The sequence below is a fragment of the Chroicocephalus ridibundus genome, chromosome 8 (genome assembly GCF_963924245.1).
Source record: "Chroicocephalus ridibundus chromosome 8, bChrRid1.1, whole genome shotgun sequence".
Taxonomy (NCBI): domain Eukaryota; kingdom Metazoa; phylum Chordata; class Aves; order Charadriiformes; family Laridae; genus Chroicocephalus; species Chroicocephalus ridibundus.
The window spans coordinates 32253087-32362311 of record NC_086291.1 but is presented as its reverse complement, the minus strand read 5'-3'; the positions used below and the strand labels follow the sequence as shown (position 1 = coordinate 32362311).

Here is a 109225-nt window from a genome sequence, read left to right as displayed (position 1 = left end):
AGAGCTGGCACTTCTGAGTAACGCTTATCCTTTAAAATGCTCAACATGAGCCGTCAGTGTGTGCTTGCAGCCCAGAAAGCCAATCGCATCCTGGGCCGCATCAAAAGAAGCGTGGCCAGCAGGTCGAGGGAGGTGATTCTGCCCCTCTGCTCTGGTGAGACCCCACCTGGAGTACTGCATCCAGCTCTGGAGCCCTCAGCACAAGAAGGACATGGACCTGTTGGAGCGGGTCCAGCAGAGGGCCACGAAGATGATCAGAGGGCTGGAGCCCCTCTGCTGTGAGGACAGGCTGAGAGAGTTGGGGGTGTTCAGCCTGGAGAAGAGAAGGCTCCAGGGAGACCTTGCAGCAGCCTTCCAGTACCCAAAGGGGGCTATAGGAGAGATGGGGAGGGAAGGATCAGGGAGTGTAGCAATAGGATGAGGGGTAACAGTTTGAAACTGAAGGAGGGTAGATTTAGATTGGATATTAGGAAGAAATTCTTGCCTGTAAGGGTAGGAGGCAGTGGAACACGTTGCCGAGGGAAGTTGTCAATGCCCCATCCCTGGAGGTGTTCAAGGCCAGGCTGGATGGGGCTTTGAGCAGCCTGGTCTGGTGGGAGGTGTCCCTGCCCAGGGCAGGGGGTTGGAACTAGATGATCTTTTAAGGTCCCTTCCAACCCGAACCATTCTGTGATTCTGGGCCCTGAGTATTCAGCCAAACTTACCCCAGGCTTGAAAATTGTGCTGGTGGGGCATTTTCAGTACTTGAATGATTTTATTTAGGTACTAAGTTGCAGGAAATGTGTCTTGGTGTAAGACAGCTTTCTCTGTCCTTACACTGGGGAGTTTCCCAGCTCTATGGGAAATTTGTCTGGGTCCCTGTATGTGCCAGCAGAGCAAGTGCTCTCGGATGAAAGGCACATTGAGGTTGCTGGGTGGGGATGAGAATAGCTCCCACGGGCTGTTGGGATGTTCTCCCTGTCCAAGCATCACACCTGCTTTTTGCTCATGTGGGTAAGCATGGATTCAAGAGGTCTGCGTAAGACAAGCCGAGCAGAGGTAAGGGCTGGTAAAGGATGGTCCGGCAGGATGGAGGTCAAATCCTTATCACTTGCGTTCTGCAGCTGGTGACCATTTCCCCTTCTGAGTCGCACTGCACTCTGCTCCAAAAGACCCTCTGCAAATCTTGCTATCGACTGCTGGGATCTTTTAAATTCTGTTTAAGGATCTGTGGACAGATTTTATCTCTGTTCGTTGCTGATTGGAAACTTATCAGTATAATTACATGAACATATGCTTTATAGGTTGCGTATTAAAATTATTAAATGGCAATCTGGTATTTACTGTAAGTTATATTAACTGTTACTGATTATTATTACAAAAATGATGACATAATTATTGAGGGCCATTTTAAGTAGCAAACTCCCAATATATGCCACTGTGCAAAGCTCCTCTCTATTACTGAACTGAGCAAAGGGACTTCAAGTATCCAGGCTCCTTGATGTATTTATGTGGCTAAAGGTGTGATGAATTTCGTCTGTTGCAATATCTGAGCTCTCATGTTAAAATAGTAACTGGGCTCTCCAGGTTGCCAGCTCTGCTCAGTACCCTCTTTCCTCCTTACCTTGAGCATTGAGAAACCCCCCCACAGCCAACACACTTTTCACAGTGCCTGAACCCAACCAATATCGTGTAGTTTTGGGGTTCTTTTTGTTTTGCCCAAGTCTGCAGATGCTGTCTCAAGGGCTTTTAGCTCTCAAGGCAGCTTTGCACTGCACAGCAAAGGCACAGAGAGATGTGCTGTGGAGAAGGGGATATTACCACGGAGCATGATGGGCTCATCCTGCCATAGCCATGGGGGCTGTTTTAAGGTTGGGATCATCCCTGAGTTGAAATATGTGAAAGTGGGGATTGCCGTGCTGTGGCACTTCTCTGTAGCAGCACCCTTGGAGCAGCCCCGATCAGATGGTGCTTTCTGTCAGGTCTGATGGGGAGGGAGGTCAGGGAAGCTGGAAAGGTTTGGTATGTCAGGAGAGCAGACATTTGGGAGCTTGTTAAGTTGGGGAAGGGGGGAAGAATATTGGTTTTATAAAAAGGAACTCTAAATGACTCAGGATGCAATAAAAGCTCCGTTTCCAGCTGAGTAGATTGGGTTACACTTTGGGTTGCGGAGCTGGGGGGAAAAATAATCCCGTGCCTCTTGTTTGGATGTGTGTGCTGGGATGTGTGCTCAGGGATGGGGCATGACCTTCTCCTGGGCTCAGGAGGGCTTAAGAGGGAGATGAGATCTGGGGGCTGGAGCTGGTCTCAGGATCTCTCCTGCCCCATCCGCGTGCGGGATGGCAGCAGCATGGCCTCTGATGGCTGCTTATTAAGGAATGTGCCTTTGATGATATGGGGCACCTGGGAGCACTAAATAATGACTTATAATGGGCCATATAAAAATAAAGACTCATTTTGTTCTGGCTGTGGCTCACAAATGGAAGTTATCATCTCTCTGGCTCCCCAAAGGGGCTGGGAAGCCTTTGCTGTCTTAGCAGTATGAAACCTTGGGTCGCAGGACAGGAAATGGGGGGGCTCAGGTCTTGTGTGCTGGAGCTGCAGAGCCTTGAATCTCTGTTTTGAAAATCTTTTGTCCTTGCTGGCTCTCCTGGGGGAAGATGAGTCTTGAGGAAGAGTCTCCTGAATGCTGTGCTGAAGTTGCCTGGCAGGAACCTGTGGTGGAACAGCCATTGTGGGTAACTTGGTCACAGCTTCAGCAGTTGTGCGGGACTGTTCTGCTGGGGAGCTCGGGAAAGCTGCTTCTCCCCATGGTTTTCCTGGCTGTTGGGATAGAGCAGATGACTAAGGCAAGCACCATCCATCCAAGCATCCCATCCATTAGGACACCTTGCCTGAAAGGCAAGGAGCACTAAGGATTTGCTTGTCTAGCAGAGACCATCCCTGTAGGGTTGGCTGCTTTAGGTGGCTGTGATAATGGGCTTTGGGTGTCCTTGGGCAGCTGCAGGGGGCAAGGGCTGTGTGGAGAAGCAGCTCAGAGCGGTGAGGGGGTAATGGGAGGAGCAGCCCTTACTGTCATGGGGAGGCGTCTCCGCTTCACCTGCAGGTTTAGGAAATCCTCTTGGACCAAATGAACCACAAAGGGGAAGAGGTCCAGCACAGCAGCATCCTTAGGATGTCCCCATCCCGGCCCAGGGAAGGAGCATCCAGCTTCTGCTACCTCTGAGGTTTGACCAACCCAAGATGCATTAAAACTGCAGCTTGTTGTGTGCATGGTAGTGCAATAGAGTCATAGCTCACTGTGCTTATCCTGCATTTCCAGCCTGCTTTCCCAAGAAAATGAGTCTTTTGCAACAACTTTCTGCTTATTTTTTCCCTTTTCCACCTTATAAGTTGCTTCCAGATTTGACCCACCTGACAGCGAGACAGAGGTTTAAGGTTTCTAGGAGCCTTGTGAGAAATGGGAGGTGGTGAGCAGAGTGATGCTGGGGATGTCCCAACCAAGGACAGGCTGGTGTGGGAGCTTGGCATTCATTGGACACCAAAGCTCGGCAGCTCGTGCCCTGTGGTTTCAGGCCCTGGGGCTGGGAAGGGGGTGGTGGGGCTGCTCTGCCTCAAGCAAAACGCAGCCCGGGGCATCCACATTAAGCCACAGGGCTCTGCAGGTGCTGTTTGCTCTCAAGGTGAAAATAAAGTTGCTGAATCAAGGGGACTTCACTGCCTTTAAGAAAAAGCTGCTTCCCTGCTTGCACTTTCCTCTCTGGAGAAGCGTTAAGGTGTACGGGGCAGAGCTGCAGGAGAAGAGGACCTGCTGGCTTGGCTGAGGGATGCTGCAGGGTTAGGGTATCACCTGCCAGCCCTGAGGGCTTGCTAATCGAACATTTTTTACATCTAATAGGAGTGAAGAAAGGCAAATGGTCCATGAGGAGAGTCCCACAGCATATACTATGGGAATAACAGATGGAAATATTATATTTTTTTGAAACATTCTTGCTGCAGAGCCGCCTCTTTGAAGTGTGTTTGAGCAGAGCACACCGTGCCAAGAACAGGGGGAGAAATTATTCGTGTCAGCAGAGCTGGGAGTTCGCATGTCCCAGATGCTGCAGACCCCAGCACGCTGGGCCACTCGCCCTTGCCAGGGAGGGGACGAGGGTCCGGCAGGACCCGTCCTCTGTGGGCAAATCCCCTGGCTGTGCGCAGGTGAGATGGTGAATATGGGGCTTTCCAGAGATGTTAGTCCCTGAGCGCGGTGCTAATGGCCTGTGCTCGCTAGCAGCACTGCCTGATCACGTTTGCCTTTGTACTTCCCCCACCCCCCCCAGTGATAAATGCCTTTTTGAGGAGGTGGAGGTGGGAGGATTAAAGGTTGTGGGATCTTTCTCCAAAAAGTATAGGAGGACAGCTTTTCCTTCCACCTGATGCTCTGGTTCTTGGAATGAAAAGCTTCAAATTCAGTCAATTGTGGGGGAATTAAAAAGGGAGTGGGGCACCCCCAGGGCCCTGCCCAGGAAGGTGGCATTAAATCGAAGGCTGTGAGGAAGAGGTGAAGGAAATGGTGATGGAGGCAGGTTGCGAGGGTCTGGCACCACTAAGGGAATGGGCAGAGAGCTCTTCAACTGGGGAAGTGCCCCATTGCTTGGGTCCCACAGAGGTGGCTGTGCAGGGCTGGGGGACACCCAACACCAAGCATCTGAGCTCAGAGCCGAAGGAGTATCATCATGTGCCAGGGCATGGCTCAGTTTGCCCAGCCAGGCGGGGAGAGGTTTGGGTTGAAAGAAGCTTCCTCCAAAGCGTGCAAGGAAGGAATAAAACAAGGTCAGGCAGAGTGAGAAGGCTCTCGGCTCTGTTTATGGGGTCCCTTTGGGTGAATAAATACTGTTTTGCTCTGCAGAAGCTTCTTCCAAGACTTGGCTGTGGAGGAAGGTGGCTCTTGGTGCTGGGCTGGTGGGTTTGCTCCAGAGATGCTGGCAGAGAGCTCCAGCCTTGGGTGGCCCTGACTTTGAAGCAGGTGTCCTGGGAGGGCTATCCTGTGAACCCACCATCAGCTGGCTCTCAGATGTGTGCTGTCCTAGGCCTGGCTTGGCAGTGGACACGGCTGGTAGAAGAGCAGCTGTGTCCCCTGCACCCAGTCAGGAGAGAAATAGGGTCCCAGGATGGGAGAGAAAACAGGGCAGTGACTATTCTTGGGCATGTTGAGCGGGCAACCACTCATCTCCATGATGGTGGGAAGCAAGGAAGGCTGATGCCTTGGGGAGGGGCGGGTTGTAACAGCCCTGCCTGGTACATAGTGAACCCACACTTAAACCAGAGGTGCCTTTGCTCCTGCTGGCTGGCACGTGGGCTTGCTGGAGCAAGGAGAGCTTTGAGGTGCCAACCTTACTCAGCAGTAAGACTGATAGTCCCCTGAAGTTGCAGGGTAAATACCAAGAGTTTCAAGGCAGAAGCAGTCCTGATGCTTTGCAGCTTCTGCTATTCCGCCCTCTAGTCCCTCTCTCCTTGGATGGTTGTGTGTGCTGGGTATGGAGAAGCTGCATTGCTCAGGCTTGTCCCCAGCTCAGCCTGGCCAAGTGGGACATTTTTACTCCCCAGAAATGTTTCTCTCCCTCTGAGCAGACAGATGTGACTGTCCTTGGAGCTGATGTGTGCTATGGGTGAATGGAAATGTGTAGGTCCCGAAGGATGCTGTGCCTTGCAGGGATTAGCAGGAGAGGCTGGCTTTGGTCTGGTGGGTTCCCTGAGTTTGGCTGTACAACATCAGGACAAGCGTACGTGGGCCCTCTCCGTCACACAGCTTCAACATGTTTTCTCTTCACAGCATGGAGCGGCGCTAGCTGTTGGGGGCTGTCTTGTGACAGCAGGCTGCAATGCCATCCCGTACCTGTTTGATCTCATGGTGCAAAGACGTGTGTGTTATGAGCTTGTGATAAAGTTCCTGTGATAAAGCAGTGAAGATGTGACAGCTCCAGACAGGCCCCCACCCCATCCCATGCTCTGGGATACAGATGTTGGCTGTGCCACTCCCCACGCTGCCGAGGGATGTTCCCAGCAGAGCTGCGCCGAGAAGAGCACTTAAAATGTGCAGAGGTATTTGGAAATTTGGTTCCTTTCTGATAGGAAGGGAAGTTTGTGATGCTTTAGGGCTCTCTCTGAAGGGAAGCAGAACATGAGAGCTGCTTGTGGAGTTGCCCCAGCATGGCAGCCACAGACCCTGGGTCCCGCTTGTCCTTCCAGGGGATGGGCAGGTTTCCATGCTGCTTGTCAGCAAAGGCTCTGCTGCTTCAGCAAGGAGGCTTGACTTGGATGAGGCTGCAGAGTGTGCATCTGCTCAGGGCTTCTCCTTACAGCTCTGACTCACCTTCCCCCTAAGAGATGGGGAAACTGAGGCACAGGGACTCATCGATGTCCCTGCACTGCCAGCAAGCACAGGGCAGGGTCACCCATGTCCTGCCTTGGCCCACACAGAGGAGTGACTGGGCACGGCTCTGGTCTGAAGGAGCCCTGGTCTCCCTGTGTGCTCTGCTGAGCTCTTGGGCAGCCGGAGCTGTCTTTGCTTCCACTGGCCTGATGGCAGTTCCGCTCCTAATAAGTTAATCTGATGGGTTTTGTCATGAGCAAAACAAGAAATCACGTTTTTAATAATAAAAAAGGGTCCTGCATCTTGTTAACATCTGGAGTTCAATCATTTCTGTGCTCAAAACTGTGGAATGCTTCAGCACAATATAAATCTTGCCACTTGCTGTACATGGGCTCCAGATGGGGAAGGAGAGTTCATGTTCACTTGTAACCCATCTGGGCGGTGGCGGCTCTGAGCGGAGCCACCACAGCATGCGGCTCCCCTGGTCCCACGCCGGGGGATAGCAGTGAACCTCCCAAAGAGGCTCTGGCTCTGCATTTGGCGCTGGGTGTTTGCGTTTGGCACGGCGGGGTTGTGTCGTGGCACTCCCACACCTACGGCGCCCATCTGGAGAGGGGTGAGGACTCTCCACCACCCAAAAACTTGTGATGCTGAAGGTTTCCTGGTATGGCAGGGTGATGGAGCCACAGCTCAATGTTCCCGTGGGACCAAAGCAAAGACCAGGTTGGGCGTCTCCGCTGGGTGATGCGCAAACTGCTCCCGGAAGCCAGCGACAGGGATGGAGCTTTGTCCCCTTCTGGTGGCGCCCACAACCTGTGGTCGGGGTGATGGGACCCTGAGTCCCCATGGGCTTGCATTGTCTGTGGGCATTACCACTTCCTTTTCCATCACTGATAAATATATTAAACCCCGGAGCAGAGCTGTGGGATGCCCGGCTGTTACCTTAATGCCAGGCTGAGAATAAGGCATTTATCTTCACTGGGTTACAATCCGGACCGGTTCCTTCTGTTTCACACAGTGACTACTTAATTTCCTTAATAGTCTCTGGAGGTGAGCTTTTTTTGAAAATATGACTGTGCCCCCATGGCACCGTGAATGTTGTTAATGAAAGCAAGAGAACTTATTCTCTCTGAAAGTTTTCTTTAATTTTCACAAAAAAAAGCAACTTGAAAATTGCATTTTTTTGGTTAAAACCAAGAATTTTGCCGCTCAAGGCCAAAACTTGGTGCTTTTTCTAGGTTTTTTTTTTAATGTTTCAGACAAGCCAGGCAAATTCCCACAAAAAGAGCTTTTCTGTGTTTTGTTTTGGGGTTTTTTTTTAATAAAAAAAGTTGCCTTTTGCTGAAAAATGACCTACTAAAAACTGTTTAGATGGAAATTTTTCCAGCAGCTGTAGTCAGGGCATTGATGTGAGAGAGGCAGTAGGAGAGCTGCAGGCAGGAATAGGAAATGTCATGCTCGGAGGGTCGGGGAAGCTCCGCGCTGCTTGTGGTTTTGTCGGTGTTACAGGTGGGGCCGCGGCGGTTCAGCTTCTCCGTGTTTTTAGGCACGTTTTAGGCTCTGGGCAGAGTTAAGATGAAGGGAAGGAGAGGAGGGAGGCTGGGGGAGATGCGTGACTGTCCTGGGTTGAGCGGCACAGAACTAATTTCTAGTGCTGGGGAAGACTCCCACTTTTGGGAGACTCTAGTGTCTGAATTTGTGAAAATATTTACTTTATAGCCAGCTGAGCTGTGTGGGATTCAAGGTCTCAGTGTTTCCGAGCCTTGCCAGGTGCAGGGATGAGGAGGAGCGAGGCCTGGGCATTTGACCCAGGCTGGCCAACAGGATTATTTCATATCGTGAACGTCACATTCGATATAAATGGGAAAGTTTGCTGCGTAGTCTCTCTCTCCGTTGATGGTGGCGGTCCAGAGAACTCCTTGCCCCGGTGCCGGACCCCTGAGCCCTCCCCTTCCTCCCGAAGCCGCAGGGCTCGCAGTGTCCCACATTTGCTGTCCCCTGCTGGGAGTGCACGGCTTCCTACTGATATAATCGGCTGAGTATAGTTCTTGTATATCTTATATTAGTAATCGGGATTAATACTGGTTCTTTAGTATTTTTGTTAATTATTTAGTCTTATCCTACTAAATCTATTTATATTTCAACCCTCGTGTTTCCTTGCTTTCCCTGATTCCCCTTTCCAGGTGGGGAGGGGGTCATTGGGTGATAGAATAATTGTCTAAATGACAATAAACGGTTACAGGTTTTCTCAAACCATAACAATGACGAGCGTGGGTCCACGGCTGTCCTGAAACGGCAGAGCTTTGTGGCTGGGGGGGATCTGGCCTCCCTGGATTTGGGAACGTCCAGAGTGGAGATGTTATCACTGCATTAATAAAATGATGTTGCGGGGCTTGTGCCGCAGCTGAGCTGGAGGTTGGCTTTTCCCTTGCGGGTGGTTTTCTATGATAACATGAAGGTTTACAAGCCCTAAATCTCTTATATTCAGGAAAACCACTAGAAGTGGGTTTTTTTTAAGGCATGTGTGTACTTCAGAACCCTATTCACAAAAGTACTTAAGCTCTTAATTTCCATTAAAAACCTTGTGTGCTGTTATTCTGAGGGTCTAGATTTTTACCAGCTGGTATATCTAGGTCTTAGCTGTTCCTTTAGGCATTTAGAGATCTTTAAAGTGCCTGGCCCTCAGTTCCCAGTGGCTTCAAAGGAGGCTAGAGATGTGCCTGCCTCCTTTCCTAAATAGAGATGCTTTCCTGGACAAGGGCTAGATCAATGTTCTTGGTGTGGCTTTGATGGATGACCTACCACTCTGACAACCCCCCTCCCCCAGTTTCCATCACTGCCTTATTTATGGGGAAATACAGAGTCCAGGCATATGAAAATCATTTTTCATTTTTATCAGTTTGGCTGGAAAACTCAATCTGCTCCTACGTGAGGACCGATGCGAATCCAGCGCTACTCACAGGCAGCTCTTGGTCAAGAAGACAACGGTGATGTGAGGGTCTCGGGGCTGGATGGGTCCATCCTGCTGGCTGGGACTTCTGCTTTGTTTTTTTGGGTAGTCTTGAGAGTGTTTTGGGATCTACATGGGCTGAGATCACGCATGGTTTTTAAACAGCACGTTTTCCTGTGTCAGGGCAAGTCTGTAGAGGAAGCTTTTGAGGTCTGCTTTGAGGCATGGAGCTGTTCTCACCTGGGCCGCTTTAATTAGCGTTGATTGATGTCAGGGCGATGTTAAGGAGAGTACGTGTGTCCCTGCCACAAGTGCCAGCGCTTTGGTGTGAACCTGGTGGAGGTGGCTCCAGAGATGCATGAGGAGGCAGATGTTGGTTGCCGACACAGCCGGACTGGTATGCTGGTAAAAACTTGGCCTCTGAAATTCCTTTTTCCTCCCCAGAAGGCTCGGCTTGTGGCAAAATTAATGTTTCCATGTAAAATGTCAGTCCTGTTTTTGAAGAGCTCCAGTTTTAACTGGAAAGCAAAAAAGAACCAAACTGGAAATGAAAAGATTTGGGCTGGGAAACATTAGATTCCCATAAATTTAAAATAATAAAAAAAAAAATCAGGCCGAATTGTTTTGGTTTCAGTTCCCAGCTTTTTTCCCTGGGAAATGAACTACCCCTCATTTGACATGGGGAGAGACCCATGGTGATCTCTGCCAAGCTGATCTGGGGAGAATATTCCTTTCTGTCCCTAAAATTGGAGTTCTGGTAGCCCCAAACGCTACCAGGATGCTCCCCCAAACACTGAGGGGCTTTCCCAGCACCCCAGGTCTCCCAGCAAACCCCTTAGCACCTTAGCTAAGACCCCCAGGAGGGAACTGGGAGAAGATGGGTCAGAAATCATCTCCCTTGGCTCAAAGCACTCTGGTGTCCATCAGGCTTAAGAAGCAGGCATTAAAGTTTTATCCATGGCTCCTCCGGCATGGGTTTGCTGTTGCTGACCAGGCTCAGGCTCTTCCATGGACCGATAACCAGGTGAGGAGGACGGGTCCTGGCTTCTTCCTTGGCTCTGATGTAACCGAGATGCAGAAGGCAACTCTCTCGGTTTGCTTTTCCCCTGGTCTATGGTTGAATATCTGTTGATGTTGTTTGCTAAACAAGAGCGCCGGTGGCAGAGGAATTAGAAGAAATCCCTTCTTAATTGGAAACAGTGAGTTTGTGTATTTTTTCAGTTGTCTATTTTGGGCCTTGTAAAATTAAAGTTATTAACTGTAATGCAGCGGTTTCCAGATTCCCACAGCCCTTTACAATAGCAGGGAAATTCATCCCAGGTCACTGGGAGCCTTTAATGAATACATTAAGGCTTATTATTAAAATAAAGTACTTGCAGCTTTATGGGAGACATCTGGCAAGGATGCTTGTCTCTCTGAAGGCAGCAAGGCTCCCCGAGTGTCCTCTCCCGGCGTTCAGTGCGTCTGCCCCGGCAGAGGCTTTCAGGAGTGGTTCCCCGCACAAGGATTCCCGCAGGCGGGTCTGGGAGACAGCGAGGACCTTTGCTGGGTGTGATGGAGAGCGGTTGTGCCAGACCTGCTCCCCCGTGATCGCTCCGTTGATGTTTCTAGAGCTCAGCAGCCCCTCACGGGTGCTGCAGGTAGCGGTGTGGGCCCTGCCGGGATGCTCCTGCTCAGCAGAGCAGTTGCAGCAGCATAGAGATGCTTCATTCACCGGATAATGGGATGTGCAAGGAGAGCTGGGCTTGGGATAACCCCGGGCGAGGAGGAGGAGAAAGAGACCGGGCAGAGACAACTGACCTGGATGCAGGCAGGTCAGCTTGGAACCAGCTGTTGGCCAGCTGTGCTTGCCCAAAGCACTGAGCTAGCAGGGTGCCGCATCTGATAAGCGGCTTTGTATCGCATCACGCGAGCTCGCTGGTGTGGGTGCGCCCATGCAACATCTCCACGCCGCATGGATACATCCTAAAACAACTCCTCGGTGTTGCACGGAAAGCTGGGAGCCAAATCCCTGGGCTTTAGCGCCATAAAGCTCCCTGGCCCAGCACTGATGGGAGCAGGTAACTTGCAGCCAGGGTGTTCGCGTGCTGATGAGAACAAACCGCAGCCGGCAAGGCTGCGAAGGGGTCTGGAACAGCGTGCGATCTTATCGCTTCTTTATCTCTATCCAGGCTTGATCCTGGCAGAAAGCGGGGCCACGTGGCAGTAATTGTGTTAGGAAAACAAACTGATCTCCGCAGGGACAGAGAGCAGCTGTTGGGCTATCGGTGCTATCGGGGGAAATGGATGTGGCCTGCCAGCTCACAGCGCAGGCGGCTTCGCTGCTGGGGCCAGGCAGGGGGTAGAAGGGGCAGAAAGGGAATAAAAATAACTTTGGGCTGCCAGGCAGGACTGAAGGAGTGTTTGTGGTGGTGTGACTTGCCCAATGTTACCTGTCCTGCTTTGCCAAGAAGCCTTTCGCTTGACAGAAGGTTTGTGAAATGCGGAGTGGTGGATCAGGCGTAGGAGTGGGGAGAGATGGGGTTTAACAAACTATCTCAGCAAGAGCCAGATTTAACCTTGGCAGATCGCTTTTTATCATCTGCCCTGGTGTCTCCTCTGTGCTCCTCACCTAGTTAGGCAGTGGGTTTGCAGAGCTTCCTCTTAACGTCCTTCGTGTAAGTCTCGCTCTGGGACCCAGGCACCCCAAAACCCACTGCTGATCTCGGCTCAGCCATGGGGTACTTGCCTGTCCCAGGGCTGCGCTTGCCATCCCTCCCCACACCACTCCCACCTCTTCAGCCTGGTCTGGTGGCTCCAGACAGGGTCTCACTGGAAGGGCATCACTGTGGGGTGGAGGGGCTGGACCCCAAAGGTGTGCTGGGGAGACGGGAGAGGCTCTTGGCCATGCGTATGGAGACCAGGCTGCAGCAGGAGGAACCTCCCTGTGCACCCCCTCCCCAAATTTGCAAGGGAGAGGAAACACGCAGTGGTCAGGCTGGTTTTGAGCTGGTTATGTCCTGTGAAGCTGCTGGCAAGAAATTAATTGCAGCAATCCTATATGTGTTGTGCTTGGCCCTCCTCAAACCTCTCCCCTCTGTCCCTGGGTCTCCATCCCGGGAGCTCAGGCACCGCTGTGCAGTAAAACGCTACCACAAGATGGGGATCCCCTCCAAATCCTGAGCCTTGAGCATCTTTGAGGTGGTGGAAGGGGGGAGGAAAGTAAACAGCAGAGGCAGGTCAGTCCCACGGGTTACACATGAGCACCCCCTGCCCCGACAAGCCAAATCGAGCCCCTGGTTTATAAAAACCCCAAACTTGGGGAAGGTTAAAACCCAGCTCCGAAGTGTCTGGCTCCAGCCCAACGCAAACATTGTTGTTGTTTCTGGATTATGTAGTTGAACAGAAAAGAAAATCCTATCGCTAAGTAACGCCAACAAGATACACACGTATGTCTTGTATTTAGTCTGTCCTGTGAACTCTACTAAGGCTCTCATCAAGACGGACTTTAAAAAAAAAAAAGGCAAGTCCAGAATTACGCAGCCCCCAAAAGTTTTCCTGAAAATAAATTTTTGCCATGTTCCTCCCCAGCTGTTAATTAAGACTTCTATTAAATGTTGACAGGCACTTGATAATGTTATATATTGCAGCAGACTCTGTTCGTGGTGTTATAATTATGGCAGTAAAACAGTTTCCATTATAGCCCTTCTTTTCATAAGCTAATAACTTTTGAAAACATTCACTTTTCAGGTTGAAATTTTTGCATGCCTGACCCTTACCCAGTGGGGATTTTTTTTTTTCTTGGAAAAAAACCTCTGAGCAAAATCCATCTATCCTTTTCTGAGTTATGGAATAGGGGGGGAATGAACATTTTTTTTTTTTTTTTAGTGGGAAGATAGGTGGGTAAAAAAGGTAATTGCATAATTTTTCAAAATAGATGGGTAGCAAAAGCATGTGATACCTGATGCATGCTTTGGAAATCGATAGGGTAGGCTTTGCAGAGTGCCTGGGGCATGTCCCATCCAAAAAAAAAAAAAAGCTACCTCTCAATTAAAAGCCTTGATGAAGCCAATGCTAGAGCCTTGAGAGAATTTGGTTGTCACCCATGAGAAGTGACTCTTGGTCACAGGTTAAAAATAGAGGTTGGTAATTAATAACTCTTTCCTTCTGGCAGCATTTTTGAGGTACTGACAGTATTTCTCATCTCTCGTGGGGATGAAGAGTCAGTCCTGAAAAATTTTGTGAACTAAAAAAACCCAAAGGGTAATATCCTTTTAGGTCAATGAAAATATTTTTCTTTGATAATTTCAAGCTTCCTGTTTTGATAGGTTTGGGTTTTTTTTTTTCTTCCTACAAGCAGCCTAATTCTGAGGAGAAAAGACCTTTTCAACTAAAACCCTGGGATGTGTCACTGAAGGAAATGGAAAAGCCAAACATTTGGACAATGTGGAAACGTGTGTCAATTTTATTTTTTTTCAAGTTGAAACAACTGCTCGAACCACCCTCCCTTTCCTGCGAAAAGTTAAATGGGCATTTTCCCACCAGCCCCCCCCTCCCCTTTCTGAGCCCCTCGCACTGGGAGTTTCCCAGCTGGCCCACGTTAGATGGTGGATAAGACGCAGCGATGGGGCAAATGCGATGGAACCGCGTTGGCAGCAGCAGCAGCAACGAGAACCACTCTGAAACCTCACTGGACTCTTGGTTTTAATTGTCTTTAATTGTGGCTCTGAGATTTTTTTTCTCCTTCCCAGCCACCACCATTGGGGTCCCTCAGGAGGAACTTCAAGGGCATGTGGGTCCCCTGAAGACATTGAAGATACGGGTGAACGTCTACTGCAACCTTCAAAATCATCTAGGATGATTAACAGTCTAGCTCCTGATGGGGCCTTTAACCACACTCGACAATGGGACTTAGGCTCTTAAATTGTTTCCATGCTTTTGAAAAATACTCGTAGCCCTCATTGAGGCGTCTCAGTCCTCAGCAGCGGTCAAGGAAGGACATGTGGGAGCAGGGTTGGATGGGAGTGTGGCTGGAGAGCGATGCCTTCAAAGCATCGTGTCATTTGGTCTGCTGGGCTGTTTTTCAGGCAGAGCTAAAACCGGAGATGTCCTGGAGGGGGATGTGGGCAATGAATGGAGGCAGGGGTTTAGCCCTGAGAGATGGCAAATGCTAATGAGTGGTAAAGCAGAAGTAAATCAGCCACTCTTGACCCCCTTATTTTTAGAAGTAGATCAAGGAGACTGTAAACATGTGGCAGTTACACATTATTTTTTTTTTTCCTCCTCTGTAAAACAGGGCATTGACTGCTAAACTCAGCCGCATGCTTATATATGGCTTCCCATTCCCCAGCGATGGCTGCAGGGAGTTTCCAAACATCAGCTCAGTTTTCTGCAGTTCCTTTCCTAACCCACTGCAGAAGAGATGACCGGTTACGACCGTCTGTGTGGCAGCCAGAGGTGGGTCTGCAGCCTGTGCCACCCCGCAGATGGCTTTCCCCTCCACCGCCCCGACGCGCTGTGCACAACCCCTGGGCAGTCCGGCTGCTTTCTTTGGCAGGCCAGGAGCTCTCTTGGCTCTGGCGAAAAGCTGGGTCTTGACACTGATGTAATCGAAATCCAAATATCGCTGAAGGAAGCTTATCTCCAAACATGCCCAGCTCTGGAGCCAGCATCCCCAGTGCAAGGCCGCTGCCCGAGGCAGCGCTGGGAGGGTTGCATGGGTCGTGTTGAACAAGTCGGCTCAAAGTGATGGCTCGTGGGCACGTCACTGAGACCTAGAAAGTAAACTAGGGACAGAGAAGCTTGCCTTGGCTGTCAGACCCATGGGTCTTTGCTGACTTGGACCCTTTGTCTATAAGTTTTGCTCCCTGGGGCTTTCCCAGAGGGCTGCCCTGCCAAGGTAGTGAGTAGCAAGAGGGACATGTGCCACAAGTGCTACGCAAATACCCTCTCTGGGGTGGCTCCAGCAACTCCAAGCAACTCCATCGCCAACAGAGGCGGTGGAAATCTTGCTCTGGGTAGCAGACTCAATGTGTGTCCTTCCTAAGGACAAGAGACAAGGGGGATGTAGGCTTCTAGGTAGGATTCAGGCCAAATGCAATCTGAGAAAGAAGGAAAGAGAAAAATGCTCCACTGATAGAGAATCTTGGAAATGCCCAGAAGTGATGCCCATGAGTGGGTGTTGAGTTGGACAAAACAGGGATGCGCAAAGAGGGACCAGCAGGTAGGAAATGATGCCTAGGCTCTTCCTGCTGGGGAAGAGGTTTAGTTCATGGTGAGAAATTTTTTAAAAGACTTGTGAACTCTGCAAAAACACTGTGTAAAAATACCGCAGGTGTGGGACGGTGGAAAGGAGGAGCTGCAAAAGGAAGAATGTCAGAAATGCCACATTAGGGGCGGTCAAAGGTTTCTGGTGTCCATCCTCAGGCAGCAGCAAGTCCTTGGAGATGAAGCATATGGGATGGAGCATGTGAGCTGTGATGTCTCCTGTGCATGTGCGCCCAAGGATGGGCTCTCTAGAGCCAAGGGTTGCACCTGGCCTGTAATTTTCAGATAGTTCTCAAAAGACCAGCCTTCCTCGAGTGTGAGTCCATTTCTCCTTCATCCTTCTATGCCATCCTCTGGTGTCAGATGGGGGACTCTGTGTCTGTAGGAAAGAGCGTGGGTTTTGTGCCACTGGCATGTATGTTAATTTTCAGCTTCTTACCCCAAATTCCCAACAGAAGTGGAGGAAACTTCAACAAGTGCTGTTCCTGGTAGGTCCATGTCACCGATCTCGGTGTGCTCACAAGGGGATTGTCACTGGGTGCTCCCCCCCGCAGCAGCATCGGGATGTGGGGAGCTGGGCTGCTTGTGAAGAGCTCGCCAGACATCTCTCGAGTACGTGCTGGTGCTGCTCCGTGTGGTTGGGTTCGGGCTTCTCCGCTCTCCAGCCAACCTGCTCCGTCCACCCCAATTGTTTTTCCAGACTGCGGCGATAATCGAATGCGCAGAGGTAGCGGGGCACGGATCTGTGTCTGAGCCCCGCTCGCTGTCAGTACCCTGGCCTGCTCTGGGGGGAGGGAAGAGGAGAAGTTGGGGGGGTGGGGGGGGGAGGCTTTTATCCCCCTTTAAAAAGCAGGAACGTGGGATGTGCATTAGGCTTTCTTCTCCGGAGAGTATTTCTGCATTTTGCCTCTCAGAGCCGTCTCTCGAGGCCTGCACACCCCGCACCCCTCCCTGCACATTCCTGCACAAACCCCTTTTGTTCGCTGCCCTCAGCCAATATACAGGCAGCAACAGCAGCCCAGATGTTCCCTATCAAACTCCGAGCCATGCCAACAAACTTTGGCACACATGAAAGTGTGCTGAGGAATGGGCCTCCGCAAATACCGTTTATTTCCCTCCCCCCCCACCCTTCCATTCCTGCAAGTATTTTTAAACACTAATGGCTTCCACCCCGCGACAGCCGGCGGGGGGCTGCCACGCCGGGCTCCGGGGGCGTCCGGCAAATTAGTGGTTCAGGTATCCCTGGCGCCTTGTCGGGGCTGTGCTAACCTTGAGCCCCTGCCCCGTATTTTCCCTGATGGCTTTCCAAGGATGGGGCCAAGCTGGCGGTGTTTTCCCAGGGGTGATGCTTTGTTGGAGGCAGCAACCCACAGTCCAGCCAAGGGGGTAACGCAGGCGATGCTTTGGGGGGATTTGTGGTACATCTGTTTTCTCCTAGCGCCATCAGGGCTGGTTTGTGATGACCTAAAAAGCATAGTTAAAGATGCCATGGGGGCTGAGTGGCCTCTTTAGGCTTAGTTTTGCCACAAACCCAGTGCTTGGTAGGTGCGTGGGGGAGAGAGTTGAGGTTTTGGCCAGTGTGGGATGTAGTTTTTGGTTGTCTCTTTCTCAAGATCTTCCCTGCAGGTAATTCCCACTGCCTTGGGGTCATGGTGCAGAGGGGGCCACCATGCTGCCCAGGAGCACTGTTGGCACCGCAAGCTGCCAAAGATTACCAGTGCACACCAAGGTGGACCAGGAGTTGAAGAACAGTGTGGCCAGGACTCAGCACAACAAACTGGAATCGAATTGGCTTTGGCCACGTATGGATATGTGAGTGCACAAGCAAAGACCTTCCTCCGTCCATACGAGCAACAAATCTTGTTCTACCGAGTAAAGCCCAATCTGGAGGCTGTGCATGCCCATGCTCCAATGGAAGAGCTGCCCATTGCACCCTGGCATGTAGCTGTGCTTCAAAGCCGCTGCAGGCAGGAGCTGTCACCTACATACGCTCCTGTGCAGGCTCAGCTCTGCCCCTTGCTGCAGACATTTCTCTTCCCATCTCAAACGGCAGAGACATGTCCCACCTCTCTGGCTCCATCACTGAACCCCACGCGGTCTGTGCCCACCGCCCTGACTGCAGAGAGAGGGGCTCAGACAGATGGCAAATGCCACCCCTCACCCAAGCCCCTGCTCACTGAAGGAAGCAAAGGCCATTTCTGCTTAGAAGATCCATTCTTGTCTCATTTAAGCAAGAGAAGCCCATTTGTTTCAGCACCAGGGCTCTTCAAAGAGAGCCTGAACACCTTTTTTTCCCCTCTGCTTACAATGGCAGCAATGTATTTTTTCACTCCTCTCTCACATTGTAAAGGCTGAAGCATTTTTGCTCAAATTTAAAAAAAAAAAAAAAAAAAAATCCCATCTGGATGAAGACCAGACTTTGTAAAGTTTTCACAGAAGGTGGTGAACTTCTCTCTCCGGCAGTGGGCTTATCTGAAATCATCTCCTCAAGGAGCGCACCAAGATTTCCATACTGGAAAAAGATCCTTCTCAGAGGGTTTTGCACAAGAAGGTGGGGGATGGCAGGAGCCATCGCACAGTGAATTTGGCTACGAGAGGAGGAGGCGGTAGACAAGGTTCCAGGGAAGGGAGAACAGCTACGTTTCCAGCCCGGAGCTGAAGGGAGATGAAGCAATGACTGCAAAGAGGTTCAGAGAAATGGCCAGATGTGCATGCGATGGCTGGGACTGCGGAAGGGAAAGAAAATGGGTTTGCACAATCCAAGTGCAGGAGTCAGCTCTGGCTACAAGAACACACTCTGATGGGCAGCAACTGGGCTGGCTGAGAGCAGGGGACGTTTTCAGAGACACACCGCCCCCCACGCTTGTGCCTCTTGCGGTGGTGACAGTGATCCTCAAAAGACAAAATCAGCTGCATCCTCTGTGTCCTTGTCCTGGCCATGGACCTTGGAAAATTAATGCAACCTTGGAGAAAAGGTTAACGTAAAGAGGTAGTGGAAGAAAAGTGGTCTGAGCTGATGAAAGCCCCCCCGCCCCCACCTCCCTGGGTAGGGAGAGAAGGGGAAAGATTGTGGTTATACTTTTACAAAGGATTCGTAGGGACTATTTCTAGAAAGCAGGAGAAATTGAGCACCAGTCCCTGGTCCCCTTCATTAAGGAGGGATTTGCCATTAAAATAGTAATAATAATGAAAAAGAAAACCCATATCCCCTAAATTATCCTATTTAAGAATAAAATAAAATAAAAAATTAAGAGGTAGTTGCCATTTCACATGTGGTCTGGTTTAAATCCTGGGAGCAACGTGGCCCCGAGATCTAACCTGTTGGAGCAGATCCCCACTGTGTTCAAAGGCAATGGCGAACCCTTGAATTTGCTTTCAGACTTGGGCTGGGGTTGCTAAGGGTTTTGAAGCCCTGAGCAAGAGGAAGATCTCTTTTTCATGACCAAGCAGTCTGGGGGGAAAAATATATTGGGAGATTTGCATGGAGGGAACGGTTTGGGATGTGAGGCAAGTCTCTCCAGATGTTTGCTGGATTGTTTTGTGGCTTATGCAGAAAGTCTGCAATCTTTGGGGCTTTATATAAAACCTGGAGGACAAAGGTCCTCTCTGTAAGCGCAGACACAGTCAGATTCTCCCAAACGAGGCCGATTTCAACAGTTGATCTTCATTTAACACTCCCAAACCAGATGAAAAATTGCAGACTGAATCCGACCACGTGTACTTAAGAGGGTTTTCTCGTTGCTGGTGCACAGGTGTTGCTCCAGGGAGGATGCAGACATACCCTGATATATGCTGGCTAAATAATCCTGCTTTTCCGACCTGGATTAATCCGTGTTGGATTAAAAGGCAGTGCTGGCTTGTTCTCAGCTGCAAAACTCAAGATATCTGTTTGTCCGCTTCAGCTCATCTTCAGTTTCTCTGTCTGCGAGTGCATTGCTACACTGAGCACGTGGACAGGGACTGCCAAGCTTTTTTTTCCTGCTAAGAGAGGAGTCTGGAAACAATTACAAGCTGCTCATGCTTAATCACTCGGGTAAATCTTAAATGCCTGTCTTAATATTTTGCAGGGCCGAAGATGGCATCTGAATTTTTGCGGTGCGCAGGTTACACAGCAGAGCACGCTGGCTTTGATAGTTTTGCTTTGTGCATGTTTCAGGGGTGGCTGGTCCTGAGGACCCCACAGCTTCTCTGAAATTCAGGTACAATTTTGAAGAAGAAAAAAAAAAAAGGGGAAAAAAAAAAAAACCAACAACAACAAAACCCAACAACCAGGTGGTTGCCTGATATTTGTGTAAATTGTCTGCTCGGTCACATTCATATGAACCTTTGCTGAACCTGAGCATTTGTACCTCAAACTGAACTGGAAGAGAGTATTAAATTAGTTTTGAAAAAAAAAAAAAAAAAAAAAAGAAAAAGTAGTCCCCTGTGAAAATTAAGGCAACCAAAATAACTCACAAATCTGGGCTAAAGTCAGTCAATGACAAGACAAAACAATAGAAGTCCTTCTCTCCTTCCTTAAATATTAAAATGTTTCACTGCAGCATTTTCAGGCTGAAGCAGTTTGCTTTATTGAAGATCATTTAGTTTGAAGCCTTTTTTTTTTTTTTTTATTTTTTTTTTTTCCTTTTCCATTTTCAAACAGACCGAAATTTAAAAGGAAAAGAGTTATGGTTTTCAGCTTGACTATTTTTTAAAAACATTAAATAGTCTCCACGCAAACCAGAACATTTTGTTATTGGTCAAGCAAAACGCTTTTGGTTGACCCAAAAGGAAACAAGTTTTTCTTATTCTATTAAAAGTCCTTCCTCTTCAGCTCAGCTCCAAAACCAGAATTTTCCACCACTAGAAGAAACCAGTCATCCTTCTTTTCACCTTACTGCTGCAGCAGTAAAAGGTCTAATTTTGATTGCCCCTGTTTTAATCAGAGCTTGCTTTATGAAACTCTCCATTTCTTGCAGGCTGAGATCCGTGTGGTATCAGTGTTTGTAGCCAGGGTGTGGTACAGATCGCTCTCCAACTATCTCGGATACCTCATCAAAGAGCTGCTAAGCCTCTTTGGCCACCAGCCTGCTTATTTACAGTCTTTATAGCTACAGTTCAAACCCTGCGAGTGACACCGCCACTTGGAAATCTTCATTAGTACGTGGCTGTGGTAAGCCTGGTGGGTGTCAGTTGGGCGTGCAGTCATGACGGTATTCTAAAACTTGAGAAAACACTCTCCTCCCAAATTAACTGCTGAAAAACATCTTCTACACAAACATTGTGAAAGGCAGCCACCAACTGATGGAGGTGACTTTCCAAAGCCATGAAAGGAAGTTACCTACTGAAGCCTCGGTGAGAGCTGAGCACTCTGCAGCCATGTGACTCGGCTGCCGCATGGGCGATATTTGGCATTTCATGGTAATAAAGTGATTTTCACATCATATAATAGTCTACTGCAAATATATATTAACGAGCACTGCTGGCTCTTGGGTTTGGCAACCATCTGTCCTTCTGTCTTGCCATGAAAAAATGATGATTTCCCATACAGACTTCTGCAGGGGTGGCAGGAGCTACACAGCTGGCTGGCACCAAAAGTGCTACAGCCTGTGGTGCAGATGCGTGTGCCCGTGAGAAGGGTGATGGGGCCGTGACAGCAGTTGGGAAGAGGTGGGAATGGTTGGGGAAGCATCACAGTCATAGGAGCAAGGCTGGGAGAGGTATGAGGAGCTGGCCAGTTCTCAGCTGGCAGCCAGCACACCCTGATGGGGTGCGGGTTATCTCCAATGGGCCAGCAAAAATGATTCAGCAAAGCAAGGTCAAAAATGGTGCACCCATGGGGTGTCTGGGGGTCCCCATCTCCTCTAGAACCTGCGTGGGGATCCACGCACCCAAAATCACATCCTCTTGTCCCAGGGCTGCACTGACTTTTTCTCTGCCTTGCCCAACAGGTGTTTATTGTTAAAAATACCTGGGGATGGAGACTCTGTGGTGGTCTTAAGTCAATTCTCTCCATGTTTTGCTGTCCCTTTGTTGGTTGTTTTGTTCTGTTTTGTTTTTTCTGAGAAGCCACTCCTCATCTCTACCCTGGGTCTCGCTTTCTCCTTTACCTGTGCACCACGGACACTGAAAACACATTACCCCCGTCTCCTAACAGCTGCCTTTTATATATTTAAAGACTATCATCATGTCTTCTCCCCTGCACTTCTCTCTCATCCAGACTAAACAACTGCAGTTCATTCACTTGAGCATGTAACAACGATAGGTTGGTTTGATGGAAATTCAATTTGTTTAGCGCAGTGGTTCTAATCACTCATGTTATGCCAAAGATAACAAACATTTAGCAAATTTCTCTTTAAATCTCTAGTTTTATCAACTGTTTTGACACTTAGATTATAATTTTTGCACAAATGGTTAGAATTAAAGCAGTTGCTTTCTAATTTTTCCTGTATAAATGTTTGAATTGCGACTTTTACATTAAGCAATCCAATTAAAAGTATTATAGAATTGTCATGAAATATTTAATTTGGGTTTTAAGAAGTACTCTTTTGAAGATATTTAAAATTATTTAGAAAGTATCTTTTTAAAGTCCTTTGCTGCAAAAATAATTAAGCTATATGAAAATATATGTTAATGATTGCTCATTTCCACTTGTTTTACTGCTCAGCTCTGGTTTTGCCATCTAAAATGGTGAATTTATAATCTTCAGGATGTTTCTGGTCAGGGTTTATTTTATTTTATTTTACTAGCATTTATCTTAAGGTGCTTTTATTTAGCCAGCTTTTAATCCTGTTCAGTTTTTTTTCCATGCAAATATTTTAAGATGAGGAAATACTGAGGAATATTTTTGTCTGTATGGAAAATGTAGCTTAAATAGACTCGGTGAGGAAAGAAAGAAAGACCAAAAAAATGTAAGAATTTTAATTTTTTTTTTTTTAAAGAAAACATTTATATTGCATGCTGAGCTTCCTTTCGGTTCAGATTTTATTTTCTGGAAGCTGAACTTAAGGAAAAAGCTCGAAAGTTTAAACAAGCAAACATGGGGTGGGATGACACACCTTAAAAGCAGAGGTGTTTTGAGGCTCAGCTTCAAAGCAAACACATTGCTGTAATGAGAAGTGTCCTGCAAAAACACACTGTTCTCCCCACCCAGCTCCATTCATCACCAGCCCCGCTCGGGAGACGCAGAAGAGTAGGCTCAGCCCTGCCGTGGAGCCCCTGTGCCCACGGGACCATCTCTCCCCCCAGGTTTGGCTGCTGACAGCCCCAGGCACCCTGGGGAAGGAAAACGCGGTGTCTGCAGCCCTGGTTGGGGAATTTGCAGCCTGCTGGGGTGCACGGCAAAAGTCATACGGATTTCTGTAGCCCCGCACTGTGTCTTCGTAAGCCATGTCCCCAGCTGTATTGGGACTTTTTCCTTTGGTCCAGCCCCGCTGGTGCCGCAGACAGCCCTGCAGCATCCTGTAAGGAGAGGAGAAAGATCTGCCGGGAGCCCTGCTGGGACGTGCCCCCTCTGCACTGGGACGTGAGAAGCAAAATTTGGAGCTTTGAAAGTGAAATAGCTGTGGTTTCAAACCCCGACCTTAGGCCAGAGGTCAAGAGGTTACTCCTAAGGTCTCTGTGAAAGGTAACTCAGAAGAAGCAAGGTCACAGCCTTGAACTTGCTGCGTAAGAGGCTGCCTCTTTAATAGAAAATGTAGAGATCCATAAAACAAAAGATGTTGAAAACCATTGGTTTATATGGTTTAAAAAGCAGGTTTCCAATGTTGGTTTTTTTCACTCGGTAGCTCTTTAGATAAGTGGATTTTTGTTTCCTTCTTAAGAAGTTCTTACAAACCAAAAGACCGCCTTGGTCCCAGAAATGACAGTGCTGACTTAATCCTACTTATCGGGCAGTTAAAAGGGAACAGAAACTGGAGAGACAGAGTAACGCTGTATTTTTTAATTCAGTTTTCTCACCTCGCTGCAGAATGAGAATAATTCATTTTACAGTGGAAACATTATTTCCATTAGATATACCTGCATTTTTGCATAAATCCTCAAGCCAGCCTATTGCAGTATCGAGGATAACTGCGGGCCAACGCTGTGTCTGTGTTCGCACAGTGTTACAGGGGCTTGAATCGCTGGCTATGCTTTTATATCCAGAATAAAGCAGCCAGGAGGCAGAGTAAAACACACGGCACTCACTGTTCACCTCTTCCAGAGCCGAGGTGTTGCAACACCGGTATAATATCTAATTGCACTCAGAGCCCCAGTTTATCGTGGGCTGAGCTCCGGGCTCCTGATGCGGCTACAGCCTCGAGCATCTGGTTAGGCGCAGGCTGGTGCCAGGCATCCTGGCACTTCCCTGGATCCACCCAGTAAGGCCCAGTTAAAGAACAGGGCGTTAGCACACAGCTGAGGTTAAAGACAAGCTCACGTGCTGTTTTGGTTCTGGGCCTGGGGGCCAGGCTCAGCCAGGCTAATTTCCACCTTGGTTCCCAAGTCTGGTGTTCGCTAATGGAGAGTTCTCAGCCTTCAGGGTATTTAACGAGTAAAAAACACCACTGCACACAGACCAGTATCGATACAAGGCTTGAGGCAGACTCGAATCCACAGCCTTCAAAAGCTGCAGAGAGGTTACTGCTCTGTACATGGGTGTTTGCAGCCTCAACACTTAAAGTGCCCTCTTGCTTTCAGTGCCACGCTAAGAAATTAAATTACTCACCTCAGGCCTGGAAGCTGCCTGGACACTTCAGCAGAGAATCAGCAAAAGAAACTTCCATAGCATGGATGTCAAAAGCATTCTTTAAAGGACAAATTTAATAATGAGTTATTCTCAAAAGACAGGACTTGCTCCTTGCTCACACAGTACCATGGCTTGGCCGGACACGGTAATTCTTCCGAAGCCAGTCTGCATTACGCTCTGGTGAAAGATGGGATAGCACTGACACGTGAACAGTTTTTTCATTAGAAATAGGATAGATTTTTCATTAGAAATAAGCATGTTTAGGAAATTTTGCCTGTTTCTTTCAGGATGTTTTTTCCCCCGGCCTCTTGAATTGTATGTCAAAGTCCTCAGGATCTCACAACCAGGCCTGAAACACAAGCAGAAAGGAAACTTTCCTTCCCTGTACACATCTGCCCTGTCTCACATTAGGGCTCGGTCTTTTACTGGGAAAATGCTGCTTTTTTTGTTACTGCGACAGTGCGGAGAGTGGTGAGCAGAATCAGGTTAAAAATATACTTCTAAGTCAGGGAGCCCCTTGCTGGAAGAATTTATTTGGCTCTTAAAACCCCCCAAAGTTTTCAGTGTGAACGAAACTGATGCAAATTGAAGTTATGTCCTGGTACAAATTGTATCTGTCCTGGGTTGAAATGTCATCTGAGGTCTGACCCTGAGGTCTGACCCGGAGAGTCCAATTTGCCAGCCATTGATGACATTTCCACGCTGATTTGGGAAGCGCACAAGAAAGGATGTTTTTGTGATCTGTTGGCGCTTGCTGCTTCTAGAGCCAGCAGATTCCAAGCCAATTAGACCAATGGAAAATGGATGCAGCAGTCACGGAGGTCTCCATCTCTGCTAGCGAGATAGCAGCTCTTGAAGCACAAAAAGATACGGGAATCTAATCCGGCTCCAGATGTAAAAGGAAGGTTTGCATTGTTCCAGGGGATGGAAAAGAATGTTTCTGTTTTCTCTTCATTTGGCCTTGTCCAGCCTGTGTTATAGCAACGTTTGGAAAATATTTTATTCCTAGGTAGGAAATGTTCAGTGCCATGTTACACTCACAGGACTTCAATCGGCCGGAGAACACGGCCAGCCTCCGTTTTCTAAATCTGCTGTTGGTAAATGCCCTGCGAAGTGACTTCACTGCGTTATAATTGTTCCTGAGAAAGCTGGCCCAACGGCTGGTAATTAAACCTTTGGCTGGTGGAAACTGTTAAAACGGATTGCCGCTTTGCCTATAGCGTTATAGTTAACAACTCAAAAGTCTTTATACTTTTTCTATAAAACACGTGGGAGTTTTATGCCTGGGATATCTGGGGCAATAAAGTGAATATGGTGCTTCATTTTTGTTTGTAGCATTAAAACGTGGAAAAGAAGAAAGAACTAAGGTTCAAGAATGAGATCTGGCATTTGTACTGCATGAAGCACATTGGGTTGGTATCTGTGAGCACGATACAGCCCATTACGGTGATTTAGATACCAGGGCAGATATAGATTCCTTATTCCTATACAGGCCTCTAAAAGGGAATTACCCACCTTGTTGTGGGGCTGGACGATGCTGATTCATTGTAAAATTCAAGCTGACACCAGGTTCTGCCGTCTGGAGTCCCTCGAGTTTGAGAGCATTTGAGTCAAGGTTGGATTGTGGTTCACGTTCAGATCTCTCCTGTGCTTGGTCAGGTTTCCCAGAGGAAACCGTAATCCCATCTGAAAGGCCACTTGGCATCCCTCAGCCCCAGGCTCACCCAGGAAGGACATCCCGGTGAGCGCCAACAGAGTCGAGATAGCAATGCTCCGCTTGTCCTCCACTGCACGCCTGCGACGCCTCCGCTCGGTATCAAGGCCTACGGCTAAGCCATGGCTGAAATATGGTGGCACTTCTGTTCCCCAAAGGCACTCAGCCAAATCCGATCAGAAACACTTAATGCCTGCCAGCGAGTGGCAGCTCAGGACCGCTTCTCCTCTGACCAGGGCTGGTATTTATGGCATGCGTTAGTCACGCAGGAGCTGTTAAAAGTGCTGCTGCGATAAATTGCAAAGTCATACGTGGTCATCCAGTTATGAGTTTGCTCTGGGAGATAGTAATACTTCAGAGCTTGACTAATCTCTTACAGATTGGAAACGGGGAGGGATGTGGTTAGGCACTGAAAACGTCCCCGTTTTATTGCTGATGATGTATTATTTAAGCCTCCAGTATCCTGGACTGCTTCAGCTAAGCCTGGGGCTCGTGCCCGTGTGTTCCAGAAGGCTTTCTCCTGCTGGGAGGTAAGCTCGTCTGCAACACCTCTGATGATAGGCTTAAAGCGGCCACAAGAGTTTGTGCTGGATGGAAAAAAAAGCTTGTTTTCGTGGCTAGTGAGAGAATATCACTGTGTGTTGCAGGACCTTTTCAGTTTATACCTAAGAATGCAAATATGTGTGTGAATCCTTGTGCACAAGGGCCAAAGCAGACCTTCAGAAACATCAATATGGGCAAAATAATACTTTTCCTTGCTGATTTCCTCAGTGGTGTCACTATAACTTAATAAAGCACATCGGCACCTAGCTGTGCAGATGTGCTTGCCCCATCACTCTCTTACTATACAGGTCCCAAAGATGTGCTCCGCATACCCTGCAAACGCAGCTCTAGGTGCACGGCAGCAGGCATCTCACCTGCTCTTATTACAAATTATAAATGACATGGGGACCGTGGTGATGCTTCTTGAAGCCTGCTTTATTTGGGAGCGGCTCCTCCTCTTCATTTATGCCTGATTAGCTGGGACTCCCCGAGCTCTTTATGGCATTACACTCTCAGGAGCCACCGAGATGCGCCCCACGCAGGCTCCCACCCACAGCCAAGCCCACGGCAGCCCCGCTCCACGGCCAGCTTTCCCCGGAGGCCGTGTGCTGCTCCAACAGCACCGCGGGCGTGACTGCCCGGCGGATCCACCGACGGGGCGCTGGGCCTGCCCGCCCGCTGAGGAGCCCCAGGTCTGCCCCGCCGGCGACCGGCCTCCGCGCCCTGTCACCTCCGTAGCCCAGCGACCCCCGGCAAGGGCCGGCCCCGCTCTCTCCTGCCCGGGCCCCGCAGCCCGGGCCTACCCCTCCCCGTCTCCTCAGGGCGCCATCTTCCCCGCCCCCGCCGCGTTGCCGTGGAGACGCGAGGCCCCCCCCCAGCCCCGGCGCCGCCGGTCGGGGCTGTCCGCGGCGTTCGCCTGCGGCGGGCGGGCGGCGGCGGCGGCGGGGCAGCCGCGGGCCCTGCCTGCCGGGGCGCCCCGTCAGCGGAAGGAGGAAGCGCCATGGCCGAGGCCTGGGCCGGCTTCTCGCAGGAGGAGCTGCGGCGCCTGCGGGGCCAGCGCCCAGGTACGGACCGCCACCGGGCTCTGGCTGGGACCGGGGCTCGGGACCGGACCGGCCGCAGCGCCCGCGCCCGTTAGCGGGGAGCAGCGGGGCCGGACGCGGCGCGGAGGAGCCTCCGGCCCTCGGCGCCCCGTCACCCCCCGCAGCTGCACCTCCCTCCCTCTGTCCCCTCAGCCTCCCTGCTGACACCGCCTTCCATCGCTTCGGCATGCCCGTCCTCCCCGGCCTCTCTATGCGGCCTCCTCAGCCTTTCCACCCCCATGGCTTCTTAACCCCTCAGCCCTCACATTCATCCCCCCATCGGTCAGCCTCGGCCCCCTTGTTCAGCCCTCTCAGCCCTCTACACCCACACCTCTATCCATCTCTGCAGCTCGTCCAGTCCATCCCCACATCAAACACCTCAGCTTCTCCAGGCAGCCCCTCATTTCCCCCAGCCAGATGGTCCCTCCCATCCAGGCTCCGTCTCTCACCGCTCCTCTCAGTCTCCCATCCAGCCTCTCTCTCCACCTGCAACGTCTCTGTCACATTTCCAACCTTTCCAGCCCCTTGTCCTGCACCATATCTATTTGTCCACTACGCCACTCATGTTCCAAGCCTCCTCTTTGCCCAGCGGTCACCTCGTTCTTCCCCATTCTTCACTTTATAAATACACAGTTTGCCTACCAGCCTGCCTTGTACCCTTTTTTAGCCCTACATCCATCTCTCTGTGATTCCCCCAAGGGTTGCCTCCAGTCCTCCCTAAGGTTCTTCCTTTAGTCCCTCAGTCCAAGCCCCTTATTCCTCCCTCTTGTTTCAGATGCTTAGATCCTTTAAAACTCTTAATTCTTAGGCTAACAAAACATTTACAGGTTCCTGGGTTTTCCTCCACATTGCCTTCCCTTGACACCCTGGCATGTCTTCCTTAGATCAGTTTTGCACTAATTTGTTTTCTTGCCCAGAAAAGCTAATTCACAGAGTCTGTCTTTGATCTTAAGATTTGGTTTTAATCCTATTTCTCCCTCTTATCCATTGATAGATTTGTATGGACCCTCAGAGCAGCAGCATCGCCACCACACTGTGAATAAGAGTCGGAAGCAAACGCAAAGAGAAAAAGCCCTCCAGGAGCAATGTCAGAAGCTGGGACTGCAGGGTGGAGCCGCCTCTGTTCCTCCTGAGCAGTTGCTTTCTGTACCAAAACACAAGCCCAGTCATCCTCAGCAGCCTGTGCCACCACCTCATCCTCCTTCAGCAGGAGATCAAGGTCAAAGTGACAACCGAGACCAGCAGAAGGAAGTGACACCGGTAGATCCCTGTAATGGCAGCGACAGTGCCCAGACCTACCCTGCAAGGCCAAACTCCAAAGTGGAGAAAAAGAAAGTGGAATTGTTAGTAAGTCGGTAAAATCAGGGGATGGGTTTTATTACTCTGTATTGATTCATTCTTTTATTGTGAAGTATAGGGAGCTTTTCTGTATCTAATTGGAAGGCTTGAGAGATCACATTTGCTTCCTCTGCATTGAACCTTTGTTTTTCATCTCCAGTTGGGTTAAACCTGATCCAGGATCAAATTCGGTAGTGTAATCCATGCAGATACGCACCGTGCTGTCTTCAGATAATTTCCTGTGGCAGTGAGATATCGTAAAGTGCCCAAGGTGTAGGACTGTATTAATGGTTTATGAAGACTCAGTCTCACCACCATGCTGTGTAGACAAGCCAGCAACCACAACAAAAAAAAAGCCCTTTGGGGAGTAGATATGCTGTGATTTGTGTTCCCCTTTACAATATTGTTGCAGATTTGTTAATGCCAAAAGTGTCGGAAGCTCAGATTTAAGCAGTTCTCCAGCTTTATGATTCAAGATGAGACCAATCTCAAGGCTTTCACCCTGTACATCAACCCACAGTGGGGTGCCTGTCTCCCTCAGAAGCATCAAACTGACACATGTGAGAGAGAGAAAGGAAAAAATATTGAACGTGTTTCTCTGGGACTCTGATTGAATGTGGCAATTACTTAGTTCATTATACAGAATTCAGACAGTAGCGTATAGAAGGAAGCTGCTGTCTAAATGCTAGAGAGGGCAGGCATTTCCAATATGAGAAGTAACTTCTTTTTACCTTGTCATTTTTGTTTTGCTGTCTGTATCCAAGTGCTAATTTTCTTTTTTTCCTCAGCAGGCAAAGCAAAGCGTGAGGGGCAAAAGGATTAATTCTTTTTCTAGGGTGTATAGTTCATTTTTAAAACACTTTAACAATGCTGCTCCAGCCTTGCGTTCCTATGCAGGTCCAAACTTTTCTGCCCAATATAATCAACAAACAGTACCTGGCCACCAAACTGCCATGCATCATGTATTCACCCAAAACAGGGATCAGCAGCTTTCCAACTGTGGTGTGCCAGACCCTATCTCTGCTTAGATCTGTCTGTAGGATCTCAGAGGGGGCTGAAGGTGCTTTCCGCTGGAGAGGCAGAACTGTGGCGGTCAGCATCACTTGTGTGGAGAAGCAGCGTGTGGCTTCCCTCAAATTCAAAACTCCAAAGGATTCAGGAGGTTCTGTTTTGCAGAGATGCGCCTTGAGAAGCTGCAGCTGCTGGCAGTGCTGCCTGCCATTCACCTGCCCAGCTCCTGGCTGGGATCACCTACCCACTGATAGCTGTCCCTTACACCACAATAGCAGCACTTTGAAGAGCAGTGCCAAATTCCTCCTGTGGGTGCAGCTCACCGGTATTACTGGCTGTTCAGCTCCTTCCTGGTGGTGAAAAATACACCCGCTATTTGACTGGGGAGAAGATGGCTAAAGCTTTACAGGGAAGTTTTTCACTCGGTGGGGAGCAAATGACGTTTAACTGCAACAACCACCCCCTGAATCTGCCAAACTCATCTCAGCCTGTGCACTTGAATTTAAATCTTATTAAAAATATTTCTCTATATGAGGTTTTAGGAATAGAGTGATGAGGAGAAGTCTGAAGAGATATTCTTGTCCAGAAATGATTGTTAAGATTAACATACCTGGGTATTTTTAACCTAAGCTATTTTTTAAGCTGATACTTCTTGAGACAGGGCATGAAGAACACAACAGGGTGGAAAAGCTGCAAAGCAGTTTTTGGTTCTCCTTAATCCTGCCCAGTTGTGTTGTCCCCTCTCAGCTGAGACCTTGCCTTCCATCCTCCAGAGCTGGTTGTATCTCTTAGTAGGTGTAGCCTAGGAAGGGGAGCCCATATAACTCCATGGTGGCAAAAGTGAATTCTTGTTCTTCCTTGTTGCTCATTTTCACTGTAACTTCTACAGGTCTTTCATTTGTATCAGTTTAATTATTTGGGGGCTGTATTATAAAGCAGACCCGTGAAAGGATCTGTTCTATGGAAAAAACATTTCCAAAAAAGAGGCTGTGTTGGCAGACTGAACAGATGGTGACTTGTAGCAGCCAGTAAGAAACTTGAAACTGCTTCTACCTAGTGGGGAAGCACATCCTTTAAATGAAAAATTCCATCCATTTCTGAAAAAGTGTTGTATGCTCTTTATTCCAGCAAAGCTGAATTAACCAGCAGCTTACTTGCTTGTGAAGATTCTTGTTCTGATCAGCAGATTTCATCTGGAAGTGTTTTATTGGTCTGAATGACTTCTTGCAGATGATTCTTCTTTCCTCAGAACTGAAACCTGTTTATTGTTCCTTTGACATTTTTAGAGTTTAGTCCAGGAAATATGATGGTGAATATTTGTGTCATTTGGGGAACAGGGAGAGAAATGAACTTTCTGTTAATTTTGATCTTCTTGTCAATGAGCAGGCAGGAAAAATCCCGATGGGAAATCCTCCAGCAGGAGCAGCGGCTGATAGAGGAGAAGAATAAGCGCAAGAAGGCACTTCTGGCCAAAGCTATTGCTGAGAGGTAAGGGGCTGCAGCATGGGCAGAGGCTGAGGAAGGGATTCATTTTCATCTGCAACCAGTTGCATATTTAAGCCTCGCTTTTTCCTCCTCTGTGCTCTGTATGTTCTGCTCCACAAGTGAGCAGCTGTGATCGACATTTCCCTTGATGACAAGTGCTGGCTAAGAAGTTGTGACTAAGCTTTTCACACTTCCAAAGCTGCAGCTCTGTGCACAGATGGGAAAGTTATTGCACAAGTTGAGAATTAGCTGAAGTCCTCATGCCTGTTAGTAGGGGCATGTTTGGAAGTTGGGGTGCTCGGATGCTCATGCCTGTTCTGTTCCTGATTTGCTTTTACTGGATATTAGGACAGTTTATTTGATTCCTAACCTGTGAAGGGAAACTATAGCTATTTCTGTTTGGGCTTTTGCCTTTCTTATTAGTATGTGAAAAGTGTTGAAAAGAGATGACGACCAACTTTTTAACTTAAGAAGGTACCATTTTACCACTGGATGATTAGAAGTTATAAAAATTCACATGTTCTCACAGTTAGCTCTTGCCCTTCAGGTGACCAGACTTCAAGGCATTGTACAGCGTTGTCCACTGAGATAGTAATGTTTGTAGGGAAGGATATTGGAGCAGCTGATAACACCGGATCAAGGAAAGACATGTGAAGCTTTCAGGCTCACAGTGGTCTCCCAGACATGTGTTCTGCCCATCAAAGCTCTTGGGTAGCACAGGTGACCGTAGCAAGTACTGTGCAGAAGATTCTCTTTGAGGTTCTGAAGGTTTTGTTTTCTTTTGCCAGGCAGAGATAAAAAACAAGTACATTTGGCCTGAGTCACAGTGGGACAGCAAACATGGGTGTGACCACCAGACTGGGCTCTTCTTACTGGAAGCAGTGCATGAGGAGAGAGAGGAGGACTTGGAAGGTGATAGCTAGGGAGTTATGTCTGACATCTAAAGGCCTTCTTCAGGCTTTAAGCAATACTACAGGGTGTTTCTCTCCGCCTGCATCAGCTGGTCTAATGAGAGATGGTGTCACTGCCTACACATCTAGTCTTGCTTTCAAGTACCTGCTTTTGGGTGTAAAGTAGTGACTGAAAAGCATGGTTTTGCTGGTGGTGATGAATGACAGCAAAGCGACCTGGTGTGAAACCTTGTTGAAAGTTACTTTAGCTTGCTTGGGAGTGAAATCCATCAAAACTTGCTGCCCTTAGCAACATTTAGTTTTCAGAATTTAGGAATGAATAGGCTGAGTTGAAAAAGGTTACATAAGGCCTGATTGAAATCCTTTGTGTTTGATGTAAAACTTTCCATTGACTTCTCTGGGATTTGGCTAGGCCTTTTGGGAATAATTTTACAAAATGGAAATCAAGCTTAGGTTAGGTGACTTTTTGGCCCCTACTAACTGGGCTTCTTTGAAAGGGGATATTTGCAGGGCTAAATACCCTTCCCCCTCTCGCTCCCCCCCAAGCCATTTCCTGTTTCCTTACACTGAGAACTACTTAGATACAGCAGCTTCTTGTGTGTTTCCACAGTGAAGAAACACAATCCATTTTAGGCACTTTGATTATAGTCATTACGTAATTTTGCCGTAGTCCTTTAATAGCAGGCATTTTAGATCCCTGTGGATATTAAAAAAGATCAAAAGTCTTAAACCATAAAGGAGAAACCATCTGAATAGCTCTTAAAGAAGTTAGTTGCTCTGCAAATGAAGTGGAGCCCATTATGTCAAGAAGAGAGGCTTGAAAAGGAAAAAAAAAAAAAAAAGCATCTTCCTTTTGCAGATCCAAAAGAACTCAAGCTGAAACAGTGAAACTAAAAAGGATTCAGAAGGAGTTACAAGCTCTGGATGACATGGTATCTGCTGACATTGGCATCCTGCGGAACCGCATTGATCAGGCCAGCTTGGACTACTCCTATGCCCGGTAAGTGACGGACAGGGAGGAGGGAATAGAATAGCCGTGCCTGAGCGGAGGGAGAAAACAGTTTCCTGTCACCGAAGTAGTAACGGAGTTATGTCATTGTAATAGTGTGTACTTAAAGCAGTCGCAGTCTGGGGGCCTTTCAAATCTTGAGGTAAAAGTGTGCTTTCTATTTCCTAATTTTTCCCTTGGAATCTGGAAACTGAAGCAGGTTTTCTGACTGCAGACTGTGCTTTCCAGCTTCGTGCTGTCAGGAGGCATACTTTACTGCTTTAACTGTGCAGTTGTCCATAAGCCCTGCTTTATTGTTTCAAGGTTGTTTATTTCTTCTCAGGGGGAAAGAGGGTTTTTTTTAAAAGTCCTAAAATGAAAGTCCTTTTCAGGGAAACTTGCTTGTTGATGACAGCTCTGGTCCTGTTGGAATCAATGGGACCAATTAAGCTTAAAACATATAATACTGCTGAAGTGCTTTTGGAACTGGGACCAAAAATTGAAGGAAAAAGCAAGCTTTCACCCTTCACAATGTGCCTTTAATCACTCTGGTTCTGATGAGTTCCTTAAATGCAAGAAATTAATCGGAACACACTATTAGTTGTGGGTAAACCACAACATCAGTAGATAAACATCAGCATGTTTATGTAGCCGTTTAATAAAATGGAAATGTTCAGTTGCGGTTTTTGGTTCACGATTCAATGTGTTAAACGTGTATTTCTCCTTATGACTTCTGCTATACGTTGACCACAGGCCAATAAACGTGGTAATTAGTCTTTAAAAAAACAGCAGCGGTAGCTAAAAAATAAGGATTTCTTTTGTGTAATTATCATTTGAAATATCTAAGATTAACTGTAGTTTCAGTAGCTGAGTACATATGAATACAGAATTTCATATCCTCAAGAGGAAAAACATTTCAGTGTATTTTAGGTTTGAGTCTGTTTTCTAAAACCATTAAATGCTCCTGGAAATTTCCTTACCAAAATTTTGTAATAATGTGTGTGTGTTTGAAATGCTTAATGGCAAAAGAGCATATAAGACAAGGGACTCTGATGGTTGGAAAGCAGTTTTTAATGAAGGTAACGAAAGGGGATGCCGGTAGGACAAAGAGGATGAACTTTACAAAATAGTTAATGGCTTTCATGAATTTACTAAGTCTTTCTTCTTGTGAGAGAGGGATTTGAAAATCCGAGTTAGATACTTTCGGTGTTGTAGGTTTTATGTATTATGAGCCAAAGCTGATTTACTTTTAAGAGGTGTCTTTTTAAGCGATTTTTTTCATTCCTGCTCTATATCTTAGGACTAAAATACAAATAATTTCAGTGGGTCAAAAAGTGCAATATTAAATAGTCTTGAGCACATAGAGAGTTAGGGGCATTTGATAATTGTTGTGGAATGGAATTTTTGTAAATATGATGTGAAGAATATGTGTGAATTCAGCCCAAAGGTTTAACTGTGCAGAAGTTCCCAGCGTAGCATTAGTTTTTCCATTTCAGATACCTGATCCAGGGAAATCTTGACTTTCTTGCGAGGGAAATGTAGGTGGGCATCTTCTACCCACTGCAGACATAGCCTCTACAGCTGGGTCAAAGTTTTGTGATTATTATGTGATAGAACGTATTTGGGAAGGCTCTTCTGTGTCTTATTTCCTTCTGTTTCCCTACGCAAAGGATCTCTCCTATCTTTCTATTGCTTTGTTTAACCAGATGTTTGAATCTGGTTTTAGAAAACAGCTGGGTTCTTTATTCAACCACCTTGCTAATATTAGCTTTATGAATGCTCTGCAAGGTACATTGCGTAGGCATTCTGCAAAAGCCTTTGCACGTTCCCTTTCCTGGTGAGCAAGACTGCATCTATCTTTCTATTAATTAAACCAGAATTAATATGCAGATTCACTGAATGTAGCGAAAGATGCATCACTAATGTGGACACCAACCACTAAAGTGCTAGATATCCCAGATGTGTTAACCTCAGTAAATAATTTGAACGTTTCCTTTTCGCTATATTTGTCATGGCAGGAAGTGCAAATTGGCAGGAGGTGTGTGTCGGGGGGATGCTTACAATAAAATTCTACATCTGTCGCCACGCCAAAGTTGTGATCACTATTGATGTCATATGCTGTGTCAATCTGCGCTGCTCGTGGTTTTCTGAACATATATATGGGTGGCCGGAAGAGTACACTTCTAGGCCAGATCCGAATGTAAATGTGTATAGCCCCATTGTAACGTCTTTATCTGTTGGATGGATTAGAAAAAACACAAAACTGTTTTGCAGTGTTTCAGTTCACTGGAGAGGTGTTCACTAGAAGTGTGAAAACACGACAATTTCTGATGGTTTCTTTCTGCTGCTAGTGATGCATCTCTTAAAACAGGCAGTAAAAATGCTTGTTTGTGATTCAATCTGTAGATTTCGGATGAGCAAATTAACTCTTGGAATACAGCAGAAGTGGAGGCTAATTGTCAAGACGAGAAGATTTGATCAATTCACACTTATTTTCTCTCCCCTTTTACTAATGTAGCAGCATGTCGTGAAATAGCTGGCATAGTGCATTGCAGAGCACGTTGTGTTTCAGGGATGCTTAAAGTACCTGTCCATGTGTCAGATTGTAAAGTGCTTTGAGAACTAACCCACTAGAGATGATGATTTTGCAGGAAACGGTATGATAAGGCTGAGTCGGAGTACGTGGCAGCCAAGTTGGACCTCCAGCACAAGACGGAGATTAAGGAGCACCTCACGGAGCACCTGTGCACGATCATACAGCAGAATGAACTCCGCAAGGCCAGGAAGCTGGAGGAGTTAATGCAGCAGCTGGAAGTGGAGGCAGATGAGGAAAATCTGGAGCTTGAGATAGAGGTGGAGCGGATGCTGCAGCAGCAGGAGGCAGAAGCAGGGAGACAAGCCAGCCAGTCACACAGTCATGCTGGGACAGCTAAGGAAAACCCCACTCCCAGTGTTACGGCACAGGAGAGTGAGCATGCTAACCGTGCTGTTGTTTCTCCTGCTATTTCTGAACAGTTGGTTCCATCTGAAAACTCCGGTACCAAATCCCTTTCCAATGTGGACAGCCAGACTCAAGCAGTAAATGTGACTCCAGGAAACTCCCCAGCTTGTCCTGATACATGACTACTATATTCACATAAGCCAACCGGTTATGGATGATATGCTCTCTGTGGGCTTGTGTGCTGTATGTTATATCTGGGTTTCTGCCGTGCCAGTAATATGCACTTCGTTTCTCTTTTCCGTTAATATTGTTTTCAAATTTTAGAGGTGCTTTTTTTCACAAGACTCTCATTTGGGCTTCACTATCTCTCTTCATCATTCCAGTTTAAGTTCATGTTCTAATGCCCAGCTCTTCATGGGGCTTTGTACCTTCCTGAAACAGGATATTTGGAAGCAAACAGTAGGGTTTTTCCAAAGGCTTTCAGCACATTGATATCACAGATACCTGTTCCAAGCAGTGGGCAAGAGATACGTATCTGCAGGAGGAAACATTGCAACTTATTCTGCTTCTGAACACATTCTGTCCCCTGACAACTGTGATAGGATGTTTGCCTTACTTTGTATCCATAAGGGATTAGTTTTCAATGGTTTTTAATCCTGTGAAACCCAAGTGCTTACTTTAATTATCTTTGTAGCTGATACTCTTTCCTGTACCTGATTTAAAGGAAATTCGCATATTGAGGCAAATTGCAAAGTCATTTGTAATATTTCCTATTTATCACTTTGCCTGTTTCTTTCAGATCATGCTAGATCACACAAAGCTATATATTGATAACACTATGAAATCACAGCAGCTATGGTTTAACAAAAATGATGGATTACAGTATAACACATTGCAGAATTTATGACGTAGAAGTAGAGACACACAAAAGAGACTGTGTTACAATTAAAGCTGTTCCATTACTTTTTTTCTCTGTCATAGTTGCCTCAAAGTTCCAATAATTAGCCAGGGATCTTGTAATGAGTAATCTCCACTGTATATTGGAAGTCAGCCCATTTTCATATAATATTCAGTGCATTTTTCTTGCCTGAAGAGTGGGTTTGTACCCCACAAGAAGTTCAGCTGTTTTGCTCTGTGGCCGTTGAAAGGCTTTAAAAAGCTATTCCAGGTGGAAAAAGTCTCGGGAATTAAAACAGAGGACGTAGGAAAACCTCCCGTAGAACGATGCAGCTGCAAACCGCAGGGACAGCGTTCGTAGCTATCCACTTTGTAACAGAGGAAGGCTGCTTTCGGTGCGGAAATGGTTTCTGTAATACCCAACCTGAACGCGTCGGTCAGAGTTTATGAATGAGTTACTGAATGACGCCATCAAGTATATAAATGGGATGCTGATTGTCTCTATGGCTTTAATAGCGGAAAAACATGTCACTACATTTCATTTTTATTCTGTTAATAAATCAGTGCATCTTCTATGCAGCGTGTTTACTTTCAGTTATGATATTGGATACTAATACACGTATCCAAGACACTTTCCACAGGAGGTGATAAATGACAATATCAGATATATCCTTTGGCAACTTTCTGCTGTGTGAAAATAAAACCTTGAAAAAGACTGTTCCAAAATAGGAAAGCTTGTGAAGCAAAGACATGGCAGGATACAGCTTGGCAGGAATCTTTTCAACTAACCGTGGCCCGAGGCAGCAGTGGAAAATCTCTACTGGTGCCTCCCATACACAGGAGAAAGAGGGATAAATCTGTTTCAGAGTGAAGCCACTCATAATCAGGGCTGACTGAAGTTAGAAAACTCCAGAGTAATGTTTGAGATGTGTGTGAAGCATTGCTCTGTTGTTGCTGGTATGCTGCATCCCCTGTTACTTTGCTGGAAGACCTGGCCTAAAAGCTGAAGATTTGATTGCATTGTGAGAAAATTGTGAGTGACTCCCTTTGCTCTGCCTGCAGTTGCAGAACAGCTTGTAGCAACCTGATTATGGTTTTGAAAACTGGATACCAGTAAGTGCAATAATCATTTAATTGTACCATTCTTGTTTCCATCCTCTGCAGCTGTCCCCAGTTGCTCCTCAAGAGAATCTAAGTCCTAGTGGATGAGTCTGTTCCTCATTACAGTTGTATTCAGCTCATCAGGGGACACACAGAAGAGCATCTGACAGAAGAGTTAAATTGTGATGGTATTTACAGGAAGCACATGCATACCATTTTGCATATAATTTGTGGTTCTCTAGCAGGCTAAAATGTGGTTGAAATAATCCTACTGATTGCACCTTGTTGTTATGGATAAGATTATTGTTTGAACTCCTCAAGCCAAAAAAAGGGGAAAAAATAGAAGTCCAAAGACCTTTTTAAACAACTACTTAAGAATATGAGTTCCCTAGCAGGGAATAAGTCTATATCCAACAAAATCACCTAAAAGCTGAAAAATTCTCATGTGCCATCCTGATAGTGCTGGTGCAGTTTCTGCCTGACGGGGAAGATGCTATTGTTAGAATCATCAGTTTCTGTTCTCTTACAAGTCCCTCATCGAAGTTCTGGCCGGTTCTATCTGTCTTTAGCTTCTGAGCTTGCAAAACGAAGTGAACTGGCTGGAAGCCACATGAAACAGCCATATGAAATAACAATAGGCAGCCTAAGGCTTGGTCGCTCTCTCTAGGCAGGCAGCTCAAGAGTTAAATTGTTTGATCTGAGTTATGAAGCCTTTCTCTGACGTGTGATATAAACCACTACCATGGTGTCAGTTCCACTTTGGAAGTTCGCAAATGTTTTGATGGGTGCCAGTGTGCCGGTTTAACATTCCCCCTATGCCGGAGCCAAGCAGTCCAGTCATAATTGTAACAACATGTGTGCTGGTCAGAAATGCCAGGAGATGATTTTGGTGCAACAAAAGGGTTGGGTTTTTTTCCTTGTTTTTCCTTGAAGGAAAGAAAACAGTTGGAATTGAAGCTCTTCAAGCAAAAGCCGTTTCTACCTTTGTAGTAGCTGATGCATCTCACGACGTTTGGCTCTGCTGTCGCTGGAGCACCTTGAAGGCAGGTGTGCTGTCCACTCAGGTAGCCTGCTGTATCTCTTCACAAAAATGAAAAAATGAAAAGTTCGGCATAGATCAGGGGATGGATGGGAAGTTTTTTACGTGAGGGCCTCTTGCAAGTGGAGTTAGAAATCCGAATGGAAAGTGTGCTGGGATTGAACACCCATGGCAGGAAAAATAGAGTCATGTGTGATATCTGACAGTCCCTGCAGGGCTCATCACAGGGCTCGCATTCTCCCGTGGCAATGTAGCCATTTCTGTGTTGGGCCACCGCATTACCATTATGAAAAGAAGTGGAAAACACCGATGGATACCACTGCGAAGAATGTAACAAAGCACAATATAATTGCCCACGTTGCAGTTTGGCCAGGATGTCAGGATTAACACTTCCTCCTCTTGTGAAGAAATGTTTAAATGAGCACAGATGGTCATGGCTCAGCCTGGGGTTCCCATGGATGTCTAGTGGATGGTGTAAACCACTTGGACAATCCCCAATCCGATTGTACGTCCAGCCAGCTGAAGTTGGGCTCTCCAGAGGCTTCAGCTTAGGGTAGCTGTCTGCGGAGAGATTCAGGTTCTCCATCAGCCATTCTTATTCCTAATACTTGTGCCATGTGGTTGAATCTGCCCTTTGAGCCTGTATCCCATCTAAACAGGATGAGGAAAAACGAGTAAGAGTGACAAGCAGTTGACTGGCCTAGTGGTTGGGGGTACTGTGTTTCCTGACCAGCTTTTTTAAGAACATGCTAGAAAGGTTTGCACATGGAAAAGGTACCCTATTTGGGGGAAGTTCTGGAGCCAAAGAAAGGGGCAGAGCACTATCGAATTGCCTCCCACACTGGAATTCACTCCATTCTGCGTTTTCTGCTTCTGACAGCAGGACCTGTAGATGTTCTGTTCCTGACACCCTTTTCTCAATGTTCAGACTTGAATCAAAAACCCCCTGTGCTATGAATTGTCCCAACGTGGGGGTCTTGGGTCTCTGTGCTCCGCTCTTGTGCATGCCATAGCTGTGTATGTTGCTGAGAGCTAGATAAAATTTTTCTGCAGGCCTGATCCAACCCAGAAATCATACGTTCAATACTTTGGTATTATACCATGGTTCCTTTTCTAATTCCGTGGATATAAGCAGGTGTGGTGTGCAAGGGACAAAGGGTTTTGCCAGTGGCAATGCAAACAGGGTGTAGAGATGTGGGCTGGTATAATAGAAACCACATGCTTGTTAAGTGCCCTATTTAGGCTTGTCTGCATGGTCCTATTAAAGCGAGTGTTGGCTTCTTTGATGGGGCACGAGACTGGTTTCCTTCATCGTTTCCCCTGATTTATGTCCCAGCAGCAAACTTGTACGTCAGTGGGGAAAGACCAAGTAACGAGAGAAGTTAGCCAAGCCTCACCCCCTCAGCACGATAGGACATCAGATCCTTCAAATCCTTGCCTTTGGCAGCCTGTTAGTTACAGGGTTTAAATCATGCCTTTTAAGACACAGGTAGAGACACTAAAAAGCTCGGGCCTTTCTGAATTAGGGCCTGGATTGTGTAGTTAGAGTCATTTTCTCAATTAGCTAAACATAAATCAGTATAACGAGGCGCTTGGGAGCACTGGGCAGGTTTAGTACCTTGTCTCTCCTGCCTCTGTCCGTACCACTCCCACCTGCTTGTTTGGCTGATCAGCCAGTGATTTTATTTTTCCATGCTGCTAGAGCGGAGCAGTGCGTTTTAATGTCTGAACTGGTTTTCACACCTGGAATGTGTGTGGGAGAGGTGAGAACTGGGAGAAGTTGCCCTTATGCAGTAAGTAAAGCAGCCCTCAAGCGTGGCAGAGACCTGGCAGTCTCTGCACCCCGTGCCACACCATCCTTCAGAGGATGGGGACAGTGTCCTACTGAATAGGCAGTGATTGGTGGTGGCACGAGTGCAGAAAGTCTAGCGGCAGCAGGGATGCCATCGAAGTGATATCAGACTGGAAAGCGTGTGTGGGGGCCAGGCACTGCATTTGTCGTCTAAAGCTGGGTGGCCAGCCCATGACTTCCTTTTCCAGGGCTGCACCATGTAAGAGCTGTACTGTTTTCTGGAGACTGATGGATAATTGAGATGGGACAGATGGCCCTGCAAGCCCAGTTCAACCCAGTCCTCTGGTGGAGTGCTGGGATCCATCAGAGCAGGCGGTAAGAGAAAAGCTTGGAGGTTCCTCACAGCAAAGAATGAAACCCCAAGCGTTGGAATAACCCATCTTGTGCCTTGTGATCCCATTGGAGTGGATATAAATCATCTGATGTGAAAGCTCCAGTGCTAGGGACGCCTCTTCAGTCTCTTGCCTCTTGAAGAATGGGGGAAAATGTGGAACGATGGCTGAATGAAGGAACAGAATCACTGTTCACCCAGACCATGCACGGGCTGAAGCCACGGCCCTCCCTGATTCTGGTTTTGAGGGTTGGAGCTGAGTTAGACAAAAACACGCAAACCAACCTTAATTGCTCGATGGGTAATAAAAGTGAAACATGGGTCATAAAGAAATCCCTGAATGATGGGCCTCTCTAACTTTCTCTATGCAGGTTTTCTTAATTTTCTCTGAAGCAGTTGGTAGTGCTGGTGATGTATCTGAACATATGATCATCTGGTGTGGTCCTCTCATGTTCTTGTTATCAGTGCTGAATCTGACCCTTCAGATATCTCTCTGACGTTTCTTTTCCCTGCAGTGAGCAGTAACAGGTCTTTGTTCCGGTTTGCGGACACTCCCTGATGATGCAGGATGAAATTGAGCCCCAGATCTCAGTCTGCTTGTTCGTTGGGAAGTCATTGCTCTGAACTCACTGTGGCTTGGGAACTCCTAAATACTGCAATGGATTTATAATGGGACAGCAGCAGTCGAGGTCTCAGTGACACGCATCAGGAGCAGCTCCTGACGCGTAATTGCTGACCTCGTGTTGCTTCTGCACTGGTACCTAAGTGTCCTGAAGGAGACCCCCATTGAGTTATTTCACAGGCACAGCTTCCTCCTTCAAAGAGCCAGTAAAGGAGGTAGTAGAACAAAGGACAGAGTCACTCCATGAACTTCAAGCTTAGCAATGTCGTAAGGTGTCTTGCTAGCAATCGGTATCAAGGGATGCCCTGGCTGCACTGCATCATAAGGTCCAGCAGCAACAGAAATAGAAGCCCTTCAGCTACCTACTGTGTAGCTAGAAGGCAGCTGACCTTCTTGACCATTGCCACCACACAGCTGTGGACCACGGTGTCCCCAGGAGAGCTGAAGGGATGGAGAGCCCTGGGAGTCATTCCTAGGCAGCAGATAACAGCAACAACAGTTGGTGTGACTCCTTCACCAAAGGGTGAAGCTAGGTATCTTGCAAATGGTGTCTCAGCAAGCCGCATTATCTTGCTTCCTTCCTTTCTCCATGTGGAAAGGTAACCTTTCGCACTACTGCAGTCTGAGGAGGTCATAAGCCATCAGCCCAGCAAGGGTACCGCACTGGAAGAGTTTGTTGACTGCTTATGGTATGGCTGAAGAGTCATGAATTGGCTATCCCTCAGATTGTTAGTTTGGGCAACCAACTCTATAAACTCACTGGAGACCCATGCTGTGAGCGTGTGCTGAAATCTGTGCTGAGTAGACTCGCCACCATTGCAACATGAGCTAGGTAGAGTGAAACAGCTGTGTGTTTGCAGACACGAGTCACTTTTCCCAGTCCAGTGTAGACAGATCCTCTGTCCCAAGGAAGCATTAATCCAACTCAGACATCATCTTCTTCACAGTTTCCCATTTTGGAGCTGAATTACGTTTCTGAATATCACCCCAAACTCTGCATCATGTTTTGAGTAGTTCTGTAGCTGTTTAGGTGATGACTCTTGTTGCTGATTGTGCATATTTCATTGTCTGTACTGCTGATGGTGTCCTAGAGGTTGTGTCTCTGGCTTCGCTATCGTGTGAGCTGCAGCTGGTCCCACGTTTTGGTGGTTAGCTTCATGGCAAAGAAGATGATACTATTTGGCATGAGGATGAGCTCATAAAGAACCAGGTCCATTCCAGCATTTTTCTAACATGCTTCTCTGATCCTCCAAGAAGAACATCTTGCAGCTGTTTTAAAAAGTCATGCCTGGTTCTCTGCAGGATTTTCTTCTTGCTTCCAGGTCTTTTTTTTCCCTGTCTGCTAAAATACCATTTAAATACCATTTGTTTTCTTTTCTGTGTTCCTCAAATCAAAATATTTAGCAATGGACTTTTCTCCCTGACATCCCACCACATCCCCTAACTACTGTTCATCAGTCTCATTGACATTAACCAGTTCTGCAGGAAACGAGCGCTGCCAAACAGGCAGACTCCCGCTCCTCGGCTTGCCCAGCATATCTGATATTGTCAGTGGCAATCCCTCTGTGAGTCTCTTGGGGTGATGTTCTCGCTGGCAGAACCTGAGAAGCTATTGGAAAATACTTTCCTTGGCCTAGCAGTTGCACTTGGACTCTCATGGCAATCTCTTCTGGCCTTGACATCCACAAAGAACCATAGAGTCGTAGAATGTGTTGGGTTGGAAGGGACCTCTAAAGGTCATCTAGTCCAACCCCCCTGCAGTGAGCAGGGACATCTTTAACTAGATCAGGTTGCTCAGAGCCTCACCAACCCTGGCCTTGAATGTCTCCAGGGATGGCGCCTCCACCACCTCTCTGGGCAACTTGTTCCAGTGTCTCACCAAAGCTATATCTGCTTTTCGGAGGGGAATCGTGATTTGCTTTTCAAGTCCTAGTCCATCTCCTCTGCTCCAACTGCCTGCAACACTGGAGTCTTTCATTACTCAAACCCTCCCAAGCCACCAGTAAATTTTCACCTTCGGTCCTTCAACAAGTTTCCCTTCCTCCTTCCAGCATCTGCCGAGAAACTTCTTGGCCTCATCTGTCCCCCAGGCTGGGCAAAAAAACAGGGCTCCTCAGAGCCATCAGGCTGAGCAGAAGGTGGGCAAGCACAGGGTGGTACTGGAAGTGCTTTAATTCATAGAATTAAAACTGAGTAGGATTAAACTCGCAGCCAGTTTCAGAAGCCCAAGTCCCTGCTGTTCTTCCCGCTTCTCACAGGCTTTGAGGTTATCCACGTCCACCATTAAACTCTAAACGCTTGCACTCGGAAATCTTTGCTTTCACCTACTGTGTCTGCGACCCCAGAGGTGGCTGTTTTGAGTTGGCCACCTCTGGAGAGGTGACAGATGATAACCCATCTGGGCATTCCTGGAGAGAGCCAGAGGGAGACTTCCTGATGGGCGTGAGGCCTGGGGAAGGCATTTGGGATGGCTGCCATCCACAAACACATCAAAGGTGCGAATGGCTTTTATCAAGAGGCAGTAAAAGTTTAATCCAAAGCCCACTTTAATGTATTTGCCACATATTTAAAAGGGAACTGATTTCAGAAATGCTTTCGAGAGTTTTAAAAATTCTCCTGGACCTGTGTCTTACAACTCTCTCCACTCTGGAAACCTGATGCTTTGTTTCTGGCATCCCAGATGTTTGGGACTTATGACTGAGGGGAGAAGGAGAACTAAAACCATTTCTAAACCTCTTCTGAAACGTGGGCACAAATAGCTTTTTTTTTTCTAGCTCTAAACCTCTGTTAAACTCTTGATTTTTTTTAAATCACAGAGCACGCTTACAGCAAATACCACCTCCTCAATCAGAAAGTGAGACATCTTCCCATTCAGTTGTCAAAAATCCTTTATTTTCAGCTCAGTAAGGCTGCAAGATACTGGCCTTTTGACCTGCTGGGGTGCTTGCCTCTAGTCTGGAGCTTTAGGCCGGTCCTATTTTGCTGGAAGAAATCTACCTTTAGTGTGGAAAACAGGAGCAATTCCCTGGCAAGATCAGAGGAACTGTAGCCTTTCTCAATTTCTTTCTTTTTTTTTCCTTTTCTGCGGGAGAGTTTAAACATCGCTGCTTTCATTTGGAAAGGGCTAGTGACTTTCCCATGCCGTAATACCCAGCAAGTGTTGAGAGAATGTGGTTACATAAAACCATATTTTTAATACAACCGACAGACTGTCTTGAGAGCTAAGTGTTTTTTGACAGTTTTTATGCACCTGTTAATTCAAAGCTCTTAACATGTGCCAGTTAAAAAGAGCCAGGCACTAAAACATCCACCTCGTGGACGGCAGGGGCTCAGCTGCACACCAGAGCACAGGGAATCCGCGCAAGGTAGAAACTTGGCTTCTCTTACAGGACCGACTGGTACACGACTAATTCAACTCAGAGCTTTTGTTTCCCAGTCCTGCGTGGCCTTGAAGATTCCTGCTTCTGCTTTGGACCTGAAGAACAGCTGACGTTTCTTTGGGTTTCTTCTGTTTGCTTTTCCCAGCTAGTGTAGTTATCAGAAAGAAAAGATGCTAAACATCCTGTCAGGGCTATGTCCCTAAAAGAGATGCGCTGACAACACTTCCCCAGGCTCCTCTGCTAAATTTGTGCCTCCTTGTTTCCTGGATAGCGGGGTTGCTTCTTATAACCGGTGCTGAGACGGGCATTGGCAAAGCCCAGATGGAAACCTGCCGCACAGTCCTCCAGCATGTCTGCTCAGGTGTCACCTCCATGGTCACACCACGCTCAGAGGGGGCAGGTGGTCTGTTTAGACACAGCCTTGCTATCGTTAACATAAATTAAGGCTGCAAAGTCCTCCTTCCTCTCTTCTCTAAAATGTTCCTTCCTCTCCATCCCTTCAGTGTTACCACAGTCTCAACTTAGAGACTTTCTCAGAGCCATTTTAAACCTCTCGCAGCCAGATCTTCCCTCTTCCCTCTAGGGCTTTCTCCCCCCACCCTATCTGCTCACATCCCATCTCCACAGAGTTTTGGCTGGCTGTCCACACTGTGGGTCACCTGGTGGCCTCGTCCCTGTGGAGAAAAGCTTGAAGGCTCAGCACCGTCTAACATAAAGGCTCAAAAAACCAGAAGGCAGATACAACAAATATAAGAAATCTTGAGAATTTTCAATACTTGCAGGTGCCGACACAGGAGTTTCTGTGGTAGAAATGACCAGCTAACCCTGAAACAAGAGGCCTCTCGGTGGTTTTTTGTGCAAGCCCATTTACAACAGTGTGAGGTGGGGTTAGCATGCCAATGCCGCTTTCCTGCTGTATAAACTTAGTCAAGCTTAGTCAAGCCCTCCCCTAATAATTGCGCTGCCTTCAGGAGACGGGGCTGTGGCATCGCTAGACCTTTCCTTGATCTCAAGGCCAAGAGGCATGATGACAATCTCTAGCGTTAAGCCCAAAGCTTTGGGGTCTGAAGACTCGGGGCACAGTAGAGAGGTACTTGAAGGCCAGGGACAATTGTCCTGTAGGGTTGGAGATATGGGTTGGAGAGGAAGGGAAAATGGCCCTGGCTTCATTTGCATGCCAGGCCTGTTGGGATGTTTAAGGTAAGCTGTGGCGTCCATTCTGAAGTGGAGGTCCTAGATGGGCTACAGGCGTTCAGCAGGTTTGCCTGTGGCAATGGGGGTACCAGGAGTTGGCCTTCACCCCAGCTGAAGTAGAAGGTGCTCTCAGAGGACATGAGAGCCTATCCTTGAAGGACAAGGGTTCCTTGGTACATCCGCATGTTGAGCCTTAGCTGAGGAAATCGCTGCAAGGTGGTCAGTGGAGCTGAATGGGACATGGAGGGCATGTGTGATGCCTCTAGCCAAAGGTGGGAGAAAGCCCTGCTCGGGCCTAGCCTTGGGCACAGAAGGATTTGCCTGCTACGTGATGTAGAGCATCAGGTTAGTGAGGACCTGCCTCCAATTACAGCTCCCCTAGCCTGGACAGTTGGCTATGAGTGGGCTCTTCTGCCAAGAGCAGGTCAAGGGCTGCTTGTCTCATACACTGCTGATGTCTGCTGTCTGTCTTATACAGGGCTGATGGCTGGGGCTCTTCTGCTGGGTGGTTTTCTGGAGTGGTCTGAATATCAGTGTTCTTTCTTGCATTTCTACTAAGAGGCATAAATCCTTTCCCCTACAGGCTCCGTTTGTAGTCCTGATTGCTTGAGAGTGGGAAAACTCATCCTGAATAACTTGTCAGGATGGTATTAGTGTCTCTGAATGCTGCACGTGAGCTTGAACTGACGTGAGGGGTTTTTTTTAAGCAGGAAACACTAGATGAGGGCTTGTCAGGGCAATAGATGGGGCTAGGATTCCACATCATTAACAGTCTGTGTATTGCAAAATCACCTGGCAGGACAAATATGATCCAGATCAGGTGTGTGCACACTGTTGCTTTGTGCTGAATTAGCTAGAACATGCTATATAGTGTTTATATTGGCTTCATGTTTTACATTGACTGCAGGAAGACACATGATACCCCATCTGGCATGAATTCTGTTAGACTGAAGTTACTCCATAACAATTGAGAGGATAAATTTGACTAAGCTGAGTGGTGTATACACTGCATCAGTGTTTTGCCGCATGGGGTCACAGCAGTTTTAATCCAGTCCTGGGTACCCTCAAACACAGCTTGCTGTCTCAGTACTGCTTAACTGTGCAGGTATGTGTGACGCTCCTGGGGGTGCTTCTCTGAAGAAATGTGAGCTCTGTTCCTGCTGAAAGGTTGTATTAGTGTTATCTTTTAGAATGCTACTTCAGTAGCTGCTGTGTGTGGACTTGACCTGTAGACTATGTTTTTTCAGGGTGCACCTTCCAAGCAAGACTAAGATGCAGGTAGGGTGACCTCCTGTTCTGGAATGACAGAACTGGAAAGGATGTCAAGATGTCCTCTTACTGATAGCCGCAACCAAGTCCACCCTGTCTGTCCCGACAGGTAATTGTCTGATAGTTTCTGCACCCTGCAGTGATGGATTATCTGTCTCTCAGCGATAAAAGTTTACCCCAAGGTCTAGCTGGAAACTCCACTGCTGCAGTTTAAACCTGGGTCTTCCTGCCCATTAGCTCTGTTTGAGGAGAATGGTTTTTCCTCTTCCCAAAACACAGCCCTTTCTCTCTGTTACCCTTTAAAGCATTTGCACGGCAGGCTCTGCAGTGAGACAGGGAGCAAAGTACGCATGGTGGGAAGCATCCAAAACTTGATCAGATCTGCATTGAATTTCCAACACTAATCGAGCCATCTGTGACTCATCTTCATGCTTGTGCGTCAACTCATGTAGATAGCCTCAGCGCAAGCGAAGCACTGGGTCGCCGCATGCTCCCATGGACAACAGCACCAGGCTGTGTGGCTGTTGTCCTCGTAAGGGGACAGAGCTATGATGCAAGGTAAGTTCATAAGAAAAGTATGGCCGTTCTTTATTTGAACTCTGAAACACGCTCAATTTGCAACTACAAGAAAATGATAAGTTGTAATCCTTGCTGAGAGCCTAACTACTTCTGAAAACAAGTTGTCTTTCTTTCCATCTGATTTAAATTTGAGAGAACCGCTCCATGTCCCAAAGCTGAATGATTTTATCACCTCTTCACCAGCCAGAGTACGTGATGACAGATTTTTTTTGATCAAACTAAAGAATAACTTTGCTGAGAGATCTCCCAGTTTTCACCCGTCTGAGAAGCCCTGATGTTTCCTTAGAATCCACTCATCCTTTTGCTGCAAAGGTGGCTTGCTCGGAGCGCAAAACAGCTCCCGAGGCTGGAGAGCAAAGGGAGGATGCGACACAGCCTCTAGATCGAGCTTGGAGGTAGGAGCTTCTTTCATTAAGGTCAAAGAAGATGTGTAATTTTTATTTTTTTTAAAAGTGCACATGCTAACTGCATTCAGTTAGAAGCACTGTTCACGGGGTAAAATGTGTAGACCTCATTTAGGATGCTAAAACAGTTATATTAATTGTATTGCATAAAACTGTGCGGAGTAAAATAAAACAGGCCTTTTTTTTCTGATGTGCTTTTCTTTGGAGAACTTCCTGAAAAGCCCTTCCTTGGATTGGTGACCGTGCATCGTCCTGTAGCCAAAAAGCGCTTGGCAGAAAGGTAACGCAAATGTGACCTTAAACATCAGAAGGCAGCAAAGTACTTGAATGCTGATGCACTTTTCCCAGCTGCTGCTGACAAATTAATTTCCAGGGCAGATGCAATAGCTGATCTATCTTGGACAGAAGTTTTCCTTTCCACAGCCACGTGCAGTAATGAAAACAGCAATTTCCAGTGATACTTTCTGCCCAAGAGTAGATTTGTTGTGGACTTCACATCCCCTATCTCGGAGTCCAAACTGAACAGCTTGGTTCCCTCTGAAATCGAGTGGTATCCTCAGAATATGGCTTGTCCTAAGGATCTGGGGCTGGAATTTCTCACCGGCAGCTATCGAGGGAGCCTTGAGGAGTGACTCAGATCTGGAAGGGACTTCAGCACAATAGGAATTGCCTGGTTTAGAAGGAAATTGAGTAGCCAGAGCTGCAGGGAGAGCTGTGCCGATCTACTCCTTAGGGTTTCTGGCCAGCCATGTCCTTGGGTGAATGATTGCAACCTGGGTGAATAAGGGATGCTTTGTACCATGGTCAAATTCAGATACCTGGGGGAGGGGGCCACAGAATGAAGCAATGCTGTTTGTTTTGAACCAAGACAGTCTTAAAAAAAAAAGGGGGGGGTGGGGGGGGAGATAAAATAACCAGGAATATTGAGTCAACCTAGGACACGGTGTTTGATTTGAAACACAATGTTCCATTTCACAGTTTGATTTCATTTTTTTCTAAAGTCAGGTTTTTCAATAAAACCTCCAAAAGGCTCATTTCAGAAACACCTACATGAAGTCAACCTCTTTGCTTTGAAAACACTTTGGAATGAAATGTTTTGAAGTTTGAAAAAGAGCCTCCTGTATTAGGCTTGTTGGTTTTGTTTGTTTTTTTGGCAAAAGGTGCTTGTCGAATTCAGCCCGACTTTGTGAATGGTTTACGTCCCTCCGAAATTAAACTCTGGTCAAAGTTACTGTTCACTGCACAAATTCACCCGCTGTATCTATGAATCCGCCGAAGGCAAAACGGAGTCTGTGATTCAACCCGGAGCTGTTCCACCTCCTTGGAACCAGGGAGGGGAACCCAGGGTGTTTTCATAAAGGAAGCGATTCAGCTCTCAGTAATCAAAACCTAGGTCCTGCTTCCTTTCCAAGGGCATCTGGAGTCCCCTTGCTGCAAGTGGCCAGAATTCCCATTGTCTCCACGAGGAGTTAAAGCACATCGTGCCACCGAACGAAGAAAATAGAAGAGCATGAGAAGAAATGGCCCAACCTCCTTTTATTTTTCTGCCTCCTCAAAAAAAATAGGAGCACGAGACGCGAGCTTGCTTTTCAGGCACTTCCTAAAGACTCGGACGATCCAACGAAACAAGTGAGACCAGCCAGGAGAGCGCTCCGCTCCAAAAGGGCAGAGAAATATTTGCCAATGCAGCAGCTCTGCAAATGTGTGAGGCTGTTAAGCTCCTAATCCCATGTCTTATTTTTATGAATTTTCACACTAGTGGGATATAATGAACGTTGAGCCCAAAGACATTAATTACTCAGGTCCTTTTTTTTGAGAGGAATTTCGATGGAGTGTAACATTTTAAATTACAAGGTGTGAAATAAACTCTACAAAACCTACAGCTTTAGTGGAGGAACTCCAAAATCAAATAAAAATGCAAAACCGCTGATGAAGTCCAATTTACTGTAAAATTCCCTGGATCATGGTGTTCCAGTAATTTTTTTTTTTTCCCCTACATACTTTGGTTAAAATAATTTATATCCGCTGCAGTGTTTATGTACCTTAAGCTTTATTTATTAAAGGATATGTATATTTCAAGCCTGGTTTTAATGAGACATGCTGAAATCTGTAAGGTACAGTGCGACTTTTGTTCTAATCAGCACTAAATCTCTTCTCTCTGCTTTTTCTGTGTTGAAAACATTCATGTTGGGCGGAAAGGGCCGTGCGTGTATGTGCGTGTATATAAATTTCAGATATGTATAAATATATATGTAAAGTAATAAGCAAAATTTATTTCTCTTTTTCTATCGTCAGGGCAAATACTCCATCATTGTTCAGTCTGAGCACTTGAAATCGTGGATGGATTTTATCCTTATTCTTAGAACGGGACAACTACTTCTTTTTTTAGTCAAATTATTTGCCAAAGATTGTGCTTTAGGTTGGCTGAAAATGTTTGTGAATTCACATCAGCTTGACGAACTGTTTTGGCAAAGGAAGAAAAAGAAATCCAAGCGTTTTGGCTTTGTTTTCTAATGAAATGTTTTGAGATTTCGTTTTGAAACAACACCCTTAAACTAAAGTTAACATCAACTAAAAAATACTTTGGGAGCTTAGAAACTTCTTAAAATTGTGAATTAAATGGGGCCTTAGGGATGTTCCTTGGGGGAGTTGCTTTGAAACTTTCTTCCTGTGTTTTCATTCTTGCGAGGAACTAGAAAATATTTTTGCTCAGATAGATGAATTGGAAAACTAGAATGTTTATGGCCATTTCAGTATAGCGTTAGGAGTAAGTTCGAAAAACTCTGCTAGGTTTTAGGAACTTAATCAAACTTAAGCTGTATTTTCAAGACATTGTAGAAAGCCTGGCTTTCATTGACGCCTCAGGACAAGATAAAAGGTATTTAACTGCTTAACCTTTACTGATAGTACTGGAATATAGATAGGAAGCTGGTCATGCAAATGTCCCTTGTAGTGCCTAAAAGGCTATTGAAAATGGTACATTGGTTCCTAAACCCCTTTAAATGTAGTACGAAGCATGGATATCGTGGGCAGAAAAGTGACTCTTTTTCCCTACAAACCAGTTTTTGACGAAAATGAAAAAGCCCACTTCTGCCAATTTTTGCTTCATTTTAATGAAAGAAGGAAACAGAAAAACCTTTAGTTTAAAGACGCCTGTCACAAAGAGGGCAAAATAAAATCTCTTCTGTTTTTAGAGAAGTGGGAAATGGAAAATTGCTGTTAAAAATCAGCTTTGCTAGGCTTTTGCCAACATATATGTGTTTCAGAGGCTATCTGTAAAATAGAGACGGTTTCAGATCTGGTGAACTTGATTTCCTCCCCGTGCTTTCCTCTGCACGTAGAGCCACTTATTTTTCCGATGAAGCTAAAGACACAAGATCCCAGCAAAGCGAAGTGAAGTCTGGGAGGGGAGGGGGGAGACTTTTCTCTGTTTCATGGAAAATGTTTCCTTTAGAAGTGAATGCATTTCTCGAAAGCGAACCCTGAAGCCCAGAAATGGCTGACCAAGGACTTTAAAGGGAGAAACACTCAGAGTCGGGGAGCAGAGTAATAAAGTACAGGTTTGTTCTGTAACAAATTCCAGTGCTTGCGAGACTTTTTTAGACATATGGAAGTCCATTTAGGAGGAAAATTGGTTGCAGCCGCTGATTCAGAACCTATTGGAATCAGTGGAAATGTTTCCATTGTCTTCTGTCCTGAAGAAACGCTGTTTCTGTCCTTCCTTCCATCCCTACTCTGCGCTCACTCTCTGGGCCATATGGATTTCATCTCCCTCAAAGACATGTAAGAGAAGAGGGTTTGGCTGTTTAACGGCATGATGTAGCTATGTGGACAGGAATGGTTGATTTCTACTTGATTGGCTACAAATCAGGTAACCAACGCCTCAGTTTCGAGCGGCTGGCTTCGGACAAGTTATCTGGGTGCATTTTGGCTTTCCTATCACAGACCCGAACGTGGCTTTAATCACATCAGCACACTAATTGTGCCCCTCAAGAAGAGCTTGGAGGAATGAGGGTCTGTGTTTTGACAACCGTCAGATTTCTTTATTGCTGACCGTAATTGCTGGGCTGTCCCTGGGAAAGCGCACTGGGTAGTTGCTTATCTGGATATTACCCCCCCTTCAGCTAGTTCAGCTCAGAGACTTTTCTAGTATTAAACCCAGAGCCAGGCTGCCTGCAGAGGGTGAGCGAACCACACCCGCCAAGAACTGATTTTAAAGGATGGATTCCTGTTTCTCTTTCTGCAAGGCAGGCTCCCAAAAACGGAGGCACAGAAGGGGACGGACGCTCACAAGCAGTCCCCGTTCTCACAGGGTGTCACCTCCAGACTTCCTTGTGATCATTGCCACGATCTGCCTCCTACCACTGAGGCCAGGACAAGTGCCCCCAGAAGGGGTGACAGCCCGCAGAGCAAGAAATGTTGAAGCATTTTAGCCTCTTGAAGAAAACATTGATGTTTTCAACCTGGAGCTAGGTTTGAGAGAGAGCACGGGATCAGATGTGAGATGCAGGACAGAGGTGGTTTTCTGCCTTCAAACAACACCCGTTTTACTGGAACGGGTCCGAAAGAGGCCCCAACCAGGCATGCAGAACGTATCGGCAAGCAGTTGAGCGGGACTCCTGGAGCAGGGCTGACACACGGACGCAACAGACTCCTTGCTGGCAGTGGAGACAGAAACCTGGGGTTTCCCTTTTCTGGAGGGAATCACGACAAATCCATGAGCGCACACAGCAGGATGAGAACGGAGGGCTGGGACTCAGCTCCGCCTGCCACCTTGGACCTGCTCCGTGGCCCAGACAGGTCCCTTTCCTTCACTGTCCCTTGTTCCCTCTTGTTCACATCTGCCTTGCCCCTCCTTTGGGATCCTCCATGTCCTTTGGGGTATGAAGTGCCTTATGCAGAGGTGCCCGTCTCCGCCTCCCATTTGTAATGACAATCCCAGTGCTTCCGTCATCTCCAGCATCAGTGGACGTGCCGACAAGAAAATCTTCCCTGAAACGGATTCTGGGTATCAGCTGGCTCTGTTCCCCTCCACTCTCCACTGAACTGCAAGTTTTGTGGCAATCTTCTCTGGGTATTCTGGACAATGAATGTGTTTCTTGCCATGTAATTGAATTATCCACTTTAGAAAGAAAAAGATGTGGTTTTGTTCCCATTACAAAAACAAACAAACAAGGACTGATATTTATTACAGGCCAAGGCTACTCAACAAGTGTTTTCTAGAACTCTAATAAATTGCTGAAGAAAGTTTACAACTGAGCCCTAAAGATGGTTTAGTTTTCCAAGTGGCTGGGATGTATTTATTTCCCATTTTCTTAACCCGCAACTTAACGTGCTCTTTCCAGGGTTCAGACGGTGTCAACCCAAACCCATGCTCTTCACCCTGAAACAGTTAACCGCTTTTTAATTAAAACCACGCCAATTATTCATTTTCAAGTTTTGCATTTATTTTTCCCCTTTTGCGCAGCCTACTATTTGGTTTTGCTTCCACTTCATTAAAACAGCTTCCAAAAAAAAAATATATCTAAATAAAAACAAACCTAAAAACCCCAGCCACACACCCAAACCAAACAACATGAGTACCCGGCGAGGAGCCTTTCATCCAAACGACGTTTTGGGTGTCAAGGGTATATAATAAACAGGCTGAGAGAATTGGGGTTGTTCAGCCTGGAGAAGAGAAGGCTCCGGGGAGACCTTAGAGCCCCTTCCAGTCCCTAAAGGGGCTACAGGAGAGATGGGGAGGGACTCTGGATCAGGGGGTGTAATGATAGGATGAGGGGTAATGGTTTCAAACTGAAGGAGGGGAGATTTAGATTGGATATCAGGAAGAAATTCTTTCCTGTGAGGGTGGTGAGGCACTGGAACAGGTTGCCCAGAGAAGCTGTGGCTGCCCCATTCCTGGAGGTGTTCAAGGCCAGGCTGGATGGGGCTTTGAGCAGCCTGGTCTGGTGGGAGGTGTCCCTGCCCAGGGCAGGGGGGTGGAACTGGGTGATCTTTAAGGTCCCTTCCAACCTGAACCATTCTGTGATTCTATGATTCTGTGTCTGTGGAGCAAAGGGCTGGGCAGGTTAGTGATGATCGTGCTCTGTGGCATCTGGAGAAAGCCTTGTCCTTTGAACAGTGAGCCAAAAGAAGAGGGGGGCTCGACTGTTAGAAAGAAAGCAGCAACGCAGGAAACCCCGAGGAGATCAGTTCTCAAGATTGGAGGAGGCGAGGGAGGACCAGTGACCGTCAGTGAGTGGGTGAGGGCACCCACGGGCAGCTGCTGCGGGGTCTCAATCGCCTTGTGTTGCCCGTGCAATGAGCAGCGAGGGCCAGGGACTCTCGTCCTGCAACAGTTTAAACACGCTCCTCACTTTAAGCACATCGTTTGTGCATGAAGATGAGTGTGACAGATGTCCCCGGGGGAGCACGGCACTTAAATACAAGTTGGTTGTGAAGTATTTGGCTGGATTAGCAGACTGGTATTGAAATGTTTGCTTTTGGAGACAGCCCCCAAAACATTAGAAAGTTGACTTTTTTTCAGTTCATTACTGGGCCTGCCAATGACATCATTCATTTGCAAGATGAGAAAAAGTGTTTAAACGAGATTAAAAAAAAAAAATTAAACAAGACGCAATTTTAATGACCACTTACAAAGGAGATTTATGGACGTGCATAAAGTTGCTTTCCATGGGAGAGGGACTAAGCTTTTAACAGTTACCTTCCTTTGGATTTTTTTTCCCTCTTGCAATATAATACCCACAAATATTTGTGAGTTGTGACTGTGTTCCAAAGGGTTAGTCCTCTTCCAGAAAGGGGGGGTGGAGAGAGAAAAGACGAAAACAGTGGTGCCAATTTGTCTGCCCAGACTCTGATTATGGGAGGGTGGTTGGTTTTTTTTTCTTTCCTGCAGGGAAGAGAAGCTGGTGGGACGCTTTCTCTCTCCAGGGTTAGGGATATCTGATATCCAGCCCAAGAGCAGTCCAGCAGACGGAACTTTCATCTCCAGCAGTGAGGGATTAAAAAAAAAAAAAAAAAAAACCAAAGACAAAACACCCAACCAAGCCTTGTGGATAAACTTCTCAGCTAAATTTGCAGGAGATCTTGGAGTTTCTGCTGGGGAAATTAGGGCCATTTGAACGTCCGATTGCAAAGAGCAGAGATCTTTATAATGTGCGTAGAGTAGGGTAGGGAGAGCGGAGATCATTTGGAGGAATGGAGGTGGTTTCAATACATCTATTTATTTATTTGCATGCCCTGGGCCCTGCCCTCCTCCCGCCTGGCCAGCTAGCCAGTGACCCTCGCTGCTGATTAAAGTTCCCGGGTGACCTCTGAGTGCTTTTGTTACCCTGCCTGGTAATAAAACCCCAGTTAAACGGCCGGCTTATCCAAACCCACAGCTCCTTGTGCAGCCAGCTCTGGAGCCAGCTCAAGTCTGAGTCCCTGGCAACACGCGATTTAGCCCTGATTTAGCTTGGCTAGCTCTGTTTAGCTGGCCCGGGGCGGGAGGGTCCTGATGGCCGTCTCATTGCCCCCAGGTAGCCATGGTAGGTGAGAAGGCAACCTGAAAGGGCCACAGCCTGGTTTCTTCCTAGGACTTTCCTGGTTGCTGAGGCAGGTAACACCAGGGAAATTCTTGAAGAGGATGAAGCAGCCTCAGTGGGATGAAGACATCCCACTTAGTGGGATGAAGTGGGAAGAAGGGAAGAAGGGGATGAAGACATCCACCTGCGTGACTGTGCCCTGTCACCCCGTGCTCACGTGACTCCGGGCCACTGGAGCAAAGCCATGGGAGATGTTTGTGCTGATATTGCTGCAGTTTCCTGGTGGGATCTATGAACCCCCTTTTTACGTTGTCTTGGGAGGCCATGGTGCATGTCACCAGCTCCTTCCACTTCAGACATGGTGCTGATCCTTGGGATCATCGCAGGGCAGTGATGAGACACACCTCCCGCAGAGGCAGCCTCTGGGGCCAGTGGCAGAGCTGATAGCCGCATGGGCATCCCTAGCAAGAGAAAGCCAGGGAAGTGAAGAGCTGAACTCTAGTTCAGATCCTCAGATCATCCAGGCTGGAGAGGAGGACGTTCCCTTCCTCATAGCCCCTCTTCCGCTTGGTGGAAAGCTTATAGAAAAAGAAAATAGGAAACTAGTTCTTGCCACTGCCAGCTGGTGAACGTGCTTGTCATGTCTGTTGAAAGCTAGGTGGCAACTGCTGAAGCTCTGTCTGTCTTGAAATCTAAAAACTGGGACTTGTACAGACAAACTGATGAACAAATTTCCACTCGCCCAACCGTTTCCTCCGCTTGTGTTTTATAAATGACAAGGCAAGGGAAGGGCTCCAGCCCGAACTGGGTGGGGGGAGGTCTGGGCAGGGCAGGTTTGAAAAGGTAGGGGCCCTGCTAGTGAAAACTCCAACCCAGGTGCTTCACAGACAGCCAAGCTGCCCCTACCCTGAAAACCTAACCTCTGAAACCTGGGGGTACTCCCAGCGGCCATCCAGAAGTGACTTTGCAGAAATATCACTCAGGAGGAGATTTCCCTGGCTGTGTTTGGCCTAGGACTCCCTCCCCAACCCTTAGCTGACCATGCCACCAAGCCTGCGACATGGTGCCAGTTGCTGTGATGGTTCTGTTGCTGTAAGGTAGCTTTATTCCCCGCTTGGGTACCACATACCTTCCCACCCTTCCTCTCCTCCACCCACACGTGGCCAGGGGAGATGCCAAACAGAGAACCCTTTGCCTGGTGTCCTGGGGCCACCTCCCTTACTACAACTGGTCCCCAGAAAAAAAAAAAATGTGGGCGCACGGCCTTGCCCACCATCCACGTGGGGCTGGAGCCCCATGCGTTGTGCATGTGTGCAAGGGCTCTCCTGCCTCAGGTTCTAAATCTTGTACAATGTCAATGCTGCGATATTCCTAAATAAGTTCCTGAAGCCTAGTATTTATCACCCCCATGAACGAGTAACAAGCCACCTCGTTCTGACTGGAGATGTGATAGCACTTCCAGGAATGATTGTGTGTGATGTGAACTCAGCCCCTGGTTCAAAATATTATGCAGAGGAATAATAAATCTCAGTTTTAAATTGCTGCCCCATTTAAGCTTTGATTAGACTCTGATGGTCTGTTCACCCTGGAGCTGCTGGTATTAATCTGCATGCTAAACCCTAATTATAAACTGCTCATGGCATTTCCAGATGATATCAAGATGTTTGGGATTAAAAGAAACCCCGATGTTGAGTTTACAGCTTGAAATGACTGTAGACTACCTGATCCCCATGGATCTAATAACGTGCCTCTATGTGGGGAAGAAAAGAGGGAGATTTGGCCCAAGCATATAGCGGGAGTTCGTGGGGGAGAGGTCTGGCTCCAGACTCGAATGTGTGCATACATACCCCAGCACTCACACACACGTGTAAGGTGATACACCTTTGTGCACACACATATCCCTGCAGGTGCTCTCTGTCTCCGGCTCGGTGTGGTTCTCCTCCAGGCCTGGGCAGAGCAAGCGCGAAGAGGCTCGAGACCAAACATTGCAGTGAATCAGCGTGACAGGGCGATGGGAGGAAAACTTTCCAGGGGAAAAGAGTTCTGGTTTGGCTCTGCTGGGCATCAGCAAGAGAGTCCAGAAGTGGGGGTATCACTGGGCTGGGCAAGGGACAAGACAGTATGGATGCAGCCTCAGAAGTGGCCAGCAGCAGAGAGATACCCTGATTTGATGCCTCTCATCAGCTTCCCCTAAAGAGCTGTGGCTGATGTTTTGGGGTGCTCTGGAGCCCTCAGCACAAGAAGGACATGGACCTGTTGTGGCAGGTCCAGAGGAGGGCCACAAAGATGATCCAAGGGCTGGAGCACCTGTCCTATGAGGACGAGCTGAGAGAGTTGGGGTTGTTCAGCCTGGAGAAGAGAAGGCTCCAGGGAGACCTTAGAGCCCCTTCCAGTCCCTGAAGGGGGCTACAGGAAGGATGGGGAGGGGCTGTTTGCAAGGGCATGTAGCAATAGGACGAGGGGCAATGGTTTAAAACTAGAGCAGGGTCAATTTAGATGAGACATTAGGAAGAATTTCTTTGCTGTGAGGGTGGTGAGGCACTGGAACAGGTTGCCCAGAGAGGTAGTGGAGGCCCCATCCCTGGAGACATTCAAGGCCAGGCTGGATGAGGCTCTGAGCAACCTGATCTAGTTGAAGATGTCGCTGCTCAGTGCAGGGGGGTTGGACTAGATGCCCTTTAGAGGTCCCTTCCAACCCAACACATTCTATGGTTCTATGGAAGAAGTGGGGGTCTATCTGGGAGGTGGGGGTCTATCTGGGAGCACTCCCTCTCCAAAGTAGCTGCCGCTATGGGCCTAGGAGAGGAGTAAGCATTGTTTGTGCCCTCCTGTCCTCTGAATCACCTATATGAACTGTTTGCACCCTGCCGAGGTCCTCAGGAGAGCAGTGCTGGAGGGCACCCAGCATGTCTTAGAAGAGCTGAGCAGTAATAAATTGTGTGTGCATTTTGGTCAGGCTTCCTAAAGGCCCAAGCTGCGCAATGGTACTGGCCACAGCTCCTCCTTCTCCCTGCTGCCCTCCTGCAATAGTGTTTTTCAACTGCTAGGATGAAACAAATTTGACAGATCGAAAAAGGGCTCTGAGACATTACATGCTGACAAGTTTCATGAAATTAAGGTAGAGAAGAGATACCCAAACTACTTCCCCTCACTGAGCAAAATGCTTCATCAAAATGCCATGATGTTACTAGACAGCTGAGAATCCACGTCTGTGTCTCACAGCTTCCACAGGTTCTTCTGCCTGATGTTTTTTTGTTGTTTTATTTTTATTTTTTTTAATTCAGGTAGAAGGGAAGATATTTAGGGCACCTGAAACAAGCGTGTAGTCTATGCTGGGCAAGTGGCGGTCAGTGCAGAAGATCTGACCGTGAGAGCAGAGCAGGCAAGGGCTCGGCTTACTCTTGTCGTACTCAGTGCTTGGTGCCTTCCTGCATCCCACGAGTGCCAACTACAAGGAGGGTGAGCTGCCCTGGGGATGTTCCAGCCGCTCATCTGCCCTGAGTATTTCTTGTTGGCTGCAAGACCCTTGGGAAGGTTGTCAGCTCCTCTTCGTTGTACCTGGAAACTGTCACCAAGCCTGCAGCCGTATGTGCTAGGAAGCTTCCTGTCTGAACCGACGAGAAGGTGAGGGGAAGGTTTCTGAGGGATTATAGCATACTTCGGTAGCTCATATATTGGAGCGGGGAACCACAGGAACTTCCAAGTGCAGGATTTCATGGGAAATTGCAGGAATTGGGGCAAATACTTAAGTTGGAGTTTTTCTTCATTGACGCTGCAGATTGAGCTTGTAATTTTCTATGAGAAAAGAAAGCAGAAGCAAATGTGCTGATCACCTGCAGAGGCACAGATCTTTGGTTTTCCCCTTCTTGATATGCAACTGGGGGGGCGGGAGGAGGAAGAATGGGAGAGTTTGTGGTTTCTGCCTCACCTTCTCTGAGCATCAGATGTGGTCACAGTGTAGGAGATAGATAGGTTTTGAGGCAGGGCTGCAGCTGATGAGTCTCATTGATGTCCTTCAAAATGATAACCACTTTTGGGAGCAAGAAGGGATGAGTCTCATTGATGTCCTTCAAAATGATAACCACTTTTGGGAGGAGTAAGGGCCAAACTGGGGTCTAGCCATACTGCCCACTGCAGTATGAGGCTTGGCCTTTCAGCTGTGGGTGCTTTACCTGCCAGATTTCTGTCTGTTTTAGGACCTTTGGGCTTTCTCCTTTCCCTGCCTGGCAGCAGAGGCTCAGAGGTCCCTGCCTTGCTGTGAGTGTGAGCAGGAGGCAATCATTCCCTGGACAGCTTGGGAAGGTGGAGGAATGGGGCTGTGAGCAGCTGCCAGGCAGGCGCACGTTGGAGAGGAAAGGTGGGATGGGAGGATGGATGAGAGCTATCTGTTCGGCTTGACACCAGGCTAGTGGTGAGGTGCGAAATAGATGTCTAACAAACTACTTGAAGGCCTGTGGGATGTTGAAATGGTACGTGCATTTGCTGTCATGGGCCGTCTGTAACCTGGGAGACTTTTCCAGGATCAGGGTCACGAGAACTGGGGTATCCTATCACCTCCGCTTGGGGTTTGATGCTGAGGACAAGCTGCCTTTGCATCAGTTTCCCCATCTGAAATGGGGGGAAGTGCATTGGGATCTTTGGGTTACAGTAGGCCGTGGTGTGGCTCATACCTGTCCTATGGCTATTTAACCTGCAGAAACTCCTGGAGACCCTAGAGCGAGGGTGGGGACAGGCTCTTGGATGCTCGCACAGGAAGAAAATGATGCATCTGAGATGGGTGGCAAATGCCGTATCCTCTTCTGCCTGCACTGCTGGTGGCTGGAGGGGGAGAAGATGAACACTAGAAGGCAACACCCTTGAGCATTCAGGTAAGGTGATAATATCTGCCTGTACTCTAACATGAAGTTTTCTAAAATTTTGAATCACATTAAAGGAAACAGCTAATGAAAGGATGTTTCATGCTTGTCCTGTAAAGATGGTCCTGCTTCTGTTTTAGTGTCAGGCTGAGATCTGCAGCTATGTAGGGCCCTGGGACCCTTGGCTGGCTCACCCAGGAGCTCAGAGACCATGTCCTTCATCCCCTCCCTCTCCTCATCTTTCCGATTCTTCTCTTTGTCTTTTGCTCATGACCTTTGTGGGACACTTTGGTCTCCATCACTTATTTCTCATGTGACTTATTTCCTGCATGACAAGGTCCTTTCATCCATCCCACCCATTCCCTCAAGCTCAGCTGATCCCCAGTACAATAGGACACCCTGCTACAAAGAGTACATTCCACTGCTTTCTCCTGGTGGGATTTTTACCCTGGCACTACCTCAGCTTTTACCTTCCTGAGGCTTCCCATAGGCAAACCATGCTCTCCATGGAGCAGAGTATCATGGATGCTGCACTAATTCTGCCCTCTGGCACATGCAGAACAGGCCAGCATTGCTTTGAAAGACTAGCTTGGTCCTAAAGGCACTACAGATGATCTAGGGAGAGAGTCAGTTGACTATCCGAGGTGGCAGCACGGTCACCACCCCTTTCAGAGCCCAGGAGGTTCCTACCACACTCATTTCCACACTGCAGGTGCGCCTTAGCCTAGGTCCTGCCTAGTCGTAGCAGGTTGAAAGATGAGCTACAGCCCTGTGGTGTTTTGTGCAGTCTTGGAGGCCTCCCACTGTTCCCAGCCTTCTTTCTTTTGAGACAGACAGGGCTGGAAGACTTTCCCTTGGGTTCAGCTTGTCCCTCAGCAGAGTTCTGCCACCCAGTCATAGGAATCCAGTTGTGTTGCAGGAGGGGAAAGGAGGTGTTTAAGCCACTTCCAGAATGTGAAGCTGGCACCCCATGTTGCTTTTCAGCCTGCGTGTGCTGTACGTATGGGGAGCATCCGTGGCTCGCTTCAGTGTGAAGCCACAGTAGCCGGTCTTGGAGCTGGGCCCCTTTGTTGCCTTGTGGGTGAGACTCTGCTTCTGTAGCGGATGCACACGTGTTGGTCTGGTCACCCACAGCACCGACATGCTTTCACCCACCATCTTTCCAGGGCATCTGCTGGTATTGGGCTGCATTCCCAAACTCCGAGGCAGGGAGGGAGAGTTGTCTGAAGGATGCCCTTAGACATGGGGACATCTAAGGAGGAATACTTCTTACCAGGGATGTCAGTGAGGATAACGGTGAAGGTGGCACAGAGAGCTCTTGCTCTCTGTGGTTTTGCACTGTCACCCCCATGGCAGAGGTTGCCTGGGGCTAAGCGCAGTGGAAAGGGCTGTTTATGGCTAGGACTCCATGACACCCACTCAGAAAAGCCAGGTCAGTTGCAACATCCATTTGAAGGGGAACAGGGAAAAAGAGGGTAAAAAAACCCAGCTCACCGAGAAAGAAGGCAGACAAATATCTGGGAAAGGCAGAGAAAAAGGGTGTTTCGTGTGCTGGGCAGCCCACGGGGGTGTGTACGGATAACCATTCTTCAGAGCATGGAAATGCGTACGCCCACCCACCCTGCTGTGCCTAAACCTGGAGACCCTGAGGTCTGGGGTACAAGATGCCAGCATTCAAAAGCCAGACAGATACAGCCTCGCACACCCGTGTAAAGACACAGCTCCTTCCCCATCGAACACGTGGGCAAGTGCCGCAGGACATCACACACAAATGCTCCCTCACGTGCAGAAAAAGGGCCACACCAGCGTGCAGTAAGGCACACGCTGCTGTGTACATGCATCGATGCACACATGGTGTTTCGGGTGGATATGCACCCACGTGCAACCTCGCCCCAGTGCTTTTTCTGCCCTTTCCAGCCTGTGCCCACCAGCTTTGCTCGCCCCCAAGCTGGGGACAGCAGAGCCCCATGGCCCTGCCATGCTCATTTGGGTCTTTGAGACTGCAAAGGGTAAACCGGGACCGGGGGCAGGGGGGGAGCCTGAAAGCAAACTAATGATGAAAATGTCTCCTCCATGCCTGTGCCTTAATTAAATGCATGGAGAGGCTCGGGGAAGCACATCTGTTTTCAATCTGGAGCCCTTTGATGGCATCAAATGTTCTTTCCCCAGATCAGGGGGGATGGAAATTCTGGGCTGGCTGTGGCAGCTCGGAGCCCAGGCTCCAGCCACGGGGACGCGGCGGCCTTTCCTGGCCGGCAAGACCCTTGCTGTCCCTTGCTGCCAGCCCTGCTGCCCTCGGGGCCCTCCTGCAGCCAGTGAGGGTCCAGGGGTACCTCCCTGCACCTCTGCCTTGGCCATGGGTGCCAGCCAGGCCAGGCCAAACTGCTGGGACCTCTTTGCTCACTGGCCTGAGGAGCTCTGAGTGAGTCCTCCTTCTTCTGTCTTTTTCTCTTTGCTGTTTCTCTTTTTGGCTTTTTTTTTTCCTTTCTCTTCTGCTCTTTTGCTCTCCTTTTGGTCTGTCTTCTCTTTCTTAGTTCCCTGTTGCACTTTATCTTCCTCTTTCACTATTTTTCTTCTTCCTTTCCCCTCTCCCTTTCACACTTTCTTTTCCATTTCTCTTTGTCCCCTTTTCTATCTGCAATTCTCATTTTCACTATTTCTCCATTTCACCGTATTTCTCTCCTCCTGCTCCTCTCCTCTGCCCCGGGAGCCCTCCCCAGGGCCGTGCCCATCCTCCTCTCCAGGAGCACCCCCGGGGTGACAACGCCGGGGGGGGACACGCCACACCCCGCCTTTGCGCCCCTCTCCCCACCACGCCCCCCCCCCAAACCGTGGGGCTCCCCCAGCCGCCCCCCCCTCCCCCCAACCAGGAGCTAATGAGCTCGGCGGGGCCGTCGCTGCCCACCCCCGTCCCGGGGGGGTGCCGTGCCGGTGCCACGTCCCGGCGGGGCCCCGCGGGCCGCCCTCCCCCGGGTGCCCGGCTGCGGCCGGAGCGGCGCGGAGCCGCCCCCGCCGTTTGAAGTGCGGGGCGGAGGGGAGGGGAGGGCAGCGCAGGGGCGGAGGGAGGGGAGCCGCCGGCAGCGGAGGCGGAGGGACGGGGCGCACCCGCCCCGGCGGCCCCACAGCCACCCTGCGCCTCCCGGCCGGCGGCAGCTCCCCGCGCCCCGGCGCCCCGAGCCGGCCGCGCCGCCTCGCCTCTCCCCTCCGGCATGTTTTAAACCCGGCCCTGCCCGCTCCCCTTCGGGCTTCCCCTCCCGCCGCCGTCGGGTCCCGTCCCGTTCCCCCGTCTTCGGTCCTCGCGCATCTTTCCCCCCCCCCGCCACCACCTCCCTCGAAGGGCCGGCGGCTGGGGGGGAGCGGGGGCGGTGGGCGCCCCCGGGGGCGGGGGGGGCGAGGGCAGAAAAGCCCCGCTCGACACCATGGCGTCCAGCTATGCCCACGCCATGGAGAGGCAGGCCCTGCTGCCCGCCCGCCTCGACGGCCCCGCCGGCCTGGACAATTTACAAGCCAAGAAGAACTTCTCCGTGAGTCACCTGCTGGACCTGGAGGAGGCGGGCGACATGGTGGCCGCCCAGGCGGACGAGGGCGGCGGAGAGCCCGGCCGGAGCTTGTTGGAGTCCCCCGGGCTGACCAGCGGCAGCGACACCCCGCAGCAGGACAGTAAGTGGCGGGGACACCCCACTTCCATCCCTCCCCGGGGGCGAGGGGCCGCTGCGGCCTTTCCAACGTGCGGAGCGGCCGGGGGAGCCGGTGCCGGCCCCGAGGGGGCTCCCGCGGGGAAGCGGCCGGACGAGCCGCCGGCCGGTCCTCGGGCCGGCTCGTCCGGCTCCCCGAGACGGTCGTGTCCGCGTCCCCCCTGCCCTCGGCGGGGCCGGCACCCGGCAGCGTGCGAAAACGCTTGTTTTCCCCCAACGGCGTCCCGGGAACGGGGGAGCGGCGAGCTGCCCTTCGCCGCCGTGCCGCGCTCGTCGGGTCCCGCTCCGCGCCGCTCCGTCTCCCTTCGGGGGACCCGGAGGAAAACAGCCCTGGGAGCCGGGGCGGGCAGGATCGGGCCGGAGGGCTGAGCCCCCTTTTCCCATCGCCTGCCGGGGGGCTGAGCACGGAGTTTGGCTGGATGGGGCGAGGCGCGGCAGGCGGCTGAGCCTCCCTCCGTCCGTCCGTCCGTCCATCCACCCACCCACCCGTCGGATCTGGGACCGGCACCGTAGTTTGCAGGACGCCGGGAAGCTGCTCGTGGGTCTGGATGGGGAACGGACGATTGTCCGACGACCTGGCCGGAGCATCGCGGCTCGCAAACGGCCCGAGGGTGCGTGCGTCGCCGCAAAGTGGCGCCGCCGGTCCCCTCCTTCCCGACCCCCGGTTCTCCCGGTGCGGGGGTGATCCAGGCCCGGCGGGCAGGGCAGGGCGCAGAGCTGCCCCTGAGCTGCCCGTTCTAGCGGGTCCTCGTTTGGGAAGGCAAATAGCCGTGAAACAGCAGCCCGGCGGCTGGAGGGCAGCGGGGACGGGCGCCGGCTTGCGCGGCATTTTCCAAGGGGAGCGCTGGCAGAAAGGGCGACCCGCGGCGGAGCGGGGTGAGGGGGGTGTGCAACCCCCACCCAGGGCCAGCAACCCACCCCCCCCGCCTCTCCCCTTGCCCTCCCTCTGCTTCCAGATTAAAAAAAAAAAAAAAAATAGAGAAAATCCCCGGCCGCAGGAACTGACCGCGATTCTCGCTGTGGGTAAGGGCCGGCTGCGGCCGCCCCCGCCGTGCCTCCCGTGGGGCGGGCAGGGGCCGCGGATGCGGGCAGGGGCTCGCTTCCCAGCGTGCCCCCCATCCCGGGCTGGGGGGCTGCCCTGCGGCTGCCGTAAGGCCAAAAAAAAAAAAAAAAAAAAAAAACAAGCCAAACCCGAAAAGCGAGCGAAAATCGCGATTGCAATTACATTGCGATTTTCGTTCGCTTTTAATTTGTTTTGGTTTTGTTTTTTTTTTTTCCCACCGGGAGCCGCCTCCGACCCTCTTTTCCCGCGGGTCCGACGTGGCTTTCTCCGGATCCCGACGAAAAATCGGGCTGGGGAAGGGGGGAGCCTTCCAAAAAGCAGCCGCTCCTTGCACCACCGCCCGTGGGATCCCCGGCAAGCCATTTTCTCCGGGGGGGGACGTGTGTGTGTGTGTGGGGAAACATCATTCCCAGTCGGGTTTATTGCGGGATGCGGTCGGGAAGGGAGCGAGGGATGCGCGGCTGCCGGAGCGGCTCCCTGCCCTCCCAGGGACCCGGATCCGGGAGCGGCTGGTGGACCGAACGCCGCTTAAAAAAAGTTTTCCCTTCCCAGGACCCGCGAAAATGATGCAATTTCTGGCCCCAAAGGCATATATTTTAGCGGGGAAGGCAGTGATTGCTGCTCGCCCCTGTGCCACAACACTGTGGCCGGCCGGTCCTCAAGATACTAACCAACAAATTACAGAGACAGCTCTTTTTTTCCTTCTGTTTCACCCCCTGGTTTCGTTTGTATTTTATATTTGGACCTGATTTGCTCCTGACGCAGCCCCTTGCTCTCTGAGGCTAGCTCCATCAGCCTGGAAAAGAGGGGCTGTGTTTTCCCCGCTACCCACCCTGCTCTCAGGGCATAAAACGGACCAAAAAACCTCAGTCCGAGGGTGTGTTTCCCAGCCAGCATTGCCAAGCAGGGACCAAACTACAGCTTCAAATAATTTAGAAGTTCTCTGAATGCTGTAAAAGTTTTAATGCCGTTGCGGTGAATTAGAAAGTTTTAAAAGTATTCTAAAGTAAGCAAAAAAAAAACCCAAAAAACGGGGATAAATTCTCCCTGGTTTATTGGGCAGAGCTGTCATCTGGGCTTTCTGGCTCTTTCACTGGTGTGTTTAGCAGATCCCATGAGCCTCCGTGCCTCAGTTTCCCCATCTATTGCCTGTGTTTTGTGAAGTGTTTTCCAATCCGTGCAGGAAAAGGACTGTGCTGGAGCTAGGCAGTGCAATAGAGGTATGAGCTTTTCTGGGTGAAAAATGAGAGCTGGTTCAGTGGAAAAGCTAACACAGGGCTCGGTTATTCTCCGTGTTACTAAAGGCGAGAAGGTAAAAGCCGTTTGGAGAAATTGTGGAATGTTTCAAGAATACCAAAAATGTTCTTCCAACCTGAAGGAGAGTCAGCTAATCTGTCACTGATTTCTGTCCTAAACTGAAGTGAAAAGCCAAATTATCAGCGCTGTTTTTGTAATTCAAAATCGAGGGGAAAAGTTTGGCACAGAAATGACAAAAGGTTTCATTTAGAACATTTGAGGTTGAAGGCACTATTTCACCACTAGTTCGTTTGAAAGAGGTTCAGGGGGAAATGTTTACCACTGGTTCATTTGAAGGAGGTCCAGGGGAAAATGTTTCTCTTATTAAAAAAGAAAAAACAACATCCTCGGGAGTAGCTGTGATCGTAATATTTACAGGGAGAACTGTCAGCGTATTAAGGAGCTGATTTTCCAGTGGTGCTGTGAAGCTGTCACTCTCACTGACTTTAGTTCAGCTTGTAGCTCTGAAAGCCGTACCCTAAAAGCTGATAGAATTCCCAGCAAAGCTCCCTGCCTCTGCCGCTTTGCCAGGAAGACTTTGCAACCCGAGTTCCTCTTCATTGCAAAACCACCTGTTAAGATACAACCAGCTCTTGCTTCAGTAGCAGGGCTTTCCCTGACTCTGGCTAAAACTGGGATGGAAATGCGGGTCCCAGCTCAACAGAGGGGACCCCCTGACCTTCCCAGCACTCAGCTCCTCTCTGGGGTAGCAGAAACCTGGCCGGTGGCATATGGGTTCCCAGAGCTCCTGCCTGTGAGCAGGGTTAATTCTCCAAATCCAGAGCTGGTAAGCTATTAGCTTTTTTCTTTTTTTTTTTTTTTTTCCCCTCCCCCCCCGCTTAAGATGGCATTTTTGACCTCTGCTTTTTTCCGGTGTGTTTGTTTGAGTCTCGCTGTTGATGGCTCATAAAATGACACGGAGAAAGTATGAGCAGCAGAAGAAAAATTGTTATGCCTGGGTTTCTTTTGTGAGGAATGAACAAACCCTGCTTTGGTCCAGTACGTGCACGAGTTCTGCGTATTGAGTTATTACTGGCCTTTAATTTCTCTTCAGTATAAAGGCGATGGCAGTCGGGGGGCTGCGCTTCTCTCCCAGGCTCGCAGATATCCTCGGGGCTGGTTTGCGATTAAAGCTGGGGCGAAGGCTGCCTGCGGCTCCCCACGACTCCTTCTGCCCCGGTGGGCATCGCGACCCCTCGGCACTGCTGCTCCTTCCCAAGGATGCAGGAACGCTGCCGGGGCGGGCGGGAAGAGGTGAGTTTCTGTGCTCAGGCTGGGGTCAAGCAGAGCATCCGATCCGTGCTGGCTTCAGCCCCCTCTTCTCAGGCAGCGGGGTCGAGAGCAGGAGGGAAGGGCTGTCTCGGCTTCTCGTTTGGTGACGGATGAGATTGCCACGGGATTTCTTAGAGATCAGAAATAGAAACGATTTCAGGGAGGACTGAGGATGGCTCTTCACTGCAGCGGTGTGCGGAGGCAGCGTCCGGCTCGGGAGTCTGAGAGACTAGGAGGATGGGCTGGGGCAGAGATCGCTCCATTGCTCCTGGGCTTTACCCTCTGGCTCTCTCCTTACTGGCAGTCTGAGGCAGGATCCTGAGCTGAAGGACCTTTGGTCCGCTCCCGTAGGGCTGTTCTTTATGCTTTATGCCTCTTTATAATCAGAACGAGTGAGGCCGCTGCAGGAGTAAAAAGGGGTGTGTAAATGTTGAATTGTTTCTCTTTTTTTTTCGCTGATTCTGAGGTTTTCTGCAGTGTTGTGCCTCCCCACCCATCACAAAAAAGAAACGTATGCCCCCTTAAAAACAGGTGGAAAAGCTCGGCTGCTGCTTTGAAATGTGAAAAGTGATTCTGGGCTGCTGAGTCCACTTGGAGGGTGAAAGTGAGAGGAAGCTCCAGGGTTTTCTTTGCAAACCTTTGCTTTATCTTGAAGTAGGAAGTGGCTCTTTTGTTAGTAAAACACAGCCCTCATTCCCAGAAGATGCTGAGACTGAAGACCCGGGGATGTACAAAGAATAGAAAGGTGGGGGAAAAAATGCAGGGTAAATTGATTAAATCTAGCAGCTGTTTTCTTCCTCTCCTGTCCTGCACAGCTGATGGACAAAGGGAGAGTCTTCGGGAAGCAGCTGATGTCCACAGGTTGCACAAGGGTGAGCAGTGCCTTAACCCCGCGGGCAGCGGCGAGCATCCTTACAGGGTGCTGCCCAGACAGGCTTTCCAGAACCGATCCTCCTCTTCCAGCAGCCCATGTGGAAAAACTGAGGATCGGATCAACGTTATTTTTAGGGCACTTATCGTTTATGTTATCTATGTGAAAAATACAACAGCTGGCTTTTTCTTGGGGGAGTAATCTTTACCCGTGCCGGTTGGACTGCGCGTGTCCTAGAAGCTTCTTGCGGAAAGAGCGAACAGTGTTCACTTGAGTAAAGGTTGAATAACAGCTAACTAACACAAAGCAGTTGTTAGAAGTTAGCTGACCTTCTTTCCGTTTATGTTCCTTGGGCGTATCTATTTAATTTCACTCTCAGGCTGGCTGGCGCATGGTTATTGCGGCAACTATCTCGCGGTGTGGGATATTTTTCTTACGTCCCCGAACCCGACAATTTGAAGCGTGAAAAACATTTTGTGTTTTTCACATACGTTTCTAGAGCTTCTGGACGCCAGCAAGAGATGGGAATGTGGCTCCGTCAGAAACCTGGAGTCTTAAAAAAAAAAAAAAAAAAAAAAAAAAAAAAAGGACTCCCCCAAAGCAAACAAAAATGGACAACGTACTATTATTGACAAGGAAAAAAGAGCCACGTGAATTTGAAGGAGGGAGCTGACTCAGTTTGCAAGTTCTGGACATGCTGCCCCCCTTTTGACGGCCGAAACTAGACTTTTATTTGTTTGTGAATTTCACTTTTTTTGATCATAATCGGTTTTGCTTCCTGGTTCTCATGGGCTCATAATTTGCTGACGGTATTTGTGTTTTCAATCCATCCCCACAAAGCTTCCAAGTTTTTAATTTGAAAAAGATTTTGCTGAAAGTTTTTACTGGGGTTTCTTTTTCCCCCTCCCTTTATGTAATGAAAACATTTCCATGAAAATTAGATTTTGAAATCTCTCGTAAAACTTAAAGGTTTGGTCTAAACTGCTAGAACGCTTTTAATGAACATCAGCTTTCTGTCATCTGCACCGAGTTTCCACTACTAGCCAGTCTATTTTCCATCTTTTTGATGATGTATAAAGCCGTGATCGCATGGGAAAATATTATCTCAGGGTTAATTTGTGCAATCCTTACTCACACCATTGCGTGCAATTCAATGGACTGCTTATATGTATGCCAGTTGATGAGTATTAGCATTTACAGACTTGACGGGCAGCCTTGAATCATGCAGAAAAACCCTTTTTTTTCAGGCCGGTGGAATATTTCTGCGCTGGCATGAAACAGTTTTTGCTGCCTGCATCCAGGGGCACCATCCGTTTGCCTTTCGGCAGAGGTGCAACATGCATCCAAATATGTGACATTAGGAAGCAGAGCAAGAGCTTGGACACAGTAATAAATAAGCAGGAGGGGCTTTGAGCATTTGACAAGGCAGACACAGAATTACAAGGTCATAATTCCTTTGAGGGTATATATATATTTTTTTTTTTTCTTTTTTTCTTTTTTCCCCTGGTTAACTGAGTTTGCTCCTGTGGTTTTTGACATCACCAGAATGGTTTGATGGGATTATAGGTGTTTATTCCTGGTTGGGAGTTGTTTATGATATATTTAATCGTTTTTGAAACCCGTATTAAGCAGCCCTGAGGGAGCTGTGCTCCTGCTGGGCCTCCGTTGCATAATGAAGTACATCACGAGTATTTACCAAGTGTCACAATATTCCAGACTTGGGCCTCCGTTTCTGGGGAGGATGAATCACTGCCTTGCTGGTTCCCCACCCTACTCGCGTTTCCTAAAGGAGGCTTGGATTTCGGGGCGGATTACGGAGATGTGAAGCGAGGATCATCACAGGCTGGCTGGAGGAGCTGTTGTCCAAGGCTCTGATCTGACTTTCGGCTTGAACTGTCCTCAGGAATTTACACGCAGGGCACAGGAAGGTTTCAACTTGTGCTCGGGCGGTGGAGCACAGAGCACGGGTTTTTAGTCTGGTTCCCCCAAGAGAAAAACCATAACAGGTTCCGCCGCATGTGGGAAGAGATCTTCTGAACCCACTGGCTGCTCTGGTGGGAGAGCAGACAGCTCACAGGGGTGTGAAAACCCAGCTCCGGTGGGGTGTGGAGGAGGATGCCAGCAGTGCCTCCCCCTGAGGGGGAGCTGCTGCATAAATTCAACCTCTTACTAGCCACTGGAGAGTCTCTGCGCTCTTTCTGCTGGACTCAGCTGGTCTCTACCCCGTAGCCCTGGGAGACGCGGTGAGGTGGGGATGGGGGCTCAGCAGAGGTGCACCGCGTATCTGCTGGGAGCGCGGTGGCATAATTTTGAGAGAAGTTTCTTTCAAAGGAGAACATCTGGGGGCTGCTGGTTGGGAAGGGGAGGGAGCGGTGGTGCCAGACCTGAGGGCTGGGGGCCACCTCCTGCAATGGAAAGCCTGGCATCTGCAAGGATGAGTCTGCGAAGGCCAAAGCTGGGAAGAGAGGCCTGATGAGCAAGCCAGTGAGCATCTATTTCAGCTTACATAGCTTTCTGGGCTCCTCTCTCACCTCCAGAGGCCGAGAAAAGGTTAAGCCAGTGTTTCAAGCACTGTCCCAGACAGTCTGGATTTGCTGTGCCCGTATGAAGTGAACGTTTGCCTTGGAGTGGCAGTCCAGGACCTCCTGGTGCCTTGTGTTCCTGGAAGGGAAGGGTAGAAGAGAGGTTAAGGGAGCCAGCTGTGCTGTTAACAAGTCACTACATCCTATTGCAGCGTCCAGTTCGTATTCCACCCAAATTTTCCCCCATTTCTGGCTAAAGAAATTTTCCTACAGGAGAAACTCCAGCCAGTCAGCGAGACTGCTGGGCAGGGCAAACATCCAAAGAACCGCTCAGGATCTGGCTAGGACCATCTCCACGTCTTGATGAGCTGCTCAGGCAGCAAAACTGCTTTTGCACCGAGGGCTGGAATTCATCAGGAGCCTGGGGACGTTGTTTCCTGCTCTGAGCCCACCAGCGGATGAACTTCTCCTGTGGCCTCCTTGACCAAAGTAAGCCCAAAGTTATCCGTGTCCCTGTGCATCCGGAGACAAGACAGAATTGCCACCAGCAGCTGCTGAGTGGGCAGGCTTGGAGAAGGAAAATGGCATCCAGCTCTGAAGGGGACTAGCAGTCCCAGGGGCACTGGGAACAAAGCGGGATGCCTGGGGGCGCCAGGCCACAGTGGGTGGCTACAGAAAGCAGCAGCCAAGTAGCTCCCAGCCCTCTCTTGTAGCCAATGTAGATGCTGGACCAGTCAAGGTTGGGTAGGTTTTGATCCCATGGGGACCTTCGTCAGTCTGCTGTTTGCTCTTGGTTTTGTTGTCTGTGGCTGCTGAACGAGTGGTGGGTGAGTGGGGCTGAGCTGCAGCCGGTGTGCCGGTGAAGCCATGAAGACCTGCTCAGTGCTCTGGAAGTTGCCCTCTTTCGGAAGCGTCATTAATACGACCCACATTTGGGGGGAAAAAAAAAATCACGCTAGCAGCTTTCAAAGAGCCGTCGCTTCTCCGCCTCAGCTCAGCGGAGCCGGGGCTCTGCAGGGGTGGATTGGACTTTAACAGGGAAAAGTGCCTGAGCCGTAACAGTGCAAACGGAGTGTTAATGCTCTGGGCCTGGTGCTGCAGAAAGGGCTGCCCTTGCCGGTAGCTCTGCAGGCAGCTCCTGTCCCCGTGAAGTCTGGGCTGGTTTCCCGTAAAGCTTTGCAGAGCTCTCCCCACCCCATGGGTTGAAACGCCGGTAACGCTTCATACCTGTTATTCTTCTCTGTCCCGTGCGGCATTGCGTTTCCCCCTGGATGGAAGGTACAGAGCAGAGGTTTGTGAACCCGTCACGGAGTTCCTGCTTGGGATGGATGACTTCCATGCTGACAGTGCTGGAGAAAGCTGGTGACAACTCTGTGTCTCTTTCCTGAGCGTGTTTGCTCCCATTCGGCACTGGGAAGACTGTCTCTTGACAGGAGCTGGTAGCACAGCCTGTCCGGTCTTGAGCGCTTGAGGTTGTCAGAGCGCATGTATTGGTGATTTTGCAGTGAGAGACAGGAAAAAAAAAAAAGCTTTCAAGACCAGTCCAGACCCAAGCTCTGCATCCGGCTGCCTTCACTCCGAATGCTGATGGGAGTCTATACCTCTCCGTGGATCAGGGATGGGGAGCCAAGGTGGTGGTGGAAACACGGGTCTGGATTTCATGCGCACACACAAGGCAGCCTGCTGGGGAGTGCATTTTTCTGCTCCACGTGTTCCCCAGGCTGTGTGGGGCCGCTCTGCTTGGGGGGACCGCAGGGCAGGGGTTGTACAGGGCGGTGTTTGCTGGTGTTGGGAGCAGCCTGCCCGGAAAAGGTTTGCACCCAAAATCCAAATGAAAACAGTGGGGCTTTTTTTCCCTGCAAACCTCAGCAGAGAAGGCGCAGTAGGATGACCCAGCCTGTCTTTTTGTTTCTCCAAAATGCTTTGGTGCCTTGACCACAGAGTCTTGAGGTCTTTTTTTCCTGTATACTTGCTGCCGTAACTTGGCCAAGTTCACCTTGCTGTGCTTCAGTTTTCTTGCCCATACAACTGGGTACAATCCCAGCCCCTAATTTAGGGGCTTTGAAATCTGCTGGATGTGTGATATGTAAGAGCTTGGCTTTAACAGTGACTCGGGAAGGTTCTCCTCCCTCTGCATTGCCCCCAGCAAATTGCTGTTTCATCTGCCTCTGTCTCTGGAATCGACCACCTTCTGTGTTAATTAACTGATTAGCATTGAGGAGATCCCCTTCCATGAACTGGAGCAACTTCCAGCAAGTTTGTTCCTGCAGGGAACCCACCTTCTGCTCGGGTGCACCTGAGTGCACCCAATGCCCTTGGGGCGAGTTGTGTTTGCTGCGTGAACCCATCCATGGGGTGAAATGGGGTTTTCGGTGGCGGATTTTTGCATGGGGACTCGGATCTCCTGAACATTTTGAGATGCTTGGGCTCTCCACGAACCCAAAGGATGCAGAGAGCGGCACGTGCCGGTCAGCTGGAAGGTCTCTGAAGGGTTTGACAGCAGGCACTGGAATTCCCAGCAGCTGGTTGGGATGGTCGCACTCTTTTTCTTGGCTGTTGCCTTGTCTTGAAGGTTTGGCCAAAAATATCTTTACTTACAGTTTCCTTCGTTTGGACAACTGCTGATACGTTTCGTGGAAACAAGGGGAATTGCTCAGGAATAAGTGCTTGCGATGCATTGCTTGTTGGTGATTTGTTTTTCATTATTTTTCCTTAAAAAAAAAAAAATCAGCTAATCAGTAAAAAGAAACAATCACCTGTGATTTAGGAGCGGGATCTCTCATTGTGAATAATAAATTAGTGTCGGGAGACCAGGCAGACAGAATGGTTGATGAATATCCTGCAGGCTGAAAGTTGTTTATCAAGCCTGTTTGAAGACTTATGACTAACAAGCTCATTTACAGAGTTTGGAGTCTGTTCATGAACCGTTCTCCAGCTGGGAGGATGTGGGAATCATCAGAAAATGTATTCACAAGTTACTCGATCATTTAAAAAAAACCAAAAAACGGATCAAACAAACAAAGGCTGGTTTTTGGAAGGGAACTGTAAATTCCTCCTCCCCCCCAGTGGGCTTTCTGAGGCATTCCCCTTAGGAAAACGAGGGGCCCGGAGAAGAATGAAGAACGCCACGTCGCTCACTAATGACCTATTTTGGTGCTAACCCTTCCTCTGAATGCCCCGCCACCGGCCAAGCTCTCCAGCTGCGGGAGAGCTGGTCCTCCACGGGACATGCTCCGCGAGGTCTGGTCACGGGCGCCTGACAGGACAGATCCATCTCGTCTCCACCAGTTATTCCCAGTGGGGACATCGGGCTTGCTGGGGGAAGTGGCGGCTCTCGCTCCTCCGATGAGCTTACAGAGCAGATCTCCTGCAAGTCACAGCCCAGGGCGTTTCTGCGTGGTGCCCTCCAAAGGAGGGCAGCACAGGAGACACTGGTGTCAACCTGCTGTCTATAAAGGGGGACGAATTTGGTGTAAGGAGCCTATGCTGGAGCGCTGTGGCTACGCGCCCTTTGCAAATCTGCTCACCTGGCCTTGAACCAACTCCCCTGCTCAATGCAAAACGCCGCATCTTTATGAGGAGAGGCAGATGTTTTCCAACCACAGCATCTCCTGTAGTTCTGCCTCGTTTGCGGAGCGTCCTCTCCTTGTGCTCAGCCGTGGAGAGGGCTCCAGGGCGGCTGCGTTTGGGGCAAGCTGCATGTCAAGGAAGATGCAAACTGGGTTGGAAAAATAAAAAAGTCCAGAGAAGAAAAGCAGTAAGGAGAGCTCCAGCATCCAGTTTAGGAGGAAAGAAGAGGTGCTTAAACTCGAGAAGAGGAGAGTATAAACTGATGCCCAATGGATTCTAAGCCCACCTACTTCTCTTGCAGCAAGGGAGATTAAGTGAGGCAGAAGGGGAATCCTGCCAGGTCTAGTGAGGAAGAGGTGGTGCAAGGATGCTGTGGAGACCCCAAGCACACATCTGGTGGAGACAAACATGTGAAGGGATAAACAGCGTAGAGCTCCTGCCCTGGGAAGGGAGTCCCAAGTTTCAGTGGCTGCGTGACTTTGGTGGGAACATGCCTGTGTGCTAAACCCTGCATTTCGTCTGTCCTGGCCAGCACAATGGCGCTGCCTTCAATTTTCCAAGCAGGTTGCTGTGCTGTGTTCAACTGGGGTCCCTGTGGGGCAAGAGGGACCCATCCAGCTGAGGGAAGGCACGTGAATGGGGAAGGGACACGGTCGCCGGGGGGGAACCCACTGCTGGGAAACCAGGCAACAGATTTCCTCGGCGTGGCTTTTGGCATTGTGGGCTGGAAGTAGCTGGTGCGATGGAAAAGACGAAGTAATCTGTGATTAGGGGGAGGGAAAAAAAAAACCCATGCCCCAAAAAGCTGCGCTTCATCAATCCGGGCAGGCTCATGTCCGCCTTTGCGAATGCTGTGTGCTCCTCCGGCCAGAGATGGTCTGTGTCTGGAGGAGGCTGGTGTGACCAAGTGAAGAGGACGTCTTGTTCTCGCAGTGTCGGAGCACTCTGTGCAGAGCTGGGTGCTGAATCCTGATTTTTCTCACCGGGGGTGGTGGTGGGCTCCCCGTTCTCCCGCCGCCTCTTGAGCACGGCGCTGCTCTCCAGGCTTCCTCGGAAGGGCTCTGCTCTCTGCCGTGCTTCCCCGGTCTCCGCTCCCAGTGGGAGCTGTTTTCCTCCTGTGACGTAGCGCAGTCCCTCTCAGGCCACGCAACGCCGAGAGTCCTTCCAAGACACTTGTGATGATGGATTTGAATCCCCATTTCCGTGACTCTCTAGGAAGAGGTCTTTCTTTTGTGCGGTTTTGTTTTTTTTCCCCCTCTTCAATCCATCAGAGAAAGGTAGAACAAGAGCCAGTGGCTGAGAGCAAAAGCCAGACATGCATTCAAAGGAGGCAGAAAACATGCTTTTTTTTTTTTTTTGACTGTGAGATGCTATGTAATCACTAGAAAGAACTCCGAAGGAGAACGTTGGCTTCTCCATCCGTGAATGTCTGGAAGCCCTTTTGGAAGAGCTGCTTTTGTCAGCCATGAGTTATTGGTCTCGCTAGCAGGGTAACTGGGTGAAACGCCGTGGCTGGGTCTCGCGCAGAAACCGGCAAAAGGAAGAGCTTGACTCTGGCCCTGGGACGGAGGGACGCGCTGCAGCATTCCTGCGCAATTCGATGTTGGGGATATTCCTGCCAGGAAATTGGATCACAGGGCCAGATGGGGAACGCAGATCCACTCGGTGCGAGTCTGTTTACGGGTTTGAACCAAAACATAGCGAGAAACGAAAAAGAAAAGCTACGTCCTCAGCTCTGATCGTAACTCAGGCTCTTAAGTGAACCAGCTGCCCCACTCATTTATAGGACAGTCCCCCCCAAAATCCTGCTGTTAGGAATAGCAGAGATAGAGAAACCTCTGCAGAACTACAGAGGGCAAACATCAGACGTGGAAACAGCCCAACTTGATCTCCTGTTTCGGGACCTCTTCTGAGTTTACTGCTGCTCTGAAGAAAACAGGCTGTTGCGTGAGATTTGTGGTATTTCTGGCCAGATTGAGAGTCTGTGTGAACAGTGTCTCTTGTAATCGCAACCCCGTCAGCTTTGGATAAAATGAGGAAAACAGGGAGAGCTGCAAATCTAATCAATGCTGGGGAGGGGGATAAACGTGCTTAGCATTCTCATGGGACAAAGGGGCTCCCAATTGGTAGGGTGGGCTCCCTGGTAAGGTCAGAGATGGCTGTGCAGGGCTGGTGCCAAGGAAAGGGAGAAAAAGGGCTTTCAGGGCCGCAGTGGTCCGAGACATCTCTTGTTGCCCGTGTCTGTGCTCCATTTTGCATTCGCTTGTCGCCATCCGGGGAGGAGCCTGCCGAAATCAGGAACAGCCAAAGAGCCGCAGAAAGGCGGCTCCCTCCGGGAGCGTTCATAGCACGAAGCCCTCGTGGCTGGCCCTCCGCTCTGCCGTCGAGCCCGCAGCGATGGGAGCCTTCCTCACCCCTGCCAAGCTGGGCATTTCCCAGCACCGATGCTCAGTGCTGGTGGCCACGTGTGCACATGGACACGCTGTTGGCCAAGGAGGATGGAAGTGGGGAGGTTTCCAACTGTGCTCCATTCCTAGAAGGGCTGTTAAGCAAAAAGTATGCAGAGAAATGGTTTGGCAAATGGTTTGGTTGGGAGGTATTACTCTTTGCTGATTAATAATGGGAATGGGGGAGAAAGATCAAAATAATCAAGCTCCTCCTAAAACTTTGCTGAGCTGAGCCACATTCAAAACTCAGTCCCGGGTGTGAAAAGTCAGAAGGTCTCTGAATTTGTCCCAGATTGACTCCAGGCGGGATTCAAGCTTCTGAAAAAAATCCATGTGCTTTCACGAGAACGTTAAATCTTCCCCAGACAGAGCCATGGCCGCGGTTCTGGGGCGTTCGGCATCACTGCGCGGTGCTGGGGTACACCTTGTCGTGCTTCGGGGACGAGGGGAGTCCTGTCTGCGCTGCAGCGAGTGTCCCTGGAGACCACCAGCATCTTCACCCAAGTCCTCCTCCTGAAAACGTGGCTCTCCACGCCATGATCAGGAGGTTCCACAAGGCATGGGTGGGAATAGGGTCACCTGAAACTGTGCTGTGGTCACCCGAAACTGTGCCACCAGCTGTGGCTCTGGCTGTTAATCCTGCTTTAGCTCAGCCTCTCTGTAAAGTGAAGAATTCTTGCATGCCCAGCGTGCAAGAGACAGGCTCTCCTGAGGGAAAATACCCACCCTGACCCAAGCTGGTCCTGTTGTTTTGAGAGAGTTGAGAGGATGCTCAAACCACCGGGGTCAAGGATGTTGCCATTAGCTAATAGCAGAGGCTGCTTGGGAAGAAGTACTAGACTTTCCTTTAACAATGTCGACAGTCACAAGGGCCAAAGAGACGGGCACCTTCCTACTTAAAAACGTAGCCCAGCATTTCTCGGGTGAGTTGCTTCTACGTTGAGAAATGCAGATTCTGTTCAACTGCAGCAGGCAGGAAATTTCTGTCGGTTCCAGCTGGAGGGGGGGAAAACCTCTCCAAATTAAAGCAATTATGGAGAAAGCAGATGCTTTGGGTAAATACTTTGATTCTGTTTTTCATTTAAAAGCAGCATCTATGTTGGGGAGGGGGTGGGGGAAGATTTTATAAGCCTCGAAATGGAAAGAAACCACTTTGACTTTTTTTTTTCCCCCCCTTTCTCTCCTGAATTTGTTTGCTAAAACTTTTAGAAGTCCTGTTAGAAGTCAGCTCCAAACAGGGTTTTAAAGTGGAGAGCCGAAAGCCATCGGTTGCTGCCAGTGCCCAGTTGTGTATGGGGGGGGGGATGATGCTGTGGGAGGATTTGGGGAGATGCGGAGGGCAGAACCGGAGGGGCTTTTCTGTTATTCTGGTGCCATCTACTGGTCCGTGGTTTGTGGCAGCGGGAAAAGGGAGGGAATCACGGGTGGATGCTGTGGTGTGGCCGGGGTCCCGCAGGAAGGTGGGATGTTCGCCCTCCCTGCGCAGAGTACAGGGATGCGGTCAGCACTGCGCTCCCCATCACCTGAGTCTCTGCTTTCTCCAGGTTTAATAGTTACAAAGACTGGCGCGTCCGTACCCAAAACATGGGGCTCGGGCTGCCCAGTCCGAGTCCTGGGCTCTTCCAGCTCTGGCCTCGCTGAGGAAGGTGAGGGGGTGTGATGTGAAGGAGGCAGCCGTTGGCGATGATGCTCCTCCCGCTGTGCACCTCCAGGTTGGGATGTCCGTGGGGCAATCCGGGCTGAGCTCTGCTGGGATTTCCCTTCACTTTGTCCGAGCAGCAACGTGCTCTGGTCTAGGTTCTCGGGTGTCTTGTAAGAGCTTGGGCTCGCCCAGCTGCTTGGTCTCTTGCTGCCGGCATCGATAATGCCTCTTCCCTTTTGCTGAGCCCCCGGGTTTTCAAGAAAATTGTAGGAGCTGGATTATCTTTGCCATTCCTGTTCAAATTGTCAAGCTGTGGTTGAAATTGGCCAACAACTCAAAAACTGACAGGGGGATCCGAGGCAAAGAGCATGTTGTGTTCTGAGTGATTTCTCCAGAAACCCAGTTGAAACCAGCTGGGGAAGCTGGGCTGCCCTTTTGTAAGGCACCTCCAAGGGGTTCGGTGCCCAGAGTAGCCCATCCAAGGACAGAGTCTCCTCTCCGGCTGCCCAGCTCCCGTGGGAGGCTGGTGTGAGCTCTGGCCCATGGCTTCTCCTCCATCGCTGCCTCTCTCCTGCCACACGTTGCACGTTGGCTTTGCTGTCCCGCTGGCTGGGCCAGCCCCGTGCGGCGTGTCCCTGGGGAGAGGATGTCCTCTCTGTTGTGGCTGCTTCAAAGGGCTGAAGCCCGTCTTCAACTTTCTTCTCCTCAACGTGGCAAGCCAGGCTCTGAGCAAGACACAGCGTGCCTGGAACCCAGCTGGCACAGGGAGCAAGGAGGAGGGAAAGCCGGGACAGGGGAAGAGATCCTCGATGGGGCTTTCCGACAACACTTCCCACTTTTTTTGAATTTTACACTTTAAAGGGAAGACCCACAACAGGAGACCCAATACCTTGGGAGCAGAATCTCTGCCGTGCAAACGTGCTCTCTGCTCTAGCAAACGCAGGGTGTCGGTTTACTTTGGTTACTATCGGTAGTAACTTTTTAAAGTGCTTGGGTTTCAAGCCGTGAAATTTCCCAGGCTCGTTTTCTCTAATGATTTGAGAGAAGTTGAAGTCCTTTCTGTGTGAAAACTGGAGGCGTGGGGAGTTTTTGGTGAAAGCTGGAAAGGCTGATGCTCAAGTACTGGTGACTGCCAGGTGGGAGAGGGTACCCCAGAGCCACCCGGGCAGTTTCAGGGATTCAGCGCTGTTTTGGGGCAGCCTGGCCCGTTTCAGCCAGTGCTGGTGGAGCTGATGGTGGAGCTACGGGGCAGACGTGTGGTTAGGGTGCACGTGGGCACCCGTCTCTCTGGACATGGCTCTGGGTGAGGGCAGCAGCAGGTCTCCCACGGCAGGCAGCGAGGGTGGGACTCTCGACTTTGGCCATAGGCTGGCAGGTAACCAGGGAAAGATACAGCCTGTGCCCAGGGGTGGGGAGTTGTAGTATTTTATTACCTCTGTGCCCTGGTGATAGATCCAGCAAAACTGCCAGAGCAACTGCAGAACAAATGCCTGAGCAACGGAAGAGGTTTGTGGGAGAAAACGGCTTGTCCTATCGCAGCCCGGGCTCGGCAAGCAAGAGGACTTGGAAGTCATCTGCGTGTAAATGATAATCAACGGGAGCGCTTTTGCCACCCCTGTTCGTGTGAGGCAATATCAGTGTGTTGTTAGCCGGCATGAAATGTAATATTTGTTGTAGTAACTCATCCGTCCTTCATCGGGGATGAATTCTCCAGCTTAAAAGGAGCTTTTCATCTCCAGCTTCGGCAATCCTTCTAATGCTGGGAACAGATTGGGTCAAAATATTATTTGGGTTTAATTTACATGAAGTTTTTCTTCCTCTTGCTTTTGATTTGGGAAAGCGTCTCTGTTCATCGGGGGCGCTTAAACTATCTGCAGAGTAAAAGCAGCGTCTGAGCTGGGAGCGGTCCCTGCGTCTCAGGCGCCCGCTCAGGAACGAGCCTGCGGCAGCAGATGACACGCGATTTGATACGCTTCTTCCCGTCAGACGTTGGGAAATAAAACATGATTCCGCTACAATTGTTGGCTTGGTCTCCCTGTGAGTCTCTGTAAAGAGAATAAATTTAAAAGGGCCTTTTTTCCCCCTGACTAGGCTCCCTAGCTAGGAGAGGACTCCAGGGTCTGCCCTGTCAAAAATGCCGTCTGACTTCTGGAGTGGGAAATGGCTGAGATTTTCCCGTGCGGTTGCCTCAAGTTGGGCATTTTAGCCTGTAGTTAGGCGCCTGACTGCAAGCGGCTTGAGCATCAAAGGGCTCTGCAGATGGGTTTAGCTGTCGCACTTCTGCTTTTAAAACCGGGCCAACTGGCTGACGATAGGCCCTTAGTACCAGGACGCCGGGTTTTGCCTGGCTCGCTAACGGAGCGCCTGAAGCCTTTATGGGAGGACTGTCGCTTGAATGCGCCGTGCCAGTACAGCGGGACTGAATTCCAGTCTCGGCGTTTCTGTGAGAGGACCGTGGCTCTTAATTCTTTTTTTTTCCTTGATTTTTTTCTTTAAGCTCCAGATTCAGGGGTCTTGTGAAAAGCTGGCGTAAAAAAGGTACATCTCTGTCAAGTGTGTCTAAGTCGGAAGGACGAGAGTCAGCTTCAAGGTTAAAAAAACGCAAGAGGGTGCACAGAGAGGAGGCGCAGTCTGCCCAGAGCCTGTCTCAGTGCCGGTCAGATACAGAAGCAACTGCGCCATTCTGGGAAGGTCCGACTTAATGTTCCGTGAACGTTTCGGTCGGTGGCGTTTTGGCTGCTCCTGCTGTGCTGCGGGGCACAGACAAAGCACAGCCATCCCCTCTCCCCCAGCCCCGTAAAGACTAGCAGGCACACTTAATTTCAAGCCAAGTGACAATTCCTGGGCTTGCAGGAGGAGGGATTAACTCAAAGGCTGTCTGGTCTTTATAAGGGCTGGAGCAGCGCGTGCTAACGCGGGGCAGGCTGCCTGCCGCGGGCTGCAGAGTTGTGCAAAAAGTCTCCTTTTCCTCCCGCTTTTGTTTTTATTGTTGCTGCACAAGTCCCGTGAATGGTTAAATATCCTGCCAGGGCAAGGTAAACGCGGGGTCTTTGCCCAATAAACCCCTGTCTTTTAAGGTCTGCTGTAGCCGCGCCGCTCTGACTCGGGCTGGGGAAGGAAACGGTCAAGTTCTTGCAGAGCACGGGGACGGGAGCGTTTTACAGCTCGCTGAGCGGGCTCCGGGATTGCGGCAGGAAAACCTCGCTCAGGCCGACCTCTCCGGAGCCCGCTCCAAGAGCCGAGGCAGTGATTGTTTCTGGACTGAGAATCTCCGCCGCTTTTTTGAGGTTAACTCAAGATAGCGGGGGCCGGGTGATGGTCTTCCCTTCCCTAGGCTCTCCGCAGAACACTTCCATGTGCGCTCCTGCGTGGACACGGTGCTCGTCCTGAGCAAACACCAGGAAGGTTTCCTGATTCCCAGGTTTCCTTTTCTGGATCACGCAACAAGCCGGAGTGGAAGGAGGTTTGGGGGGCCTGGGGAGTTTGCTGTGGGACAGGGGCAGCAAAGCTGTCTCTCATCCTGGGATGTGGCTGAGCTGTGCAGGATCAGGAGGTGATGGAGCTCCCAAATCACCACCTTGGGCACCCAGCCCACTAACCCACCCCTTCCATGGTTCCTAACCACCAGGGTTCCATGGCCTCCTGACCCATCCATGCTCTTCACTTCAGTCTGTCCCAGCTGAACATCCAGCATAGAGGAACGAGACACTTCTCTCTTATTCCTCCTTAGCACTAACGAGCTGTGGGGCTAAAAAGCTTGGGATATTTCGCTCCAAATGGAGCACGATGCTGCTGTGGGGCTCGGAGATTCTTTGCAGCCTGGCTCGGCTCTGCCGCCTGCCCGTCGGCCCCACTCGGTCCCTGCAGAGATCAGCTTGCCGTGTCTCGAGCCCTGTGGCCGAACTTGGCCGACACGTGAGCTGGAGCATCGGGAAGAGACGTGTCACCAGTCCTAAACCAGGCGGGAGCCTCCCAAAAAGGGGGCAGGAAGCGCTGAGTCCCCAGTGTCCCCCCCCCGCCAGCTGAACTGGCAGCTCGTGCCCAGCATTGTAGCCGAGCGTGTTTGCAGCGTTTTATGGGACATAATCTGTTGTCATCGAAGCCCATGGCAAATTCCGTACTTTCTGCAGCTGACGCTAAGTAGGTCTTTTGAAGGTTGTAATTTCTCGTTTAACCGATGCCAGTTGCAAATACTTTGTGCTGAGGAATAACCCCTTAGCGCCAAATAAAATACAGTGGAAGTCTGTGGCATGTTTTTCAGCGTATTGTTAGTTACAGCCCTCCTGACAGAGCACATTCTATGCCGAAGATAAATGCTTGGGAGCCTCTTGCCAACTTATGTCCGAAAGGGCTTTTCTTGGATGTCCTCTTCTCTGTGGAAAATGCTTTTCTGTTTTTCCAGCAAACATTTAATGAGCTGCGCTTGAAAGAAAAAGAGGACCTATTTCAGGACCAGACCGTTCTGCTTTAGTTCTCTCCGAGCTGGTCTGTGGCTCTTCGGGTGCTCTGATCTTTGTTACACCACGTTGCATGGCAATGGTCTTCCCATAGCAATATGCCTGCTCTAGGACCCGCACAGCGGATGTTTCAGTCTACCTGGAACCACTCTGTAGTTGTCCCTCGTGCCCAAAGTTGAAGGGTGTTCCCAACAGACCCATCTCAGGAAATCCAGGCTCCGACCAGTCTGCAGGTACCATTGTTGGCGTATTAGGACACTGGATTCCCATGCGGGGGTCTGAGTCTTCCCATTTTAATTCAGTTTCTGTGACCAAGGGGGAGCCTGTGGAGCTGGTGAGAGTGGCCTGGGGCTGGTCAGAGGGATGTGCCTGCAGGGACGCGGGCTGGCAATGGCCCGTGGCCAGGAGCTTCGTGTCTGGCTGCTCACAGCTCCTCACCAGTCCCGGCTTGGCACTGCTGCCAGCGCTTCCAGTGCGGGGATGGGACTTGAGGCTGGCAGGAGAGGGCCTTCAGCCAGAGCCGTAGTGTCCACCCCTGGTACCTCTTTCCAGGAGCTGTATGGAGAGCTGCGTGAGGAGGAGGAGGGAGGAAGGCACCTCTGACAGGGGGTCATGAGGAGGAAGAGGGCGGAAGGCACCTCTGACAGGGGGTCACCAGGAGGAGGAGGAGGGAGGAAGGCACTTCTGGCAGGGGGTCACCTGCACACTTACCAATGCATTTATCTCTGGGACCAAAGAGGTCGGCGGAGATTTCCGAAGTGAAGTCAAAGGCTCCCAAGGTTTCTGTGAGCAGCCAGGAGCAACTGAGCTTTTTTTCCCAGGGATGAGGTGATTTCAGAAGTCCCCTCAAGGGGTGCCATCGGTGGAGGAGCAGAGTGGGAAGCCCATCCCACGGCCGCTGCTCGCTAAATCAACCCAGACATCCAGGCCCCGGGATGATGGTTTGGTAGGTTGATGAGGCAGAGGGAGCTGCTGCGCTGTGGGGCGATGTGGGGCCCCGTGCGGGCGATGCTCGGTGCTCACCGTCCGGCACACTGAGGGGACTGAGCTTGAGCTTCAGGAGCCTCGGTACGGGGGCATGGTGGTGCCCATCAGCTGCTGGGGTGCCATTAAACCTTGCTATGGAGCCCCCTTAACCTGAAATAAGTCCATCTGCCTTCATTTATGAATCAAAAATGACATTTTTTTTCTGCAAAGGGTTAAGAGCATTGATGTGGAGCCTCGCCGTTAGCACTGATGATGGTTAGGAAACGTGGTCTGCACTACTCACAAACACACCAGCTAGCATTTGCATATGCAACTGAAATGAAATAGCTGCTGTGTACCTTCATACCATCTACTGAAGGTGGTTTTGCTTACTTGCTGTTAATTTAATCTCCGTGCTGTGAAACTCAACAAGCTGAACGGCACAATCGTAATGTGAACGTGTCCCATTTCTGGTTTATTTTGAAGTGCACCCAGCTCCCATAGCTTTTTGTTCAATAGTTTTTGTTATTTGGAGAACTTTTATTTTTTTTGTCCTTCCCCAGATTTTTCATTGCAATTCGTATTCAAATATCAGTGTTTCTTGGCCTAAAAATACTTTGTACTCAACTTATTTAATTTTTACTTTAATTGTTATTAAAAATGGAAATAATGAAATGACCAGCAAATGATTTTGCCGGAGGGATGATCAAAAAAATTGTAAGACATTTTCCACAAAAATCTGTTTAAAAATTTCTCATTAAATGTCATTGACGTTTCTGGACATGACTGACACTAGGAAGTTTGAAAAAATGCCCATGCTAACAGGCCGGGGGGACAGGAATTTGCTGTATTTGACAGGCTGTATACAAGAAGGATGCAGCGCTGCAAACTCGGCGGCGCGGCTTTGCCAATGTGTCTAGACAGCCCATCTCCACGGGGGGAGAGAGAAGCTTATTTCTTGGACCCGCTCCATCTGTGGCTGCTCCGATGAGACAAGACCACTTGCCGGTCTCCTTTATCCATGGAGTCTTTCTGTCCGAGCTTTGGGGCTGTGCTGAGCTTGCTCAGCCCTCGTTACGTGGTGACCGTTCGTCTGCGTGAGCTGATTTGGGCGCCCGCAGCTGGTGGGACGCGGTGGTTGGAGCAGGGGGACGGGACACAGCGCGGGTCCGTAGTCCTCTTTCTCCAACTGTGCTACCTTGGGTGAGCCGTCAAATCTTTTGCTGGCGTTGAGATGCTCCTCTGTTAGGTGAGGATGCGCCTAGTCTGGCAACGGATGTGATTTGTTAGCTAGAGCCTTTAAAAAGACTTAAATTCTGTTAAATTGTCCTAGAACGGCAGCATTCATCTGCTAGCCCTGCACCAGACCAAAAGCCGTCCTTTGTCCCTGAGATATCCCGCACCTCTGTACAGGTCCCCAAAATTGTCTGATCCTCCAGGTTAGAGTATCTGACATTTCAGTCAGATTAAGGGCAGCAATAAGCAGATATCCTGTAATATATTCATCACCTGGAGGCAAAGATCGTTACTCCGTATTAGGGATTGTCGTTTCCAACGTATGCCTCGTTTGCCCCAGTTCGCAGCGGCTCTGACAATCGTTATTCTGCCTCCTCTGCTGGGAGTTGTGCCTTTCAAACTGCAGTGAACTTTGTGGAAATACAGAGGTTTCCATTTTTCAGCCTTTTGATTTAAAATCTCTAGCTGATTGTTCAATTCTGGCAGGCGACCATCCAAAATACATTCCGAAATATTCATCATTCCAGCAGGCTAAGAAACATAAGATGTAGCAATTTATTAGCTAATGTGAAATGCATTCACCGTCCAGAAGAGGCTAAGGATGGAGGTGGATCTGAGCCCGGTCTCCCTTCGCATCCTGCAGAGCCGGGGCGCGGGGCACGCTGGAGCCCGTGGTCCGTCCCATCCACCCTCCTGTTTTGGTGAATGTCCCCATGTCCAGCAAAAAACCCCCAGAGCCCCCAGCCTCGTCCCTCCTCCCTGTCCCCTGGCCTTAGAAGAACAGGTTTTCACTATGGACCTGGGAAGGAGAAAGGGTTGTTTTGAAATGGCCCTACGCTCTCTAATCCCTTTGCCTCCCGTAGCGATGCGGGATGTAAAGGTCCTTTATTCCCCACCTGAGGAGCACGTTCCCGGTCAGGATGCTCACAGCCCTTGGAAGAGGCAAGTGGGCTGGATGCTGACAGCCGGGCTCAAGTTCTGTTATTTCTGGATCTCGGATGCCATTGTTTTTCCAGTTGTGATCAAAAGGGACCCATAAAAATGCATTAACAGTCAAAATCTGGATTTCTAAGCGAAGCTCTGCAGCGGCTCCAGTCCAATTTGCTTGGTAAGGGGCGATGGCAGTGGTGGTCCAATTTGGTCGAAACACTTTTTTTTTTTTGGATACTAGTGAAAGGGGAGCGCAGGCTTTAGAGAGCTGGTTTTGATGTTCTCACCATCGTTTGCGCTTCCCTTTCTCCCAGCCCGTGGTCCCGGCACGGTCGTTCTGTGCCATGCAGTTTGCAGTCCTGGATATTTCAACAGTAAAACAGATGAAATATCCATTGAAAAGAGTGTTTCTGCCTACTGGTGGGGTCAGCTGGCGTGCGCATCCCACCGGTCATTGTCTGTCTGCTCGCACGGGTCCCACCTACAAAAAAAAACCCCACATCCAAGTGAATTTCCAGATCTGGTCGGGATGGGGCTGTTTAATAATGGCACTTCTCAACAGCACGGTGGGCCTCCGCGGGGACGTGAAACAAGCGGAGACATTCATGAAGCCGGTCAGCTTGAGTCAGTCTTTCCCGGTGCGGGCGGGAGATTGTGCTGGGTAACGTTTGCAGGCTCTTGGCGGCTGCCACACCGTTTGGAAACGAGCCACTTGAAAGGCCCAAAATGCCAGGTGGTTCATCTGCAACGTATGTATGGACTGAAAAAAATACCCCCCCCCAAAAGCTTCCCCTTTTTTTTTTTTTTTTTTTTTTTACACTAACTGCTTCTTGCAAAAATGTTTCTAATTTTCCCCACTAGGAAGTTTTTCTAGCTGAAGTTCATGAGGATTTTTTTGCCACGTTTTTTAAACAGAAGAGAAAGTTTAATAAAAGCAGCATTGCCCAGAGTTGAGGTGGGTGTACGGTGGGAGGGGGACTGCAGGGTCCCCACTTCGTGGCTTCAGGGCTGATGCGTCCTTCTACGTGAGCACTAACAGGGAGGCTCAACCTTCTGAATCTGTGGCCATCAGAAGAGGGTGGAAGCGGTTTCTGACTATTTTGGTTTCGGGGACTGCTCTGAGGGCTGGAGAGACCTTGCAAAGACTGAAATGTACCATCCCGAAGGGCTGGACCAACTGTAGTGGTGTCTGTCATGTGCTCCTGGCTCCATTAACCCCTGGCCCAAGCACCAGCACTGCCTCAGGTTTGCTCTCCTTCTAGGAACTCCTTCCTATGGAAGGAATCAAAATCTGCCCCACGCTTGGTCCCTACAAGGGGGGAGTCTCCTTAACACGTTCCGTATTTTGTTGTTAAAGTCTTGTCCCAGCAGCTTGGCATCAAAGGGCGTATCGATCCCTGAAGCCTGGGGCATAGGTGACACGTTTTTGTGATTCATGTCTAGTTACCATTCTGGGGGTCGCCTCTGAACATGAAGAGAAAGGGGACGCCAGGTGAATCCAACAAGGAAGCAGGTGGAAACAATAGCGTGCCGTTCGTAGAGTGTAACCCTATGAAGCTCACTGCAGAGGGATATGAGTGTGGATTAATAACCTGTCCTTGCCTAATTGTCATGATGGTTTGTTGCCACTGTCTTTGAGGCAGCTGGTGGTATCCAGGTGGACATGGATCGTGGCTTTCCTGGTGCGCCGGTCTGGTCCTGGATGGGAAGTGCTCATTACACGGTCAAGCTAAGAGCAGTGGTGGCTCTTAAGAAGAATTCTCCCAGCCGTTGTGCTGGTTCGGATGTACCACACGCACGTTAGAGTTAGAAGGGGCAGCGTTACACAACTCGGCTCTTCAAACCTTTGTAGAAAGGACAAGAAAGGGTGCTGGAGAGGAGAAAGACGTTATCTGGAATAAACTACGGCGGGGAGGGGGCCAAGAGCGTAGAGAGGCGGCTTTGGAAATGAGAAAATACCGATGGAGCAGGGCGGAGGCTGGAAGTTTGATCTTGGCTGCATGAATGCCGTTCCTAAGATGAAACATCAGGACACATGGCATGGGAAGGGGAGCTGATGAGAAGAGGATGTGGGCGTTGGAAGTCATACCCCTGACCTTGCAAAGCCGTGACTTTGCACGTGTTCAGCCCTGCCAAAAGCACTGATCCTGGGTCTTAACAAAGAGTGAGGAAGAGGCTGTGAAGGCTTGAGGTGCTCCAGCCCTCCAGGCAAGGTCTGGTGGTCATATTGGCGCCAGCGGCTGGACGTCGTTGCGGCTGAGTGCTGTGCTGGGATGCACAGATCCCTGTTGGGTATGATACCTTTGGGTACCCTAGTGGGGTTTGGCCAGCGGAGCATTTCTGCTCCTCTGTCATGGGTCCAATGCTTCTGCGGCATCAGGCTGCCCTAATGAGGTACTCGGAGAGGGGAGGACTACAGCTCCCTGGGATCGTGTCCCCTCCCGAGCCTGGTAAATCCACCCCGCTGGATCACCGCCACGGTCTGGTGGTTTGGTCTCTTTGTCAGTTACAAAGTGCAGTCTCACAGAACATGATTTGCCGCTGGCAGGCTTTTAAAATATGTGTTTGCTTTTGATTATATATTTTTTTTTAAATTAATTTTCCAAGGATCAATGCGGTAATGCATATAAAAATTACAATATGTAAAACAAAGTATAAAAGCATACGAGGAATTCCAAACACATAACATACTGTGCCTTGGAGCTTATGAGATCCATACAGCGCTTATTGTATTATGGGAACACTCTGACCCCAAGACCCGGCGGAAAGACTTGTTAGAAGAGCAGGACTAAGCCATGTGCCTTATGAGCTGTAGGATGCCCAGAAGGAAAACCCTAGCGAATATAAAAGCGGAGCTGTTAAAGAGGAACTCAGACTGGTCTGTGGGATCTAGGGGGACTTTCAATGGCTTTGTACCAATTTCTGGGGAAGGATGTATACTTTTGCTGCCGCAAATATTGTTCTCCCAGTAATTAACACTTAACACCATGTCTTTGCAGGGAGGCTCTCTGGATTTCCATTGCATCGTGATTACTGTTTGGTTTTTTCTAAATTCATTTCTTCTGTCAGCTCCAGCAAGTGGGAACGTGGACATGGTTAGGGAAGACACACGTCTCAGCCGCTGTAACTGCCCATGTGCTCTGCAGGTTCCCGTCAGATGAGAAGCAGAGCACCAGAGCTGAAACCACCCTGCAAAGCAGTTTTGTCTTACATGTGCCATAGGACAGGACTCTCAGCTGCCAAGGAGGAGCTCCTGCTGCCCTGGCTGTGGGTCAGGAGCGGAGCGGGTAGGGGTTGCAGGAAGACCTGGTCCCCAGGTCTGCAGACCTGCAGAAGCGCAGAGCAGAGCACGGGGGATGCCTCTGCACTCAGGTCCCTGCAGCGCCCGATAAGTCCGTGTGGAGACTGTTTGAATGCTAGAAACTAGTCTTGAGGAGCTCGGAGATGTCTCCAGGCTCTCCACCAGGAAGGCAACAACCCCCAAGACCTCGTTCCCGGTGGGCGAGGGTCACTGGCTGGTGCTGGGCCTTGAAACCCTCCTGGAAATGTGTCTTTTGGCCATGGCGCAGGCGGGAGGTCCCTCTGCTCCGGCGTCTGTCCTGCTGGAGGGCAGCGAGGGTTTCACCGTCGGCGCTGGTGGAGCCGTGGTTGTACAGGACCTCAGTGAGTTCCCCCAGTCTGGCAGGCGGAGGCGAGCGCAAGGGGAGACCGTAGGCACGCTATCCATGCAAAAGCTATTGGCAGCTCGGTAATGATATGTAATTGTTTGTATGCGGTCAGCTAGAAATTATCCTGATAGGTTCCACATTGCAGACACTTCGGAGAGGAACTGCCGTAGTCCCGCGGGCCATGCTGAAAATACACACACTTTTTTTCCATTTGATATTAAAACTCGTGTTTTGTATGAAAAATTCAGGGTCACCTTTCTGAAGTTCCATGCTCGTGCACAAATCAACTTATTTTTTTTATGTGCAAAAATGGAGCCTGATTAGTTTACCAGATAATCAAAAGCGAAGGCTTTTAAAAGAAATATAGTATCTGTTTCTTTGTTTTCTTCTTCTATTTTTTTTTTTTTTATGTTTGCCTGGTGATGTTAACAAGCCTGGAACTTCAGATACTTGAATTTTCTGTGTAATTGAAGTAATTTGAGGTCTTGTGCACAGATGATGCAGGTAAAAAAAACCAAACAAATAAACAGCGGAGGTTAGAAAAAAGCTCAGCCGGTGTTGTGTAACGGGAGAAAAATGATAGTTCAAAAACCTCCGTAGTCTGACCTGTAATCGCAAATGCAAACCTGCTGTTACCGCTGCTCGTCGGGGCTAGCTTCAGTACATGACTTAATAGGCATCTCTCCTAACTTTAACATATTTCGTTTTCTTTTAAGTGCCATCTCCATTCCATATTGCCTACAGTTGTGATGCCTGGTGTAGGGTAATTATAGCTTCTCCCTGCAGTGTTTGCCTACCCTGAAGTTAAACCTTATTTCCATTTGAAAATACTTTTCATGCATGGAAATATGTATAAACCGGAGTCCGTTCTCTCCTGGGAGCTTTTAGAAAGATACTTCAGGCCGCTCTGAGCACGAAATCTTATCCGTGTGGGTCCTCTTGTCCCGTTTCTGTCCCTGTTCACGTCTTGGGAAGACGACGGATGCTGCTGGGCGATGAGCTCCTGCTGCCCAGACCAGGCGATGCTTGGGAAGGGAAGCTGCAAAACCAGCGGTGGACCTGGCCGTCCAGCCTGGTCAAAGACATGGAAAACAAGCCGAGAGAAAACAGAGCGGTGAGGCTTTTCCCCCGTTTTCTGCCAAAGTGATGTTTTCAGGCTTGGAAAGTGGCTTTTCAGGTTGAGAGCGTCTCGTTTAGGGTGAACTTTGCACGGCGCCGAGCGCTGTTGGTGTCTGTCGGCTGTTTCAGATGGGGTGCGATCTCGTCTTTGCGCGAGGGACGGTGCTGGGACCCCCTGTCCATGGCAGCCCCGCTCCCCGCGGCACGCTGGCTCGTCTCCAGCATCCCGCACGGGTGGAAAATCACTTGAGACCCCTCTCAAATCGGACGGGGCAGGGCTTTGCCATCAGGTGGATTTTGTATGTCCCTGTCTCTGCTTCCCGCTCCCCTTCCTGGCGCCTTATTAAACCCTTTGGGTTTGGGTTTTTGGGGTTTTTTATATGAGATAAGTTGAGAAAGCTGCCCAGCACTCAAAGAGTTGCAGTATTTTGGAGGAATATAATGAATCGAAAGCAAAGCAGAGCGCAAATGAAAATGGAACATGAGCTTGCGAAGGGCTGTAACTGTCTGGACGGCTGATGTTGGGGAGAGGAGTCTGCCCGGAGCCAGGGGGGACCCGCAGAAATATTTCTACTCAAACCGTTCTTTTCCCATCTCTTCTCCTTTTTCTTTTCTTTCTCCACCACTCTGAATAAAACTTTCATTGTTGTTTTTTTTTTTAACTTCAGGATTTTTTTTTTTTTATTTTAAAACAGTTTTTAGTTGCTAGGTTTTTAGTTTCTAGATTATTTTTTTTTTCCCCTGTGAAGTAGTTAGTCTCGTTTTTTCTTTAATCTGTGTTCAAACTTTAGCGGTGACTTCTTATTTGGAAGGCTGTGATTATAGTGTGATTCCTTATTTTCTTCCTGGAATGCTTTCTCAGTTTACAGTTTATATAACTGATGTGACAAATCTTTCCTGCCTTACCGTATGTGATACTGCGGTTACATGTCTCTGTTCCTCACTTAATTAAATCCAATTGTTTACTTTCAATTCAGATCCAATTAACGTACTATAATAGCTGGTTCTGGACTTAATAGAATCGGTCAAAACTTTTTAAAACTGCCCACACCATGTAAATCCCATCTGGAAACTAGTTTTTGTTCTGACCTGGAATGAAGGCAAGTATGCACAAGCATTCCTGCAAACTGGAAATCCAAAATATGTTGCGGTTGGAAGTAGTGGTGGAAAAAAATATGTGACTTATATGTAGGTATTTAATTCTCCACTCTGTTTTGCTTTATAATGCATTGTATTTTCCATGCGGCATCCCAACAGGAGCCGTTCGAGGGTACCCCTACCCCAAGTGGCAGTCCCAGACACTAGGACAGCGGCTGTGCGATAAGGAGCACAGATCGGAGTGTCTTCAAGCGCGGATCTGTCGCGTTGCAAGAGGAGACACGATGAGCAAGGGAAAAAAGAGTAGGACGTTCCATACTGTATCACTTAGGAGCAATTAAAAATTTATTTGGTGCATCCTAGAAGCGCGTTTGTGTACGACACCAGGATTTGCATGTCGTGGGTGAATGTAGAAATAATACAGGAAAACACAAACGTGGGAAAAAGAAACAAAACCTCCCAGCCCAACACGAAAGGTTGTGGGATTTTGAAATGAAATTCCCGTATTTTCCAGCCTTGGGTTCCTGAGAAGAGAACGTGCGTTTCCATCTCTCTGGGGGACACATTTGCGAGCAGCTCAGCTTTTGAGGACACGGCTTGTAATAAAATATTTCTGATTAAAAGAAAGTTGATGAAAGACTTCTGACCCACCTAAAAAGCTTTAGAGCTGTTTTCCTCTTCCCTCCTTTTCTGCTGACTCTGGTCACTAGTGCTGTCAGCGCTGCTTAGGTATACCGTTATTCTGCGTTCAGCCTTGTTTCCTGATAAAGAAATGACGGCAGGAAAAAAAATAAAGGAATACCCTGCTGCCATGTTGAAGGCAGCCGGTGACTGCTGTGAGCAAGGTGACATTTGCAGACACCTGGGGTTTAGGTGTCTGCAGTCCCTTGTTAGCAGTTTGTAATCAACATATGGCATGTCCACACGGCAAAACGCAAAGAGTGATCAACCCAGCAGTGGCTCTGGGCTAATGCCATTATTACTTTTTTTTTTTTTCCCCCCTGCTACTCAAGTAACGCGTGCAGACATTTGGATCTAGCTGTGTTGCGCTGTTCCAGAGGCGCGGCGAAAGGAGATCTCAAATTCCCCACCGCCCCCCGCCACAGGCTGTGCTTTGCTGTCGAGCCACCTCCATCCAGCAGCGTCCTGGAAAAAGGAGGTGACTCACGTCCCCGCTCCGCGCCAGCCGATGCTGGAGGTGCGTTAGCCAACGGTGACCTGACCGTGAGTCACTGCGACACGGACACTGCCTGCAACTTTTCCGTTCCTTGGCCCTGCTATTTTTGGGTCCGGTAATTACGAGGTGAGCTGTGAATCACCAGTGTCTCGCTTTACGCCGGGAGGAAACCAGGCAAATTGTATTAACGTGCTTGGCAGGAGGGATTCTTGTTCTCCAGTGTTTTACAGGCTTTGGCCCTTCTGCTTGCTCCCCAGAGAGATGTCCTCACCCTTCCTCATGTGTAACTGTCACGCAGGATCCGAGCAATGCCCAGGCAGCCTTGGGCTTGTGCTCCCTCCAGCCGGGTGTCGTCTTCTGGGCAGGAGCTTTGAAGGCCTGGAGGGGATTCTCAAGGGGTCCCAAAGGCTTTTATGGATTTGTTCATCCATTCCACGTGGGCAGGGTTTAGAGTAGAAAATAGCATCAAACGGATAACTCAGGAGGAGGCCAGACACCCATGTTGACGTTGGCCTCTACGGCAACTGGTCTTGCAATGTTTCTGCCGTTCAGAGGGACGATCATGCCCTGGGGCTTGTTCTTCGCTGTTTGCTGTGTTGTGTGGTGCACAGCAGCACGACGACGGCGCCGAAGCTCGCCAGTAGAGCCAGGGGGAAATTGCTGACCCTTTTTATAAAAGCGTTGATGATGACTCAGGAGAGAAACGCGCAGGACTTTTCTGCTTCTTTGTAAGGCACGGACTCTGTGACAACACTGAACCCCCCAGGTAGAGATGCTGCATGGTGTCCTGCACGACGCAGCGGTTAAATCCCATCCCTCTCCTTCACTGCTTCGCTTCCCACCACCTGAGTGGGATAGATTCACCTGGTGCCTTGTTTTAATGCCCTGGGATTCCTACAGGTGTTTGTTTTTCTTGCGTGTTCCCGCCTCTGCCAGTCCCTTCCCCAGCTCAGCTTTACGACTCAACGTGCCTGTTAAAAACTGGTCTTCAAACACTTCCTCTCGGATACAAGAAAACCAAGGGTGTATTTTTGCACCCAGGAATCCCCAGGCTGGAAGGGAGCCTGCTGGGGATCATTGGGCTGCTGGAGAAGTTCTGGGGACGGAGGAGCTGTAAACCTGCAGGAATTTGAAAAACCGACTTTCATTTAAGAGGAATGTCCTTTTGTTCCCAAATGGATGGGCCTTGCTCCAAAGGCGTTCAGGTGCAGTAACTGTTACCAGATGGGCTGTGAAAAGCAACACAAACAGGTGGTGAGGACAACAACCGTAGACTTTAATTTCCTTGTCAGCTTCTCCCCGTGCCTTACATGCCCCCTCAGGAACAGGAGGATGAGGGGAGCTTTCGTATTTGTATATGGTGAAAGGAACGACTATCGAGGGGATATTCTGCAACTGTATATCACAGGTCAAGCCCGTGGACTCTCAGTGGTGAGTGTCACCTGGGCCAAGGTGCGCAGTGATTAACTTAAAATATAACTCACTAGCTCACGCATTTTTACAGAGACAACGATGAATATATTTTAATGCGTGCTGACATGTATATTGGCTCAGATCCTCCCAACCATCACTACTGTTCTTCCACGTAAGACAGTGGGACCAGGGGGACATTGCCCCACCTGGGGCTCTGCCCGGTGTGCTTGGGAGCGTTGAAGGCTGGGGCTGCAGGAGCATGAGAAGCCTTGATGGTTTTGGTGGGACCCCACACATACCGGAGGGCTTGATGAGGGACGAGCGCAAGGCGACGGCGTACCAGTCCTGCAGCATGAATGGGGCTGTTTCACTGGAGGCAGCGGTGGCCTCCTGCTCCTGCAGGCTGGTGCCTTGATCTCAGTTCCTTCAATGCGGCTTCCCATGGAAACCGATGTATTTGCTGTGCTGCCACAGGTGTGATGAGTGAAGATACTTCGGTACAGGTAGGGTAGAAGTAAAGCCGGTGTCATAGCCGCCAGCTTGTCCTAATAAAGAGCATTCATAGAATCATAGAATCATAGGGTTGGAAGGGACCTCTGAAGATCATCCAGTCCAAGCCCCTGCCAGAGCAGGGTCACCCAGAGCAGGTGGCACAGGAACGCGTCCAGGCGGGTTTGGAATGTCTCCAGAGACGGAGACTCCACCACCTCTCTGGGCAGCCTGTGCCAGGGCTCTGCCACCCTCACAGGAAAGAAGTTCCTCCTCATGGTGAGATGGAACTTCCTATGGTCAAGTTTGTGCCCGTTACCCCTTGTCCTGTCCCTGGGCACCACTGAGAAGAGCCTGGCCCCATCCCCCTGACACCCACCCTTTCAGTATTGATAGGCATTGATAAGATCCCCCCTCAGTTATCTTTTTTCCAGACTGAAGAGACCCAAATCCCTCAGCCTTTCTTCATAGGAGAGATGTTCCAGTCCCCTCGTCATCTTGGTGGCCCTTTGCTGTCCCCTCTCCAGCAGTTCCCTGTCCTTCTTGAACCGGGGAGCCCAGAACTGGACACAGTACTCCAGATGTGGCCTCACCAGGGCAGAGCAGAGGGGGAGGATGACCTCCCTCCACCTGCTGGCCACACTCTTCTTGATGCAGACCAGGATGCCCTTGGCCTTCTTGGCCACGAGGGCACATTGCTGGCTCACGGTCATCCTGTTGTCCCCCAGGACTCCCAGGTCTCAAACCCCTGGAGCCGTCGCTCGCTGCTTGCCAGTACCCGCGAGTGCCCGTGCATCGGTAGCTCCGTCACTGCTGCTACATTGGCATGTGCAACAGCCCTGGGAAAAGGAGAGGTGGCGCAGAGCAGGTATTTGCTAAGAAAAGCCATTTCACAGGTATCTCAGCACTGGGGTTGCTCCAGTGACCGCAGGCAGTGGTGATAAGTGTGACTCCAGATGTGTGGATGTACTGATTTATTGCTGGAGTAAATACAAACGAGGCATAAAACAATACGTGCGCACAGTTTGTTGTTCACCACCTTGCTGGCCTGGGCCAGGCAAGGGGGTGCTGGAGAGTGCACAACTGTTCTTCAGTCAACGGTGTCCGACGTGTTTATGCTCAGTCTCTCTCTTACTGGGTTTTTGCTTCCCAGTTGCAACGATATCCATGTCCGTCTGACTGTATTTCCGTGTCCTTGGCTTGCAAGCGTACAAGTGAAACTGGCTTTTGCACTTGTCTCTTATTCAGGCCCCTATCAGTCATGCTTCATTTCCACTGTCTGATACCTCTTTGTTCACAGCTCCCCATCTCTGCCAGAATTGACGCCTCGCGGTCTGGATGCGGGGAGGATAAGAGAATGCAGTCCTCATTTAAGCCAAATGGAGCGACATATAGAGAACGACATTACCTCGGCTGTAGTCAAGCCCAGTGTAATAGCCGTTTCCTTGCACTTCCCTTACTCAGAGATAGGAGCATCTTCTCACAGTCAGTAAGCGCTGGTGCAGGACTGGTGCTCACCCCAGAGGGCTGTATTACGTCCCAGTAAGGGCAGTCCTTGGAAATTTGAAGATGAGAGAACAGGTCTTCATCATTCTTTATGGTCAGAAAAGGTTTCTGGGATTGTCAGGAATGGGGAGATGCATATTGGACTTACAAGTTTCTTTTTAGAGATAAGGAAGCTGAGGCATGGGGTAGCCTGAGAGAGCCAGTACACGTCTTATGCAGTTGAGCTGGGAAATAAATACCTGGTGTCAATGCGTTTTCCACCTCCTTTTTACATGGGGACTAACGCAGTGTGGTTAAGGTGTGGTGTTGAAATTGCGCACGTCCCTTCCTAAGCCCTTTCCATCTTGAAACCGTTGAGGTTATTCACCCCATTTATAGCCTTTCACATCTCCAATTTTCTCTCCTAGATGACCAGCTGAACTCAGAAGAGAAGAAGAAAAGAAAGCAGAGAAGGAACAGAACTACCTTCAACAGCAGCCAGCTCCAGGCATTAGAGAGGGTCTTTGAGAGGACACACTACCCCGATGCCTTCGTACGGGAAGACCTTGCACGCAGAGTCAACCTCACTGAAGCTAGAGTTCAGGTAATCACTACAGCTTGTATCCAGACACACCTCACCTGAGGGGTGTCATCAGGCCATTCCAGTATGGCAGTAGAAATCCTTGAGGTCTGCATGGCACACTAGGGTCACCAAGCTTCTGAGTCATGCTGTGTTGCAGTCCCAAGCGTGCCATGCCTTAGGAGGACTGCCAGGCCTGATCCGCTACCATACTCTACTACCTGCCCAGTCAGATGTCTTCATATGATTCGTTCAAAGCCAAGATGTTGGATGTCCTGTGCTCAGGCTGCACACATTATCTTGAGCTTCTCAGCTCTTAGCTTGCAAGCCTGCACCTTCTGAAGGTCAAAGCAGACCATGGAACACGATGTGTTGTACAGCACTCGCTCCCAGGCCTTGCTGCCTACGGCAGAGGACAGACCCGGTCCCACAGGGACCTTGCTGAGCCAGTTCCTCACATGAAGGTGTCATGGGCTGGGCTGGGCTGGCCACTAAACAACTGACAGATGCTCTCCAGGATGAACTGGACACAACGGTCGGTTGGCATCTCATGGGCATCTTTACCAGGTCTCGTCATCAGAGTTTCCAGTGACAGGCATGCCAGTGCTTTTACGGAGCCCTGTCTTGCCCAGCAGAGCAGAAGTGGTGTGGTGAAAGGGTGAGAGTCACAGCAGAGCTGGTTGTGATGGTTGGTGGGTGTCTGTGCTTCCCACCCCAGGTGTGGTTCCAAAACCGGAGAGCCAAGTTTCGCCGGAACGAGAGGGCAATGCTGGCCAGCAAGAATGCCTCTCTGCTGAAATCTTACTCAGGGGACGTGACCGCTGTGGAGCAGCCCATAGTACCTCGCCCAGCTCCGAGACCCACCGACTATCTCTCCTGGGGTACCGCCTCGCCTTACAGGTGAGTGAACAACCCCCCCGGGGCTGACCAGTTTCTGGCACAGTATAGAGCAATCTCAGAGTGGCCCTTAGACAGCTCTGATGGGGTGTTAATATTTGCATGGGACAGCTGGAGGATACAGCAGTTTAACCACCCCACTGGTTTTCCTTACCTGTCCCCATCCCACCCCATCTCGCTGCCAGGCTTGCAAGGTGGGCTTGGTTCAGCATCACTGGGGCTTTCTGGCAGCCGGCTCCATGGGAGGTTGCGGATTCTTTTTTGGTGGTCTCTCTCCGCAATTCAGGAAGTTTCGAAAGAGGATCAGGTAGAAATACATGGAAGCAGAAGTGGTTGCACTTGCTTCCCTAGTGCATCCAGTTTAAAGCAAGAAACCTCTCCATGGGACACAGATCCAGGGAAGGTGATGGCAGAGCACCTGGGGAGGCTCAGCCACCACACGGTGGCCAGAAGAGGGAGTTCTGTGGCTGCCAGTGGCAGTCACTGGCTGAGATGCAAGGAAGGGCTGGGAAATCACTCCATGCGTGTTGCTCCCAGTCCTCCCCTCTATGGTCAGCACTGAACTGGTGAGTAATTTCTTTCTAGTTGCTAGAGCACAAGGATGTGTGTGACCGAGCTGTGCCATTGTGCTGTGCTGTGGTTGGCCCACAGTAGGGACCAGGTGTCTCTGGGTGGCAGACTGGTGTTCAGTGTCCGTCTCCTGTGGCCAGTGCTGCTTAAGGGGTGGCAGGAGGGAAGTGCAGATGTGGCAGCCCCAGTCTGCTCAAAGGATCTAGGATGTCCATGCGTGTCACAGGCTTCCCTGTGCCATCCACAACCCATCAGGAACCGGGTGTGGACACAAGATCCACAGGATGTGTTGGTTTGTGGGGAGCCAGCTGGCTTGTAGACAGTTAAAAATGAGCTTGGTGGGTGTTTTTTAGCACAGTGGCTTTATTGTTGTTCAGGACCTTGAAGCCTTTGGCTGGATTCCTTCCTGTTCATCTGGCTTGGTCACAACCAGCTTCCCACTGGCTTTTGGGAGCCACACCATGCCCAGGACCTCTCTTCCTTGGTCGCCTTCATCCCCTTCTTGTATCCCAAACAGTGTTTGCACAGTTAGGTCTGCAAAAACATGGCCTTCCTGATAGTTTGTCACTTGTTGGTGCCATGGGATCCTCTTCATCCACCCTGTAGTGCCAGAAGAACAAGTCATAAGTTCACCCACTCCAGGTACTGAAAAGGATGCTTTTGATGACCACCAGTTTGGTCTTTGAGGTGCCCCTTATCCCTTGGATTTTATCTGAGGACTGCTGTCTGGCAAAATCCCCCTTTTGGGGTTAAGGCATTCTCTCTGTGAAGTGCTCCTTGGTGTAGCATTCCAGGGAGGAGTCTGGGTAGTGGGTTCAGGGGAGAGACGCACAGGTCCTTCCCCACCCCGCTGAGACTGCTCTGGTCACAGTACCAGATCCCTACTGAATGCTTGTGGCTTATTTCTACCTCTCACACTTTTAAAAATAGATCGTCCCTCCCAAGATGTTGTTTACACGAGGGGCTTCATAACGGCTTCTAGGAGAAGACCCTGCAAAGGTAACTTCCAGGGGCGCACTGGGAAGGGCTGTCTGGGGCCACCCTGGGCAACGAGAAGCCCAAGGCAACTGGGATGTGTGAACGAGGAGAGGAAGGGAGAAGGGAAAGCCTTAGGGATGGTTTTTCTCCCCCTGACGTCCAGACCTGGCTGTGCCTCCACGGTGCAAACACATCCTCACTGTTTTGCTATCTTCCCCTTGTCTTAAGCCAAGACGTTTCAGCAAAGACATTTGCAGTGTACGGCTGTCCCCACTGGCTGACACGGCAAACCAGGACGGACTGTCACCCTCCCACTGCCCTGCAGAGGGGTAGGAGGCATTGGCAGAGGAGCAGAGCAGCTGGTTTCCACAGTGTGGGGTGGTCAGGACCCTCAGACACTTTATGCTCCCCAGGCTTTCTAATCCCACCGGTCATCTCTTAGCCATCGCGTTCATCTTAATGGACGCCTGGGCCAGGTTGTCCCAGCCTCATTAAAGCTTGGAACTGATTAGGGTTATTAAAATATTGGACGCTTGGTGAAAAACAGCCGTGCGGAGTGTTTGCGTGCCCCTCTGCCCCCTCCCCATCTCCCCGGTGCTGCCGTACCGGCCCCTGATGAACGGCGAGTCTGGGAGAGGGCTGAGAGCCGGGCTGAAAGCTGCGCGGCCGGCGCTGTTTTTACTCTTAGATCTGGGGGAAAGTTTTCAATCAGTGTGTTTATTCTCCAAATACATTCAGCCACAGGTCAGCCAAAGCTATTTGCGGATCTGTGTCACGTAGATAGCCAAGTAGATACTATTATTTTTTTGAAGTTGAAATGTTTGGCTTCGACATTTTTCAGCATAGGTTCCTAAGAAAACAAGACTAGCAGTCGCGCTGTCAGCCTGCACTTCCCACTCTAACAGCCTTTGACTCCGCAGGCCATTAAAAACCATATTTGAAAGAAGGATTTTAGGCCTCAGAAACATGATGTTCCTCTGTGTTTCGTGAAAGCAGCCAGCTGAGTAGGGGAAGGAGACTCTTTCTGCGCCTGAATGCAGCAGAGGGAGAGGGCAGCAAGGTGACTTCAACCCTTATTAGACCCTGGAGAGTCTCAGGAGCAACGCTCAAACTATACTGATGTTTGGAGACAGCCTTCTCGGACACTGCTCCTTGTAGAATAACTTGCTAAAAGAGAGCATTTCTGGAGATTTTTAGTTTAGCAGAGATTTCGCTGGGCAACAGTAATTTTCCCCGCACCTCTGGGGAGCTGAGGGTAAGAGGTTCCCTGGAGTTTTAGACCAGACTTGGGCAGCAGCTTGGATTTGAATGGGGACAGTTTACACCCAAGACTGAAAATTCCTGTTTTGTCTGATCTAGAGTATCCTTGAGGCTCTTCCCATTTTTTTCCAGCACAAAAGCATGGGGGACATGCGCCCTGTGGAAGTGGGTGGCAATGGGTGCTTAAGTAGCCATCGGCTGTACACCTTGTGAAACTGCAAGGTTCCTGCTGACTTAGAGGGGAGGAGAGGGTAAAATCACCAACCCAGCCACAGGGAGGGAGCTGAGGGGGTGCGCAGCCATCTGGGGAAGGCTCCAGGCATGCCGATCCATCACGTCCTGGACCCCAGTGAAATGCAGCTGATGCACCCTGGGTGGGGCAGAATTGAGCCTATATTTTGGTATGTGTATTTTAATGTTCCTCCTCCATGTCCTTCCAGTAGCTGTTACAGGCTCTCAAAGTGTCCTGAATTTTTGGCATCCTGGGGAGAGTTTTCCGTGTGTAAGCTGTTGTGTTTCCACCAGTCCTGATGCAAAGATAACACTTCCTCTGTAAAGGTCTTTTTCCTCACTTTAAAGTGAGAAATAGGAGTCATTTGGCCTGGGATGGGACCTACCTGGTCTGGATCTCCTGGAGGCTGAGGATTCAGACAGCACTGTGTTGCATTTAAACTCCTGGCAGGCTAGTTCTGCCCTACGAAGTCGGAGATACCACCAGCGCTTGGGGACGAGGATGTCCACGGCCTGGATCTCTTTGTGCAGCAAACGCCCTCTTTCCTCAAGGGAGATTTTGCTGTTGCAAAGACTCTTCCAGTCATAGAATCATAGAATTGCCCAGGTTGGAAGGAACCTTTCAGACCATCAAGTCCAACCATCAGCCTAACTCTGACAAAAACCACCACTAAACCATGTCTCTAAGCACTGCGTCTGCCCGGCTTTTAAATACCTCCAGGGATGGTGCCTCAACTACTTCCCTGGGCAGCCTGTCCCAATGTTTAATAACCCTTTTGGTGTAAAATTTTTTCCTAATATCCAGTCTAAACCTCCCCTGGCACAACTTGAGGCCATTTCCTCTTGTCCTATCGCTTGTTACTTGGGAGAAGAGACCGACCCCCACCTCTCTACACCCTCCTTTCAGCTTTCAAGTAGTTGTAGAGAGCGATAAGGTCTCCCCTCAGCCTCCTTTTCTCTAAGCTAAACAACCCCACCTCCCTCAGCCACTCCTCATAGGACTTATTCTCCAGACCCCTCACCAGCTCCATTGCCCTTCAGTTGTCGAGGTCAGCGCTGGAAGAAAATTAAAAAAAAAAAAAAAAGAAAAAGGGAAAGAACAAGCTATCTTCTTTCTTGGGCCAGGGATGGAGGAGAGCATTTCCCAGAGCCTCAGATGTGAGCCACCCAGGCAGGCAGTTGGAAAGGGTCAGCACCAGACCTGAGCTTGCCTCTAGCAGAGCATTTGTGGTCTCCTCCTGAACACGCTGACTGCCTTAAATGGGTGTCTCCAGTCACAGAATCACATGGAATGGCCGGGTTTGGAAGGGACCTCTGGAGATCATCCAGTCCAAGCCCCTGACAGAGCAGGGTCACCCAGAGCAGGTGGCACAGGAACGCGTCCAGGCGGGGTTGGAATGTCTCCAGAGACGGAGACTCCACCACCTCTCTGGGCAGCCTGTGCCAGGGCTCTGCCACCCTCAAAGGAAAGAAGCTCCTCCTCATGTTTAGGTGGAACTTCCTATGGTCAAGTTTGTGCCTGTCACCCCTTGTCCTGTTGCCAGGCACCACTGAGAAGAGCCTGGCCCCATCCCCCTGACACCCACCCTTTCAGTATTGATAAGCATTGATAAGATCCCCCCTCAGTCGTCTTTTTTCCAGACTGAAGAGACCCAAATCCCTCAGCCTTTCTTCATGAGAGAGATGTTCCAGTCCTGTCATCATCTTGGTAGCCCTTTGCTGTCCCCTCTCCAGCAGTCCACTTGGTGTTTGTCAGCTGGTTTTGATCTGTGGACTCATGTATAGGAAATGCAACAGGTCGGATAGTTTGTTGGGTTTTGGGGCTGGGGGGGTGTTGCTTTTCACAGAAACCTGGGCACCACGGGTTAAATGAGTTTTCTAGCAGTCTGGAAAGCAGATCCGCAAATTTTTGGTAGGATAAGAAAGGACTCAGAGATCTTTGTTCAGCCTCCGCTGCCAAAAGTAATGTTTTTCATGAATAAAGTCGTGATTTGAAGGGAGAAAAAATGTTTCGGGTGGTTGTTGTTTTTTTTCTTCCCTCAGCCTTCAAGGCATGCTCTTTATGATCAGCTGAAGTTTTGAGGGGAAAAAATGTGGAAATCTTCATTCCAGAGGGCTGAAACCAAAAAGCATCACAATGGTTGAAATGGGTTTTTCCCAGAGTGTTTCTTTAATGTAACATATGTTTCAGAAGTGACGTGATTTCACAAGCAATAAAACCAGCAATTGCTCTCATCAAAAAGACATTGCTTCCAGTGGGAATACTTTTAAGGACAATGGTCTAACTGGCAGGCTGGGCACCCTGACCTCATTGTAAACCTTTTGGGTTAGAAAATAGGAAATGGAAATTTTCCTGTTGACTTCAGCCAGCTTTGGCGTTGGTTATCTCTGGGTAAGTGAACGGCAGCAGCGAGATTTACTTTTTTTAAATAAGAAGTAGTGATAATTCCCTGCTCGTATAAGAAATACATCCCGCAGGAATGGAAACCCCGGGGTTTAACCGCGCTGCAGTGCATGTTCGCTCTCTGCGTGATGTAAGACCGTGTCTGACGTGATGTTTCTCTCCATCCTACAGCGCCATGGCCACCTACTCTGCCACATGTACCAACGCCAGCCCGGCACAGGGCATGAATATGGCCAACAGTATTGCCAACCTGAGACTGAAGGCAAAGGAATATAGTTTACAGAGGAATCAAGTGCCCACAGTCAATTAACGACTGGAGGCAGCTGCCTTGGAGAAGGAGAAAATACAACAGCACCCGTCCTGCTTTGCAACTTGTTTGTGCTGAAAGATAAAAAAAAAAAACAAAAAAAAACCAAAAAAAAAAACACAAAAAAGAAAAAAAGAAGAAAAAAAAGCCAACCCTAACCCAGAACTGAACATGGGGACCAAACTGGGAGCAAACTGAACCGCTCATGAGTGACAAGGTTCCTCCTTCCTTTTGGGATAATGCCACCATTATTTTTTTTCTTGTTATTGTCAGGTTTATTGCTTCTGCTCAGTATACTACGAGCTTCTTCAGTAAAGGACAGTCTCACCCTTGTTGGTTTCCATTTTTGTATGGGACTGCGAAAAGAAACCTCTGCCCATCTCAGCCTGTGGATGCGTCCCACCCATCATCATGCTGAGATGCAAAGCTTGCTCCTCTCCCCCCCTGCCCCAGCTCACCCTAGAAGAAGAAGTTGTTTGGTCACCGCTTTCCCTTGTATCTGCCTGACCCTTCATCCCTCCAATCCCTTGTGCCACAGAGGCAGCACCATTACCGTTCGTCTGGGAGAAGCTTGTTAGTCCAACGCCATGGGATCATCCTACACGGGTTGCCTGGACCAGTCCAAGACATAAGGAAGACCTCCTCGGGCTTCTCATTGCTTTCTTGAGTATTCCCAGCACTGCCGCCATGAAAAGCCAAAGAAGAGAGAAAAGCCAACATGGGGGTGTGAGCGATGGAGGGGTTGTAGCGGGAGGGATCGCTCTGTAGTGCCAAGAATAGGACTGTTAGGACACTCCTTTCTATGCCTTACAGTTTGTGCCACAGGGAAAGGCATTGTCCGGATGCATTTGTTTTATATATACTGTATATATTTATATATATAAGATATACATGCAAGCTTGGTTGGTGTTTTTTATTAAACAAAATAAAATCCATTGAAAATGTTTGGGATGTTTGTGCTGCATCCAGGTTCCTGGAGCCGGGCATTGAAATTCCAGCCGCAGCCTCTCTCACCCTTGTCAGAGCTCTTCCCGGTAGCCTCGGGCAGCGCTGGAAATGGCCAGCTCACGTCTTCCCGTGAGAAACCCTGAAGAAGTGAAGCTGGAGGGAGCCACACTCCTTTGCAGATATTTTCCCATGGGCGTTTGCAGCTTCATAGGGTAAGATGAGGATCTCCTCTCCCGTCAGGTGGGTTCATGTGGCTCTTGGGAAAGTACAAGGACATCCCCATGGAAAGTCTCTGCCAGCCCCTCCAAGGGTGGGTGATGTCTCAGCAGGGAGCATCCCACACGAAGACCGTATCTCCCCCCAGTTCCCATAATGCTGCCCAGTGAGGCTTGTCCTGTAGCCTTAACCATTCTCATTTGCTCTTCCTACCTGCTGTCCTCCCTCCTCTGGGATCTGGAGAGCTAATTAGGACCTAAGTTCCTTCTCTCTGTGAAGAGTAGAGGAGATGCAACCCAAAAGGGGTTTCTTCCATGCAAGCATCCTGAGGCAATGAGGATCTTTCATGTTGCCTACCTCTTTCAAACTTGAGAGGAGGAGGGGACCGTAAGGGAAGGAGAATGAAGCTCAGTCATGAGGGATACTTCTGGTAGAGTGGCTTAGGTCTCCATCTTGGTGTTTGCTGCAGGCATGCTGGCCATATATAGATGTCTGACAGTGGGCTTTGATAGTCTAAAACAGTATGTTGCGGGAGATGAGAAATAAATCTCTTTAAACCAAAGGTGAAAATTAAACGGGCAGAGGATGAATGGAAATCCAGCCAAAGTATTTGAGCTAACGCTGGGGAAAAAAGTCCCACATCCAAACTGGCGTCAGTTGTGCCCATGATTGTGTGTGTTGCTGCTGGAATTTTTTTTTCTCCCTGTATGGATATTTTTGAGGGGCAAAAAAAGGGAATGTAATTATGACCAGGACAAAAACCTAAAAGTCGCAGATTACGCTTGCAGACAGAACACCAGCAGGGGAAACAAGGCTGGACAAGCACTGAGTTTGAAGAAATCCGTGATGTTTTCTGTTTGATCCCTTTTTTGGCCTTTCCTTCTCTAAACCGAAATATTTCTACCGTGAGCAGTGTCGTTCCAGCTCCTAGAGCCAAGTGATCACATTGGAAATCTCAGCCTTCACTTAGAAACTCACTCTTGGTTCCTGTGCCTATGCAAACAGAGAAGCTATTGAAGAACATATCCTGCACCATCAGAAAGAAAAAGGACTTGGTGCAATGTAACGTTACTCAGAGGCTGAACCGGTCCTTGAGTGCCTTAGCCTGGTGCTCCCCCCTCTAAAGTTAGGAAGGAGACAGTTCGGAGAGCATGAAGCTCCTGGTACCTGGTTTATCCATCTGTGGACCAAGATATCCATCCCTACCCCCACGCCGTGATGTTGACATGAAGGAGCTCACATAAATGCCTGTGCAAACCCTTGTTCACCCTTCTCACTTTATTTGTGCGAGGGACTGAATTGACTTGAATGGGGCTGCTCCCGCGGGAAGGTTGTATAAGCTTTTGTGCTTCCGATTTTAGTCGGGTCTTGCCTTGGGTTGGGCTACTCGGCTGGGGATGCCGTCACAGTTGGCCAGGCCGTTGTCAGTCCGGATGAGACCTTTACATCACCTTTGAGCTGGGCGACATCAAGATGTACACCAGAGCATCCGAGACAATATTGCTTGGGTTACATGGGTTTGCTAAACAGAGTCCAGCTGGATGAATGGACAGGTTTTGTTCTTTGTTTCTTAATTGCTGATGGCCTCGGCCAAGAGACAATGTCTAGTTGTCTACCAAGACAAAGCAAAATTTTACAGTTGTGTATGTTTAATCTGTATTTTATTGAACCATGTAAATATATGGGCACATTAAGGGCCTTATCCCGAAAGCGTGGAGTTCTCCAGGGTTTTCGTAGACTTTCAGTCACAGCTCTCGGAAGTTGCCATGGTTACATCAGTTATCACTAAGTTTAGGTGCCATTCAGGGGAGAAAATGGTCTTGAGGCACATTCCTTTTGCCTGCTCTGTACAAACGCTGTTTTCTCAGCCCCTCTTCCCCCCACCCACCTTTTCTCGACACAGAAATAGGTGGCTGATTCCCTCTAAGTGGGATTTTTGAGCATGACAGGGATGGATGATGGATGAGGCTGGCGGAGCTTGACGCGTGAAGCCACAGGAGGGATTCCCAGATGGAAATGTGTCCTGTAAATTATCTCTTGCTTTGTGATGTAAAATGTACAGTGTTTGCACTAGAATAGAAATGATCATTTTCAATAAAAGGGGGAAAAGTCTCCTCAATCCTTTCTATAAGCTGCCACATAATGTGTCGCGTGCTGCTGCCCTACAGCGTTGGCTGGGGCTGGGAACACGCCAGAGCCTTGGCCGGGGCGACGGAGGGGCTGGGGCCAGCGGAGCAGGGCTCCAGGGGCTTATCCTGGGGACGCCGTGCAGCCGATGGGAGATGGGGACCCCTCTGCAACACGTGTGGTGTGGAAGCCATCCAGTGAGTCAGGCAGAGACGGATGCTGTGTCCGGAGCCCTGCCTGGACCACAGGATCCTTCTGGCAACGTAGGCAGCTGCAAACGAGTTCAGCAGGAGCAGAAGGCAGGAAGCATCCACAAAGACTTCTAAAAGTGATGGTTTTCAGGAAGAGGCAAAACACACCTGTGGCTTTGCCCCTGGCTCCCTACACCCCACTGGGCTGGTGAGACACCAGTGTGGGGCTGAAAGTGGGGCATGAGGGGTGCAGGGGGGGCTCCCTTCAGAGAAGAGAGAGGAAGGAAGGGTGGGAATCCCTATGTGGGTGCTGGGGGTGGGGCGGAGGGGGGGGATGACCAACAGGGAGGGACAGGAGGAGGGAAAGCCACAAATTAGGAGAGGATGAGGGTTGAGTCCCACCACCTCTGCAGGGAGCAAAAAGGGATGGGCTCAGTAGGGAAAATGCTCCACTGCAAAGCAAAGGAGATGGTCAGAAGGAGCTGAGAGGTTAACGAGGGCTAATTAGGGCAGACTATTAAAGTAGGGGTGGGGAAAGCACCAAGTTGGGCTGGAGCTGCTAGGTTGTGTGTCAGAGAGAAGGTCTGTGCTGGGAGCTGTTGGGCAGATTTGGGGGCTGGGGCTTTCTGTAACTGTCCTTCTTGGTCTCTAAGTGATTTGTTCAGACTTGAGTCAAATGTTGAGAATCTTGAGTGTGTTTGTGTCGGCCTCCTATTTCCCTGCTCCTCTGGCTTTTAACACTCCAAGGGCAGCGTGTGCCAGGTGTTTGGCATCCGAGCCCATGGAGAGACCCTGTTGGG

At 49.5% G+C, this 109225-nt stretch overlaps 2 protein-coding genes across 5 annotated transcripts; both read left to right on the top strand.

The window, feature by feature from the left end:
- The first annotated feature begins 27400 nt into the window (after positions 1-27400).
- On the top strand, positions 27401-37862 carry GORAB (golgin, RAB6 interacting). 4 transcript variants are annotated; one of them, XM_063344813.1, is made up of 5 exons: positions 27401-27558; positions 28571-28919; positions 31312-31413; positions 33181-33321; positions 35961-37862. In XM_063344813.1, exons 1-5 carry the CDS (start codon positions 27495-27497, stop codon positions 36430-36432), a joined length of 1128 nt encoding a protein of 375 aa, XP_063200883.1. In that variant the 5' UTR covers positions 27401-27494; the 3' UTR covers positions 36433-37862. The 4 variants fall into 4 exon arrangements, with proteins under 4 accessions (XP_063200883.1, XP_063200882.1, XP_063200884.1 ...); XM_063344812.1 differs by having other exon boundaries at positions 28571-28931; XM_063344814.1 differs by lacking the exon at positions 35961-37862 and having other exon boundaries at positions 33181-33325.
- A 26550-nt stretch (positions 37863-64412) lies between these two features.
- PRRX1 (paired related homeobox 1) lies at positions 64413-108089 on the top strand. Its single transcript, XM_063345082.1, has 4 exons — positions 64413-64960; positions 98145-98320; positions 99015-99196; positions 104808-108089. Exons 1-4 carry the CDS (start codon positions 64720-64722, stop codon positions 104944-104946), a joined length of 738 nt encoding a protein of 245 aa, XP_063201152.1. The 5' UTR covers positions 64413-64719; the 3' UTR covers positions 104947-108089.
- Positions 108090-109225: the final 1136 nt, after the last annotated feature.

What these genes read in the sequence shown, in the direction of transcription:
- GORAB (XM_063344812.1), top strand. Translation starts at nt 27,495, where the DNA reads ATGGCCGAGGCCTGGGCCGGCTTCTCGCAGGAGGAGCTGCGGCGCCTG. An exon ending in GTGGAATTGTTAGTAAGTCG is followed by an intron (nt 28,932 to 31,311) that starts GTAAAATCAGGG and finishes GTCAATGAGCAG; the next exon opens with GCAGGAAAAATCCCGATGGG. An exon ending in TTGGACTACTCCTATGCCCG is followed by an intron (nt 33,322 to 35,960) that starts GTAAGTGACGGA and finishes ATGATTTTGCAG; the next exon opens with GAAACGGTATGATAAGGCTG.
- PRRX1 (XM_063345082.1), top strand. Translation starts at nt 64,720, where the DNA reads ATGGCGTCCAGCTATGCCCACGCCATGGAGAGGCAGGCCCTGCTGCCC. An exon ending in CGACACCCCGCAGCAGGACA is followed by an intron (nt 64,961 to 98,144) that starts GTAAGTGGCGGG and finishes TTTCTCTCCTAG; the next exon opens with ATGACCAGCTGAACTCAGAA. An exon ending in TCACTGAAGCTAGAGTTCAG is followed by an intron (nt 98,321 to 99,014) that starts GTAATCACTACA and finishes TTCCCACCCCAG; the next exon opens with GTGTGGTTCCAAAACCGGAG.